Genomic DNA, 112,500 nt, shown 5'->3' with positions numbered 1-112,500 from the left:
ACATTGCTTAGGTGGGAAAAAGAAAGGATGAGGAAAAGAAGAAATTGCGTCGGTGGGAGGAAGAAGGATGAGGAAAGGGTGGAAATGTGTAGCTGGAATAAAAGGAGAAAAAGAATAGTTTAAGCAGAAAGGAAGAGAACAGAAGAAGTATGGTAGGTGGGGAGATGAAAGGAAGAAGGGGAAGAAAAATATAAGAAGAAAGGAGAAGGAAAAGAAGAAGGTAAGTGTATGGGAAGAAAACCTGGGATTGGAATTTTGACTTGTAGAGTGAGACGACGATGATGAACAACAACAACAACAGCGAAGAAGTAGAGGAGGAGGAGGAAGAGATGAAGAAGAGAGAAGGAGGAGGAAATGAAGAAGAGGAGGAGATGGTGAAGAAGAAGAGGAGGAGGAGGAAGAAGAAGAGAGGAGGAGGAGATGAAGAGGAAGAGAGGAGGATGGTGACTTAGGCTGTGATATTAGTTTTGGGGGAGACGCAATATTTCATAACCCAGAGACAAAGCAGAGATGGTGACGATGATGGTGATGATGATGATGATGGTGATGATGATGATGATGATGGTGGTGATGGTGATAATGGTTATGATGATGGTGATGAGGATGATGATGGTGGTGGTGGTGGTGGTGGTGGCGGTGATGGCCATGATGATGATGGTGGTGATTATGATGATGGCGATGATGATGATGGTGGTGATGGCGATGATGATGACGATGGTGGTGATGGCGATGATGATGATGGTGATTGCGTTGATAAGGATGGTGATTATGGTGGTGGTGGTGGTGGTGATGATGATGATGTTCACGACGATGATACATAATAGTAATACCAGCAGTGATAAAATATTAATGATCTATCTATCTACCTATCTATTGCCAGACGTCTTAATCCCGTAAGGGGTGGCCACAAACAAATCTCCTCCATGTCGCCCTGTCCCCCGCCATTCCATTGCCCAGCTCCCAGCTCCCCCTTCCCCTCATATACTTCTCTCCATCCCTCCATCTCATCCTTGGCCTCCCCCTCCCTCTCCCCTCCTCCACCTCACACAAACTCTCCTCGTCAGTCTCTCACTCTCCATCCTCTCTACATGGCCAAACCACCACAGTGTGTTTCTCCTGACGCTTCCTATCACATCCTAACGCATCCTATCACATCCACACCATAACGCTCCTTCACTTCCTCATTTGTATAATATTATTAAAGGAAAATAAAAACAGTAGCTAGGAAAATAGGACAAGGATAGCCAAGTATAAGAATCATTTGAAGGAAATAGTAAAGGAGGAAAAGGAGGTGGAGAGAGAGAGAGAGAGAATATTCGTGTTCCTTGCCCACCGTCTTGATAGCCAGGAAGGAGAGAGAGAGAGCACCCACATGATAACGTTACCAGAAGGAGGAAATGAAAAGGGAAGTGAAGTGGCGGAGGAGGAGGAGGAAGAAGAAGAGGAGGAGGGGAACGAGGAAGAGGAGAAGGAGGAGGAGAAATGGAATGTGGTAGAAATGTTGAAGTGAAATGGGTATAGGAAAACTCTCTCTCTCTCTCTCTCTCTCTCTCTCTCTCTCTCTCTCTCTCTCTCTCAGCTTACGGGTAAATAGACAGGTGGATGTAGGAAGATTAAGGTATTGATGGATAGGTGGATACGCATATATAATAATAGATCGCAAGATTTGTAGAGATAGATAGATAGATAGATAAATTGTGTTCTGTCCATATTATCACTATTTTAAAGACGTTTTCAGATCTTATAAATAAAAAAAAATTACAGCACGTTCCCGAAAAGACGAATTACACTGAATATCCTGAACGAATATTTAGGGGAAACACAGGCAAGCGATTTGTATAGATAGAAAAATACTTTACATTTGTATCTCCCGCCAAACTGAAATGTATTGACAGTGCACGAAGCGTTAGGGAATATTTGATGGGAATATCGTTGGGAAATATTGGTTGGGGAATATCGCAAGGAGATATTAGTTGGGGAATATCGCTAGGAAATATTTCTTGGGGAATATCGGTGGGAAATATTTGTTGGGGAATATCGCTACATTAATTCTTAGTTGTTAGCATACTTTTTTTTTTTTATAATATACTCGATGTTCTGTAATTTGTGATTCTCTCTCTCTCTCTCTCTCTCTCTCTCTCTCTCTCTCTCTCTCTCTCTCTCTCTCTCTCTCTCTCTCTCAGCGCTTAATGTGGAGGAGAGGTGACAGTTGCAGGCCGAGTTAGAGTGAAAAGAGTATAGTACGTTCGGAAGGGCTCTGTATTATGGAGGATTTATACAGAGAAATTGAGTATACTGCATTGTGGAATATGTCTTATTCTGAAGATCAAACTAAGTGGAATTTTTTTACCTGGGCAGTAAGCAGTTTCTTCCATTTTGATATTTCGTGGTACTGTAAATATCTGGATCTCACTATTATTATTATTATTATGATTATTATTATTTGTAGTAGTTTAATAGTGGTGGTGGTATTATTAGTAAGACTTCTCACATCCCTGTGGAAAGTTTTCTTGTTTTTGTCAATGTTATTATTCTAGGGAAGATCTGAATCGCAGGCATTGGCATACCGTTGGAGCCACAGCCGTCATTCTTTGCCATGTTATAGTACTGGTTGGCCGTTTCACCTGACCGAATATCATCCTTATCCGACCGCCTTAGCCAGGATACGATCCGGAACAAAAAAGTTACCTTAAAGCTCCAGAACCACATATGTTGGATGGCTGAACTCTGGCTGGCATACACCTGGGCCGTGGCCAGGATGCAGTGCTTAATATAGTCCAGGTCGGATCATTGTTCTCCGAGACCGCCTGTGGTCCAAAATTTAACACTACCCTGGAAGACAGAGAAGTCACCTGATTTTTACATGACAGAATAAAGCTAGAGCCACCAAAGATGGACTTGTAGATCTTGATGACCTAAGGTGATATGCTGAAGATCAGTGGCTTGACCTCAAGGTCCCTTTATAGCTCGGCTTCTAGTAGGCAGTGGCTCTGGGAAGTTATCAGAATTGTCTTTGGATAGTTTTGCAGTGTTCTTGTTATCATTATTATTAACAAAGTAATGTATAGTTAATGAAATAGGATTCACTGCTGTGTTAATACTCCCTATATGAGAGAGAGAGAGAGAGAGAGAGAGAGAGAGAGCGGCGTGGGAAGGGGAAAAAATAAATTGAAAGGGTTAATGTGGCGGCGAATTTCCAATAGCGGTAATACACTCATTGTGGCATTTTTCAATTCCCACGAAGTGTGTGTGTGTGTGTGTGTGTGTGTGTGTGGAGACGAGGGGTGGGGTAGGGTGAGTTGGTGTGTTTGTGGGGGAGGGTGACGTGAAGGGTCAGGTTGTGTGTGTGTGTGTGTGTGTGTGTGTGTGTGTGTGTGTGTGTGTGTGTGTGTGTGTGTGTGTGTGTGTGGAGACGAGGGGTGTGGTAGGGTGAGTTGGTGTGTTTGTGAGGGAGGGTGACGTGAAGGGTCAGGTTGTGTGTGTGTGTGTGTGTGTGTGTGTGTGTGTGTGTGTGTGTGTGCAACGGGCTCAGCTGTCACTATCCACCAAAAACGTGTAGTGTAAATGACAATGGTGACTCTGAATATGGAACAGATTTAAGGTTGCTCTCGCTCTCATTGTCTGTCGGTCTGTCTGTCTTTGTTCGTCTCTGTCTGTCTCTTACCCGTATCTGTTAGCCAGTCTTTGTTTTTGTCTGTCTGTTATCTGTCTATCGTTATCTATCTATCCATCTATCTGCCTACCTAATATGTCGTACTATCCTTATCTTTCGTTCTCTTATGCTTTGTAGTGTTTACCTCTCTCTCTCTCTCTCTCTCTCTCTCTCTCTCTCTCACACACACACACACACACACACACACACACACACACACACACATTCTCTCTCTTACCATGAGTCACTAGGACCCCATAAGGAAGGCCCCTAACACTACTTCCTTAGCGATTTATTTCTGAATCTGCTTCCTTACTATATTCTTGTGTGTTATTCATGCTGCCTGTGTTTACATTAAAAATATATAAGAAGTAAAAAAAGAGGATATTAATGCGTTGTTTGGAAAATAAATTGCCTAGGAAAATGTACTAGGGAGCTTCCTTACGCAGTGAGAATACGGCTTCTGGATTCGTATTTCCGTCGGTTAAGAATGCTCCCTATTACATTCTCCCCAGCGACTTATTTTACATACTACACCATTACTGCTTGCTTGTATGATTTTTTCTTCTTTGAGACACCACTATGGACGGTGAAAATAACACACACTGGATTATTAATGAGCTGTGTGCGAAAATAAACCGGTAAGGTAAAGGTATGAGGGAGCTTCCTTGGCTGACGGGCCCAACTCAGTCGTCAGGTGTCCGTTGGAATAGAGGAAGCTCCCAAATACCTTTTCCTATGCGATTTATTTTGCTTATTACACCTTGTTGTCTTATTCCATGTTACATAAGTCCCTCCAGTATCGCCATACACTGCATAAATAACCTACGAAAGGATATTAACCAGCCGTATCCAAAAATAAATCGCTAAGAAAGAGGTGTCGTGGAGCTTCCTTAACCAGTCATATCCACAAATAAATCGGTAAGGTAGAGGCATCAGGGACCCTCCTTAACCAGTCATAAGCCAAAAAAAGTCGCCAAGGAAGAGGTATCAGGGAGCTTCCTTACAGTCATATCCAAAAATAAATCGGTAAGGAAGAGGTGTTAGGGAGCAAGAATCCCCCCCCACCCCCCGTGTCATTTTCTCATCTCACTGAGCTCTTCACATACGCGTAAACATCCACGATCTTTTGGGCGGCGAACCATATCCAAAAATAAATCGGTAAAGACGAGGTGTTAGGGAGCTTTAACCACAGGAAAGTACCGCCCCAAGTGCCATACATTTTCCCCTCACAGAACTATTCTCATACAGAGCCATGATTTTTTGAACGCCTAAGCACCCAACTTTTGCCATCGTGTCGGCCAGCGCAGTAAAATAGGGCACTTCATTTCTGCGGCCGCGTCATTAACGGCAGGAGGCAGTGAGTGAGTTGGTGGCCACGCCGTTGATCACACCACACTGAGTTGTTGGGGTTCGGGAGGCGAGGAAGGAAAGTTGGAATCCGCCATGTTTGTGGGTTTGAATTTTCAGGGGAGAACTTCCACTGCATTTGAAGTTCGGTGAGATAATTTTAACTTTGAATTCCGCTGAAACAGATTTAACCATACGTGAATTCAGTAAAGCACACATATTCCCTCCCACACACACACACACACACACTTGAAACTGTCCTACCACAGAAGATGACGCTTGTTGTACACACAAGGGCGTGTTTCTCATTGTCTTTGGTGCCGTCGTGTGTGACTGTGCAGACCAATCCCTGGATCCGCAAACTTAGCCACATAGTCGGCTTGTCAAATCCATGTTTGGTGGGAGAAGTCTGTTTTGGTTGTGTCTCTGTTGTCTACGCTTTTCTCTGGCCAGATCCCGAGCTTCGTCAAGATGAATGGTTCCTTCACTGCGGAGGGATCGCTATTGTTTTCCGTCAGAGGCATCGGTTTCAAGAGCTTTAAGTATGATGCTGCGTTTGTACAGGGTTGTCCTTATATGATCTTAATAGCTCTTCTTCTGTCCCCCTGGGTTGCGTCTTGCTGGAGAGAGTTAGCCATATAGGACCTGGCGGGGAAGGCGGTGCTCAGGCATGCAGAACACGTGCCCGACACATTTCAGCTGTTTCATTTTCATTTTATTTTATTATTATTATTATTATTATTATTATTATTTATTTATTTATTTATTTATTTTTTTTTTATTTTATTTTATTTTTTTTTTGCCAGCGTGATTTTATGCTGGTTGACTTTGCCCGCTGGGGAATGTGTGAGTGAGGGACTTTATCCTCCCGTGTGAGTCCTAGGATGTGCTGTAAGTTCGGAGGTGAAACACACACACACACACACACACACACACACACACACACACACACTCTCTCTCTCTCTCTCTCTCTCTCTCTCTCTCTCTCTCTCTCTCTCTCGTATATAATTATCAACTCCATCCCTCCATGATCTCTCTTTCCCCCTCCACATCACATACTCTTCTAGTCAGTCTCTCATTCGCCACCCTCTCTGCAGGACCAAACCATCTCTTAGTATTTTGAAACTGTCTTAAAATCCAAAATCTCCCACACCTTCGCGTACTCAGTTTTATAAAAAATTTGATCGATCATTTTTCTCTCCAGACCACAATATTTCACTCACATTGCATAAATCTTCGTTCATTCAGGCGTACTTAAAATGCTTCACTCACAATGCATTCTTCGTTCATCCAGGCGTACTTAAAATACCCGTATATTTCTCTCACGTTGCATAATTCTTCGTTCATCCAACCGTACTGAGAATGTTCGTAAACTTATGTAATTTCTCTTGAACGTACTCATGCCAGATTCACCTTTATCCCTCCTCCTCCTCTTCCTCTTCCTCTTCTTTTTCCTGCTTCCTCCTCCTCCTCCTCCTCTTCTTTTTCCTGCTTCTTCTTCCTCCTCCTCCTCCTTATTCTGCTCCATCTCCATCTTATGTATCGTAATCTCCAAGCCCAGCCCCTTCCTCCTTCCTTCTCCTCCTCCTCTTCCTTCTCCTCCTCCTCTTCCTCTTCCTCTTCCTCCTCCTCCTCCTCCTCCTAATATTTTATCTCTGGTTGTCTCTTAAAACAGATAACAGATAGAGAGAGAGAGAGAGAGAGAGAGAGACTGGGGGATGTAAGGTAGGGGATATGGAGTATGAAAGAGTTAGTATGACATTAACGAAAAGACGAAGAAAGAGGGAAAGAGGAAGACCTGGCATAAATTGACAATCAGAAGTAAATGTACCAGAGGGAGAGAGAGAGAGAGAATCAGAAAATAGCTAGTATATATATAAAAAAAGGAAAGGTACGGTGTTAAAAAAAAAAAAGTGATCAGATATGTAAATAAATAGGGATGAAGAAACTACGGATGAAATTAGAAAATACTGAGAGCCGGATCCCCCTCCAAATTTAATCAGTTCTTTATTGTCCCATGGCCCACCCTTCCACAAAATTCCATTAAAATTGAGAATAATTGGAGATATCGTGCGGACAAACAAACAAACAGGTGGATACATAACCTCCTCCAGCTTCGTTGGCGGAGGTAATAAAAGATATGAAGTAATTGAAAGTTAAAAAGACGTACAGGAAAAAGGAGAAGTATTGGGGGGCGAGGTGCTTGAAAATATTGCGTCAAAGAGAGAGAGAGAGAGAGAGACGGAAGTTAGAAGTTTGGAAAAAAATCGGAAGGATGAGGTCTTTACATAAAAAAAAAAATAAATATGTAAATAAGTGGGAATGAAGAAACAAAGAATGAAACAAGAGAGAAGGTATGGAGTAATTGAAAGTTAATAAGACGTACAGGAAAAAGGAGAAGTAGGGAGGGGTGAGGCGCTTCAAAATATTGCATCAGAGAGAGAGAATGGGAATATGGGAGAGTTTGGGAGACGTAAATGATATTGGGAAGGGAAGTTGAGAGGGAGGGATTGGTTAAAAACTCATACAATTCTGAATCAAGTTTACCGGTGAGAGAGAGAGAGACTATGCAACACCATTCTGCAGCAAAGACCTGAAGAATCCTGAATGAGATGAATAAATAAATAATAGTATAGTTAGCCCTAAAAGTTTTCAGTAATGCTCTCGGTTGCTGTGACGCTGCTTTCTCTTAGGACTACCTCTCTCTCTCTCTCTCTCTCTCTCATTTATCCATATATCTACCTATCCACATCTATTTGTCTATCTACCATGGGGCTAATAATTTTGATGGTGTTCATTCATCCAGCATTCCATCCATTTTCAAGACATTACCCGGTTTATAGGGTCACATTATTTTTATCAGACGGATCGTATTTTTGGTATATCAGTTCTCCATGGTTGCTAGTCATTTTCCTCCTACCGGTCAGACTGATGGATAAAGTTTGTTTCCCTTATCGCAACAATAACAACAACTGCAATAATAATAATAGTAGTAGTAGTAATTATGATAGAAATAATGTAATAATAATAATAATAATAATAGCAGCTAATTACTTGCCACCACTACCACCAATAACAACAGCAACACTTCCCTTATTTCTTTTCATTCCACACTTCTTGGCCCATTCCACATTCCCTTTCTTGTTTCATTCTACACTTTCCTTCATTCTCGGTCCATTCCACACTTCCTTTCGTTTTCGGTCCATTCCACACACTCCTCCAGAATTCCAGTTCCTCTCGCTCCATTCCCTACATCTCACACACACTCTCCATCCATCGTGGCTCCATTACCACACTTAGATGCTCTCTCACTCACTCCTTTCATCCCAGCCAGACATTCACGTGGCACATCTCTCTCTCTCCATCTCGGGCAGGTAAGTGGTCCCCCGCGGCCATTCCTCACTAGATTAATTAGACTTCACCTTGTTTACTGCGTTCTTCCTCTCCGTATTTCTCGCCTTTCACCTTGGCATGGTTTCTTCTTTTTGCCTCACGATATTATGTATATAGTATATACTGTATACATGGTATTGATGTATACATAATAGATAATGTATATTATATAAGCCAATGCTTTCCTCCAGCCTGAAAAGGGAATAGTCTTCCCGGATCTCAGTGAAGATAGCCTACTGCTCTGCCGTATATAACACCCGACTGGTACGTAAGTCAAGACCAACTTACCTAGCCCAGGGCTCCTACGCTCCTCATAGGGCAGCATAGGATTGTATGATGAATGGATGGATATAGTATATACATACCAGTATATTTTTGTGTTTATACAGTATAAACTCGTGTGTACACACACACACACACACACACGTAAATAAATAAATATATATATATATATATATATATATATATATATATATATATATATATATATATATATATATATATATATATATATATATATAATTGTTTATGAAGGTTCCAAGATGCTTGCATGCGTCGGCCTTTGTCACCTAATGACAGCCCTCCAAGCTGCTCAATCTTTGGCAGCCTTAGTGTTCAGTCCCTTACCTCTGAGGTCACACTTTATGACCTCGTCCCAGGTCTTTTTCGGTCCGCCTCTCGCAACCCTACGGCCAGTTATCATCCTCTCCATGCCCAGACTATCTCAATCTACCCCTCGTCATCTCAGCTCGAATACATTCCAGTTCCAGCCTTCCTTGTAACTCTTACATCGTACTCCACCCCCCCCCCCCCCCCAGGCCTCGCATTCAAGGACGCTGCACATCCACCTAATTCTCTCTCTCTCTCTCTCTCTCTCTCTCTCTCTCTCTCTCACACACACACAGATAGATAGATAGATAGATAGACAGGTAGATATATATATATATATATATATATATATATATATATATATATATATATATATATTCTCAGTAAGATATTCGTGTTTACTGCTCTTGTCCTCTCCATATTAGTCTTCTTTCAGCTTGCATTGATAATTCTCCTCTTTCAGCGTGCCGTCATTAGTCAGCATCTTGTCAGGCCATTTTGTTTCCTTGTCAGGCGAGTTTTTTTATTTTTATTTATTTTTTCTATGTACCTGCATCGTTCGTCCTTTTCCTTATGATGAATTAGGCTTTGGGCGTTTTACTTCCCACTGCGCCCTTAATGTCGCATCTTTCAGCCAGACATGGTTGGCTTGTGTTTACGGTACGATGCATGTATATGTTAGCCTTCGCCATGGAGAGAGAGAGAGAGAGAGAGAGAGAATGTATGTTATAGCACTCTATGGTGACATAAAACGGTGATGGAAACGAGATATGGTTATTACACTATCATAATCGTTGCTTCACACGTACATACACATACACAGGCCTATACACGTACATCCATCCATACATCCATCATCCTATCCTACGTTGCCCCATGAGGAGCGTAGGAGCCCGGGACTAGGCAAGTTGATCCTCTCTCTCTCTCTCTCTCTCTCTTTCTAGTAGTGTCTGTCTGTCTGTCCATATTTATCTATCCATCCATCAGTCAGTCTATCTGTCTGTCTGTTTAGCAAATCTACCTGTGAAATACTATAAGAAATTGCTGTGTTTGGTCGTGTTTATTATTATTATTATTATTATTATTATTTTTACCTTCGCCAAGGGGGTTGTATTATTGTCCACGTTTGTTTGTTTGCTTGTCAGTTAGCAGGATTACTTAAGAAGTTACGAGCGGATTTTGATGAAATTTTGTGGAAGGGTTGGCCATGGGTCAAGGAAGAAATGATTATATTTGGGGGTGGATCTGGATCCTATATCCACGGATCCGGATCCGGATTCGTTTTAATGGTAATGGCATTGGCGGAGGTGTTCGCTATGTGAGTGCTTTCTAGTTGTTATAATAATAATAATAATAATAGTTATTATTATTATTAATATTATTATTATGGTATTCAGTATGTGTGGTTCTGAAGACCGTCTGGCAGGTGGATGAGCGGAGATGAAAATACTGAAGAGGGAGTCTTATAGCAAAGTTCAGGTGTAGAAAGTTTATGAATATTGAACCTTAGGAAGAAGCGGAGGGGAAAGATAGGAGGTTAGGAAGGTGGCGGGGGCAGGGAGGGGTAAGAGGAGGGGGGGGGCACAGGCCTAACCCCTACCTTTCCGTCTTTCCCCTGTATTCCCTTGCCTTCACTTACCTTCTCTTCCCGTCACCCCCTACCTTTCGTCCCCCCTACCTTTCCGTCTTTCCCCCCTACCTTTCCCTTTTCCTCCCTACCTTTAGCCCTTCCTCTCTATTCCCTTTCCTTCACTTTCCTTCTCTTCCCCTATCTAATATTTCCATGCAATCCCTTCTCTGCATTTTCCCTTCTTTCTCATCTCTTCTTATTCCCCTTTTTCACTTCCTCTGTCTTTCCCTCAGCCTCTTTATATGCCGCCCCTTCTCCTTCCCTTCCTTCCCTTTTCCGCCTCCCCTTCCCCTTTTTCTTTTGTTCTCCCTTTCCATTTCTCTCCAACTTTCCCTTTCTCTTACCCATTCACTCCTACCCATCCCTTCCCTTCTTTCCCTTCTTTCCTCCCTTCACCCTTGCTTTCTCTTTTCTTTTCTCCGCCTCTTCCCTTCCCCTCCCTCCCCCACAGTCCCTCCTCTTTCCCTCATTCCCTTCCTCTTCCCGTCATTCCCTCCCTCTCCCCGTCATTCCCTCCCCCCTCCCCCTCACACACACACACCCGCGTCCACATCCCGTCCACATACACTATGGATGCAAGTCACGGGATGGCATTTGACTGCTGTGTATATTACTGTTAGGCTGTAGGAGTCAGTACGGTACACACACACACACACACACACACACACACACACACACACACACAGCACAACGCGAGATAATAACAGTAACATAACACTATCGTCCTTACCAAAAACAATTCTCTTCAGACTGAGTGTTTGTGTGCACGCTGTTGCCTCTCCTCTTGCCCTTCTCTTCGCAGCAGTGTTGTTTGTCAGGCAGGCGTGTATGTGAGTGTGGGGTGCAGTGTGGAGGAGCGTGTTGTGAGGGAGATGGCTGAATTCTGAACGTGTGTATGTGTGTGTGTGTTTGTGTGTGTGACGCAGCAGACGCAGCGAACAGAAAGACGAATCAGTACAAAGGCACGCGCGTTCACACACACACACACACACACACACACACACACACACACACACACACACACACACACACACACACACACACACACACACACACACACACACACCAGCAATCTCTCTCTCTCCGGACCATTTTTTGCCCATCATATTATTGGTTTACGACCCAAGTGAAGTGGAGTCCAGGGACCTGATAGCCATAACCTTTGTAAGTGGAATTATAAGTGGAATAGCGTGGGAGATGGAAGTGGAAGATGAGGTGGAAATGTGGAGTAGAAGCAGAAGAATACCAATGGCGTTTTGCGTGGGTAGGGGTGGGTCACTTCCCCAATTTTACAGAAAGAAAAAAATTGAAGTCCTTTTCTGTGTCATACGTGGGTGGGAGAGGAGAACGGGAGCAAGGTAAAGGAAGCTCACAAGCTAAAATTTATCTTAGTGTGGGCGGTCAGCTATAATTTACCTTGAAGGTGTGGGCGGTCACTTCTCCAGCTATAAGTTTGTGTGTGTGTGTGTGTGTGTGTGTGTGTGTTATAAGGTGACCGTGTATGTATATATGATTGAGGGTGAGAGATTATGCACCAATGGCTGTGTGTGTGTGTGTGTGTGTGTGTGTGCGCGCATCCAGTGAACACTTGTTGGATTGCAGTACACCCCCCCCCCATCACAACCCAGTACCAAATGTTTACAAATTCCTCAGTGACAAACCCCCATCAAGACCAACACTACAAGACAAATAGCCTGCCAGGTATTTCCGCAGGTTAATGAATCAGTGTCCGCCTCTCCCACTGCATCATCTTTACCTGTGAAAGTGCCATAAATTACCACATGGGAGAATGTTATGAATGTGTACCTCTGCCTTTGGAGAGAGAGAGAGTATAATTCATTCAGTTATTAATATAGTTGTGACTTGAGACAGGCATGTAACAACCTTTCTTCACACACACACACACACACACACACACACACACACACACACACACACACACACACTCGTTCTTCTTCTGTTTGGGTCAGATTATGTGAACCGAACTAGGATGCATCTTTCCTTCTGCAGCTCACCATTATCCTTTTGGGGGATAGGGACGGGGGTTGAGGAAATTTATAACAGGATAGTGAAGCCGCCTGTTTATCAGTGCCACCACGTGAAGGCGTCCCAATCCAGCATCGATATCAAGAACTAAAGATCACTATTCCAGTGTGTTGCGAGGCACGGTATATTTATATGCATGCGTGCCGGGACAGCAATATTTTTGAGAGGTGCGTGTTTGAAATATTGAGTGCATGCGTGAGTGAGGAGGCGTGGGCGGATGGCGAATGCACACAGGGAATGCTGTATGAGTGAGAGGCAGGGTGAGTGAATAAAGGCGTGGTTATAGAAGTGAATGATTGAAGGATGGAAGTGTCTAGTGAATGAGTGAGTGAATGTAAGAGGTGATCATCAGAGTGAATGAATGGAGGAAAGAAATGTATTTAGTGAATGAGTTAATGTATGCGAGGCTTGTATGAGTGAATGAATGAAGGATTAATATGTTTGTAGTTGGTGAAAGAATGAAGGATTGAAATGTCTTTTAGTGAATGAGTGAATGTATGCGTTGTTTGTAAATGAGTGAATGAATGAAGGATTAATGTGTATAGTTAGTGAATTTATGCGTTGCTTGTATGAGTAAATGAATGAAGGGTTAATATGTCTTTAGTGAAAGAGTGAATGGATGAGGTGCTTATCAGTGAATAAATTGACAATATGAGTCATGAGTGTGGGGATTGAGTGAAAAAGTTGTGGTCAGAAGAGTGAATGAATGCATGGGTGAGAGGGTGAATGAATGGGTGAATGAGGTGCTGTAGATTGAATAATTGTACAAACAGTGTGAGGAGGGATGAATGAAAATGTGAGTGAGTGAATGAATGTGATGAGATGGGTGAAGTGAGTGAATGTGAATGAATGCATGGGATGGGTAAATAAATGGTTAATTGGATGAAGGGATGGATATAGTAGTAAATGAGGAAATAAATGAGAGAGCAGGTGAATGAAGAAATTTTGTGTTCAGATGAATGAATGTATAACCAATTGAATGATTGAAAGAGAAATACCTATATTCTATCTGCTTTCACCCGAGGGAACTGGACCACTAGAATAAAAAATCGTGACTATAAGATTCGATGCTTCTTAATGATGACTAAGGAACTGAATCTCCTTGGTTACTAGTCAAAACAACCCCTCAGTCTTACTATTTTGACCTTCTAGAGAGCTGAAAAATGCTAGGGATCTTTGTGAGGATAGGATGGATTTTTATAGTAGTTGTAGGTCATGGGTGCCGTGGAGAGGGACTCCTTCACGTGGTGGCACTGGTATAGCTGGGCGGCGGAGCTACCCAGTTATATATACGTCCCTCAACTCCCTCCATATCCCTGAAAATAGAATGTGGAATGCAGGAAAAAGTGATCTGTCTGTACCACCACTATTATTACTACTACTACTACTACTACTACCACTACTACTACCCACGTGATAAGTCGCCTAATACATCTGTGTGTGGGAGGACTGCTGGGACCTGGGGGTAGTTTAGGAGAGAAGGTTTCAGTGTAAGATTAAAAGGCAAAAGTGAATCTAGCAACACACACACACACACACACACACACACACACACACACACACACACACACAGTAGGTGGGTTGGTCAAAGGGAAATCTTTTTATTCCATTATTTGTTAAAACCCTTTGAACTGAACTCCACTTTTGAAATTTATTTGTTATTATTATTATTATTATTATTATTATTATTATTATTATTACTACTACTACTACTACTACTACTACTACTACTACTACTACTACTACTACTACTACTGCTGCTACTACTACTACTACTACTTCAATTATTACTACTACTACTACTACTACTATATTATTATTATTATTATTTATTTTGTCCGACTCTGGGCGTAGTCTTAACAGTTCGTCACTTGAATCCCAGCAGTCCTATGCGCCACACACCTTCGCATGTCACCACTTCAGCGCTAACACCCACCGTACATAATGAGTGTATGCTAAGGGTGTCTCGATTAGGACTGGTGTGGTGGTATTATCGGGGGTATTTCCATGACATGTCGGTGGGTTTGGTGGAAGATGGAATTTCACATCAGATTGTACGTTAACCCAGGCTGATCCCCCCTCCCCCGTTTCTCTCTCTCTCTCTCTCTCTCTCTCTCTCTCTCTCTCACACACACACACACACACACACACACACACACACACACACACACACACACACACACACACACACACACTCCAAATTCTCAAACATCTAAATGAAAGGGATGAGTAAACCCAAGTAGCCTAATACAGTCATCAGGAGAGGGACGCCTTCATGTGGCAGCACTGATACAACCGGGCGGATCAGCTGCCTGGCTATACAAACGTCCCTCAACTACAACCCTATCCCTAGAAAGGAGGATGGTGAATTGCAGGATCGAAACTCAAGCCTGTGGTCCACCGGGTTCACGTTTCGGATGAGCCTGGGACAACAAGAACGAAAGAAATAGCCAAGCAGGATTAAAGGTGGGGTCGGCACAGCACAGGCAGTATCTTGGAAGTTGATGTAGCAAGAAATATCAGCTTTCCAGTTAAAGATCAATAGAAAAGACCACGACAGTATTGATAGAAGAATTATTTGTGTGTGTGTGTGTGTGTGTGTGTGTGTGTGTGTGTGTTTTAATCATAAGAGCATACTCGTAGTGGTGTGGAAGATTGTGTGGTGACGAGAAAGTTGAATTATGTGTGTGTGTGTGTATGTATGTTTGAAGGTAAGGACATATTGCAGTGGAAGATTCTGTGGTGAGGAGGAAGATGGATTATTTTGTGTGTGTGTGTGTGTGTGTGTGTGTGTGTGTGTGTGTGAAGCAGAAAGATGGATGAAGTGTGTGTGTGTGGCCATCAGAAGCATCCATCAAGTGAAATAACCGGTCTCTTATCTTCTTCCTCACCACTTTTGTCGACCTGTCCTGATCACCTGCGCTCACATGCATCCATCAACACACTCTGGGACATGTTTACTCTCTTCACACTCACTCACTCTCTCATTCACCCACTCACTCACTTGCTTACTCGCTCACTTAGATGTCTGTTCACCTTCCATACTCAAACCTTGCACGCTTTCACATCCACACTAATTATTTACCACACTCATACACCACATCACACATCACAGTCACATGTCATAGTGTGTCCACGTATCACTCAGGAAGAATCATTTCCTCACCACTCATCATCACACCCACCACGTCCACACAACACCCATTTCACTGACTCACCATCCATACACACCACACCATCACACTCACTCACCATCCATACCCACAAAACCACGCTTCATCACACTCTTCCAGCATCCTCTACACCTCCCCACCACACACTGACACACTACTCACCACACGCAGATGCACTCATAATCCACCACACACACCATATTCACCACATCGTGCTCATATATTTGTCCAGTATTCGCAACATATCCCAAACACGTAACCACCACACACCACACCCCTCTCACACACTGTACCATTCTCTCTCTCTCTCTCTCTCTCTCTCTCTCCCTCCTTTCTCACACCTCACCCCACCACATCACTCCATCACAACCACTGTCAAGCCCCTGCCACACATTCACTCTCCCACCACACCCCCCCACCACAGCCACCACATCTCTCCTCCTCCCACATCCGTACCACACCACACCCGTACCACACCCCACCACCACAGCCACCTTGCACTATTGTATCCCCAACAAACATTACTGTCTGTCGTCCACTTAATCTCCCCCTTAACTTACTACCCCTCCCACCACACCCCACACCACACCAAACCCCACACCACACCACACCCCACCAGATCCACCACCATCACTACATCCCACCACACCATACTTTAGACACGTCCCACCCAACCCACCACACACACACCCACCACAGCACAACCCACCACACCACACCATACCATACCACACCACACCACACACCCACCACACCACACAACACCACACCACACCTCGCCAAATCTACCATCATCACTTCATCCTTCCACACCATACTTTACACACGCCCCATTCAATGACACCGCAACCCATCACACCCCCTACCACACACCCCACCACACACCACACTACACAACACAACAATTTTATCCCCGCAACCAACTTAACCCTGTGGCAGCCTCTCTCTCTCTCTCTCTCTCGCCGTACCACCCCCGTCAGTCATGCTGCAGTGATTTATAACCCTCTCACCCCAGGCCTCTTTTATCCTCTGTTCCCTCCAACCTCAGACGGTTTAGGGGGGGGGTTGAGATGGTCCCTCTTGAGCTTTAACCCCTTCGATTGGTGCTTTAGGGGAACGCCTTCACGTGGTGGCACTGGTAGGGTTGAGTGATGAAGCTGCCACGTTATATACATGTCTCTCTCTCTCTCTCTCTCTCTCTCTCCCCCGAAAAGATGGTGGCAGAATGAGAGAGAGAGAGAGTTACAGATACACAGATCTAGTTCCTCAAGAGATAGTCCGACCATAGCACTGAGAGAGAGACAGAGAGAGAGAGAGACAGAGAGAGCTTTATACCCTGGTGGTGATGGCGGCCCCATGGGTGTTTCCTCAAGGGGTTAAGGTGAAATAAATGGCCCCATAAATGCTTTACTTTTCACCCTGACTTTATTAGATTTATTGAACACATTTATCTGGGCTGAGGGAAAAGAAAATGCTCCATTGACTCTCTCTCTCTCTCTCTCTCTCTCAGTATTTCGAGTAGTGTTATGATGCGACTATCGTGTAAGGAACTAGCTCTCTCTCTCTCTCTCTCTTAGTATTTCGAGTAGTGTTATGATGCGACTATCGTGTAAGGAACTAGCTCTCTCTCTCTCTCTCTCTTAGTATTTCGAGTAGTGTTATGATGCGACTATCGTGTAAGGAACTAGCTCTCTCTCTCTCTCTCTCTCTCTCTCTCTCTCTCTCTCTCTCCAGGTATCGCCAGACAAATTTATACAACACAGAAAAGACATCCTGAGCCAGATTTATTTTTATTTATATTTATATATTTTTTTTTTATAAATCTCTGTGACCTTTCCCAGCATTTCTTATAAATTTCTTGACTTCATTTTATTTGCATTTATTTATTTATTTATTTATTTTTAATCTGTTTACATCAGCGGCTGCTTGAGTTTATTTGGCCTGTCACTGTTTATTTCTGGGTGCTTTGAAAGTGTGTGTGTGTGTGTGTGTGTGTGTGTGTGTGTGTGTTAAGGTCCTGGCTATCTAAAAATATCTATGTTGGTGCCTCAAGCTGTATGTTTTATCGTGTGTGTGTGTGTGTGTGAAGGTGAGTGTGTGTGTGTATCTGTGTGTATGTATGTATCTGTGTTTGTTAATGTGTGTGTTTGTGTATGTATGTATGTACTGTATGTGTGCGTACGTATGAATGTGTGTAAGTAAATATGTATGTGTGTGTGTGTGTGTGTGTGTGTGCGTGCGAAGATTGAGTGCGATGGGCGTGGTGTTTTCCCGGATAAAATATTGCTCCTGGAATTATCCCAGTTTATGGCAGGAATATTGATGGTGTGGGAGACAGTGGGGAAGACAAGGGTGTGGGGAGAGAGAGAGGGAGAGAGAGAGAGAAACGCGGTCCGACCATAACACTACTCGAAATGCATACCAGAGAGAGAGAGAGAGAGAGAGAATGACTGATGAACCAGAGCACTCAACTATTCCAAACAGACAGACAGACATTAATAGCCAGGTAAACATAGAATAGCTGAGATAATAGATAGACAGATCGATAGATATAGGATCGTATGTAAGTGCCCTTGGAGATACCTAAAATCCTCTCTTTAGCGGTTTATGCTACCCATTCGATATCGTTTTCTTTTTTTTTATGCAAGGAAGAAGGAACCAAAGGCCAGGATTCCGTAAGCTGTTCCAAGAAAAAAACAAAAACAATACAAAAGAGCGCCAAATTCAAGATCTACATTAATATTATTGATCCTGAGTTCGTTGACATTAAAGTGATATAAAAACATAATATATATTTAAATTTTTGGTATTTTGGGGGGATTTCTTTATGCCTCTTCCTTGGCGATTTATTTTGGTCCTTACGCCTTAGAGTCTTCTTGTATATTATTAATGGAAACTGTGTCGATATTTAAGCGGCGTAAGTATCACCCAGGAAAATGCTCAGGTGGAGTGTGCCTAATAAATCGCTTAGGAAAAGGTGTGACGTAACTTCCCAGGCCAGCGAGAACACAGGACATAGGGAATAAAATAAGTAGGGAATAAACAAATAAATAAGTAAATAAGAAGGGAATAAATAAGTACCGTAAATAAGTAGGGAATAAATAAGTAAATAAGAAGGGAATAAATAAGTACCGTAAATAAGTAGGGAATAAATAAGTAAATAAATAAGTAGGGAATGAATAAGTAAAATAAGTAGGGAATAAATAAGAAAATAAATAAGTAGGGAATAAATAAGAAAATAAATAAGTAGGGAATAAATAAGTAAATAAATAAATAAGTAGGGAATAAATAAGTAAATAAATAAATAAGTAGGGAATAAATAAATAAATAAATAAGTAGGGAATAAATAAATTAATAAGTAGGGAATAAATAAATTAATAAGTAGGAAAGAATGGATGGGTTTATATTTTCAGGAGCTTAAGGTGTAGTGTGCATAATAAATCGCTTAGGAAGAGGTGTTACGCAGCTTCTCAGGCTCCTATAACCCCTTTTCAGCTGAATAAAATCGTCTAGGAGGGGGGGATAGGCACAGGGTAGTATTCCAGGTGATAGTAGTAGTCTGTGTGATAGTAAATTCTCTCTCTCTCTCTCTCTCTCTCTCTCTCCCTTCCTGCCTTTCACCTTTCTTCCATTCTTCATCCCCCCAACACACACACACACACACACACACACACACACACACACACACACTTTCTCTCTCTCTCTCTCTCTCTCTCTCTCCATTCCCAAACTCCCTTCCTGCCTCTCATCCTTCTTCCATTCTTCACCCCCCCTAACACACACACACACACACACACACTCTCTCTCTCTCTCTCTCTCTCTCTCTCTCTCTCTCTCTCTCTCTCTCTCTCTCTCTCTCCAGTGCATGATTTAATTGTAGTGTTGTAAGTTTGCCAACCTAACGAGGGGAAAGGAAGAGGGAGAGAGAGAGAGGGGAGAGGAAGAAGGGAGAGGAAGGAGAGGGGAAGGGAGAGAGAGAGAGAGAGACCAGCAGTCCTCTTACATGTTACGCATCTTTACACGTCACCATTTCTGCACTAGTACCCACCGTGAGAGAGAGAGAGAAGCACTCCTCATACCCTCCACACATCTTGCCCTATCACCACATCAGCGCCAGTACCCACCGTCCATATCGAATACCTCCCGGGGCTGTCTCATTCAGGACCTGTGATGGTATTAGCAAGGGTGTTTTTGTCTCACTCATTCTCCTCCTCCTTTAGTCCTCCTTCTCTTCCTCCTCCTCCTCCTCCTCCTCCTCCTCGACGACCCATTTCCACATCTTAATGTCGCCACCCCTGCAAATTCTCACTCACTCCAAGAGACGCTTTACCACAATTATACGTCTCTCCCAAAATTAATAAAACTGAAAATACAGTAGTAAGAATAAGACAAAGGTAATATAAAAACCTGCGTCATCGGATGGAAAGGGTTGAGTATTGTACGGACGATATTGGAAAACACGTAAATTAGGAGAGGCTTTATTTTCACGTATTAAACCTTCGTGAATTTTAAGTATCGCAAAAAATATATAAATGATGAATATTTGTAAGTAAAGAGAGTCGGTGTTTTGGAGGATTTCTGTTTTTTCCCTTCTCTCTCTCTCTCTCTCTCTCACTCACTCACTCTCTCTCTCTCTCTCTCTCTCTCTCTCTCTCTCTCTCTCTCTCGCTCGCTCGCTCGCTCGCTCGCTCCTCGGCCTCGTCTTTCCATCCTCCTCCTACTCTCTCTCTCTCTCTCTCTCTCTCTCCTGTACTTGCTCGCCCCCTCTCTCCTTTTTTTTCCTCTCCACTCCCTCTTCCTTCCCTCCCTCTCCACTTCTTTCCTCCCTCCTTTACATCATCTTCCCCCTTCTACACTCTCTTCCCTCTCCCCTTCTCCAATCCCTCTTCCCTATCTCCTTTCTCTCCACTCTCTTCCCTCTCCCCTTCTCCAATCCCTCTTCCCTATCTCCTTTCTCTCCACTCCCTCTTCCTCTCCCCCCTTCCCTCTCCACTTAGTATCCCCTCGCTTCCTCCTTCTCTTCCATCTTCCTTCCACCCCCACACTCCCTCCCTCTCCACTCCATCTTTCTTCCTTCCCTTCCCTCTTTACGACCCCCTCCCTTCCCTCCTTCCTTTGGCACTCCCTTTCTCTCCCTCCTTCCCTTTCCTTTCCCTCTTTCCTTCCCTCTCCTCCCTATTCCCTTCTCTCCGTCTTTAATCGCCATTCTTTCCCTCACTTCTCCCTTTCTCTCCACACTCTCACTCCCTTGTTCTTCCCTCTCCTCCCCCTCTTCCTTCTCTCCCTCCCTCTCCTGTCCCTAGTCTCTTCCTCATTCTTTCCCTTCCGCCCTTTCTCTCCACATTGTCACCTTCCTCCAGCGCTCCCCCTCCTCCCCATCTTCCCCCCTTCCTTCCCTATCTTCATCTTCCCCTCCTCCTTCCCTATCTTCATCTTCCCCTCCTCCCTCCCTCCCCCGCCTTTCTCCCCCTCCCTCCCCCTCCACCATTCAGTATATCCCAAGGTTTTCTTTGATATTCTCCGCCTCACAATCTCCCTTCACGATGCTCCTCTTCTGTGGCTCACTCAACACACACACACACACACACACACACACACACACACACACACACACACACATTACGTTCTCTTGATTGTTTCTTTCTGTCTTTGCCCGAGCCTTTTCTTTCATGTCTTTGTTTTCTTGTTTATGTTGTCTTATTCTTGTGTGTGTGTGTGTGTGTGTAACCTTCTGTCTATCTATCTATTTATCTGTCTATCGTATTTTTTTTGTTCATTCCTTTTTTATCGCATTTTTGTTTCCCGATAAAAGGCTCTCTCTCTCTCTCTCTCTCTCTCTCTCTCTCTCTCTCTCTCTCTCTCTCTCTCTCTCTCTCTCTCAAGCCAGTTTCCTGCATCTTTCATTATTATTATGATATTACTATTGTTATTATTATTATTATTGTTATTACTATTATTGTTGTTATTAATATTATTTTATTTTTATTTGTGTAGGGGTTAGTGAAGGCTGTTGTTTTTATATAACTTTTAAATTTGAAAAGTCCCATAAAAAGCCTTCAGGGTCGTCCATACATAGCACCTGTACCACACCCCCTGGGCATTGTCTCGTGTGTTGCAGGGACGGCCAGCATCATTTATCCCTTTCCAGCTCCCACTGCCACGCCCACACCAGCAGCCTGAGCCGTTCCTGTAGCACATGTACCGCGAAATTTAAGAAAGCTGAATTTGAACGGCTAACTTTCGGCTATACTTGGTCCGGGGAAAAAAATCATCAGTTGGCAAGACTTGTTTGTCTAGAAACAGCAAAAATATATGAATAAAGAGAGAAATAAGTAAATGAATAAATAAACAACGTCCTTGTACTGAAGGGGTTAATATATCTCCTGTACACCTCAGTATTCAAGATGGAAGGATGAAAATTCTAGCCCAAGTTAGAATTGATATACTGTATATATATTTTATGCGAGGAAGAAGGAACCTAAGGCAATTTTTTTTCCCATCACAGCAAGCATGTGTTAGTGAAAGAGTTAGTCTTGAAAAATCCGTACGCTGATGTGGATTTATTGGGGGATTTTATTGTGACTTATTTCACACAGTTTTCTTCGGCAGAGGAAATTCTTAGTACACTACAAACTTTCACCGCTGTGGTGGACATAAGCATGGATACCCGGTACATACTTGCGGTACAGGCATGGATACATAGTGTACATGAATACATACAATACCTACATCCGTGTATACATGAATGCAGTACATACGTATACACACACATACATGCATGGTGACCTACAGAGCCTACATACATACCATGAATAGTTGATGGATGGATGGATAGATAAAAAGATCGATAGACAGAAATGATAGATAGATAAAGATTAAACATACTGATATAGATGAAGCTAACAGATAGATGCACAGATAGATGCACAGATAGATAAACCCACTTTTAACCCTTCCTCCCCCTCTCTCCCCCAGCCACCCGTCTGCTGTCAGGAAGGGGTACAGGCGCCATGGAGTTCACCCAGCCCCAGTACTGCGCCTCCCTCCTGGAAAACACCCCCCTGGCCGCCCCCGTCACCGCCGTCACCGCCACGCATAGGGACGGTGGGTGGGACGCTCTCTCTCTCTCTCTCTCTCTCTCTCTCTTTTTGTGTGTGTGTTTCTTCGTTTCTTCACGAATTTTCTCTCCCCCCCCCTGTGTGTGTGTGTGTGTGTGTGTGTGTGAATATCTACCTAACAGCTATCGTCCCTACCACACCAGTATCGTAACCTACAGTACTTCGACGTCCGCACCAGCTCAGAAACTAAATCGCAGAGTAAAATGTATGAAGAGATTATACTTCTAGATGTTTTGAGAGAGAGAGAGAGAGAGAGAGACGAGTTCCAGTCAGGCTTTAATATTATTGAATTATAGCGTGGGGAGGGTTGGGATTAGGTTTTGAGAGAGAGAGTTTCATTGCGTAAAGTTTAATGTTTCTGAATCACATTGTCAAGAAATTTGAGAGAGAGAGAGAGAGACGTAAATATTGCTGATCTATAGTAGCCGACAGGTTGTGTGTGTGTGTGTGTGTGTGTGTGTGTGTGTGTGGGTGGGTGTGTGAGAGAAAGAGAGAGAGAGAGAACGTAAATATTGCTGATCTATATTACCCGACAGCTTGTGTGTGTGTGTGAGAGAGAGAGAGGAGTTCCAGTCAGGTTTTAATATTATTGAATTATTGTACCGTGAGGAGGGTTGGGATTAGGTTTTGAGAGAGAGAGAGAGAGGAGCTCCAGTCATGCTTTAATATTATTAGGTACAGCGTGGAGAGGGTTGGGATTAGGTTTTGAGAGAGAGAGAGAGAGAGAGAGTTCTTACTGGAATGAGAAAGTTTACCCTGGCAGTAGTTAAGAAGGCACTGCGAGAAGTTTGAGAGAGACTTAAAAAAAAAGAGAAAAGAAAAGAATAGTTCACAGATTCTTCAGCAGTTTCCCCCCTGCATCATTTTTCTCTCCGTTTTCTTCGTCTATAATTCTTTGTTTTTCGTTTTATTTCCATGCTTTATTATAATATTTCTTTCGTCGTTTATTCTGCTTCCTTTCTTTACTGCCCTGCGTTTTCTTTATGTCCCTTTTATCCATCTTCGTCATTACTTCATTTATTTTCGCTCTCGTCTTTATCACTTCGTTTTCTTTTCACTCATGTCTTTCTCTTTATCATTTTCCTCTTTATCTTGGACATTTATCTCCTTTATTATTTTCCTTTTCTCCTTTATTCCTCTCTTTATTTCCACGTCTTTATCGCCCCTTTGTCCTTTCTTCCAGGCATCCATCTTTTATCATTTTTTTTTGCCTTGTCTGTCTCTATATCAGTCTTCATCAACCATTATTATTATTATTATTATTATTGTAGTTTATTATTATTATTATTATTATTATTATTGTTGTTGTAGTTTATTATTATTATTATAATTATTATTATTATTATTATTGTTGTCACCGTCGTCGTCGTCGTCGTCATGTGTCATTATCCGTCGTCATTATTATTATTATTACTATAATAATAATAATAATAATATTATTATTATTATTATTATTATTATTATTATCATTATTATTATTAGTAGTAGTAGTAGTAGTGTTAGTAGTAGTAGTAGTGTTAGTAGTAGTAGTGTTAGTAGTAGTAGTAATGTCAGTATTTGTCATGTCAGGAGCGTAGGGATCCGGAGCAATGCTACTTATTCCCGACCTTTAAGGAACTGACCAGCCTCGCACGTCCCTGAGTGGCATTATGCGAAAAGTAAACCTAATTGTTCCTCGCATGTAAACCCTTTTGAACCCCCATCCGGTTGGAGTCCTTAACCCACTAGACCACCAGGCGTCATTGGGCCATATGGTTACCACCCAGCGTAGTAAATGGTTATTAGGGTTACAGGAAACCATTTGACCTGTTGCATATTGTAGTCATGTGAAGACAACACTACATCGAGTGAGTGGATGGTGGAATGGAATTAAATGACGAAACATAACAACCTGTGACTTCGATATAACTAACCATTTCTGTTACGTGACGTATTTCTAGAGGCGATTTGTTTACCATGGTTACAGGTACCATTCGGCTTGTCCCATAATGTAATCACACGAGGACAGCACTACATCGAGTGAGTGGATGATGGTATGGAATAAAAAAAAAAAAATAACAGCTATCCCTTTCGCTTCGTGACGTATTTCTAGAGTTGATTTATGTTCATCAGAGGGAACTGGGCCACCGCCATTACTTGAATAATTCCTCGTAGTTCCATAAATTTCACTGTCCCTTACTTTTGAAGTAACAGCGAGTCTCCTTGGTTACTAGTCAAATCGGTCCTATATTTTTATTAATCGAAATTCACTGACCCTTAGTTTTGCGGTAACGGTGAGTCTCCTTGGTTACTAGTCAGATCGGCCCACCATTTTTTAAATATCGAAATTCACTTTCTTACACCGTTTCTTACACACCCTCCCAAACTCATCCACCACGCCTCTCTCTCTCTCTCTCTCTCTCTTACTTAACCCGCCCTGGGAATGGCACTTCTCTAAGACTTTTGTAAGACTTTTGTAACTTCTCTCCCTTGACGAATTTACCCCATTGAGGAGAGATCTGTCTTGCTGAGGGAATTAAGGGCAAGAGGCTTTTTACGGAGGGATGTGTGGAGAGAATGGAGAATGAAAGACTAAGAGGGTGTATATAGGTGAAGTGGAGGGAGGGAGACCGAGGATGTGGTGGAGAATGAAAGAGTAAGAGGGTGTATATAGGTGAAGTGGAGGGAGGGAGAGGGAGGGGGAGACCGAGGATGTGGTGGAGAAGGAAAGACTGACTAAGAGGGTGTATATAGGTGGAGGGAGGGAGAGGGAGGGGGACACCGAGTATGAGGTGGAGGGATGGAGTTGAGGGGTATATGGGGGAGGGGGAAGTGAGTTGAGGGGAGGGCAGTCAAGTGGTGGATGACAGAGCAACTGGAAGGCGTTTTGTCTGCGGCCACCCTTTGCGGGATTAGGGCGTCGGGCTATAGATAGATAGATAGATAAAATCGCCTCACAGTATCGAGAATATAGCTTTTTTTTATGCAAGGAAGAAGGAACCCAAGGCCAGAAGCCGGTAAAATTGTTCCCGGCAAGAAAAAACAAAAACAAGCCAGAGTGTAGTTCTTCCTGTGCATTCAGAAAAAACAACAAAACATGGACACTACACAGGCTACCCAATCCTGCGATACGTATGCCGATGTCGCTCAAACCTGTGTGCTTACTTTACCCAACTTCTTATATATTTATTTATTTGTTTATTTATTTCCTTTTTGAGGGGCTGACCTCCTTCAAACAGTCCCAGCTCCTGTTTTTGATTATATTTTATTTATTTATTTTTTTTTGACAAACAGTTCCAACTTGTTTTTTTTTTTTAGGGGGCTGACCCCCCCTCCAAACTTTTTTTTTTTTTGTTTTTTTTTTTTTTTTTAGGGGGCTGACTCCTCCAAACAATCCCCCCCCCTTTTTTTTTATTTTTTTTTTTTTTTAGGGAGCTGAATTTTTTTTTTTTTTTTTGAGGGGGCTGACTTCCAAAAATTTTTTTTTTTTTTTTTTTTTTTTTTTTTTTGAGGGGACTGACCTCCTCCTAAGTCACACTTTTTTTTTTTTTTTTTTTTTTTTTTTTTTTTTTTTTTAAAGGGGGCTGACCTCCTCCAAGAACTGTTCGTGGGGTCACGCTACCCAAATAAATAACGCAGTATGGATGACATGAACTGAGATAACAAAGCCGTATCTGTCATCCTTCCGTGGTTTGAAGTTTTAAAATTTGGTGATGGTTGCTGACCCCCCCAAAAAATCATGGTTGGAAAAGTGTATCCAGTGAAAGACCCTCGTAGTAAGCAGACGGACTCACCTGGGAAGTATCATTTAAATCCATCAGTGAAATGGCGGGGGACAGGGCGACTTGGAGGCGATTTGTTTGTGGCCACCCCAAACGGGATTGAGGCGTCTGGCAATAGATAGATAGATAGAGTCGCTCCCCCCCCAGAGAGAGAGAGAGAGGGAGGGAGGGAGAGAGAGAGAGAGAGAGAGGGGGGGGGAGAGTGAATGAGTGTGGGTATGAATGAATGAATGAATCTCGCGTAACGGTATGGGTCGAGGTGCCTATAATGATATATATATATAGAGAGAGAGACAGACAGACAGACAGAGAGAATGAATGAATCTCGCGTATCGGTATAGGGCGAGGTGTCGAAACTGATAACAGCCGACTTCGCAGGATTGAAGAGGGTGAAAGTCTGTGGCAACTTAAAATGAATAAACTAGATAGATGTGAGACCATACGGGGCATCGCCAGAGAGAAGCCCGTGTGTGTGAGAAAAGCCTTAGGGAGCTAAAGTTAATCTCTCTTGCTTTGATTTTCTTCCAAGTAACGCCAGATCATTTTAGTCATTTTAGAGTGTGTGTAGTAGTCTGAAGCCCGTATTTTCGTGGGTAAAGGAAGCTCCCAAACACCTCTTCCTAAGCGATTTATTTTTTATTGCACGTAGCTAACCTCTTCTGTGTTACTTAAATCTAATATCACCACACTCTTCTTAACGTACCGAATTATGTTCACTATCCGTGTCCATAAATTAGTCGCTCAGGAAGAGGTGTTAGGGAGCATCCTTAACCGACGAGAGTACGAGCCTGAGAGTGTCAATACAGGATCCAAATTTGCCCCCCACACCTGCACACCTGCTAAATTTCTCCCCCACACAAGCACACCTGCTAAATTTCTCCCCCACACCTGCACACCTGCAAAATTTCTCCCCCACACCTGCAAAATTTCTCCTCCACACCTGCTAAATTTCTCCCCTACACCTACGCATCTGCTAATTTTTTGTTCCAGTGCGTCATATATATATATATATATATATACTCCAATTTAAGTTTTGCTCGAAAGTCAGAATTTTGGGGTGTTTACTGAACTTTGCATGTGTAATGAAAAATTGTAATGGTAATAATAATAATAATAATGTTAGTAGTAGTAGTAGTTGTAATAATAATAATAATAATAATAATAATAATAGCCATACTCGGAGTGCTGTATGAATTTCACCAGCGTGGATGTTCGGTATACAAATTAGTGTCATTGTGAAGAAGGATGTGTATGCTATTGAATTTATTGCACATTTAATTTACGCGTATAGTGCGGCAGTGTGGCAGGCGTGTATGTTTTAGTGTGTGTGCTTTTACTGTGTGTACTTTGGTGAATATACATTGGTAAATAAATTTTTTGCGTGTGTGCTTCATAGCTATTCTGAGGTTGTGGTGTGTGTGTGTGTGTGTGTGTGTGTGTGTGTGTGTGTGTATACAGTAGGTATTTATGTGGGTACTAGGTGCACTTGTGTGGCTACTGCATGCATGTGTGTGTGTGTGTGTGTGTACAGTGGGTATTTATGTGGGTACTAGGTGGGTTTGTGTGGATATTAAGTGCCCTTGTGTGGATATTTTTTCTAAGAGGATTTTACCGATACATAGAGCGTTTGTGCGGGTACTGGCAATCATATGTACTGGTGGCTGGACTGGTGTGGGTGTGTTTGTGTGGGTACTGGACATTACTGGTGCGGTACTAGAGGTGTTAGTGTGTATGGCTACTAGGAGGCTGTGGTGGTGTGTGGTTTGTGGAGTGGTGATGGTGGTGGTGCTGTGGTGTGGTATGTTGTGGTGGTGGTGATGATGGTATTGTAGTGTGGTGTAATGTGTAGAGTGGTGGTGAGGTATGGTGTTATGGTGTGGAGCAGTGGTGGTGTGATATGGTGTTTTGGTGTTATATGATGTTCCTGTGAGTTGTGGTAGTGGTGGTATTAGGGTTATGGTGTGGTGTTACGGTGTGTTGTATGGTAGGAACGGTTTAAAGGCAGTTGTGGTAGGGTTATGGTGTGGTGTTAGGGTGTGTTGTGTAGTAGGAACGGTTTTAAGGCAGCTGTGGTAGGGCTATGGTGTGGTTAAAGCAGTTGTGGTAGGAGTGGCGGGCTCTGATACTGTTTTATGTGTATTATACTGCACTATAATATACCTATATTTAATATGCCTCTAAAATTTAACACTTTATGCAATTATTCAGTTTGATAGAATAAAATATAGTAGTGTTTAATCTTTTATATGTTGTGGTAAAATTAATTATGTATATTAGAAGCGTGTGAGTTTTTACCATATTCTCGTTGGGTTAGGAGGCTCCCTAGCACCTTTTCCTCATCGATTTATTTTTCCAAACTGCCCATTAATATCTTCTTTCCGTAACGATTTTTTTTTACTTATATCTTTTTAAATATCGACCTACTGGTAGATTATAAATAACACAAGAATAGTAACCGAGCAGTATCGGAAGTAAATCGGTAAGGAAAAGGTGTTAGTAAGCATCCTAACCGCGCAGGAGTACCCCCACCCCCCATGTCACCCACATTTATTCTCTACGGTTAAGGAAGCTCCCCTAACACCTCTCCGTATGCGATTAATTTTGCGTATTATACCCTGCCGTCTAATTCCCATATATAAATCCTTCAGTTATCGCCATACTTTGCTTAAATAACATGCAATAGGAGGTAAACCAGCCACGTCCAAAAATAAATCGCTAAGGAAGAGGTGTTAGACGAGACATGGAATTTCGTTTTAGAAAAATCATAGCGACTTTAGAAAGGCATGTTTGTTTGATTTTGTTGACTTATATATTAATTGATTTTTTTTTTTTTGGGGGGGGGAGGTGGCACCCGTAGATGAGGATTTTTTCATTTATATATTTAAGTTTACGTGAATGATACTTTTATACTGACTCCTGATTCCATAATGTGTGTGTAGGAGGTAGTGTACAGTTGCGGACAGTAATATCAATCCACTGTCGAACGATACATAGCAAGACGGTGAACGATAACTTTTGAAGCCTTGTGTTGTTATCATAGAAACCCAATAGTCTTTTCGGAATATTGTGGAAGTGTTTCGTAATTCATCGACCAAAAAGTGGAGCGATATTCCCGTCCGCAACTGTACATGGGGAATACTGTCTCCAGCCTCCATTTTTAGTTCCTTCCTCATATACTCCCTATTTCATCTTTCTTGCCGTTTTCTCCATATTCATTACTGTGGAAATTATCGTGTGCATCAATTATCGTCAGCCTTTTCAACCATCAGGACTGTTAAAATTATGTGCTCCATTTATCGTTAGAATTCTAAACCATTTGCCCCATTTTTCTATGGTATGATTATTTCTGAAATATTATAATAATAATAATAATAATAATAAACATGATAATACAAATAATTATAATAGTAACAATAGTAGCAATAGTAATAATAATAATAATAATAATGATAAAACAGCTGTAGAACCTATTATCATAGCTAAATTAATGCCCAAAACACACACACACACACACACACACACACACACACACACACACACACACACACACACACACACACACATAGTAGCTGTCAATAGTGTTTAATTAAATGGGTCACACAGTCATGCACTTTTCAGTCGTAAGTCGAGAAACAAGCTTGTGTGTGTGTGTGTGTGTGTGTGTGTGTGTGTGTGTGTGATCTGTCTGCTTGTGTGTGTTTCTGTATCTCGTCTCTCTATCTATCTGTCCATCTGTGTATCTATCCACCTATCTATCCAATTTTTAACTTATCCTATCCACAACTTCTGACCCTATCGCCAAAGTACACGCGTTAGTTTGTTGGGTGTTTTTCTTCCCAAACATTACAACTCTCTCTCTCTCTCTCTCTCTCTCTCTCTCTCTCTCTCTCTCTCCCAAGCCTGAGGTACACGACATTCATAACATTCTTCCATGTGGTAATTTATGGTATGCGAAAATCATTTTTTTGACTTGGTCGGTATTGTGGGCTCAGTAACAGTAGGAAAACAGAAGATAGTGGCATTTGCAAGCATTTTGTGATGGCAAGGTTATTTGTTAGTGCCGCAAAATAGTGTGTGTGTGTGTGTGTAGATATAGATATATAACCTATACACACACACACGTGTACATGAATTTCTCTATTTACAGGAATAGTTCTATCCATCCACAACATACAAACACTGCCTAAATATTTATATACCAGATTGATATATAGAATTCCTGCCACGTAAAAAAAATATAATCCTCCTTACATACCGCCATCATCAACTTCTTTGTCCATGTATTATATTTTTTTCTCACCATCTCTGCTGTAAGTCGTGTTTTTTTTTTTTTTTTTTTTTTTTTTTTTAAAGGGGAGAAAAGGACAAAGTTAATATTTTTTGTCTCCCATTTTTTTTCTCACCCCATCCCAGTAGGAGTGAAAGTTCTCTCTCTCTCTCTCTCTCTGGGGGCGCGGTAGCACAGTGGTAGCGCGCTGAGCTTGTGATCGGGAGGTCGCAAGTTCGAGCCTCGCCCGGGCTACTGTTGCCGGGAGGGGTAGCTCCCTCCTGTAACCCTAGCGGGGCTATATGGCCTTAGTTGCCTAGCTCGAGGAATTCATTTCTCCATTTCTGTGTGTGTGTGTGCGTGCGTGCGTGCGTTCCTGCGCGCTAGGGCGTGTTTGCGTCCACACGTGTGTGTTTTTATTAAGTTTTCTCTCCCCTTCCCAGCATCAACTTTTGTCTTTTCTCAGTAGGAACGAAAGTCTGTTCTTGCCAGTCATTCCTTCAGTTCCTGTGTGTGTCCGTATGTGTGTCTTTGTCTCTATCATTCCATCCGTCTATCTTTTTATGTATCTGTCTGTCCATCCGTCTGTCTTTCTATATCTCTCTCTCCATTAGTCTATCTTTGTATGTATCTATCCATCCCTGTATCTCTCCATCCGTCTATCTTTTTCTGCATCTATCTATCCATCCGTCTGTTTTTCTGTATCTATCTATCCATCCGTCTATCTTTTTCTGTATCTATCTATCCATCCGTCGATCTTTTTCTGTATGTATCTATCCATCCGTCTGCCTTTTTCTGTATCTATCTATCTATCCGTCAATCTTTTTTTGTCTATCTATCAATCCGTCTATGTTTTTCTCTATGCATCTATTCATTCGCCTTCGCCTAGCTTTTTGTCGATTTTTCTCCCTATCAATTCATCCATCCTTCTATCCTTTTCTGCATGTATCTATCCATCCTCCTATCTTTCTCTATTTTTATCTATCCATCCGTCTATCCCTGCCACTTATGTATGAACGCCTCCAAGTACAGAGTTTTATTTGTTACTGATATATATATATATAACTATGCTTTGTTTTTCTCCCAAAATACGTAATTGCTTTCCTTCTTTTTCTTGTCTTGTCTTTTTGTCTTTCCTCCTTTTCCTTTCTTGTCTTTTTATTTCCTTCTTTTCCTTTCCTGTCTTCTCATTTTTCGTTCATTTCCTTGCTTGTCTTTTTTCCTTCCTTCCTTTTCCTTTCTTGTCTTTACTTTTTCTTTTCCTATTCTTGTCTTTGCTTTTATCTTTGTTTTCCTGGTCGTTTTTCATTCCTTCTTTTCCTTGTCTTCTTTCCCTTTCTTTTCTTCGTTTTCCTCTCTTCTTTTTTCTCTTACTGTCTTTTTTTTTGCTTTTTTTTCCTTTGTTTTTTTATGCTTTGTTTTCTTTTCTTGTCTTTTCTTTCCTTTCTTTTCCTTTCCTTTTTCTTGTCTTTCTTTTCCCTTTCCTGTTTATTTTTTTCGAACTTTTTTTCCATTCACTTCTCTCTGTTTTTCTGTCCTCTTTTTGACCTGACTGCATCCTGTCTTTCCCCCCCCCCAGGGTGGCGAGTGCGGTACAGCATCACGGGGGGCAATAAGGATGGACTGTTTACCATCGATCAGAGCACCGGGGTTGTCAGTCTGGCGGCACCCTTAGACTACGAGCTGCAGCATAAGGTGAGATGGATAGATAGATACTTACATACATACATACATAGGAAGTGGATAGATGCTGACATGTGGAGAGAGAGGTGATGGTGATAGATAGATGGATAGATAGTAAGGTTGGATAGATAGATAGAGTAGAGATAGATAGGAAGTGGGTAGATAGATATGTGGGGAGAGAGAGAGAGGTGATGATGATAGATAGATGGATAGATAGTAAGGTTGGATAGATAGAGATAGATAGGAAGTGGAAAGATACTGACGTGGAGAGAGAGAGAGAGAGAGGTGATGATAGATAGATAGGTGGATAGATAGATACAGTAGAGATAGATAGGAAGTGGATAGATACTGATATGTGAAGAGAGAGAGGGAGAGATGATGATGGGTTGTTCGCTATCAATCATTATCACTTTCCTCGCATCCCTTGACTGCCGGCTTCACAACGAGATGGGTGAGGGATAGATGGATAGATAGATAGATGGTGGATTGATAAACAGATAATTGAGATCGGAAGCGACATAGCTGGAGGGATAGATAGATAGATAGATAGGTAAATAGATGGTCGATTGATAGACACATAGATAGTGGAGATCAAAAGCAACACAGATGAAGGGATAGATAGGTAGACAGATGGATAGATATTAGATAGATTCATAGCAGTATACGTATATGATAGAGATAGATAGAAGGATAGACAGATGCGTTGAGTGATAGGTACAGACACAGATAGATGATAGATAGAAAGTTACATAGAAGGATAGATAGATGCATTGATAGATAGCTATAAACAGAGAGAAGAGCGACATTGAGAGAGGAATGGATAGACGGGTAGATAGTTGGACTGATAAACTTAGGTGATAGATCGGAAAAGATAAAGATGAATAGATTGATAGATAATAGCTATAGGCAGATTGATGACAGAGATCGAAAGAGACAGATAGATAGATTGATATATACGAGACATAGATACAGATGGATGATAGATAGAAAGCGACGTAGATAAATAGATGGATAGACAGATAGATAGAGAAGGGGTAAAGATATGATAGGTGAAAGGGATTGACAGATGGATGGATAGATTTATTGACAGAGATCGACAGATAGATAAATAGATGGATAGATAGATATAGAGAATGTTAAGTAGATAATCAGATACATGGATAGATAGGTACATATATAGACTAAAAGATAAATGGAGGAAGGAAAGAGGGAGGGAGGGAGGAAAGAAGGAAGGAGGGAGGGAGAAAGATGTAGCGATCGTTAGCAGAGTGGAGTGGCGTGGAAATACATGAACGTACTTGATAAATGGGTAAACAGAGAGAGAGAGGATTGGATTATTGCTTAAGATTATTATCCTTACTTGATGTGTATTATTCTTTGCAGTACATGCCCTTTCAACGCCTTACATATTTTAGGGTAAACTGTATAGATACATTGTAAACTTTATGTATACCAGGTTAAGCTTTATAGGTATTAGGTAAACCATGCATAGACCTTGGCAAACAGTAAATATTCTTGAGCAGACTTTACATGTGGTGTGGTAAACTTTACACATTGCCGGGTAAACTTAACGAAGACTTGGTTAACTCTACAAAGACTGTGGTTAACTTTACAAATACTGTAACTATAAATATTGTACTGTGGTTAACTTAAAAAATACTGTGGTTAACAAGTACTGTGACTAACTACAAATACTGTGGCTAAATACAAATACAGTGGTTAACTTTACAAATACTGGCTTAACCTTACAAATAGTGTGGTTAACTTTACAAAGAGTGGCTTAACTTTACAATGATTCGGTTAACTTTTCGAATACTGTGGTAAACTTTTCATATACAGTACTGGGGTTTACTTTTACTTGGGTTTACATTTACTGGTGTTGGGGTGAACTTTACATAAACCGGTGTAAACTTTAAATACCAGAGAGTAGACTTTGCAGACAACGAGGTAACTTTAAAGATACAGGGGTTAAAATACATATAAAGATTTCATGTATACTGGGAAATCTTTTATGTATACTTAGGCGCACTTTATGCATACCTGGGGAAACTTTAAACTCTAATTTCCATGAGTAAACTTGTATAGGCAAAAAAAAATAGATTAGTGAAAGTATGTGTAAACAAACAAATGCGAGTGATTCTTCAGCTTGTAAACCTTTGGCATCCAACTACATCCCTCCCCCCCCCCCCCTCGCTCTCTCTCAGTGTGGTTTTAGAAGTGAGTGGGGAGACATTGACTCCTCCTCCTCCTCCTCCTCCTCCTCCTCCAATACCCACCTAATTAAAAACAGTATAACAAAAAATACTTCCATATAATTTAGTCTTTTAGGGTCCGGCAAATACAGCAAGAACAAATGTGAAAAGTAGCCGTATTGAAGGGGTTATTAGAGAGAGAGAGAGAGAGAGTTGTAGGATTGGCCCTGTTCCCTCAGATGAAAACAAACCAGTTTTACCCATGGCAACGATGGGGTTTAAATTGCTGACTGGGGAAGGGTAGAGAAGGATTTGGTTCAGAAAATGGATGGGTGGGAGTTTGTTGAAAGTTAGGAGCAGAAAATACTGACTTGAGGTGAGGGGGAAGTAGGGAAAGGCTTGCATTCTGCGTGGAGAGAGAGAGAGAGAGAGAGCATGGAAGAGAACGAAGGAAAATACGTGGATGCTTTAAGAAAGATAAAATTACTGAATGAATGCTTTGCAGACCATGAAAAAAAAGTGATGGATGTCCGAGAAAGAGAGACTGTAAAAAAAAATTACCGTATCGAAGGGGTTCTTAGATAAATAGAGAGAGAGAGAGAGAGGATGTATAAAATCACCTTATCGAGGAGGTTCATAGATAAATATAAACAGAGAGAGAGAGAGTCTTCTCAAGGTAGCAGGAACAGTAAAGAATCGCCATATCGACAGGGTATGGAGAGAGAGAGAGAGAGAGAGTGAAGGTAGCAGGAACAACATTAAGGAATCATCACAGCCAAGGGAGTTGTGAAAAAGTACTTGTTCGAAAACTTTGGTACGATTCAGAAGTTCTGTTTGGGGCGTTGAAAAGTTATAGGTGTGTGTGTGTGTGTGTGAGAGAGAGAGAGAGAGAGAGGGAGGGAGGGGAGACAAAACACCTACAAGGATGAGAGTAAGAGCCAAGGGGAGGACATGACAGGCTGTGTGAGAGAGAGAGAGAGGGAGAGAGAGGTGACAGGATAAGACGGAAGACATGGCTAAAGAGAGACAACAGCCTATCCATTATCTAGATTGAGGAGGTGTTCGTCTTTAGCCTCCCCCGCGAGAGAGGGAGAGAGAGAGAGAGGGAGGGAGGGGTAAGGGTGATATATTGGCCCAGAGGAGAAAAATATGGAGTGTGTGATCTTACGCATGGGTGGCACCAGACGCCCTCGCTGCTTACGAACTAATATGCGTAAGAAGCAAATATTTTCGTGTCTTTCACCCTTTCGTTCCTTCTCACCTCTTTCGTCACGTATTCTTTCGTCTGCAATACTTTTTTCGTTACATTTTTTCGTCTTTTTTAACTTTCTGTCACGTCCTTTCGTCTGGAATACCTTTTTCATTTTTCGTCATATTCTTCTGTTTTTGTTTCGTTTTTCGTCAGATTCTTTCGTCTGTGACACGTCTCACTTTTCGTTACTTGCTTTTTGTTATACTGTTCGTCACTTATTTCGTATGTTATACTTTTCACTTTTTGTCATATTCTTTCGTCTGTTACACATTTTTTTACCTCATTCTTTCGTCTGTTATGCTTCTCACTTCGTCGCTTATTCTTTCCTGTTCTGCTTCTCACTTTCTGTCTCTTATTCTTTCGTCTGGTACACTTTCTGTCACTTTTTTCGTCTTATACTTTTCCCTTTTCGTCGCTTATTCTTTTGTCATACTTTTATTTTTCACTTTCCTTCGCTTCTCATCCTTGATTCGACCTTTTTTTTCTAGTCTTCTTCCCTTCCTTCGCCCATTTGTGTGTGTGTGTGTGTGTGTGTGTATTCTCTGCGTTTGCCATGCGCTTTTAACTCCTTTATTTATTTATTTATGGTAACTTTTTTCATTTTTTGGCACTTCGTCATTCACTTAAACTCCATATTTTTCACTAAATCCTTTCTTCGGTCAGTTAACTTTTTTTTTTTTTTAGTTTTTTGGCCACGTCTTCCTTCATCATTCACCTGTTTTCATATTCTGTATTTTTCCTCATCATATCATTTACCTCATCATTCACCTAATTTTCTTATATATTATTTTCTTTTACCTTCTCATTCACCCTTCTTTCTTTTCTTTTATCCTCATTGCTATTTCGTACTTCGTCTCTACCTTTTTTTCTTATCCCTAATTTTACTTTTTGCCATTTCATGTATTGTTATTCACCATTTTTCCTGTATTTTTCCTCTTACCATTTCTTCCTTCGTCATTCACCGTTTTTTCCCTATTTCTCCTCATGCTATATTTCCGTTCGTCATTCGTTTCTTCCCATTCTTTATTTTTCCTCTTACCTTTTCTTCCTTCGTCATTCACCTTTTGTCTTATTCATTGTTTTTCCTTTTACCATTTCTTCCTTCTTCATTATTTTTTTCTTATTTCGTCTTCCCATTCTTTCGTCGCCTTTATCAATTTCCCTTTCGTATTTTCTTCAGTGTCTCTTGTTTCGTCTCGTCACCCATGTCTTTCGTCTTTGTTTACACCTTTCTCACTCCTTCCTTTCGTCACTGATATTCGCTAATTCGCCATTCTTTGCATTTTCTTTTCTTCCACACATATTACTCTTTTCTCTTACACCTTTTCTTACGTTTCCTGTCAGTCTATATATTTCTATCTGTCTGTCTATCTATCAGTCTCAATCTTGTTCTTTCTTTTCTTTCATCCTTCCTCCTCATCTCATGTTGCAATTCCTCTCCTCCTCCTCTCGTCTCACGCCTCTCTCTCTCTCTCTCTCTCTCTCTCAACTTTAAGATTTATGGAAGAGAATGTGAGAAAGTTGTGAATGCATTTGGGCAAGGGGAGGTGGGGGGGGGCGAGAGGTGTTGACGGTGGAAGTGAGAGAGAGAGAGAGAGGGGAAGATCATTTTTGTTCTACGCCTCTGACTACTGTTTTTCTGTTTGTTTTCCACGCCTCTAACTACTGTTTTTCTGTTTCTTTCTACGCCTCTTGTTTTTCTGTTTTCTACGCCTGACTACTGTTTTTTTTTTCTACGCCTCTATTTTTTTTTCTACACCTCTGACTGCTGTTTTTTTTTTCCAACGTCCCTGACTACTGTTTTTCTGTTTTTTTTCTACGCCTCTGACTGTTTTTTTTTTTTTTTTCCTACACTGACTACTGTTTTTTTTTAAATGACTTTTTTCTACGCCTCTACTGTTTTTTTTTTTTTTTTTTTTTCTATGCCTGTGACTTTTCTGCGCCCCTGACATTTTATACGCCTCTCTCTCTCTCTCTCTCTCTCTCTCTCTCTCTCTCTCTCTCTCTCTCTCTCTCTCTCTCTCTCTCTCTCTCTCCAGGCACCAACCACGCTCCTTTTATTTAAACTTGGCCTAAAATTGCCACCTCGACCTTGAATGCCGAGATGTAACAATATATTAACACTTGAATATGATGCTAGTCACGAAGAAGTGCTGTGGGTAGGATGTAGAACTGCAGTATTGTCTTTTTCTGCCACTGAGCTGCGTGAAATAATTTATAAAGTGACAAATTTGGCCAAGTAAGTGTGAAAAGACTATAGACAGATGGACTCTTTATGCTGTTTAATTCTCCTCTTAACTACGTACCTTCACATGTCACCGCGTCAGCACTAGTACACACTGTCCGTACTGAATGGATGATAGGGGATTTTCAGGACTTGTGTGGCATTATATTTCTCTCTCTCTCTCTCTCTCTCTCTCTCTCTCTCTCTCTCTCTCTCTCTCTCTCTCTCTCCATGCATATTCAAACTCCACACCTGCAGAGACAAAAAACGGGAAAGTTTGGAAGGGATGACTGTTCCAGTTTTGCATGGAAATAGAAAAGCTAATTACAGAGGTACCCACCCCCATCCATGCATGAGAGAGAGAGAGAGAGTTTGTACAGTCGCTAGCAAATGTTCTGTCACGCTTGTTTGTGTTTATCGTTCTTCTCTCTCTCTCTCTCTCTCTCTCTCTCTCTCTCTCCTACTGCTCATGCTGCAAGTATTTAAAAAAAAAATAGTTTGTCTTCCTGTCTCGTCCAACACTTCAAACTTACGCTAAAGGTGAGACAGAGAGAGGGAGAGATGCCATTTTGGTGAGAGACAGTGTTCTTCTTTCTATTACTCTTGGATGAAGGAAGAGGACATGAGAATATTTAATTTACTGACCGACTGAGCAGGAGCAAGAATGAAAAGGAAAGATGCCGTTGTGTTGAAAGAATATAATGATTTCCTGTGCTGTGGATATACTCATTTCTGACAGGAGGGGGTGATGATTTCTATAATTTCCCGGCATTATGAGTACTGTAGTTAAAAGAAAGATGCTTTGTGGTGAAGGAATTATTATTATTATTATTATCATCATCATCATCATCATCATCATCATCATCATCATCATCATCATCATCATTTATATTACCGATACCTATTATTATTATTGTTGTTATCGTCATCATATCATCATCATCTTAATATTGTTGTTGTTTGTTATCATCACCATCGCCATACTGTAGTAATAATAATAATGATATTAATATTATTATTATTATTATCATTATCATAATCGTCATGATTTATTTATCTATTATGTATCTACACTACAGCACGAGCTCGTGGTGTCAGCAGAGGGTGGCGGGGGCAGGGCACACGCAGTGGTGGTGGTGGGGGTGAGAGACGTGAATGACAACCCCCCGTACTTCACCAGCCCCAACCCCAGGATCACCGTGGTGGAGGAGGACGATAGGGACCTGCCAGCAACCATAGCCAAGGTGGGCCCGGGTATGGTTTGGTTAGATTAGATTGTAGGTTAGATTAGATTGGTCGTATTTTGTTAGATTAGGAAAGCTAGTTAGATAAGATGAGAGGACGATTGACACCTGCCATCTACCATAGCTGTGTCTTAGTGTGGGTTGATTGGGTGGGAAAGGAGGTCCGGATGATGATGATGATGATGGTAGATTAGGAAGGTTCGTTAGATTGAAGGATGATAGAGACTTGTCAAGAATCACAGCCAAGGTGCCCCCCCCCCTTTTTTTATGCAAAGAAAAAGGAACCAAAGGCCAGAAACCTGCAAAACTGTGCCCTCTAAGAAAAAAAAAAACAAGATAGGTTAGATTATTGAGTAGATTAGGTTAAATTATTAGATTAGAGATGGCCGTATTGGCTTAGATTATAGGTTGGATTAGTGATTGCTGTAATTAGTCCTAGTTGTATTAGAATAGATTAAATTATAGGATAAGTTAGATTAATTTAGGCATGGTTGTATTAGGTCTATTTTATTGGATTATAGGTTGTTAGATTAGACATGGGTATTAATAAGATTTGATTATAGGGTAGCTTAGGTTAGGCGTCACAGTTTTGATAGTAGAATGTAGGTTAGGTAAGATTACACACGGTTGTATTAGGGTAGATTAGATTAGGCATCATTATTAGTTTAGATAAGATTTGATCATAGGTTACTGGTGGAGTCGATTAGGTATGGTTATATTTAGGTAGTTACCTGAGATTAAGTGTGGTTTTATGAGGTTAGATTTCATTTGGTTGAGTAAGTTTTTTGTTTTGAATCTGTGTAGGTTGGCTTGGTTTTGACGACCTGATTAGACAAGGTTGGTTAGTTGCTTTCAGTTGGTTGAGTTTGATGAGGTTAGGTTGGTTTAAGGTAGGGAACAGTAAGTATTTAGTGGACATAAATTACATTCTGTTTAATAAGACTTAGCATCCATTCAGTACACCAAAATGTCAACAGAAATCTAACTAGAAAATTTAAGTATACTGAATTAGTGGTATAACAGCCATGTGTTAAGTGTTCCGTAATACTCATGTTTGGAATTATTTACCTATTCTATTTTAACAAGATATAAGCTAATTTCATGCTGTCCCATCCCCAAACCCAAATTTATCCAGCTTTTCCATATGTTGGTGGATATTTTTGGCATTCAGCATTGCCATGTGGAGAGGATGGAGGGTGAAAGACTGACGAAGAGAGTGTATGTGAGTGTGGTGGAGGGGGGGAGAGGGAGGGGGAGGCCGAGGATGAGATGGAGGGATGGGGTGGAGAGGTATATGAGAGAGGGGGGTGTGAGTTGGGAGCAGGGCAGTGAAATGGCAGGGGACAGGGCGACTTGGAGGCGATTTGTTTGTGGCCACCCCAAACGGGATTGAGGCGTCTGGCAATAGATAGATAGATAGCACTGCGTCCTCTGAATGCATCCAACCATACTGTACATCTGTTAGGAAAAATATATTTCCACACATCTCTCTCTGATTCACATGTGCAGTGTGTTGGGGCGAGCATGTGGAGATTATCAGGCATGAAAGGATTGATCTTGATGGAGAGTCTCTAGAGTGTTTGATGCCTTTGTGAGTAGCTTACAATAATTGGAGGGCATGGGGGGCAAAATTCCCCCAGTTCGGTGTTTTGCGTCTCTAGTACGATTTTCCATTGAAATTTATGGTATTATGCACGTTGTGAGGTGGTTTTAATCAATGGGAGGGTCTCAACCCCCCCACCCCCCACCCTCAATTTAGTGTCTGTGTTTCTCTAGTTAGGCTTCTGCCAAAATTTGTGGCATTTAAATTTTGTTTGATGAACTGTTGCATCCAGTGGGCAGCATTGACTATTGACAGTAAACATGCATTCATAAGTATTCAGATGGTTTTCTTGAGTATCACATAGTAGATATATTTTTTCTCCATTTTTTTCATTTTGCAATACAGTATTCAATTCCCATGATTTATCTAGTACAAAAATTATTATTTTTTTCTTAAGAACTTGCATTTGGAAGAGAACAACTTGAATTGCTGTATAGCAATCCACACATTTTGTCAAATTAGCATATTGATGGAATGGCAGGTGTGTCATTAACAGGTGTGATGACATTGACAGGTAAGGGTGGTGGACGAGGATGCCAGGGATCAAGGTCGCCTGTTGTATCGTGTGACTGGGGATGGTGTGGATGACCAGCCCCAGAAGGATGCATTCTTCACTATAAATGCCAGGACTGGGGACCTCATACAGCTCAGGGTAAAATGCAGTACTGTTTTCTTGTATTATTTTGTTGATTTTTGTAGCACAGTACAGACCCCCGAATAAAAAAATGCTTGAACCCAAAGGCTATGGAGCAAATGGAATATTTTTAAAAGTAGGATTATAATGGTAACTGTCAAGAAACCATGTAAGTAAGTAGTGTATGGTACCATGAACAGTATATGCAACAAAGTAACTAGTGCTAGTAAAATATTACCTGTTGTTTTATTTGTCTAAAAATAAACTTTGTCTTCAAATATGCATTGATTGTGAGTATAGATAATAGCACCTGCCTGTTGCTTGGAAAAATATTTTGGAGAATGAATGTTTTTTTGGCGTTTTCACTGTACTGTGCTGTTTATACTGTGTTCACTTTAACGAGGTGTAAAAATGCCTTCTCCACTTTGAGTGTCGAGCTGTAGCAAAAGATCAGCACTGGAATACAATGCTAGTCATGAAGAAGTTTTGTGGAAAGGATGTAGAGCAGTAGTAGTCATAGTCTGCCACAGATCTTTGGTAAATAAGCTGCAAGAAGATGAAAATTCCCGTCTGGTTAAAATTAATCAATGTACCTGTTTTGCAAGATGTCATATGAGGTCTCCCAGGTTAGAGGGACAACCCATTTTCTGTTTCCCATTTTCACACACCAGATACAAAGGTACATTCCCAGTTTTATGGAGTAATTGGCTAATGGAAAAGGGGCTTCTGTTTGCTCCACTATATGCCGGAGGGGAATACACAGCAACATGGACCATAGCGGTAGGGAACAAAGTGTATTTATTCTAAGGGGGAAATTTTTACTGCCAGGCACACAGCTCATTTTATAATAGGATTACTAATAACCTTTTTTGTTTTATGTCAGCATCATAATGACTGTGATTATCACCATTTTAAAACATTTCACTTAATTTGATTGTGATGTGTTGCAGCTAATATTATGGTATATGGGACATAAAAGAGGGTAATCAGTGATAAAAGTGTAATAATTCATAAACTGAAATATTGATCATGAATTATCATTTGCCAGTTTTGTGAATATTGTTTTGTACATTAGTAGTTACAAAGCTAAAATAGTATGAGTTGACAGTGATGGTTTGAATGGGGAACTTGCTCTGCCACAGACATTTGAATGCTAGTATCCCTAACTCATAATTTTTTTAACAAACAACCTTTTACCTCCCAGTAAGATAAGAGGACTATTTTCTAAATCATCCAGTGTGAAGAAGAAAAACTGGGTTCAGATGATGGCTGATCAGTAATTGTTGTAGATCAGATAAAGATTCGTAGAGTAATTCTTTCGTAGACTGACCTCACATACAATCTCTTCGACAGACAGATGAAGTAAATGAATGTTTTGGCATTGACGTGGATGTGATTGAAAATTCTATGAGAGTTAATGAGATGGTTTGGCCATGTGGAGAGGGTGGAGAATGAGAGTCTGACTGGAAGACTGTACTGTACTCGTATATGACTGAGGGGGAAGGGGAGACCAAGAATGAGATGAAGGGATGGAGTGAGAGAGATATGACAGAGAGGTGAGTGAGTTGAGGGAAGGGCAAGCAAATGGCAGAGGACAGAGCACTTTGGAGGTGATTGGTTTGTAACCACATCTTCCAGGATTGAAGTGTATGGCAAGATAGATAAATTCTGTAGATAGGTTGATAGATGAACAATTTGGTAATACTGGGATGTGACGCAGATATGAGTGTGTGTGTTGTTTATATATTTTGATACTGTGTAGCCTAACTATGTTGATCTCTTCACTGTTGTACCATTTATTTCATTTCACTCACACTGTCACCAGAGTGTCTTACTCAATTCCAGGACTGAAGGAGTTGACCATATCTAACCTGTCTAGTTAGAAAGGTATCTATTCATCCATCATCCGTTGCTTTAAAAGTGTCCCTTAAACTAAGTAAAATAATCTGGAGCTAGCAAGGATGCAGTTTTTTTGTTTTGCATTTCTTTATGGGTGAGGAGCTAAGACATTATTCCTGATTAAAGGATGTCATGGTACTGAAAGGACTACATAGTGATAGCCTTATGCTCATTTGACTTTGAACCCAGTCGACTGCAGCAGTCCGTTGTTGTTCTTTTGGAAGATAGGGAGGGAGGTTTGTATAACTGGACTGTGGATTACTCCTGTTGCTTCATTGCTATCAAGTGAAGGCATCCCTGTTCAAGCATTGATATTGTCCTTATTTAGAGGATGTCTTGGTACTGAAAGAAGTGTTCCTTTAAATGGAATATATCCTAATTCTTTTTCTTCATTCTTTATAGGCCTTAGACCGTGACCCACCTCTTGGAAGGGGAGTGTGGCGGTTGAAGGTAGAGGTGAGGGATGGACAGAAGTGGAGGAAGGGGGAAGGAGAGAGACACCACAGCCAGCACCCACTTGACTCCTGGTCCGAGCAACACTCATCACACCAACAGCATCGCCAAGCATCCTGGGGGCACCAGGATCCTGACATGACAGTAGAGAGAGATGCTTCAGCGAAGAAACTTAGGGCTTCTTCAAGAGTTTCATCTCTTAGCAGTTTTGTTCCTGTTGTCTCCTCACCCAGCCACTTAGCTTCAGAAGCCTCCAACAAGCATTTCCCTTCTAGTTACCTGTTAACTAGTGTTCATACAGATCCAGCAGACATTGTTAGTAGCCCCAGGAGAAGAGAACAAAGGGAGGGTCAGAGTGATAGAGTGAGGAGCTTGAGAAACCTTCTTGCTGTGTCATCTAGAGTTGCTGAAGAAATATATGTTTCTCCTGAAATTTCATCCTTGACCAATGAGGTTAAAGGAGATGATAGAGACAGAATGGAGGGAAGCAGTGATGAGCATAGTGATGCCAGTGTTTTAAATAGCGAAAAAAATATTGAAAAATTTGCTTTGAGCACCAAAACAGTTATTGGCAGGAGAAAGAAAAGGATGAGCTTTGTCAGTAATGTAGGTATAGACAGAAGTTTACTTGACACTTCAAATGCCTCCTCTGTTGTGGGAACTACCAGACAGTCAGTGCTTTCATTGCAGAGCTATGGACAAGAAACAGAGTGTAATACCATCACGAATTCACCAATTTCATTTAATCTGAATTCATCACCTTTGCTTTCCCACAAGAGTGATCGAGAAAAATCTGCTCATGAATATATGACTGCACCACCACCAGAGGGAGGTACAGAAATGAAGATGGATTTTTCCCCACATCTCGGCAGATATCAGATTTCATTACCAAACAGGATACATCACTCGAAGCTGAAGAGAGGAGTGTTTGATCTTGAGCAGTCCTTGACTGTGACTCCTTCCCAAGATGTGGTACCAAGCAGTTCTGAAGGTGACCAGCAGCGTAATCCAGGTTCTCACAACTCTCAGATGGGGAATGTTCTCACTCCAAGAAGCCAGGGGAACATGAAGGCATTACAACAAAGTGAAGCAGCTTCTCAGGATGCTGTATTGTTTTCACAAGACATAGGAATGTTTCATAATCAAGAAACTCAAGAGCAAATACAAGGGAGCAGAAATACGCAGTTCAATAAACTTGCAGTCATTACGAGTCACCGAAGTAACAGTTGGGAATCCAAGACAAATCCGATCATCGAAAATAATAATGTGAAGCAAACTGTAATTCCCTTGTTTAATCCCACAACTACTCGCCAAACTTCCCCGCCTTCACATCCGTATTCCTCTTATTCCCAGTCTCACACTTCAACTCCCTCCTTGACCAAATTTCTACCTCTTTCATCCCAGTTTCGGATCAAGTCTTTTTCTGGTGATATACAACCAGACAGCACTAAGGTCCCTCTTCGGATACAAAAAGAGGACCAAGCGAGGGACTCAGACAGAGCCAGTCTTCATGAATTGCCCAACAGTGAAAGGTCTCTGTCTAGATATCAACGGAGTCTTGGCCAGCTGTCGGTAGAATTGCAAAAAGATACTTACTCACCAAGCTGGATGAGGATAGGCAGTGATCTCATAGACAGAGCCCAGGTCCTCTCAAGCACTGACAGTGAAGGTGACCTGTTTGATGGTAATTCATTTAGTTCAGAATATGGAATAATAAGTAATGAATTTACCACAGACCTTCAGTCATCTGATGAAACTTCTTTGACCGGAACTGGGTCCCTTCATAAACCTCCCAGAGACATAGTAATGGATGATGACTCCTTTAGTCGTGAAAAAGGACTGTTCAGTAATGCTTTTGCCCAAAAGCACCACACCTCTTCTGAAAAGATGAGAACCAAAATGGGGTCTCATAAATCTCAGACACACTTCTTGCTAAATGATGAGCCCTCAAGTCTACAGACAGGGGCACTTGATGATTCCCCAGACAAAGATGCTTATGCCATAGAGCACCAGTCAGCTTCCAAAACTTCAAAAGCAAAACGCCGACCTGCTTACAACCCCCTCGAAAACTCCTCTCGCAGCCCCACTGACAGGATCCCTCAGAGCTTTGCCATCGAGGGAATCACTTGCGATGATGGGAGTGAGTTCAGTGATGACGATGGTGTGCTACGGGTTCACGTGGTGGAGACGATGGTGACGGTGGTGGTGAAGGACATAAATGACAACTCTCCACTGTTCCCCAACACCACCATGTTTGGCAAGGTTCAGGAGAATGGGCCTCCAGGTTAGTGAATGAATTTTACTTGTCTTCATAATTACTGTATTATTATTATTATTATTATTTTTTTTTATTATTATTATTATTACTACTACTACTACTGCTACTACTACTACTACTACTACTACTACAGTACTACTACTACTACCACCGCCGCCACTACTGCTACTACTACTACTACTGCTACTATTCCCTTACTAATAACCATCACGACCAACATTTTCCATGCATCCATCATCCAATCCTGCGTTGCCCCACGAGGAGCGTAGGAGCCCGGAGCTGGGCAAGTTGGTCCAGACATTTAAGATGAGAGTGCCTTAAAATTATCATTGTTACTATCACCACAGCATCGTATTTATTATTTCAGTGTAGTTGATAGCGCCTTAGAATAGATCGAGGAAACACAAGTCTGCCAGCGTTGTGCCTGTGAAGTAGGTGTTCATTGCATTTTATTAACTCCTTATTTAAGCTCCCTATATTTTTATCACTAACATCCTCTGTGATCATAAAGTTTGTTTTTCATGGTGCATTATCCCTTGCATTTGGTGTGCCCTTGATGTTGTCATATTGTCTGACTGGCTTATATGATTGCTTTGTTCTTTTTCCTCTGTGCTCTTCAGTGGGATCATACTGACACAGACGTATATTATTCTGACCAGTGCAAAATTTAATACCAGGTTATTTTCTCAGTGAAGTGTAATGTTTGCTGTTATTGAGCTTGTTCTGCTCACTCCCAAAAGTTTCCACACTCCTTGTAGTCAGGGACAGAAATACAGAATGACATAGTAAGTTCAGAGCACTGTACATCAGATGACTTTTTGCAGCCATTAGATGATTTTGTTCAGCTTAAGAGATCCACCTAGTCCTGAGAGGAGGAGTGGAGGTCATATCTGACCCATCTATTTTGAAAAATCTAGCCCAAGCTGACTTAAATAGTCTGGAGATACAAGAAGGCTGAGGGAGTTAAACTGGGCCAGAGTCGTTAATGCCCCAGGCTCATCAGAAATGTGAACCCAGTAGACTACAGGCTTAAGCTGTCCTTCTGCAGTCCACTATCATCCTCTCGGAGGATAGGGAGTTGAGGGACATTTGTATAACCAGCCATAGCCACTGCCTAGTTATATATGTAGCCTGTGCAGCCCCGACAACAGTCAGAAGAGTAGAATATACCGTAATTTAATTGGGATACATAGTACAATACAGTACAGGCAGCTGTTGTTTAAAGTCAGGAATTCATTGCACAGTATCACAACTTTGTTTCATACAGTTAATTCTGTTAATTGGAAGACTGTTGGTGAATCATTTTGTTGATATCACAGCGTTGGACCTTTATTTGACTTTTTCTTTTTTTCTATTGCACACACACACACACACACACACACACACACACACACACACACACACACACACACACACACACACGATACTAAACTCCCTCGTGTTTCAGAGCACATTGCACATCAGCGTGACTAGTTTTCTATCTATCTATCCATCCATGCTTTCCTCTGCCCATTCCGGTGTCCATTTACAAAGCATATGTTATTCATCTGCATATCCACCTATCCATCTACCTATATATCCATCTGTGTAACCATCTCTCCATTCACCTTTCCATCTCTCGATATATCCATCCTTGCAGCCACACTTATGCATCCATCCTTCCATCCACGTATTTATTGGTCTATTCGCAGCCATTTAGAGTATTAATATCAATATGCATATCCATCTTTCCCTGCACATAACCATCTGTGTATATATATATATCCATCCGTATATCCAGCCATATGCATCTGTCTATCCATCGACCTCTTCACTGATCCATTCACATTCTTTTACATAGTTGTTTACTCATCCACACATCCATCTATCCATACACCTGTTCATCAGTCCATTTATATATCTGTCCGTCTATATTCATCCACATATCCTTTTATCCATCCACATATCCTTCTGTCCATCCACATATCCTTCTATCGATTCATATATCCATCACTTCATCCACATCCTTCTATCCATGCACATATCCTTCTGACCATCCACATGTCCTTCTATTCATCTACATATCCTTTCATCCATCCACATATCTTTTTGTCCATCCATATATCCTTGTATTCATCCACATATCCATCTATCCATCCACATCTGTTTCTCTTTATCCACATATCCATCCTCCATCCACATATCCTATCCATCCACATATGCTTCTGTCTATCCACATATCCTTCAGTCCATCCACATATCCATCTATCCACCCACATATCCGTCTATCCATCCACATATCCTTCTATCCATCCACATATCCATCTGTCCATCCACATATCCTTCTATTCATCCACATATCCTTCTATCCATCCACATATCCTTCTATCCAACCACATATCTTTTTGTCCATCCATATATCCTTCTGTTTATCCTCATATCCTTCTATCCATCCACATATCCTTCTGTCCATCCACATATCCTATTCACCCACATATCCTTCTATCTATCCACATATCCATCCTCCATCCACAATATCCATCCAACTCTAAATCCCATCAAAATAAAACCAGGCATCCTCAACACATTTCCCATTGAAAGGAAAGACAATATCACCACCTTCCACCAACGATCATCATCACCATCACCACCACCATCATTACTCGTATTATTCATCACCACCAGTCATCATCACAAAGCACCAGTCATCATCACCATTTTCACCAGTCATCATCACCAGTAATGCCAACCATAATCACCATCATCATTCATCATCACCATTATCACCAGCCATCATCATCATCATAATCGTCACCATCATCACCAATCTTCACCATTATCACCACCATAATCACCATCATCATTCATCATCACCATTATCATCAGCCATCATCATCGTAGTCGTCACCATCATCACCAATCTTCACCATTATCACCACTATCATCATCATCATAATCGTCACTATAATCACCAGTCATTCACCGCCAGTAATCATCACCATCACCACCATTATCACCAGCTGTAATCATCACAAATATCACCATCAGTCATCATCCATTGTTTATCACCGTCACAACCCTAACTCCCACATAGTTGCGTAAAGTACCGGTAGGGTTCAGAAACAAAGAAAATTAAAATCACAAAAGTATGAGAACTATCACACAGTGTGCTCAGTGAATTGACTCGCAATTATCCACACAGAAAAAGAAAATGCGAAATTGCTTTGGAAACTCAGTACAGTCCGTTAAAAACATCAATTTAAAATGTTTACTACCGCCACCGGTACTCTCGCAGTTTATATTATGATAGAGGACGAAGTTTAAACAATAATACACTGCTTTTTATGTATCTTTTTATGCATCTGTCTCTGGGTCTAGAATACACGTGCCCTTCCCTGAGGACCAACAGTTCGTATTGATGTAAGGAAGAAGGAACCAAAGGCCACACACACTGATATAGTTACTCTGTTTATCGTTTCAGACTTTTGTGGTGTTCTCATCTTTTTTTGGATGCTACTTATAAATGTTAGTAAGATAGAGACTGGATGATAAGTGTTTAGGATGATGATGATGACATACGCTTCAGCACAGCCACTAAAATATTCACTTCAGACTTAGGTTAAGATGAGGAATGATGATGATGAAAGTGATGACAAAGATGATGGTGAGGAAGATGAGTGTGACGATGATGATGAGGAGGAGGAGAACATGATAGATGATGATGATGATGATGATGATGAGGAGGAGGAGGAGGAGATTATGGTAAGGAGGAGGACTGATGACGATGATGATAGTGATGTAGATGATAATGACGACATTGTGGAGAGGATGGAGAACGAGAGACTAACGAGGGGAATGTATGTGAGTGATGGGGAGAGGGAGGGGGAGGCCAAGGATGAGATGGAGGGATGGCATGGAGAGGTATATGAGAAAGGGGGGTGTGAGCTGGGAGCAGGGCAGTGAAATGGCGGGGGACAGGACGACATGGATGCGATTTGTTCGTTGCCACCCCTTAAAGGTTGAAGGCGTCTGGCAGTAGATAGATAAATGAAGAAGACAGCATTAATGACGGACAATGAGGACAAAGAAGAGTGACATCCACAACGAAATCCACACAGCCATCATTATACAGGTAGATAGATAGATGAATAGATAGATAGGGATAGATAATTTACTGACCACAAATTTCCATCCACTAACACCAGTCACGTCACACTCATCCACCTCTACAGCTCCACAGTTTTCTTTGCAGGACGACCACAGGACTGTTCGCGAGTACGTAAAATGTCCTTTAAAAAAAAAATATGTAAACAAAGAGTTGCGTCTCTCTCTCTCTCTCTCTCTCTCTCTCTCTCTCTCTTTTACGAAAGTTGTGCGTACGGAAAGTTCTTTATTCTGTCTGATCCCGGAATTCTGTTTGTTACTCCTTTCTGTTGGGTGTTTTTATGGATTATTTTTTGATTCGTGACGATTACGATGATGATAAAGTATACATAGCACTCGTAGGTGTGTGTGTGTGTGTTGTGTGTGTGTGTGTGTGTGTGTGTGTGTGTGTGTGTTCTTACCTACCTAATTGTATCTTTACAGGAATGAGTCAGGCTCGTACTGTCCCGTGTCTTAAACCATATTTATCGTACATATCCTTAAATTTGTGAATTGTTTTGGCACACACTGTTTCATTCGGTAGTGCATTCCACTGGTCAATTGCTCTGTTAGGGAAACTGAATTTCCTTACGTCTTTATCACCTCTCTTCTTTGTGTGTGTGTGTGTGTGTGTGTGTGAGAGAGAGAGAGAGAGAGAGAGAGAGAGAGAGAGAGAGAGAGAGTGAGAGAATCACACTTCTGGGAAATCACCTTATCAACATTATCACCTGTCATTACAAGCTGGCTCGAGAGAGAGAGAGAGAGAGAGAGAGAGGTAAAATTTAATAGCCCCGTCACACCGAAATGAGTCGTGTATATATGCCCGGTATTTTTTAATGAAGGCTTTGAGTTGGTGACAGTTTGGCGTTCACTTTTTTGTATTTTTGCGTTGTTTTATTATTATTATTATTATTATTACTGCTTTATTATCATCTTCAGTAAGTCAGTCAGTCAATCAATCAATCATCATCATCATCATCATCATCGGTCAATCATCATCATCATCATCACCATTAGTTCCCCCTCATCACCTGGACTGGGGAACAGAGCACAATTTCATAATCTCATTAGGGACGCAATTCAGAGGAAGAAAAGCTCTGATTACAATGCCCTTCCCTTCTGCACCCCACGAAGAATAAAGCCGCTTACAGCACAGTGCATTCTGGGACGCCTTTTATGTGTTGGGTTTTACTGCCAGTGGAGGAGTTTTACTTAATTCCTTTATTACGATGACAAATTTTACCTTTTACTCGGGCTCAGGAGAGGAATGGAGACTAGAGACTGACGAGGAGAGGGTTTGAGGTGTGGAAGAGAGAGGGGAGACTGAGTACTGACTAGGAGAGAGTGAATGAGATGGAGGAGAAGGGAAGGGGAGAATGAGGAGAGATTGAGATACTGACTAGGAGAGGGTAGGGTGGAGGAAAAGAGGGAGAAGGGGATACCAAGATACAGGTGGAGGAGTGGAGCGGAGAGGTATAAGAAACAGGAGTGTATGGACTGGAGACAGGGTACCTTGATGGCGGAGGATAGTAGTAAAGAGATTCTGTCTCTCTCTCTCTCTCTCTCTCTCTCTCTCTCTCTCTGCAGTTGGGTCACAGATTTGGCGTGTTTTAATTTAACGCTGTTGTGTCGATGCATTACTTGTTGGTTTCGAGGAAGGCAAGTACAGTTCAGAAACGGGTCATTCGAGCAAGTGCTGATTAGAAACCCTATGTGTCTGGTGCTGAGGGACCCGATAGGACCGCGAACGCTTGTATTTGCTTATAGTCGTAGCCGTGTCTTGGTGTTTAGCACAGCCGAAACCAGAAAATGTATTGTGACCGAACTTGGCAGGATGATTGCAATTGGGTCACAGAGGACCTGTTTCATGTATATTGAAATTTTCTGAAGGGGGTTTTGGCCCCAGGTAGTTGTCCCCATTGGCATTACATTACGCGGAACGCATTGGACAGAGGTTGTCAAGGCGTCGAAGCAGCTATAGTAGCGGCGCGTGACTCTGAGGTTGTTATTGTCGTGCCCTGGCATCCTGTCATTCAGAAGTGCGACTGATTTTGTGTATAATATGAGACGCATGTGATTCGTGTATAATATATTCGTGCATTTTTCCCTTATTTTCATCCTTTACCATAATTTCCCATATTTTCATCCTTTACCATAATTTCCCATATTTTCATCCTTTACCATAATTTCCCTTATTTTCATCCTCTACCATAATTTCCCTTATTTTCATCCTTTACCATAATTTCCCTTATTTTCATCCTTTACCATAATTTCCCTTATTTTCATCCTTTACCATAATTTCCCTTATTTTCATCCTTTACCATAATTTCCCTTATTTTCATCCTTTACCATAATTTCACTGTGATGCGAATTAGTGACATATGGTCTTCGTTACCTGGTACTACCTTTCCATTTCATTTCATTTCATATATTCGTTCATAATAATATGATTTGGGTATAATATGATAAGAAATTGGACGCACATTTGAATGGTACGTTGCCAGGGTACGACAATGACAACCTTAGAGTCGTGCGCCGCGTCTGTATTTGTCGGTTTCGAACTGCGGGAGGCGTGGTTAAAAAATGGCCGTCATGTGAAGTCAACTATCACACAAAATCTTGTTTTCCGCCACCAGATATCATTGGTGTCAGTATACAATTCTGCGTCCAAAGGCCCAAAATCCATTGTAAGCGATGGCAAACTTTTGGAGCCAGTCGTGTGTGACAAATAAATATAAATATAAGAATATAATATGAGACAGTTGGTATCAATGTTATGTTACGCATTCGGTTGTGTAAACGGATTTTACCATACGTTCAGCCATTCTGTAATTCTGTTGGTGTTGCGACATGATTGAAAGCGAACCCGTGTACCTGCAAACGATTGATTGGAGGGTGAAGGCCGAGACCCCCCCCCCCCCACAGGAGAAAGTGCACAGGGCCCGGTAGAAGCACACATCCCCCCCCTCTCTCTCTCATATTCCACACAGCACCACCATATTTCCGTTCTCTTTGTTATACGGTGTCTACTGGATGTCGGTTGCCCATATTCTTTAAGTTCTGGTGCAAAAGGAAATTCTTGGGTAGCGATGCCGAGTTTAAAAATTTCGCTGAACCAGAAAAATAGTGAACCATCCTTGTCTGTGTTAGGACGAGGTGTAACGAAGTGTGGACGCGAGTGGAGGAAGAAAAAATGTGGGCGGGAAGTGGAGGAAGAGAGAAGATTTGAGCGAGGAAGAGAAAAAATGTAAGAAGTTGTGTTGGAGGAAATTTCGGCCGGATGTCGCAGGAGAGAGAGAGAGAGACTTGCGAAGAAAAATCAAAGCGAATTTTAAAAACTAGGAAAGTAGTAAAATGTGCAGGAAATCCAAAGGGCACGAGAGAATACTGAAAGAAGTTAGTGTAATAGAGAGATTGGGGGAAAAAAATACATAATCAGGAAAAATAAATAAATAAATAAACTGCTGATTGTTAGACGAAAGACGTAGATATGAATGAAATAGAAATGGGAAAAGTGTATAGAGTCAAGGGTTTAAGATAGAGAAAATAAAGGTAAATGAGTGAAGCAGTAAATGCATTGATATAAAGGAGATAACCGTTTTAAAATTGCTCACGTTAATTTTCTTATGATTGTTATTATTTTGGGATGTGTTTGTATTATTCTGTTGATCTGTGTCTGTCCTTTCGCCCTCCAATTTCCTTCCTTCCTTCTACGTGTTCCTCCATATTCTCTTATTTCCTCTCTGTTATAGATTTCTGTGACTACACTACACTAATCAGATACTTTATTATTTGTTTCTATGCTTCATTTTGTCCCCTCCCCCCCTTACTCGTTTTCTCATGTACAATAAATCCCCTTTCTTTGGCTTTTCTCTACTTTCCTTTTTTGTTTTACGTTATCCTTCATTTTCACTCCTACCTTGCTTTTTGTTGCTTTTTGTTTCCTTATTTTCCCTTTGATTAGTTATAAATTTTTCCCGACGCTTTTGCCTCCGTGTTTATTCTTTCTTCCTCTTCCGTCATTTTCGTTTTTTTCCTATTCATAGTCGTCTTCTACCACTCACTGTGCATTATTATTATTATTATTATTGTTATTATTATTATTATTATTGCTCCTGCAGCCGTCACCACCACCGCCTGTTTCTCCTCGCCTCCCGCCTCCATTTATCTCCATACTCTTTTCCTCAGTTGCTTCCGCATCTCAAGTGTCGCACTACTCTGCTATCATTTTATTTTCTGTGCAGCGTCAGCCCCCCCTCTGTCTGTCTCTCTCTCTCTCTCTCTCTCTCTCTCTCTCTCTCTCTCTCTCTCTCTCTCTCTCGTGTAGGTAAATTTTGTATATATTGAGGTAAACATTGTACATGGGGGTAAACTACACATACATGGGTAAACTTTGTATTTTGGCCTATATTGTCAGACGTGTCACTCACAAATGAGAGAGAGAGAGAGAGAGAGAGAGAGAGGCTTACATAGTGGCCACATCACCTAAATATAACGTCATCTCCCTGTAATGTCTACTACCATTGAAGTTCGCTTATTTTCATCCTTTTTTGCGGTATTTTCATTTTTTGCTTTAGCTTTGTTTCCTCCTCCTCCTCCTCCTCCTCCTCCTCCATTTTCTTTTTCTTCCTTCTTCTGTTCTCCTCCTCCTCTCTTCCAGCTCTTTCAAGGAGACATGGACGAGAATGGGGCAGATTAAACTGTCATATCGTATTTTTGCAAGGCTGTAAATGAGGTGCTATGAAGGTTCTCTCTCTCTCTCTCTCTCTCTCTCTCTCTCTCTCTCTCCCTCTCGTCTGGTTCCTCAAAGTTTAATTAGGATTTTGTAGTGATATAATTATAAATGCAAATTAGTTCCGGTTGGTGAAATGACTTCTAATTTTAGGGTAAGAATTATGCTTTAACGAACCGTAAACCTTTGAGTATTTGGGGTTCTTTTGTAAAGTTATAGGCTATTTTGTTTGCGTGAATAAAATATGCAAGTGTGTCAATACCAGAGAGTTAAAAATATACTGGCTTGTTCGTACCTGGAGTTTAAATTGATGTCTTTATACCAGTGAGTTGTAATTTTGTTTTGGCTGAACTGAAATTGTTTGCCGTTTACCTTAATGAAACTACACACGTGCAGCCATAAAAGCAGTCGTTATTCAAGACAGTTTTCTTTTTCCTTTTCTTTTGTTTTATCAGTCTTTGTCTTTTACTACTGACATTTTTATCATCATCATCATCATTAGTCTAATTTTTCTCAACAAATTTGGTGTGTATGAAGTATGATCCAGAAATAGCTTTGACAGAACACGGCAGTATCATTTCAGTGGCCCTTGAAATGAACCACACACTCCTTTATCATTCATTCATCATTCATTGCCAGACGCCACGTATCCCAAACGGGGTGGCCAAGGGCTTAGAAGTTAATTGTTTTACAGGGAGGGGCACTAATCCTCCACCAACCCCACTTGACACGTAGGGATGCCAACAGCATCTGGTGTTCCCAGGCGGTCACCCATCCAAATACTAACCAGACCGAACGTTGCTTATCATTCACTTAAATATTGTGGCCGCATCTCACAGGCAGAAAAAAGTCACACATAATTAGGTGGGGAAGGTGAGGAGTGTGAATATCAGGGGTAGGGCTGCAAGAGGCATACCAAAAAAAAACTGGGACAAGGTCATAGAGTGTGATCTTGTGAATGAGGGGCTGAATAGGGAGACTGCCAAGGATCGAGCAGGGTTGAGAGCTGCCATTAGGTGATGAAGGCCGACACATGCAGACATGTTGGTATCTTGATAAACCATACCAAATCAACTGCTGTCCAACCCCCACATCCCATCGTAGTGATTCTTGCAGATTACTTTTATTTTTATTTTTTTTCCCTGATTCCTCCTCTAGTTTTAATACTTATTTACATCACCGGTTTGTTTCTTAACTAGGAATTGTGGTCATGAGCTCAGACCCTTTTGATGCAGCAGTCATTGGATTTTAATTTGATACAAGTCCATTTACTGCCCTTTATATGGTCCCACTTCACATCTTATTAACACACCCCACTAATACCAGAACTCAGTGTCTAAGTATGATATATGTACAGGTATTTGCTTACCTCACTAGAAATGGTATGTGTTAATGCCCATATGCCAGGTCATGTCTGAGGGTTGCATAGGATCAGCCCTCCATTGGTGTTTTGTATGTGGATTATTGAGCCCTGCTAATTTTCTTCCAACTCTTGTGTGCAAAGTAAAGTGCTTATAGCAGGCATAAATTCCTACCCTCCCACCCCAGACTTGCCCGCACTTGCCATGTCAGCGTGGGACTTGAATGAGAAGATGGCACCAGCTGACCTGCTTCATAGTGTAAACCCTATCTCCTGTCATTTTTTAGTTTATTCCTGCCACTACCAGTTTTATTCAATTTAGGAAAGGCTCATTGGGTAAAGAATTAGAAGCAGCAGCATATTCTCCACTTTCTTCTCCCCCAGACCTGCCTGTGGTTGTTGTGTCAGCCTGGGACATAGACGACGAGGCAGATGGCACCAATGCACGACTGACCTACTCCATTGAGAAGAATGTGATTGATGAGAACAGTGGGGAGGCCATCTTCAGTATGGAACCTGGGACTGGCCTGGTGCGGACGGCCCTCTGCTGCTTGGACCGAGAAACCACACCAGAGTACACCATTCAGGTTGTGGCCTCGGATGGTGGAGGACTTAAAGGTAGGGTGTAAATTTTCTCAGACTCAGAATTGCACTGTAACTTTGCTAATACTTAGTTGTCATAATTTGCTGAAGACTCAATGAAACATGATGAACAATGACATTAATTGGATGCCTGGCCTGGGAAAATGATAGTTAGATCCTCCGTCTCACGCTTTTTCCTTTTATACAATTTTCTTCCCCATTTAATTATATTTCATTTCTCTCTTATAGCCCTTCTCTCTGTCCCCTCCCTGTTTATTTTTCTCCCCCTCCTTAACTCCACCTAGTACAGGGATGAAATTTGTGCGAGTAGATGACCAAAAATAACAGATCACTCCTCTACACTTCTCACGAATGTTTTTCCTACTCTTTTTCCCCTCTCACCCTCATCCCTCACGCTTCTTAGTTTCACTGTCATCCCAGGGACATGTTGATGCAAATGGCTAACCTAAATGACAAAACCAGTCTAACCTCTCAGTTTAACATTTTCTTCTTATATTTCTCACACCCCTTCTCTCTTTCTCACAGCTGTCTCACGTTCTTCATTCTTTTCTCATCCCTCATTATCCCTCTTTATTCCTCTCCTGACTTACACCAGGAACAGGAACAGTGGTGGTACGAGTGGCAGATCAAAATGACAACTCGCCGCGTCTGGCTCGAAGTCACTGGGACCTGGAAGTAGATGAGACTCCAACAGGATTACCCCCATCCAATGCCACATTACTGGAGCTGATTGCCTTGGATAAGGATTCCAGGAACACTTTCTTGTATAGGGTGAGTATGGAGGGGAAAGGAAGTTGGAAAAATAAATGATAAGGTGAGAGAGAGAGTTAATGGATACATAAATAGTAAGGCATGGTTGTCAGGAAGTTAATGGATTAGTAAATGAACTCATAGATAGATGGATGAATAGACTGACAGACAGGCAGATACACACAGTTGCCAGAAACAGACCTTTATTAGTCAGAAATAAGCTTTAACCATCTCTTTTTCAATCCAGGTGGTAAAGGAGAGTGGCTGGGGATGGAACCTCTTTGGGGTGCGGGGAGAGGGTTCAGTTGGCCACCTTTATGCTCGTCAAACCCTGGATTATGAGGATGAGAACCACCGACGGGGGTTCAAGTTCATGGTTCAGATAACAGATAAGGTGGGTCAAAGGGTATGTAGGGTTGTAGGTATAGGATAGAGGGGGTCAGGAGGTCAGTAACAGATACAAAGGGAATCATTTTGATGGGACAGATTCAGGAGTTTAGTATACAGGTACAAAAGGATTGCATTCATCTGTGACTAGCATCTACAGCTTTTTAAAGCTGCCAGTTGATCACCTCTGACCTATGTTGCTTCCTTACCAGCCAAAGGATTACTGGGAATACCTTGAGTAATAAGAGCAAAATTAAAGACATACACACAGTATATATATTTTGGTTTTACGCCAGGTATCTCCGAAGGGCTAAGGCGTTGCCCCTGAGTAGAGGACTTTTTGGACTGGAGCATGTAGCATTTTATGACCGGATGCCCTTCCATGTCTGCCAATGACCCTTGAGTTGATTCGATCCTCCGACCCTTCGGTCAGAGCGGAGCGCTCTAACCCAATATATATATATATATATATATATATTTACATGTATGTATGTATGTATAAATATGTATGCACACTGATGCCTTTTATTAGAAAATCAACAGCATGCACACAAACAGAAGGCATGTACAGTACTAAAATTGTTTATTGTAAATTAAAATCAAACTAAAGTAAACTTTTATTTTAAATTATAATAAACAGTTTTAGTATATGCTTCCTGTTTGTGTGCATGCTGTTGATTTTCTAATAAAAGGCATCAGTGTGCATACATATTTATACATATATTTCCCCACGAGAATATTTTCATACCTTAAAAGACTATATATATATATATATATCTATCTATCTATCTATCTATCAATCTGTCTACACACACACACACACACACACACACACACACACACACACACACACACACACACAAAATATACATCCACCAGTAATTAAAGTGCAGTGTGGTCGACTGGTCACATTGACTGAGTGATTAGCATCACTGATTGTGAAGCTGCCATCCTGTTAGCCTGACACCAGGGTTAAAATCCTGATGGGAACAGCTGGCATCATTCAGCTTGGGTGTCCATCTGCCCTGTTTGAGGTGGAGGGTAAAATGTGCACTAAGGATAACACCTAGGGGAGGCAACTGTGGCAGCCTGAATGATGCATTGGTTTTGTGCCCCAGGATAATGTATGAATAACTTCTTAAGCCTAAGTAGCAGATGAGCACCTCAGTTGAGTGCATCATGGAACCAGTCCCCACCTCTGGCATCTATACTATTAATATATTCCTTGGTGGGTCCATCTGCACATGTCTGTGAAGTTACCGAGTCATTCATAATTTTGAAGCAGACTGCTGGAGGCTTTGGGTGTGGGTGGGTGGGACTAGTGGTAATATAGGCCCATGGGGGGAAACAGGGCCATTCAGGGATTGTTTCTCATGGGGAATATCGATATGCATGGTGGAAAGGAGGTCCACACGGAAAAATAGGTCTGTTTGCAAAGTATGTCCTTAGGGAAATTGGTCCATGCTGGAAAAATTAGGCCCATGAGGGAGAAATAGGTCCATGGAGGGAAAAATAGGACTGGTTGAAAAAATAGGTCCATGGAGGAAAAAAGTAGGTCCATGGAGGAAAGTATGTCCTTTGGGGGGAGGAAAGTGGGTCCACTGGGAGGAAGAAAAAGTAGGGTCAAGGGAGGAGAGAGAGAGTAGGTTCATTGGGAAGGTAAATAGGTCCATGGGGGAAAAGGTATATGGAGAGGGGGAGGGAAAATGTCAATGAGGGGAGGGGTTGTCCATGGGGGGAGGGAAAAAGTCCTTGGGAGGGAAGAAAGGTCAATGGAAGGAAAATATTAGTATGAAACAGGTCCCTGAGGGGAAATATCAGTATGGATCTATTTCCTCATGTTCATATTGAAAGATATTCTTCCATTACCACTGTTTCATGATAAATGTGTGGAACATTACCAAACTCTTTCCTCTTCCTCTCTTTCGTCTTCATTGTTTTTAAGGTAAGCAATTCCTTTTACTCATGCTTGTGACTCATTCATTATGTACAAGGTTACTTATCTTAACTGCTCTATCCTTATCATATTGAAGGTTCGTAATATTTCATAACAATATTTCATCATTCATTCTGCATCGTTATTGAAGGACATTCATTTCCCACCATCCATTTCTTTAAACGTCTTTCATCAACTTTTCATTGTAATGAATCTTACTTATTAATATTTCCTTATCCTTTATATTAGAGATAGCTCATTCCACACCACCCATCTCCCATATTTCCTCACCTTTGTGTGGATGGTTACTCATTTCACACCACCCATCAATATACTGTACTACTAAAATTCTCATTCTGATTATCGGTTTGTTTGTACCCTCTCATTAGCCGAAACAATGATTACAGTGCAACAATTTTTTAATCAATGTGCCTAAAATGCGTCAACTAAATGAATGCATAACAAAACCGGGTGCAATCAGCTACGAGTTACCAAAAATATCGCTGATTAATACATGTCCCTATTATATACTACGCAGTAAATGCGGTGGGGCATTTCTGTAAAGTTTCATGTCCCTGCAGAGAGAGAGAGAGAGTCTGAATGTCTGTCTGTCCTCTGTGGAAATAAAGGGGGATACACGTAGAACTCTTTTAACAGCACTTACAGGTGTAACTTCTAATGACAGATTTAAACTTTTTAAACTTGTACATTGCATAAGTGTAAGTGGCTCCTCTGATGACCAAGATTATAATTATAGTAATCAGAAATACTCAAGTCAACATGATGGAAAGTTGTTAGCCAATTACAGTTGAATTTTTTTACTTTTATGACCATGTTATTAGCTACAGCAGGTTGAATGGATAGACGGATTGGTGGGATGGGTGGGCAGGGTTGATGGGTGGGTGGGTAGTGGGAAAATTGGTCCATGGTAGGAATACTGTAGGTCCATGGAGAATGTAACCCTGGGGAAATGGGCCCAAGGATAAAATGGGAACCCGTGGGTCTGCTCCCACAATGAGTGGCCATCCAGGGTTCCAGGTAATGCACGATCTTAGGGTTTTACCCAGGCAGCGCTGGGTACCCCTTCTAGTCTCCCATATTTCCTTATCTTTATTGTGAAGGTTGCTTATTACACTACACTCTCACTATATTGCAGCCCCCCTCCTGACGTCCACTCATTGGAGGTGTCTGTAAATAAATGTGATTGTGTTCATGTAGCTGGGCTTAGATTAGGACATCATTGAGCCCATGTCAGCTACCAGCTTAGATTTGGGCTGAAAGGAGTCACAAATGTCATGCGCCCTGCTTGTAGAATTGGCTCACACAACATACCACATATAGTAGAGCACTGCACAGCACATGCCACACTAAGATGCAGACACAACTTCAACAGTGTAAGAAACCTTTGGAATGATCCCTTAGAGCAGTTGCATACCTGTGGTCAATGGGTCTGCCCGATCAGACAGACTGGGGTTGAGCAGCAACAACTCTTCCACACCACCCATCTCTCATAATTGTTTCCTCATCTTATATGGAAAGCTACTCATTTCACACTAACAGTCTCCACAATTACAGGGTGAGGATGGGTGGGATGATTCGAGCCACATGGATGCAGCGTGGGTGAGTGTGAGGGTGCGGGACCTGAATGACAACCCACCCATGTTCTCCCGCCCTCACGCCCACATCACTGTAAAGGAGGATGCTCGCCCTGGCACCCTCCTTGCTGCCCTCCCTGCCCTTGACCCAGACATGGTGAGGACCTGCTTAGGTTAAGTCAAGGTTGTTTGAGTTTAAAATATATATATAGATAGATAGATATGAATCCTTTACATGTTGGAACATTAGAAATATTGAAACCAGATGCCAGCTTGCTGGAATTTAGTCATGTTATGACGTTATTGTTTATCACAGTATTGCACAGCCTCTTATCCTTCATTTTCTTGGCTTCCTTAAGTTTGTTTAATGCCAATATTTTTATATTTTTAAGTTTACAATGTGATATCTTTTACTAAAACTTGTGAATAAGAATGTTGTAGCATTTGTGTTTATCTGCTGACAGCACTCTCCACTGTGATTATTAACCCCTGTCAATCATGTTTCCATAGACAAGGAAGTAAAGTTACATCTGGTGTTATGAGTAGCCATTTTTGGTTTGTGTAAGCATTCAGTCATGGATGAAAAATAATTTCAGGCATATTTCTTGCCATGTAGAGAGGATGGAGAACGAGAGACTAACGAGGAGAGTGTATGTGAGTGAGGTGGAGGGGGGGAGAGGGAGGGGGAGGCCGAGGATAAGATGGAGGGATGGAGTGGAGAGGTATATGAGAGAGGGAGGTGTGAACTGGGAGCAGGGCAGTGAAATAGCATTGGGCAGAGGGACATGGAGGAGATTTGTTTGTGGCCACCCCTTATGGGATTGAGATGTCTGGCAATAGATAGATAGATAGATATTTGCAGCTGTGACTGTGCCCATGTAAATAGCAGTGGTAATAGTTGAGCAGTTTCACAGGGTTTAGAAATTTTCACATTGTAAGTATGCACTTACCTTAGGTGCTGGACTGGGAGCAAAGTGGGTCATATAGTGGTTTGGGGAAAAGCCTTTGTTTAGCTCTGGGAGTAGCTCTTTTGGTTATGTAAACATAGTTATAGACAATGGTTGTGTTTATAGCATTAATTTACCTTGAAAAGATGAGGATGGTTTTACTCTGAAAAGACAGGAAATATAGTAATTATGTTGTTAATGGCACTTAGTTAAGCATCATCATTAGAAAATATCAGCCTTATTGTGACCAGTTGTGGTATGGAGGGCATCACTTTATTTTTTTATTGCAATTGTTACTCTTGTTTTATATCTATAGACAGTGGGATCTCCCAGTATGTGAGAATATGGTTGACAAAATACGCTGCATATTAGAAATTTCACATAATAGAAACCATTGAATCAGCGGAAATAAATGTATGTAGTCAACACCTCACCGTATCTTTGTCATTTACAGTACTACTTCCCCATTATTGACTCTCATTTTCAGAAAGACCTTTGCCCAAAGAAAAATAATAGAACTATGAATGTATTCCGCTAGGTAGCGCTTCATTTATATGATTGCGGCATTAGCAACCTAACTGCATCCGTCTGCTTGCAGGCCTCCATAAGTCTTGATGGTTTGTAAAATCTGCTCCATGTTTTTGAGAACTTTCCTCACTGTCAATTCACCTAAGCCAAGTTCATGTCCAGTGTTTCAGTTCCAGCCATACTTATTCAGCTCTATAACCTTAATTTTCAGCTTCAGAGTGATCCTCTTATTCTTGTAATGAAGTAGTGGGGCCATGATGTAACAGGTGAACAAGAGTAGGTCTTGTATAATGCTAAACACATCGCAATATGTGAGCGTGGCGCAGGCAGACACAGACTGAGAGTCTTAAGACTTGACTTGAGAGATGCCGTAAATGAGGGAAAGGGTGAGAAACGAATCGGCCATCTGGTGGTGGCTTCGGATACAGTACTACCAATTTTGAGTGGGGACACTGTTTTTCCCTTGCTTTCAGATGAAAATTATATTTTGCATGTAAAAAAATTTTTTTTTTTTCCTGAGTTGAGTTTGCATGCTAGGTGTTTCACAGATTGAGATCCCACATGTTGGGAGACCCCACTTTTTATTTAATGATAATAATATTAATTTATTTTAACTTCATAACAACCAGGGAGGACGAGGCAGTGTGGACTATCGAGTGGAAGGTGGATGGGATGCCCTGACAGTGGACTTAACAGGTGGAGTACGATTGCAGAAGGCCCTGGATCGTGAAGCAGAAGGTGGAACAAAAGCCGAAGCCCTGGTAGTGGCTGTGGATCGCGGAAACCCACCACTATCCTCCACTGCAACTCTCACCATTACTGTAGCAGATGTTAACGACTGCCCGCCTTTCCTTCTGCCACCAATTAATTTACACGTGACTGAGAATAATCCGGCCACTCGCCTGGGGGTCCTCAAGGTCACGGATCCTGATGTGTGGGCCCAGGGTCATGGCCCGCCCTTCAATCTCACACTTCATCCATCCAACCAACCTCATATCTTTGAGCTCATCTCCCTTAAATTTGATCCATGTGAGTTGGGTTATGAAGATAATATTTTTTGGAGCTGGAGACTTTACTTGGTATTTAACTTGCACTGGATGATATAATAACTAGTTCTTGAATTCAGTGACATCTTTTTAGTTTATTGTTGTGTATTCTGAATTATTTTACTCAATTTGAGGTAGGGTTTTCTCATAAAAATAGGTTAGTCAAGATTAACACTATCAGTTCAAAAAAATATCCCCTAATTTGTATAAAAACTTGAAAATAGCAGGAATTAACTAAGGAATACAGGAACGAAGTGGGTGAAACTAGTACTTTGTTATGGCTTGCTAGATGGGAATGGGTTTGTTCGATGAGTGGAATAGTGATACTCTTCAGTCTGCACAAAAGCTGAAGACCCTTTATGACCAGTGCTTAATTTCATACCCATTAAAATTATATACAGTATTACCATATCTGCTACCAACAGTCCTTTGATTGTATATTGGAGAAGGGGGAGGTGAAGTGTTTTAAGGTTCAGAGCCTCTGAGACTGCCGTCTAATTAATACATAGCCTCTTCTAAACTGAAAATGTAAAGTTGAGGCATTACCTTGAATAAAATACAGGTACATTCTTGTGCTGAAGGAGTTATTAAGTCAATTCTGAATCAGCTTTAGTTGGTTCTCGTAAGCAGAATTCCTTGTAAGTCACTGGGTGTTTGTCAGATGATGTAATTCAGCTTAGGGAAGATGAGCTAAATTTAATCATCCCCTTTAGCCCAAGGATATACTTTGTGTGTGCGTAGCTGTAGGGGATGAGATAGTTTGCAGTTCTTTGTCAAACAGTTTTTCCTCAGCTAAATTGAATTGTCTGGTGGGACAGTAGCTTGAGTGTGATACCCAAATGGCATTCAGCTGCATCCTTAAAGTATATTTGTGGTAAACTTTAGTATCAGGTATAGGTATTGATCAAGCAGTACTCTGAGTATTATTGGAATGTATCGATTGGTGACACCCTAAAGCCAGGTCTGTTATCATCAGTATTAATCAGGTCAGGGCCAGACTGTTTTTAAAACTGATAGGAAGTCTGTTGAAGTAAGAGTTCAGCATGTTCACTTATCCGTTCTTCCCACAGCAGACCTGAATTGTGGCTGTAGATGTAGTGAAGATGTTTCATTAGGCTAACATCAAACAGTTTTTGCAACCAAGAGAGAGCCTACCAATAAAGGGTAGCTAAAGCATGTCTCTGACCCCTCTCTCTGCCAGGATAAAAGCTGTGACTATATTTATTTGTTGTAATCAAGCTAGTGCTAGGCAGTTTTACAAGTTGAGAGAAATCATGTCAGTCAGTGGGTTTCCTTCCTCTTACCTGTTCAGCGTTCATAGCTTTTGCCCTCCTCATTCCTTCCTTTATCATTCCTGCCGCTAACTTTTTGCACTGACAGATCTAGACAGTGGACGTGGAGGAGCTGAAGTGTGGACGACAGGACCCATAGATCGTGAGGAACACCGTAAGTTAGAGGTGTTGGTGAGGGTGGCAGACGTGGAAGGAATGGAGGCGACCCACACTGTCACTGTTACTGTTGATGACCTCAATGACAACCCCATGAAGCCGGCCTCCAAGATGGTTTACTTGTGGAAAACACAGGTAATAGGAAGGACTTGGATGGATGACAAAGCTATAATCTTGTTGGCTGCTACTGCTACATTTTCATCACAGTTTTAGTGACTGCATGTTTGCATCTCAGTATTGATATTTATGGTGACCGTTTAAACATTAATTCCTGGATGACCAGAGGTTTCCCTGTGGTAAGTAAAGTTGTGTGACATCAGCTAGATTGAAATACTGTACTTGGGTTATGCCATTTAAGGGTTAAATAAATTCAGAGAATATACAGTACAAGCAGTAATAAGGTGTCATTATTATCTCATTTATAAAGAGGGTGGGTTGATTGTAACATGTAAAATGAAAAATAAATTGCCAAGGGAAAAGTGTCAGTGAGCCAAATTATTATACTTACAAGCAGATGGTCATGGTTCATATTACCACATTGACACTTTCATATACCGTATCTGGCAGTTTGGTTCTTTGGTGTAGTTCTGCTTTGCACATTTTCCATACTGTTGTTTCTGTTTCTATACCTAACCAATTTATAATGGAAGGAGTAGTGTTTGCATGAACAAGAACATTCTTTGCTACGAACTTCATATTTTTGTTTCTGAGTTTTCATTTCACCATTAAAAAGCAAACTCAGTTTAGTTTCTTACTGAAATTTCTTTGTAGCATTAAGATAATCCAGAATATATTTATTTACCATTTACTCCTTTGTTATTTAAAGCTAGCTAAAATCAGTTGCTTATAAAGTTTTCTTTGCAGTAGTTAAGGCTATCCTGGATATGCTGCCTTTAGTTATGCACAAGTTGTTACCTCCCTGGGACAGAAATATCTGGACACTTTATTACCAAGGCTGTCCCACACCATATGCAGCATGTTAGAAATGGGTTGATGTATTTTCTTGATTTTTTTTTTTTTTTTTTTTTTTTCCCTTCATTGTCTTAGAAACTTCACTTTTCTGATGCAGGCAAAAGTTGAAAATAGTTTATTATTATTAAAGTTCAGCTGGTTTCATAGGAATGATGTGAAAAAGGCCGAGTGATGTTACTTGCAACATCTTCTCTTTCATAAACTGTCTTACAGTTATAGTGTTCTTTTTTTTTTATTATTATTATTATTATTATTGTTTACTGTTACAGGGTAATATAATTTAGCATTAGACAGTTTATAATAGAGGTATCTGTATCCTCTGCAGCAATATCACTGAAAGTCAATGTTATATGCCCTAATTAATATTGTAAGTTTACATAGGAAACCATTATTGAGCCTAAGCTAACCTATTCCAACCTGACAAACTGAAACTATCCAAGCCCAGGCTAATTTAAGCCAAAACTAACTGAACCTAACCTAAAGCATCCTAAATTAACTTACGCTCCCCAGTCTAACCCATCCTAGCCTGACTGAACCTAACCTACCTCAGCAAAACCTAACCAAACCCAACCTAGCCTGACTTACCTTTATCCGTCTCTAATAAGGGTGGTGGTTCTGAAGCGCCACTGGGTCGTGTGTTCGTGGATGACCCTGATGACTGGGACCTGAGGGACAAGACCTTCTCCTGGGCTGGTCTGCCTCACCCTCTCTTCACCCTGAATCCTGACCAGGGCACTATATATGCTGCCAGTCAGCTTAGGGAAGGCAGGTGAGGCATTTGTGAGGCAGGGCAGACTGAGGCAGAGACAAGGCAGGTGGGATTGAGACACATGGAAGGTAGGGGAGGCTGAGGCAGATGAGACAGATTCAGCAGAGGTTAATTCCCTCACCCCCAGGGGTCTCTCCTAAGGTGAGTAAAATTGTCTGGTCCTAACCAGGATAAAATACAAATTTATATCCACAGGCTGAAAGGATTAATGGAGGAGGGATCCCCCAAGCCAAGCAAAATTGTTTGGCATTAACCAGAATAAATCAAGTTGTGTCCTCAGACTAATGGAGATTAAGCAAGATAGAAAGAAGAGAGGGAGGATGAAAATGGGATAGGAGTGACATCAAAGAGGAATAAGTGAAGCAGAGATAATTACAGGTAGCTTAGGCAGAGAAAATTACAGGAGGTTTCAACAGAGAAATCCACTACAGTACATGGCAGCACATCCACCCACACCAGGGAACATCAAAGCAACACCCAGCACACGATACCATGCGCAAGTACTGTCATCTCTCCCCCCTCGCCCACCTCAGACCGGCTTCCAGAAGCATATCCACACTTGGATCACTCGCCGCTCCATTCAGTCACTTAAAGACAACACACAGCTGCATGCACGGCCTCCTGACATCCACCTTTCTGAATCCTATCATCCTCGTGAGGACGGGGTCCACCTGGCCAGGTTGAGATGTCGGCACCATCCAGCCCTCTTAAGCTACCAGAAGAGGCTGGATGGCTCTGTCGCTGATGCCTGTCCAGGATGCAACACAGCACCCCGTACTATTGAGCATATTGTGGAAGACTGCATTGCACACAATCACGTACACCAACAACACAACATATACTCTTTGAGAGCTCTGTGGGAAAGCCCAGTCTCGGCCATGGCCTTCCTAAGGGACTCGGGGCTGTTCGGCCAAACTGCCTAGGGAACAACTACTACTACTACTACAGAGATGGGAAAAGGGAATCACAGGAGGAGCTTGTGGAATGATGCGGTGAGGGGAGACAGTGGTTAAGTATGGAGAGACAAAGAGGGAGATAATGAAGAAAAAGTAGAGGAGAGGCTAAGGCAGAGATGGAGCTTAGGTAGAGGTGTGGTAAGGGAGGCTGTGATGAAGTTAGGAGAGGTGGAGGGAGAGAGAAAGCATGAAAAGTGAAAAGAACAGAGGCTAAGGTAGAGATAAAGCAGGAGAGAGAAAATTGGAAAAGAAAAAAGGATAGATGAGGCAGGATTTTTCATTTTAGGTCACCAGAATTCATTATTAAGTGGTACATGATTGTAACTGAATGAATCCTTATTTTGTGTAATCATAGTGATAAGCAAGACATCATAACAGTAATCATAATCCCCTTCGATCCCTTCTTTCTTATTTCACTTCTTTCCCCTCCTCTCCTCTACTCTCCTCTATCCCATATCCCAACCGTAATCTTAATCCTTTCTCATCCCTTCTCCTAGTTCTCCTCTTTTCCCTCTTCCCTCTCGTGTGTCCTCATCTATATTCTTTCCTCCTCCAGATATGAGTTAGGGTTCCTGGTGAGTGACCGAAAGTGGCAACAGAAGGATGTGATGGGAAATGTGACAGTAACAGTGAAGCTGTTGTCTCAAGATGCTCTCACCCATGCTGCCCCCGTCACCCTCACCCCCACCACCCCCATCCACCTCACCAAGGGATGGACGCCTGTGGTCAGTCACTGAGTTCAGAAGTGTGACAGAGTCTATAATTTTTTTTTTCCTCATCTCATTCTGTAGGTGGAAATAAAGATTGGTATGATGGTGATGATAAGATGGATATTTACTCTGATTTTTTTTTCCAAGAAGCTCATGCCTTGTTTTAATTTCTGCCTTCACCTTTGCATGTTGAGGTTTAGCTTTTTTGTTGCTTTAAAAAATTCAAATGTATACTCTTTTCTTTTTATGTATATATATATTTTTTTTAATCTTAGCTCTCAGATCATGAAAATATCCAAAAATCCCTAGTGATGTAATGTCATGTGGTGTTACCCAGGAATGAAATACTTTAAAGTCATTCCCGGAAATTTAATCACTGTGCACTCACCAAATCATTCTGTACAGGAGGGAGGTGTGATACACTGAACTGAAGGGGTTAGATGTATGCTTCTTTCCAATATCAGGGTCTTTACAAAACTGAATAAATCTGGAGGTAGCAAGAATAAACTAGAACTCCATTATAATGAAAGGGTAAAGATGAACAACATTTATTCATTACCTATTCTGAGCAGGAGGGTGGTGGAGGCCTGGGTTCACTCGTTCAGGGGATCTTGGGGGTGGTCAGACAGAAAGGCTACTTAGTCGAGGTGGTCAGCATTTATGGGGAAGATCTTGCCTCGTCCACCCAAGCCCATTCCCAACCCACGCCCATACCCTTGCCTACCTCCATATCTGCTGCCACACTGCCACCATCCATGCCATCCACATGTGTGTGGGTTAGTGTGAAGGATGAGAGAGGGAGCTTCATGAATCCAGTCAAGCTGCAGGGTCTTCTGGCTCTCCACACTCCTCAGGTTAGCTGTAATATTGTATTGTGTTACTGTGTTACTGTAATGAGGCTTTTCCATCCATCCATCATCCAGTCATAATTTTTTGTACAGTATGTTTAAATCTGTTAATCTTTTCACATGGATGGTGTGCATGTAGTTAGTTTTTCTTCAGGTCATTTTATTAAGCAGAGAGAAGCCCTGATTACAGTAGAAGGTTTTATTTGTTTGTTTATTTTTCCTGATCATACTGTTCATCAGTGATACAGTGGGAAGTTTGAAATCTGACTGTTTTACTTTTCCCTCCCTCCCTCCTTCCCCCTTTCCCTTATTTCTATGTTCATGAAGGGGATACTGTAGAATGCTTTGACATTGTCAAGGTAAATTTTTATTAGTTTAGCTCCTGATAATATTGTTCATAAAAATGAAACCCCACAGTCACAACACTTGTATCAGATTAGTTTTTATTAGTCATATAAGTGGGCTGATTAGTGTGCCGTATCCCTAAGTAAACTGGCAAGAAAGATAATCCAGAACCTTCCTAGTCTATTAAAGTATGGCCTCAGGTCAACACTGCACTACTGGTCAGGTACCATGTCAGGCTTCTCCTATGCATAGTTTCTTCATATTATTTTTATGTTGTATAGGAGGCTAGTATTACTGTATTTTTCATCTGTATTTCCTTATATTCCCATGCCAGCTTTTGAGAACTACATGCTATTCCTCATGCTATTCCTTCCCACATTTTCTGAAAGGATGGCTGGAGAGTATCTTGTGTTGTTGTTATTGTTGTTGTTGTTGTTGGTGGTGGTGGTGGTGTGCTGTAGTCATATCTAAAATGGTAATTGCCAACCATTGTATTGTACTGACTTTTTCCTGTTCTTAAGTTCTAAGGTTGGGTTATTGCCTGGTTATTCAAATTTCCCTCTACTCCTTCTTTATCACCCAATAGGAGGATGGTGGACTGCAGGAGAAGGGCAGCTTCATCCTGCAGTCCACTGAGTTCACATCCAGTTGAACATGAGGCCACAACAACAGCAAACAACAATATTCATACAGCAGCCTGCCTCACTGAGTGCTTGCATACTTCTGATGAAAGTCTTAATTTTTTGCAGCTGGAGACAGCAACAGGACTGAAGATAGGCATAGGGGATCCTGGCATCACCACCACTCCACTCCCCCATGAATTTTCCACTAGTTACCACCACAATTCTCCCACTGCCACCTCCCTTGCCTCCACAGCTCTTCCTTTACAGGCAGGTGGATAGCATGGGATGAAAAGTGTGAGGCTGTATATATGGGTACGTGTGCATTTGTACTATATGAGGGAATAGTGTGTAATGGACACATGGTAAGTGTCTTATGTATGGAGAAGAAAGGGAGGTGTGTATGAAGGCATGCTTGTGTATGGCAGGTCATACCTGGAGTAGATCAGTCCTGAATAGGGTATATGATAATAGGTGTGTTTTGTATGGATGGTGTGTGCATGGGGAGATGGCAAGACGTTATCAGTTTACTGGGAGATTATGTGTATCAGGAGATAGTGTTGTTAATCAAACCCCAGTCTGTCTGGCAGAGTAGACCTATCAGCCAGGCAAGCAGCTGTCCCTGCAAAGTCATCCCATGCAGGGAACTGATGTTACCTTGTAGCTGAAAGGGCCTCATTGCGGGGAATAGTGTGGAGGTTTGGTTCCTGGATGGACACCACATTTGTGTCTCTCCACCCAGTTAACAAGAGCATCATAGCATGCTCCACTTCACCCCATAATTGGTTATATAGTTACCACCCTTCATTGTAAATGGTTTCCTGGGTTACAAGAAGCTGTTTAGCTTGTCACTCAAAGTAGTCACTTGAAGTGGAAGGAAGAGTAATAAAAAGTGACAGGAAGGAAAGGGAAAAGTAAGAAGAAACAAGGTCAGACAGATAGATTGGGAAAGGGGAAGAAAGAAAAAGGCAGCACCATATCAAGGGAGTGGATGATGATTGCGTCCTTCTACCATTGAGAGATAGTGTGAAGAATACATATGGATAGAGAGACAATTGTTGTGTGAATATTGGATTGTTTTGTTTCTGTGAAGAAGTTGGAGGAAACTTCAGAGTTATTGTGTTAGTTGTCATTGCTTTAAAGCCCCTGTCTTCCTAGCTGTTCAGACCCATCAACCACAGATAGTTAAATGCTTCTGTGGGGCTGTCCTACTGGTACAGCACAGTAAGTACATACAGTGTTCAGGGATCTGGCAGTCCCTTGTGGTGGACAGTGCCCCACCAAGGTCAGTTCGGGGTCCTTCCCAGAGTGAGGTGCAGGAAAATATGGGATTTGGTTTCAGAATGGATGCCACAGCTGCTTCACCTAGAGTGCACAGCTCCACCACCTGTAGGCTTCTTGTTAGCCTTTTGTCTGAAAATTCCTCGTACTGGATTGATATAGTGATTGTTTGTGTTGAGGAAAGTGGCAGGTGTAATTGTTCTTTAGAAATATTGAGAATTTATTTACATGTAATTATGCTTATGGTGTGTATTGTTGTGCATAGTTATTTTCAAAGGAATAAGGATCATGTTTTTTTTCCCCCCCTCAGACTTAATGGTTACTTTATTTCAGAACGAATGTTGCCTGAGAATATGTTTGAAAAAGAATGATTGATTGTTTGATTTATATTGTGGTTGATTGATTTATATTGTTGATTGCTAGAGATAGCAAATACTGTATACATTAGGCTGAATGAGGAGTTAAATTGTATTTCGTAGTGAAGTTATCTTACTTCCATGATTTTTTAAAATTATGATATCAGTGTTCATAGTGGGAAAAGCTTCTCAGACAGGAGATTATCCTGTTTTCTGCAAATACAGTAGTTGCCTGAATCTCATCACATGACAGACAGGTGACAGTTGACCAAAGTCACTGACAAGGGGAAGAATGTGGGGTTATACAGCCACAATTATGTCCTTGGTTATGAGGAATAAGCACATATTAAACTATGGACGCATTGCACTACTGAGTCTCAGTTATCAAATACAGTTTTATTACTCACATGATGCATATTCTAACACAAATTTTTACATATACTTGCACTGTAGTTATTTGATATGTTGTACCTACATAAGCATCTTTCCCATAAATAAATAACTATACACCTACACACAACTGCCACTTCATACCACCAGTGTATCATACACTTGAAGCTGCCAACTTACACCCACACATTCTCTCTCTCTCTCTCTCTCTCTCTCTCTCTCTCTTGATGCCAGCAATCGGTAGTGGTCATTTATATGCTCTGGGTATGGCTTTTCCCTTCACTCACTTGTAACCTAAAATGGGCACGATAATATATGTTCTTACTTTAGTATTAAGGCTCCATGAATGTAAAGGGTGTTTCCCTTCAATTCTCTAAAATCCTAGTAAAACCTAATTATTAAAAGCAGATGAGTACACGATGACATTCGTGTTCGATAACACTTCCTCTCCTATTAAATTCATACTGTCAAATTAGCTAAAGAAAACATTGGTAAATAGAATTTCCCTCCTTTCAGCCTTGTAGCGAGTTCCCCTCGTCCCTTTGTTTTTATGGTACCATGTCGCTGAGACAGGCAGGACTCTCCTCTCGCACTTGTTATTCCCATGGATCTGTAGGTTATTTTACCCACCTAAAGAGGACACCAGTGGTGGAGCAAGAAATGCTGGGGTAAAGGATTGCCATGATCTCGATAGAGGGACCCTAGGAGATGTTATGGTGGAGACACCATGCCTTATAGTTACCTCGCCACACCTACCTCTGAGCACTATCTCATGCACCTTAATCACCTGTGTCTTGAGTATTCCTAGTATTTTTCAGTATCAGTGGTCCTAAGTAGGCAGGAGAATGTGTGTACTTGTTTGTAATGTTGTGACCTAGACTTAATAACATGCAATTAAGGTGATTAGCTGTTATATTACCCTTCTCTGTATGCATTCAACATCAGGAGAAAAGGAGACGGGTTGTGCTTTTACTTGGTATACTGGTGGCAGTTGGCATGAAAGGAAAACGACACTCATACACCACCTTGTTCCCCCCACTCCCTGTTACATTCTCTCTCTCTCTCTCTCTCTCTCTCTTTTGTCATGTGCGCACACACACACACACAGCGAATGTAACAAATATGTGCAGTACATCACACCAAGACACAAACCTAACCCACCACATCTCATACCATTATGCATCAGTAGTAAACCTCCTCCCGTGTTGAGGTGGTGGACACTAACACCACCTCTCTAGTGACCCCGCGCCTCACCCACGCCCATGGCCGAGCCCACGCCTGCCACACCGTCCCTGCCCGCCACCACCCTGACACCTGCACACCCGCCACCTGTTTCAACGGAGGGAGATGTGTCAGGTCCTCCATTGGCAGCAGGTGTGTGTGTTTTTGTTCTGAACTTTTCAGTTTGGTGACCTTTAACTTTTTTATTATTCTGTTTTTGATTACTTTACTGTGGGCATTTTGTTTCATGCATTTCATTGATTAAGATTCCAGCATGCTTGCATGCATCTTCTTTGGTGACCTAATGGCAACTCTGCATGCCGCTTGATCGCTAGCAGCTTCTGTGTTCTGTCCCTTATCCCAGAGGTCACACTGTATGACCTCATCCGAAGTCTTTTTTCAGTCTGCCTCTCACAACTATATCCACAAGTGTTCATGCACCCATTTGTCATTCTCCATCTTCTCCACATTTCCAAACCATCTCAGTCAACCTTTCTCATCACAGCACTAATACATCTGAGTCATATCCTTCCTCTCAACTCCTCATTCGTAGTCCTAACCTCCCATGTCAGTCATTCAAGGATGCAGTACACAGCTGTCTAATCCTTCTCATCTCTATGTTTGAACCTACAAAAATCCTCCTCCTTCACTGCCCAAGTCTCACTGCTGCACAGCATTGCACTTCTAACACGTGCTGCATGCAAGGACCCCGTAGCTTGGAGGGAGAGGCAACAGCTTCCTTAACTTCTTCCAACTTCCCCTCACCCTCACTACTGAGCTAGCTCCAGCCCCACCTCCAGCACATATCTCATCCCCCAAATAATGAAACTCCTCGACACACTAAAGAAACGCTGTAACAAGATTAATCTGTTCCCATCTCACTGCTTCTGTTTGCTCTTCTTTACTTACTTCATACACAAAAACCAGCATAATTTTGAAGCGTACCTCTGATGCCATGACATCTCTTTTATGCACTCACTTATCACAAACTCTCCAAAAAATGAAGCTACTGTACTTCCCACACCCTAGTGGCAAACTGCACGCCTGCTGTGACATTACCAGCACCTGCCCTAGATATCATCACTTTGTTTTAATTCTCAACCCCTTATACAGTACCTCATTCTGCCTCGCCACTTCCTAAATCTTGCACTACCCTCTTATTCTCCGCTGTCAACTCCAAGTCTTCAGCATACAACCCCCCCCCATGGGAATCCATTTATGAAGTCATGTGAGAGTGTAAAGCAGCATAAAGTGGTATGGGGCATTAAGCTGGACAATTTTAATCTTCCCATTTCTATTCGTGTTTGAAATAATTTTCCCCCAGATTATATTCTTGTAAAATTATTTTATGTTTGTTCTCTCTGTGTTTGTTATCTCATATAATTTACTTCCTCCAAATGGTTATATTGATGAAAAATGTTAAGCTTCATACTTTTTTTGGGGGGGGGGGGATTGCAGTCAGTGGACGTAAGGTCGTTTCATAAAACAGATTTAATGGCAGACCAGTTTGTAAGTAGTCATTTTTTTTAATATGTATTTTCATGAGATGTTGGTCTGTAGGTTATGTTACAAAGTGCCTTAGAAACCAAATAGAGAAGTCAGATACATTTTACCTTCTCCATGACATATGAAAGTGTGGTGGTTGGAAGAGGAAAGTAAGATAATCCAGCAGCAAGATAGATGGACAATGTAGGGAAACCCAGTATATGAGGTATAGTGGTGTTGTGGGAGAGCACTTGGCACTGACTTCGAACAGAAACATTTATCTACTTATTTATTCAAAGGATATGATATCATTTATATACTTAATAAATAGATAGATAGGTAGATTGATGGATGAACTCATAATTCATAGTACTAGTGACCTGAGAGGAAGAGAAAAGTAGAACAAGATGGAATAAGATACTCAGATATGATTGACAGGGGCAGACTAGCAACTAATAGGCCAGAATGGGAGGGGGGTGGAGTTGAGAGGCCATTGTTGTGCACTGGACTAACACAGGCTAATGATAATGGTGATGATGATGATATACAAGTCATCCATAAACATATCCCTGCAGGTGTGTGTGTCCAGGAGGTTCCCGAGGTCCTCAGTGCAAGGTATTGTCACGAACCTTCAGTGGAGAAGGCTGGGCGTGGGTGGCTCCAATCCCACCTTGCCTTCCCATTACCCTGTCACTCAAAGTACTTACTAGCCACCCACATGCCCTTCTCCTCTACTCCGGCCCACTCTCCCTCACACCCACACAACACCCACCCACACCCATGCTGGCCTTACAGCTAGTTGAGGGCCAGCCTGAACTCTTAGTGGAGGGCAAGGGAGGGCCATTGAAGCTGGAAGTCAACACCACACTTGACGATGGTCACTGGCACTCACTTCATGTCAGAATCAGTGCTCAGGTGAGTATGGGTGGTGTGAGATGGTATTAGAAGTGTCCCAACTTAAAAAAAAGTCAAAGGAACAAAAGGAAGCTGAAAGTTATTGAAATTTGTGTCTGTGATGGCAAAGCTAGGTCCTTGAGTAAAGTTTATAATGAGAGATAACAAAGGGAAGTATTTGGAATAGGGTGCAAAAATACCACTGCATAAATATGATGGAAATATATTTGGAAGTACTCTGGGAAAAGCTTATTTGTAAGAGGTGTTGGTGAAATAAGTTACCATATTTTTGTACTAGAACTTGCCGAATACTTGGCATTACTAAAATGATACTGATTTGAAATGATTTAATTGTTTATCCACAGGAAGACATACTGATTTCTAGTCCTTCCTTTCTTTCTGTTTCATTTTTCTTGCATTTTCCCTTGCAGTTTCATTTTTTCTCAGTTTTTCATGCTCTCCCTCATTTCTTCACTCACCCTCACACTGTCCCTCACCTAGTCCTTCCCACTTTCTCACACACCCTCCCATTCCATCATTCTTCGTCTCACATACTTCCCCATGCTTTTCCTTCTCATTCTCCCATGCCTCCTTTCATACCTTTCATATCTTCTTCCCTCTGCTTTCTTTCCCTCTTTCTCATCCTCAACCTCCTCTCATTCCTTCTCAGTCTCCCATGCCTCATTTCATACCTTCCAAATCTTCCATCTGCTTTCTCTTTCTCCTTCCTGTCCTCTCTCTTATATGCCTAAAATTCTGATCACTTTTGCAGCTTCTTTCTTCCTCCATGTCTACCTTGTCACTTTGGATATTTAAAAATAAGTTATAAGTTATGTTCTAGATACATGCTTTATCTCCGCTTGGAGTTTGAAGAGCATGATATTTCCACAAAGTTACAGAATTTTTAGTATTTCCTATATAAAGTTGTGGGTTTGAGATGATACAAGGGTGTTACCCATGCTACCTGAGGTTAGTATGCTGTATCTTACACATATAAAATTCATCTTTTGTTAACTTATGTTTATTTTTCTGTGCTAATATACACTTCATCTCTTACAGACCCTTATGTTTTTTTCTCACAAATATGTTACAAACTATAGTATCTGATTAATGAAGGGTACTTTCTTAGTTGAGAGAAAGGTGGTGCCAAACTGTCATTACATTGGAAAGTAATGTGGGCAACAAAATGAATGTATTACTGAATCTGCTTCTGAATGAGATAACTTACAATGTGAACTCATAAGAATGTGATGCTTCTTCATTAAAAGTTGTAGATTTGTATGTTAGAGGTTATCAGGTTTAATTTAGCTTACTTGAGGCTAAAATTTTTAAATTAATGCAAAGGTGGAGTTACTGCTTTTCCAACATAATGTTATCACAGAACCTCTTCAGATAACATTTTCTTCTATCCATTATCAGTGTGATGAGATTTTCAGTCATCATATTAATGGGGAAATCCAGAGGGCCCCCTCTTCCATTGTTTGTATATGAAGTGAGGGAAAAAGGAAGCATCAAATACAGTCTCCCCTTCTGAGTTATGTGAGGTACAAGGCTGTTTTTATCATTGCTGATCAGTGGTGATCATGTCACGCAGTTGGGTAGGGTGGGGGTTGGATTCGAGATCCCATTACCTGCTTTTTTTTTTTTTTTTTTTTTTTTTTTTTTTTTTTTTAAGGAATATTGGAGTTTGTATTGTTTCACCTTCTCCCACACAATAACTTCTCTCCAGACTGTGATTTAAGTTGTTGAATGATGAGTGAAGGGTTGTGTGGCCAGCATTTCATTGGGGATTCTGTCAGTTATCCCTTTTTTGCCTCTCGTTTTTGGATCATATCTCACCCTATCCTGAGTTTGGAAAAAAGAATGATGATCATGAAAATTATGATGCTTTCCTTCTTTCCTGACTTACTGCTTCTCCACACTGCTAGTTTTACCTTTATTCTGGCGTAGGGTGTGATGCTGGTGGTGGATCTGTGTGGCCACGGGTGGGATAACAAACCACAGGGTGCTAGTCACTGCCTGGCCAGGAAGGAGTGGCATGGTGGAGGGAGTGGTAATGGGTGGCTGGGGGCCGAACCACTACAAGTAGGTGGGGTCGCTCATTCACCACTGCAGGCAGAAGACCATGGATGGCAGGAGGCACCTACCAGCCACAACCTTCAAGGATGTCTCTCTCATCTCATTATTAACTCTCAGGTAAGGCATAGAGCACTCCTTTGAAAGTTGTTTTTCACCAGAAGGTGGTTTATTAACCCCTTAACCGCGGGGCGTCACTTTCGTGACGCTTGGGAGCAAGGGATCATACCGCGGGGCGTCGCTTTTGTGATTCTGTGTTATTTTGAATTCACCCAGGCTTTCAAGTGGGGGCTTGTATCATCTATCAGTACTGACAATGTCCAACACTAGTCAGCACTCCTAATCTCATCTGTACTCCCATCCATTGTTGACAATTTAGCCATTTCTCCCCGTTCTTGACTCCCCTCCCTACCCCCCCTCCATTACCCTATCCTCTCGCCTGCCCGGCCATGCTACGCTAAGTAAATCTTCCCTGGAATTTTTCACTGATTTCATCCATTGAAATAAGCCCTATGTCGTATTCTTATACCAAATAATATATACAAGAAAGAAATCAGGTAAGTGAGAGTGCCATACACCTGGAATTGGCTAATTATCACCTGACAACACCTCACGTGCACTCGTTCACTAATTTTCGCTGTTTTTTTCCCCTTGAAATATGCCGTATAATCTATTTTCGTAATAAATATACATGTAAGGAGAGAAGGGAGAAGCCTAAGTGATATTTACATTCACCTGGAACTACCTAATTTATAATGTATTGTCTAGATTTCCTGCCAATCATATCAGTGCTACACAAAGCTGTTTCAAGATTTAACATTGGTAGCTCTGATTATATATCTCCTAAGTAGGCCTCTAATCTATTTTCGTAATAAATATACCTGTAAGGAGGGAAGGGAGAACCCTAAATGATATTTACATTCACCTGGAACTACCAAATTTATAATGTATTGTCTAGATTTCCTGCCAATCATATCAATGCTAGACTTAGCTGTTTCAAGAAGTAATATTGGTAACTCTGAATAACCCCTAAAGCAGGCCTCTAGGCTAGCTGGCCTGGCAACTGCGTTATCAGTGTAGTCTCATCTTCCGAAGTGAGAGGATGTATGTTTCATCTTGCTGACTTCAGGGACTTTTTCACCCCCATGCAAATGGCTCTGTGACCTTTACCCCCTACTAAACCTCGTGTGGAAAGAGGTAAAGGGCTGACAATTGATAAAAGAGTGACTACGATCTTTCTATTGAGTAAAACAGTGCAAGTGGAATTGTAAATAATGTGTAAATAATGTGTAAACAGCAAGTGAAAGTAATGAATGTAAATATACGTGAACAATGGAAAATAGTTTTATAAGTTATTTCAAGTGACAGTGCATAACACTGTAAATAAAATAGAAATGTAAATAACGTAAATAAAATAGAGAACGTAAATAGAAATGTAAATGAGTAGTATTATAAGAATACGAGTATATACCCTAGGAGTAATGAAAGTGAAAGTTTCACTCTAGCATGTCTGAATGCTATGAGTTATGAGAGTGAAGATGAAAGTGACATTCACTCTCAATGCCAGTATACAGGACGAGAAAGTGAATGCTACGTATTTTACTGAAAGAAATTGAATCCCTACAGTGACAATAAACTAATACTACTGAAGGAAACTTATGGATAAAGACTGTAGATATATATAAGTGTTATATAGTAATAGAAATATAAAGTGTGAGGGGTTTTATGAATAATAAATGACAGACTACCATGAGCAAACTAGTGCCAGTGCGACGATCAGACGCGCTCGTAATTTCCATTGCTTTCACAGTGTTTTTTTTTTTTAGTATGGATCCCAAACTACTTGAAAATTGTAGAATAGTGTTTATAGTGTTTGTATCTGGCTGTGGTAATCATATTACGGGTTGTTGGGAAGTGTAAAGTGGAGACTTCGTTACCCTACTTCAGAGGTCTCCACAAGTCCTACGGTAACCGACGAAGGCTCAACAATCATTCCAGGAGAAAGCTGAAGGTATGTGCCATAAGCATATGTAATTTTATTATTCTAGGACTAATAACTGATTTTTGGCAAATATTTTTTGAGAGTCTGTCGGAGCCCAAATAACCCCGCGGCACACGCAAGTAATTGGTAAACAAGCCCGCGGTGTAGGGGTTAACAATGTATTTCAAAGATAGAAGGATTATTAACTACTATTTTTTTTTTTTTTTTTTTTTTTTTAGGGTCTTGCAGCTGACATTCAAATTGTAGTGCCAAATTAAGCAGTGTTTCAAGATATTCCTGATGCATGTTGTGTAAATTCAGTCTGTGAAGGTACAGTACTGTAATTTAGTCCACAGAGGATCATTGTAAAAGTAACAGAGTAGCCTTACTAAAGCCAGAAATTAAAATTTAGCAAGAATGCCAGGTTTCCAGTTTAGACAAACCATAGTTCAGTTCATTCACTTTGATGGTCTTAATTCTTGCTTCTGCCGGAGCATTTTATTTTTGAAAACCCTTTTGTAGTGAAGAGATTTAAAGTTAAATCTGCTTTCTGTGACATTGCTTTGTTGGCCTCAAATAGGACTTGCCTGTTCTCATACAACCAGTTAAATTGCCACCGTTTCAACTGCAGGTAGTGGACCTTGGTGAGCCGGCTTTCTCCCACAACAGCAGTAGTGGGTGTGTGCCGCAGGAGGAGGCATGTAGGAGGCATGTGGGTGTGTGTGGGATGAGGGGACACTGTGTGGGTGGCCTGATAAATCCCAAGTGTGAATGTGACCCAGGGTGGACAGGGCCTGGGTGCAGCACAGCCACCATTCCAATGCACTTGGGCGTATCGTCGTACATGAAGCTGGCCCTGTCTTTTACCCCAGTGCCACAGATGGTGATGGTGCAGGTGCGTGTGAGGACTCTAGGGCAGCGGGATGGACTGCTGTTACACTTGGCAGGTCACCACAATGCTGCCACCTTCTCTATCCATGTGAGTACTGTAAATAACCTTACTTATACAGACATTTTTCATGTGAAAATCCCTTAACTTGCTACATACCACTTGCTGCCGTCTTATAAAACCACAGCAATCCAGAATAGCTTCGTAGCAAGCATCGCCTGCACTTTTGCTAGTGTGTAGTGTGCACCTGTCAGTCACCATTGTCTCCATACTCACCATTATAGTCACTATTTACTGACACACCAAAACAAGATATTTACGTATATGTACATTATTTCCTGAAGTGTTAAGAGAAGTGGCAGCTAAAAGAATTGCAACGCCCTGTACCCTCCAGTGCAGGCAGGGACCCAGCTACCCAGCTCCAGCCCATCCTGAAAATGGTGGGATAACTGAAATTATGAGCCCCATCCCAGATTGCCTGTCATCAGATTGTGAGGACAACATTTTCATGGTTGCCTCTTATTGTTGCTGCCTGCCCTTTATGAACAGCTGATTCTGTGTTACCTGCCGAGCTGTAATAAATAGTTACATGATTAGAAGACCATTTTGCATATCACAGTGTTGTCACCTTATTGAGTGATTGCATGATGGTTGTTCTTTCCTTTCACAGTGTATAGAGTACTTTTAATTTGAATTTTCAATTTTCTTCATTATATAAAAGATGCACCATCCACTCACTCGATGTAGTGCTGCTCTCGGATGTCTGCCCTTTCCTCTCCATCCTTCTTTCCTTCCATTCTCTTCTGTCTTTCTTTCCTTCATTCTTTCCTTGTCCTTCTGCCTCCGGGTGACTTTACACTCCCTGTTCTGTCTTTCTTTCCTTCATTTTTTCCACTTCCTTCAGCCTGTGGGTGACTCTACACTGAGTGACAAGCCAAATGATTTCCTGTGCACCAGGAAACCCTTTACTATGATGGGTGGTATCCATATAACCAAATTTTGGCGCCTGGTGGTTTAGTAGGTAATTATTGCACTCCAATCGGATTGAACCGGTGAAGGTTTATATCCAAGGGTTGGTTGGGATTGCTCATGTAATGCCACTTAGGGATGAGTGAGGCTGGTCACTCTCATCTTAAATGTTGGGACCAACTGCCTAGCCCTTGGCTCCTATGCTCCCCATGGGGCAATGTAGGATCGAATGATGGATGGATGGATATAAGAGATGCATTCCAGCTTTACATACAGTTGATACTGTTGCAAGGGGTAGACTGACATATAAGCTTTTTAGGTACTAGTGGAACTTTAATAGGCAATTTTTAAAATGGTTTATATCCAAGGGATGGTTGGGGTATATTGCTCACGTAATGCCACTCAGGGATGAGTGAGGCTGGTCACTCTCATCTCAAATGTCAGGACCAACTTGCCTAGCCCAGGGCTCCTACACTTCTCATGGGCCAACATAGGATTGGATGATGAATGAAAAATGAATGAATTTATTGAGGAGTTAACAGGAAGAAAGAAAAAAGTCAGTGACAAGGAGAATTTTCTACAGTTGTACTGGAGGGGTTAAATATTAGCACTGCCTCACAAGTCTTTCAGGCTCAGGCTGCATCTTGCAGCTATGATCAGATGTGGCTTGTGCTTCAGTGTGGAGGGCAGTGTAGACAACACAGCCTAATTAAAGTAAAACAGAGCACCAGAGTAATTATATTAAAAGGGAAAAACAGCAGCAATGCAACTGTGGTCATTTATTGCAGCTGCAGTCAGGTATGGCTTGTGCTTCTATACGGAGGGCAGGGCAGACAACACAGACAGCCTGCGTGGAGGGGGTGCCACTGGGAGACGGCAGGTGGCACAGCATAGAGGCAGCTCGACAGGGTCACAGCCTCTGGGTGAGTGTAGACGATGGTGATGCATGGCGCCGGAACGAGTCACTCATCCTTTTGTTGGATCCACCTTTGCCCCTGCACCTGGATAAGCATGATGGAGTGACAGTGGGTGGACTGCCAGAGTTTGTGGGCGTCAGTTTGGTTGCTGTACATCATGACCTACAAGACAGTGAGTTGTCTCGATGTATTTCCAAGTCATGATTTTCATCCTCATGTCATGGTCATAGTCATGTCATCATCATCATCATCATCCTTATTTGTCATTATTAGTATTGGTATTTTTATAATTAACAATTATTGCTTATAATTACCATCATTAACATTATCAGCATCCTTTATCAATATCATGATCAACGTCAACTATGTATGATGGGAAAATATAGAGAAAAACACACTTACTGGTTTTGCCATATTGAATTAATAGAAAACTGGTTTTGCCATATTGAATTAATAGAAAACTGGTTTTGCCATATTGAATTAATAGAAAGTGCGACTGACCAGGAGAGTATGAGAATGGAGTGTGTGAAAAGAGCAGGGGAGGATGACTGAGAAAAAGGTGGTGAGAGTGGTAGGTTGTTATTGAGTATGGACAGAAAAGCCTGTAGGTCTTTTTTATTTACCTACAGGGTGCAGTGACAGAAAAGGTAGATAGAATAACAAAATGAAGTTATTTTCTAAAAAGCACAAAATTTGATTCAGTGCATTAAACCAAGATATTAGTGTTGCCAAGACAAATAGGAAGCATTGACAAGCATACCTCAGTAAGAACTGTCCTTCTAATGTAATTTATTACTGTATACATTCAGAGTTAATTGTCTATCTATCTATTGCCAGACGCCTCAATCCCGTTTGGGGTGGCCACAAACAAATCGCCTCCAAGTTGCCCTGTCCCCCGCCATTTCACTGCCCTGCTCCCAACTCACACACCCCTCTCTCATATACCTCTCCACCCCATCCCTCCATCTCATCCTCGGCCTCCACCTCACTCACATACACTCTCTTCGTCAGTCTTTCACCCTCCATCCTCTCCACATGGTGAAGGTTAATCATGGTACACCTCAGTCCATAAGACAGTCAGCTGTCCATTTATTAGTTACTGTATATGATCACCACCCAGTATCATACATTAAGCATAGCTTTCCTTTTAATAACAGCTTGCCTAGATGACCTGCGTGTGTCTGGCAATCCCTTACCCCTGTCGCCAGCCATGAATGGGACACACTGGGGGCAGGTGACCACCACGGAGCAGGTGAACATAGGCTGCCCTCCCCTTGCATTGAACCCCTGCCATAACTTCACCTGTCCTTCACCTCTCCTTTGTCACCCAGAGTGGGACCAACCTTCTTGTAGGTGGGTAAACAACAGTTACACTCTCATTGCTGATTTTGTACAGCCAAGGGAAATTCAAGCACTGAGTTAAAAAGGAAACTATAACAATTTTTTCTTTCCCATTAAATTCAGCTTGTGGAAATCATACCAGTTTAAGGTTTTCTGTTAACTTTTCATTGCTGTAATTGATACTCAGTAATTCTCAGTGTCTTGTATTATCAACCACAGGCAAGCCCAACCCCACCTACACATGAAAGTTATGTAACAGCTAATACTATCAGCCCCATAGCAAGCTGTTGTGCATTAAGTTGCTGTTGCTGAAAGAAATATTTTGTGGCAATAACATATAATGACTACATCTAATTCACTGTTACCAGCTGTGGAATGGGCTGAACTCTTACAGCATGGAAAAAGCAAAGAATAGATGAATATTTATGGTAAGTCTCCTGGATCATTCTGCTGTTTTTTACATGTTGTGTTGTTAGTATTAATGATCATTTCTTCTTATTTTTACCAGCTGTGGAATGGGCCGAATGCTACAAGATGGAAGGTGTGGTGACATAGATGAATGTGCTTGGAGGCCTTGTCTACATGGGGGCACCTGCCACAACCAGCACCCTGGTTACCTGTGCATCTGTGGGCCTGGATACCTGGGGGACAACTGCCAGTGGAGCAAACTCATCCCCATCACACATCCCTTGGTTGCCCCAACTGTTATTGGGGCACTTTCTGTCTCCATCCTTGTTTTTGGTGAGCCATTCTGTCTGTTTGACATGTCAGTCTTTTCATTTACCCTTTGATCTTGGTGGGTCATTTCATCTGGCTATGTCTTTGTGTGCTTTTTCTTCATTCTCTTGTTGGATAGGTACCATACTGTGTGTCTGTAATTTGAATTCATGAATATTTCATACATCACTATCCTGCATGGTCTTACAACATTGGTTCTATTTAATATATTTGGAATTGTGGTCATGACTGATTTTTGTATGGACTCGTAATTGTAAGCATAGATTTGCTTTATGCTTACTTTCTTTGTGTTCAAAAAATGAAGTTTTTCTAATTTTTATACTAATTTTTCACATTTTCTTATATTTATCACATTCACTGTATTGTTCAAAACTGAATGTGACATGCTTCTCTCTCTCCAACACCAGACACATTCATTCATCTGAAACTCTACACAACAGAAGAGTTAAGAAGTATGTGCTGAAACCTTAACACTGTAATGATACAGTGTACCTGCATTTGATTTATTCTCACTAAAAGGAGGTAAAGGTAATTCATGTGAAACTCAACACAACAGAAGAGTTCAGAAATTTGTGCTGTAAGCACAGCACTGTAATGATACAATGCACGTGTTTTATTCTTATTAAAAGGAGGCAGTTTTACCTATCTGAGACAAACTGTATGCAGCAGAAGCAGAGATCTATGAAAAATCTGGTTGAGGATAGGAGAGCAAGGGAATGTGGTTAGACGGTTCACTCATATTGAGAAAGGACTCGAGTAGGGTGTGAAAAGTATGTATGTGATTGGAGATGTGAAATGTGGACGGCCAGTGAAAGGGCATAGAAATCAGAACTGAGCTGTAAAAGATGATATATGAGAATTAATAAGCAAAAGAATTAAAGTGGATTCTAGTAGGTTTGAATTATTTGTGATTGTGGGGCTGATTTCACAGAACACTGACAATCCTTCATAGTTGCTTGCTTCTGCTCTGTGGATTCTGCTTCACTCCATCTTTAGGAGGGATAAAGGATGAGGATGATGATTATAAACTATCAATATCTACAAACTATCTATATCTGTATCTACAAACTATCTATATAAACAATGGATAGAAATAGATGGTTATTGTGTATGGATAGGAATATTACAAAGGATAGGAATAATGACAAAGGGTATACCTGTATCTCTGTTCAGAACATGTTAGTCATAATAATGGCACTATTCCAGGGACATGGAAAATTCTGCATTAAAAAAAGTGTGTGTAGATTGTTGTAGCCTGTGAGGTGGAGTCAGGGTTTCAAAAGTTTAAACGATTAGATGGTTGGCTACCATCAGCATTGAGGTACCATCTTGAAAGTGAAAAATTATTGCAAACTTGGTAACTATCCACACAGTCATCACCCGTAGGCAGGAAACTCGCCTACAAACAAAGAGAGTGGTGTCCAGTCTGAGACTCTTACGTTATTACAGATCTTATTAGACAGCATTAAGTACAGTAATCCCTCCACTATCCAATGTAATAGAGCCAAAGGCATGTCCGGAAAGTGGTCCCGTCTGGAAAGTGGGCACCTGCCTTCTGGACTGGTACTTAAGGACGCTAACCCAGCCTAACTTTGAAAGCCACCTAAATAACTCCCTACTTGACATGCATAGCACCTATTTAAACCTATGTAAGACCCTATTCACACCAGTAATGGACATAAAGCACGAAATAAATGAAAAGGAACCAAAGAATGAGGAATTAGAGGTGACTGTACCTCAGCCAGGGTACTTACAGCACGTCTGTGGCTGCCTTCTTAAGGCATTGGCAGTGGTGAAAATGCTCTTGAATCATGTACAGTAATCCAGTGTTGTGCTGCACATACAGTAATTCTTTGCACTGTGAGTTATAATTGTTTAACATTGCTAATTGCACCACGCCTGTTTCAACTGCCAGTTTGCACTCCACAGTGAATCCTTTGCACTCTAAATTCTAATTTCTTAATTCTGCACAACACTGTAAATTCCCTTGTGGTCAGCTGCTAGGTATTGCAGTTTATTCACTGTTTCTTCACAAAAAAACGAGCACGTGTGGCATCCACTGTGATAAGCACCTACTTGCGATCGAAGTTAAGCAATAACTGCTGGACTGTTGGTGACGGGGAAACAAAGTTGCCAGATTGCAAGAGCAACATTACGAAACTCCTCAATTTTCATTACCAGATTTAACTTTTCATTACCAAATTCGTAAAGCTAGCATTTATTCTTCACTAATTATATATACAAGCGGAAATACATGTAATCACTCTTCTTATAATTAACAGTATGTTGATTATATTCACGCTATGTAGGCTAGCAGATTAATCAGAGAGAGCAGACAATCCACCACCTCCATCCTGTGTATCCTCATACATGTGAAAAATCCATTTGGTAATGCATTATTCTGATTCATTACCAAATGAATTTTTCATTACCAAATTGGCCCACATTTGGTAATGAAAAATACCAAATGGCAACCCTGACAGGGGAGGAGAGAGAGGGGAGGAAGGAAGGGGTGAAGGGGCCATGGTGTAAACAGCTGTTCGGCGCCGCGCGGCAATTTCAGATTACGGGACGGAAAAAAATCGTTTTTTTGGGGGGGTGATTTGTTCTTTTTTTGGCCATTTTTGGGTTCTGAAGGTCCAGGTCCACAATGTCTGGTAAGTGGGGTGTCTGGAAAGTGGGCATCCGGATAGTATAGGGATTACTGTATTGTAGAGTTGTTTTCCCAACAGTTTTCAGCAAGTCCTGAAAGAAATTTGCTGTTTTTTACACTTGGTTTTGTTTCCAGTCCATAGAAACATCAACTGCACCATGACCAACCTCATAAACTATAATGATTCCATAAGAAGCAGCATAGCAACATTTTCATGAATGTGTATGCAAAGATGGATGAGTGATTGTTGCTCTATTCAGTGAATAGTCTGTAGGTAAGTCTATGCTTGTGCTTTCGCCTTCCTGTGTATGATTCTTCCCATTTCATTTTTAGTAGGAATTGAGTTTAGAATGGTGATGTCAATCACACTTAGTTCGTATGTGCTTCGTCATAGCTGTCAGGTTCTGAGTTTTCTCATTTTCATTTGTTAAGTAATTTCTATGTTATTTTCATCAGATGTTCTTTAGTTTTCCTTTCTGTTGCAGTCATTCTTGGTGTACTATTGTCCCTTCGTCTCCACCGTATACGAACAACCAGAACAGGACTGCATCGGGCAGACAGTGGAGAGAAAATCAGCATCAGGAGCTTTAAGGGTGCTGAGGTGGCCAGAGTCAGTGGTGATGGTAGGGAAGGGAAGGCAGAGATCCAGAGTCACAATACATTCTTGGAGTTCCTCGGGTATCAGTCGAGTGGAATCAGTCACAGCAGAGGAGAAAAGAGGGGTGAGTTTGTTTGTATCCCTTTTTCTACATTGTCTTCTTTCCATTCCCCCCTTCCCACTTCCTGTTCCTTCTTGTCCTTTCTTCCACCATCCTTTTCCTCCCTCTTCACTTTTCCCTTCTGACTACTGTAATGGGGTGTATAAAAGCCTGCGTTGTTGAGAGGCAAAAGCGGGGATACTGTCTTTGACTCAGTGGTAACATGCGCGTGTATCAAGCGCGGGGGCTTGAGATCGAATCTCGGCCAGAACAGTGATTAATTTGTTAAGTTTCATTTCAGTTATTACACTACTTTTACCTCTATCTCCATCCTCCACTTCTCCTCACTTCCCTTTCCTTTTCTTTCTCCCTCTTTCCCTATCTCTTTCCATCCTCCCTCTCCCCTTCTTCCTTCTGCCTCTTCCTCTCCTCCTTCAAGGAGTACAAAATGAGGCAGTGGTAATAACAGGGCTGCTGCTGCTTACTATAATGATGATGGTAGATGATGATGATGGTGATTATGATGCAGAAGATGCATGGGAACAAAAACATGTTATTTGGAAGTGCCCAGATAGTAAAAGGGGCTGCTGTTAGGCCAGTGGTATTCATATTATTTAATCCATTGAAGACCACCATATGTTTGGCGGTGTTTTAACTGTTTACATGATACTGATGTATTTTTTATGACCAGGGAGTAAGATGGAGAGTGCTCTTATTAGCGATAATGATGAGGATAGTCCAACTGCTGCTGATTATGCTTATAATGATAATGTGATGATGGACTTTTCAGAATCAGTGAGTACGGTGCAGGTCTGTGGTGATGGGTGTGGTGAGCGCAAGGGTGGTGGTCGTACCTCTGATCGTGGTGGAGGGGGTGTGAGTGTGGTGGTGCTAGATGTTCGACCTCGACCACACCCTGCCATGTTCAATCTCACCCAAATCCTCTCTGATGACGACCTCAGAGACTATGCCTACGAAGGTGATGACTCCTCTTCTGGGTCCCTCAGCTCGACTATTTCAGGTAAGGACTGGTTGGTGAGTCTTGAGAGTTTTGTTCTTAAGAGTTTAAGGGGCTCACTTTAGCAACTCTTTTATGGTGGGTATATTACATATCATTTGGTACACATAGTTATTATAAGGATGTAGTCTAAATATCACAAGATTTTCCATACAGTTGGTGCTGTAAATTGGGGAAAACTGAAAATTTTGCTCACTAAGTGGCTATGGAGCCTTAATTGGCAATTTTTCTCAGATTTACTGTGGATTTGATTGCATAAAAGAACATCAAGACAGTGAAGGTATACTGTATGTTCTTTATGCAGGCTGTGCTAACAAGACAAAAGTAGCATACCAATATAAGAGAAATTGAATGGGATGTGGCACCTAACTGCTTTCTTGTGTGTTGTTCTTGCAAATTATAACTGTATAAAAGACATGATTAACAAGATATGTGAACTTACCAAGGTGGATCATGAGAAATAGATATTTCATTTAAATAAAGAACAGTAGAGGGAAGTCATGTGAAAGAAAATTGTTTCATGTAGAAAAATGGAAGAAATGAATTTTTGAGTTGTTTTTATATGGTAGGTTGGGGGTGCTCACCATCCACTCACTCGATGTAGTGCTGCACTTGGGTGACTGCCCTTTCCTCTCTTTCTTCCTCTTCTGTCTTTATTTCTTTTATTCTTTCCTCTTCAGCCTATGGGTGACCTTACACTTCTTCTACTGTCTTTCTTTCCTTCATGCTTTCCTCTTCTTTCTGTCTACAGGTGACTACACTGAATGACAAGCCAAATGATATCTTGTCCACCAGGAAACCATTTACTACACTGGGTGGTAACCATATAACCAAAGTATGGTGTCTGGTGATTTAGTGGGTAATTAAGGGGCTCCAATCGGATTGAGCCAGTGCAGGTTTATATCCAAGTGGTGGTTGGGGTTTATTGCTCGCATTATGTCGCTCAGGGCTGAGTGAGGTTGGTCACTTTCATCTTAAATGTCAGGACCAGGTTGCCTAGCCCCGGGCTCCTATGCCTCTCATGGGGCAACTCTGGATTAGGTGATAAATGAATGAAAAAGTGAATATTTATACCAAAATCTATGTTATCGTATTAGTATATTAGGCTGTTTTTACTACAAAACCTTTAAATCATTCACTATTGTAGATAAATGAATTATATGATTATGCTTCACAGCTCACACCTGACAAATTGACACACCAGTCCACCTCTGTTCTGCAGCCGTAACCTCCTCAGTCACAGTCAGACCGAGGCAGGTCCATGTTGCCCATCATAAAAACAAACCACTCAAAGTTCTCAGAGGTCAGGCCGATTTGTGGGCAAGTTTGCATCAGCAGAAGTACTTCTGCAAATGCAAAACCGCAAATTTCCTTAAAAATTGTCGCAAATGCAAATCCGCAAACAAAATCACACTTTTGCAGTTGTAGAATTTGTGATTTGCAGAAGTGACTGCTGAGGTTCCCAGCTCTGGTAGCAAGTTTTAGGGCAACGTGAGTCAGTTACATATTTTTAAGCAAGCCCCCAAAATAGACAGTATACAGCACAGTGGTCTCTCTGGTATTGCAGGTAACTGATATTGTCAAGGTACCGTGATATTAAAAATCATACAATGAAAGTAGGTGAAAACCATTATAAAAGCCCAGTTGTTTCTGGTCACTTGGCCTGCATCACCTTTTTTTACCCCTATACTCCTTTACCTCAACTAAAAGTACTACAAAGTGTCTTACACATGTTGCGAACACACTCACAGTCAACTAATTGTACTGTGGTGATTAAGTAATTGAAGATGTAAAAGAAATACACTAAACAGTTAATGGAGCATCTTTTAACCTTACATGTGGGTGGCTGATCAGTGCAAGTTGTGCCAAGTTGGCTGAATTTCTGATGCAGGAGTCAGTCACTACCTTGCTTTCCCCAGCTGCCTTACTATCAGCTGAACTCCTGCTGTTCTTTCTTCTGTCTCCCTCACACCCTCCACTCCCCTGCCATATTCTGCCAGTTCATTCTGTGTGTGTGTGGCTTGGCTGAGCATGTGGAAGGATTTCCTGTAATAGTCTGCATTCAAGGTGTGGATATGCAGCAGCACCATGGCTTTGAATGCTGAATTCTTTCACCAGCTAAACATCTCACGATATCAGACAAACATGTTGAACACATCTAACAAGCTGCACCTTTCATCCAACCATTCTGTATGTTGCATCCAGGAGATACTGATATGTGACATACTTTCATTCACATATGCCCACTGATGCTTTGCATAGTAGATGACTAGGGGCACCATCTTGCATGTGCCTGAAGCATTACATGAAGTAGAATGATGACAGTTCTGAGTTGGCTTGCATACCCTGAATGTCTGCTTCCTAAAAACCTGCACCTCTGAGCTTCCTAAAGTAAGTCTTTCATCTGTGCTGAAAATTTGGTTCACTGTTTAGCTGTCTCCCAGTATATTACACAGTAACTTGGAGTTTTCAGCTGCAAGTGCCACATTCGCATTAGCATATTCACCTTATTCACATTACACACCATGAATTTTCAATTTTTGCCACTTTCTCATGGCATCCATCCATCAGTTTGAGGTATAAAAAGATAGAGGTTTGTTTATCCTTAACTTCTTTGTAACTTAGCCACAGTAAACCTTGGTCTTCTCATGTAGCATTGCTGAGTCCACAGGCATGGATAAGACTTGGTGGTCCAAATACCTGATGAGCATGCTTTTAATGTGTGCCAGTATGAAGTTACACTGCTTTTTGCAGTGTCCATCTCCAATGGCTCTGGCTTTCCATGTGTGCCAGTATGAAGTTACACTGTCTCTTGCAATGTCCTTCTCCAGTGGCTGTAGCTCTCCAGGTGTGCCAGTAATAAGTTACTGCTTCTTCTAGTGCCCATCTCCAGTGGCTCAAGCGTTCCATGTTTGCCAGTACGAAGTTACTGCATCTTCCAGTACCCATCTCCACTGTCCCTAGCATGAAATTACCCTGCTTCTTCCTATGTCCATCTCCAAGGGCTCTTGCTGTCCTCATATAGACCATGATCTCCTCTGCCTTTTGACAGCATAATTGATCAGCTCACGTACTTTCCACTTCTGCACTAGCATGTTCTGTTATATGCCATTCTCAGTGATTGAGCCAGTCTCTCTCTTCTTAGCATGTGTAAACTGTTGTCTGTGCACTGCTCTGGCAACACTGTTGGTAGTGGTTTGAGTAAGTCAAGGGTTGCCAGGGGGGGTTCCTGGGAAGTGTAGGCAACTCAGGCATAGACATGCACCATCATTCCCAACAAGATAATAAAAAAAGGGGGGGGGGGAGGATCACTAAGAGGTATTGCTGGAGTAACACATGGTGCTTCTCTTGCTGAATTGCTGGGTGGTTGGAACCAGCGAGGCTTGGTGCGAGGTGCAATGATATCATGTTAAACATGAGTCTAATATGATGCCGCAAAGGATTGCACTATCCCTGAACCAACTGTCACTTGCAAATGGATCACATTTGTCCTACCATGGTACTTGTGACCATACTGCAAAACTGTATGTTGCAAGAGAGACCACTGTATTATTTTATGGGTATGGGATAGAAGATGGTATGCTGAGCCTGAAATATGGGTATACAGATATCCATGTCAGTATTTACTCTTGTTTAACCATAACAAGCACCAAAACAAATATATAGGAAAATTCAGTTTTAAGTCCAACTTAATGTATGTCATCATCTTCCTCTTGATGTATGTCATGGTTCTTAGACTAAAAGGTCTAAAAATGTGTAATTATTTTGCAGTTTTATTCCCTAGGTTGTGGCATATGTGTGAGACATAATGTCCATGATATTGGAGATTTAGGAGAAATTGGCCATAATTTTCCTTTTTCAAGGAAATGCTTACCATACATTGTAAAAAAATCCCTACACAAGTAAATCAGTCTTTATGCATGCAAATGAAATTTCTGAAAGACTCTACGTACTCTTGTTTATGCCTAGTGATGAGTTGAAGACACTGTTTTTGGCTGTAGCAGCCTGTTTTGGTTCACCAGCATCCAGGTGGGCAGGAGATATCTACCAATGTCCACCTTGTAATTCAATGGTTGTATCACACCATGTTTGGCTTTTCAGTAGGCATAAAAACATATGGTTTTTGTGTCATAAGGAAACACACAATTTGGAAAATTAGACAAGAATCTGAGAGGTAGGCCACAGGCTACCAGAAATACTTTCTTAAAGGCGAGCTGCAGCTTAAGGGATAAATTGTGATGTGAATGTTCTTCTTTCCAACTCTCTTATCCCTTCCTCCCTCCCTCATATCATCCTTCATGTGCCGTCCTCTCTCTCTACTCCTTCCCTCAACCTCCTCACTCCCTTTGGTCCCCCATTCAGTCATTTTGCCCCATCCCTCGCTCCCTTTACTCCTTCTCTTACCCCCTGCTCTCTCTCTTCCTGTTCAATTCTTCTTGCAACCTTTCTTGCAACTTTTGTTTTTCTATATTATTTCTTCAAGTTCTCCTTCTCCCTTTTACCTTTGGTGCCAGATGGTGGTGACCATCATGCTCTCATGGGATGTAATGCTGCTGCTTCATTTGTAATAGGGTGTATAAAAGCCTGCGTTGCTCAGAGGCAAAGCGGGGATCCTCTCTTTGGGTCAGTGGTAACGTGCATGCACATGAAGCGCAGGGGGCTCAAGAACGAATCTCAGCCGGGACAGTGATTAATTTGTTTAGTTTCAGTTTGGTTATTACATTGGTTGGCAGTGGTGTGGGATGTGAGGTGAGGGCCTTGAGGGCAATGATGTTGACAGCCATACGTCCCGGTGGTGAGCTGTCTGGTGTGGTCCGCAGCGCCCCAATGGTGGCCTCCAATGCTACACTACCATGTATGTGTTTGAAACTGACCAAATTAATCACAAGGGAGAGAAAAGAGTGATGTAATGGAGTGTATAAAAGCCCGTGTTGCTTAGAGGCAAAGCGGGGATCCTCTCTTTGCCTCAGTGGTAATGTGTGCGTGCATGAAGTGCGTGGGGCTCAAGATCGAGTACTGGCCAGGACAGTGATTAATTTGTTGAGTGTCATTTCAGTTATTACACCTTCACCTTCATAATTCTGTTTTCGTGTCTGCCCTCCTCTTTTCCTTTTTCTCCCAGCCTTCCTGTCACTTTTTATAACTGCTGTACTTTTCATTCCACTTCAGGTGGCTGTATGTTGAATGACAAGCCAAATGATATCCTGTAGCCCAGGATACCATTTGCAACACTGGGCGGTAACCGTATAACCAAATAAGGGGGTGATGTGAATTCTACAAAGGTGGCCCTGTTAATTGGGTGGAGAGATGCAAATGTGGCATCCATACTAGAACCAGAACTCCTTGCCCTTACCTGCACCTTGCAACCACAAGAGAACATCAGTTCACTGTACAGGATGGCTCTGTTGTGGGGATTGTTTGCTTGTGGTTGATGGGTCTGCTTAGTCAGACAGACCAGGCATACTCAACCATCACCACCTCCACCAGCTTACCTCTTAATGTTTCCCCCTTTCTCATATTTATCACTCTTACCCTTATCTCGAGTGAATTCTTAACTCTCTTAAATATCCTATATTTTTCCTTACCCTCTATCCCTCCCTACTTTCTCCTCCCTGATTTCTTCGTCTCCCTCCAAGGTCTCCATGCTGAGGTAGATACAGAGGAAGGGCCCAGACCACTCGTACCAGCCTTCTTGGAGGTGGTTGACTTGCTCAGGAACCTGCCGGATGCTCGCACTTCCTCCTTTAGCTCAGCAGCCACTACTACTACCACCAGAACACCAATCAAGACTCATCACAGTTATTCAACAACTCCAAAAAAGCAGCCACAGCAGCCACCATAACCCAAGTCAATGAGTGTTCCTTTTTAGCATCAGCTTCAAGATAAGAGCCATGACTGCCAGCTGTCATTCCTGTCACCTTTATTCAACAAGTCCATGAAAGAAAATATAAGAACCACTGTAACGCCAGTCAAGAAATTCTCTGTCTTACTTTTTGGTATAGACATGGAGTTTAACTACAGGACTGGACTGTCTCCTCAGAGAAAATGATAACCAGAATGAACTCTTCTTTATACTGACCAAGTATATTTCAGGAAGGGACGTCTGTAGTAGGAGCAGTGCATGTTAAAGTCAGTGTGTTGTATTGGCTGTTTTTGTAGGTGACGGTTCATAAATGTTACAAGTTTGAACTGACAGGGTGCTGAGATATGCTTGTATATGAATGGACATACTGCTAGTGTCCACCTTAAATGTCCATCACAACTATCTTTAGACCTAGACTTAAGGCACCACAGAATGGGAAGCAAATTCAGGTTCAGCTACCATGACTCCATCTGCCATATGAATAGGTAAAAAAATAATCTTCCTCACTGAAGTGTACCTTCAGTGCAGCCTTGCAGAAACCTTAGTCACAATATTCAGAATGCAGTGTTTGAAAGGAACTCACTGCTGACTGCCAATACAGGTCAGTCAGCCATGCAGCTCAGCAAGATTGGTCAAATACTGGTGCCAAAAAGTTTCACTCAAAAGGATAGATGTTAATGTGTTTTATAAGACCGTACAACATTGAATGAATTTCAGTGATCCATGAGCAGCATCAGTGATCGTTTTCCCTATTACATGAAGGCCCTTAATGAGCGAGCTATTTCTCTTCTGTGTGTGTATTGTTAAGTGGAGGTTAATGGCAAGAACAGTTAAACTTTTACTAAATTGGAAATGACACACAGCTGTTTTGTACATTTATAGATGTTCGTATTAAAAGAATGTAGTTGAAGAATGGTATTTGATTCACCTTTCTTTTTCATGAAGGTGTTACACAGGTAATTTGTGTTCATACTGCTAAAATACCTAATTCTACTTCATTCTTTTACCCTGCATGCTTTAAGTTTATTAAGAGGTAAATATAGCTTCGTAATGGAATTGATCACTTCATACTGTCAGCGACATCTTGTGATCAGCTTCCTCTCTAAGGACAAACAATGAGGTAATCAGGGATAAAGAAGTTATAGAAGTTAGTCATAGTTAATTAGGACCTGAAAAGTGACCGAAAAAGTAAACATAAGCAAAAACTTACTAAGGCACTTCAGTCCCCATTCTTCATTCCAGCTGTCACTGTCACATTCCCAATTACAAACTGAAATTTATTAATAAACTAGAAAGTGCTCAGAGAACGCATACCTCCGCCAATGCCATTGCCATTAAAAATTATTCGGATCCGGAACGGTGGTTACAGGACCTGGATCTGGCCCCAAATTTAATCAATTCTCTCTTGGTCCGTGGCCTACCTTTCCACAAAATTTCATTGAAACTCTTTGAGGACTTTTGAAGACTGTGCAGCATACTCTGGATCCAGATCCATCCCAAGAGTGGAAGGGGGGGCACTCACCATCCACCCACTCGATGTAGTGCAGCTTTGGGTGTCTGCCCTCTCCTCTCTTCCATCCTTCCCCTTCTGTCTTTCCTTACATTCTTTCCTCTTTCTTCTGCCTACAGGTGAATTTGCACTCCCTCTTCTGTCTTTCTTTCCTTCATTTCTTTCCTCTTCCTTTTGCCTTCTGTACTGAGTGAGAAGCCTAATGGTTTCCTGTACACCAGGAAACCATTTATTACGCTGGATAGTCACCATATTACCAAATTATGGCACCTGGTGGTTTAGTGGGTAATTAGGGTGCTCCATTCGGACTGAACTGGTGACGGTTTATATCCAAGGGATGGTTGGGGTTTCGTGCTCACGTAATGCCACCCAGATGAGTGAGGCTGGTCACTCTCATCTTAAATGTCAGGACCAACTTGCCTTGCCCTTAGCTCCTACGCTTCTCATGGGGTGACATGGGATTGGATGATGGATGGATATATTTTCATTATGATGTGGTATTGATATTTAATTTTGTGGCAGTGATAGAGATATTATTTCATTATATTGTATATAATTTCACCATGGTGAGTTATTGATTGTCATATATGATTTCAGTATGGTGTGATATATTGATAAATGTGGTGCATAGTTTCATTGTGATTGGTATTGCTATATAATTTCATTGTGACGTGGTACTGATATTTTAATACAGTACATAATTTCATTGATATATATATTGATACTGTGATTCTTAATTTTATAATGAATAGATATTGATACTGATAATTTCATTATATATTGTATGATACAGTGTATCGATATTGATATACGAGGTGCTATCCAAAAGTTCCTGAAATTTGACTAAAGAAGAAAAAAAAACTTAGTCAAGTCCTAATCACCACGGTCCCCTTCAAAGTAGTCTCCTTTGGCGCGCAGACGTCTGTCCCAGCACTTCTCCCACAATTGGAACACATCCTGAAGTCCTTGAGTATCAGCTTGTTCAGGACGTTCTGCGATTCGTCCTGGATATCCTCAATGGTGTCAGATCCTAGACCTTTCAGCTGTATTTTTATCTTCAGAAACAGGGAACAATCACAGGGGTCCAGATCTGGTGAAAATGAGGGTTGGGGGACAACCAGCATGTTTATTTAATATAAAAAACTGCCGAACAACAATGGCTGTTACCCGGAACTGTTTCAAAACATCATAGTAGAACATTGTATTAATGGTCTGTCTTGAGGAATGAACTCCTTATGAACAGTGCCTTCCATGTTGAAGAAAGTGATCAGCATTGATTTCATATTGCTCTTGACCTGATGTGCCTTCTTTGGTTGAGGTGAAGCTGAACTCTTCCATTGTAGTGATTGTTGTTTGGTTTCCAGGTCATACCCATAAACCCAGCTTTCATCACCAGTAATGACACTTGAGAGGAAGTTAGGGCCAATCCTGGCCATTTCCTTGAGCTCTGTACATGCCTCCAGATGCTGCTGCTTTTGCTTATCAGTCAGGAACCTCGGGACAAACTCAGCTGCGTTTTGTCTCATGTCAAGGTCGCCAGACTAAATGCAGTAGCAAGTTCCATACAATAGGCTAACAGTGTCACAAACACCATGGATTGCCATCCTGCGCTCTTCGAGGATGGTTGCATGAATTTTGGCCACAGTGTCAGGAACTGAACTGGAGGAAGAGCAACCAGAACGTGCATAGTCATCTGTTGATGTCCGTCCGTGTTTAAAATGCTTAAACCAGTCATAGGTTTGTGTACCTCCCAAAGCATTGTCACGATTTTTATTTTTTATTTTTTAAATATATACAGGTATGTGAAACAAAATGCAAAAGAATGAAAATCTTGGCCAGGTCAAGGTGAAAGAACTATAGCATTATGTTAGATTGTTAACTTCTTGTTAAAATTCTGAAGTAAAGATGAAGAGATGGCAAAATTAGGCCAAGTTAAAGTAGAAAGGAATTATACAATTTCCTTTATACAATATGTACCAGCATTAAGCTTATTAAAATTTTGTGGTAGGCATGGGGTGAGGATGAAGAATGAGATTAAATAGGAGTGTGTATTTGTGTGAGGTGGTGGAGACTGAGGGTGAGATGGAGGGATGGGGAGAGGGACATTATAGATGAGGAAGAGTGGGAGAGACAGAGGATGGGATGGAGGGATGAGGAGAGGGAGGCTGAAAATGATTTGGAAGGATGTGGAGAGGAGGAGACTGAGGATGAGAATCAGGGATGGGTTGTCAAGGCATATGAGGTGTGTGTGTGTACTGGAGAGAGGGCAGACAGGTGGTGGAGCATAGGGTGACTTAGAAGATTATAGTTTGTGACCACCCCTTCCAAGATTAAGCAGGCTGACAATAGATATAGGTAGGTAGACATAGTTGGAAAAAATATTGTACTTGTTTTTCCTCAAAATTATCGGAAAAACACCATCACTTCAATGCAGAGGTGTAAGGATGAAAAGCATATATATATATATATATATATATTTCTTCGTAACTTAGCCATTTCTCCATCTTGAATTGTTAGTTACAACAGCAGATTAGCACTAGAATAATTATGGTGATACGAGGAAGTGCTGTGGAAAGAATGTAGAGCAATAGCACAGTTTTCTTGCCATATTAATACACAAAATAAGCTGCAAAAAGACGGAAATCCGGGCCAAGTTAAGGTGAAAGGAGCATAGTTTCGAAGAAGTGTTATGGAAAGATGTTGACCATATTGTAAAATTTTTGCCCTGAAAAATTACCCACAAAATGAAAAATCTGTGCCAGGTTAAGATGAAAATAGTAATTATACTGACCATAAATGTTTGTTGATCACTTTCAACTGAATGAAATGGTATGTGGAGTAAAATACTGAAAGAATAGAAATGAATAAGAATAATAGCATGGCCATAGTTGCAAATTAGAATTTTAAGTGCAAATGTTCTTAAACATGAAATGGCTGAAGAAAAACTGCCTTACATTTACTGTATATTTACATGTATAAGGTAGATTTGCCAGTATCCCCACACATTATTATTATTATTAGTAGTAGTAGTAGTACTTATTTCAATATCTTTTATATCGGATTGCAAGAACATAACTTGTTTTTTACTGTCTAGACTCAACTCTGATTTTGTTCCTTCAAACTAATGCCATTTAACTTCGTAAAATGTGCTTAAAGCTGTTTGGATGTAACAAGAATAATTCGTGCATTTTTGAAAACCGTGATGAGTTGAGGGGGGCACTATCATAAGTATATGTTAATAGAGCAGAAAGATAGGTGCTGTATAACTGTTCCCCCAGATTTTCCTGAAGGTGGAAAAACAGGAAGTAGAAGAGTGGTGAAACGTGTAAGACAATACCATAAAGATAAATGTTATGTGAAGGTGAGGTTTAGTTACTTTGTCACAATAGAAATAATTTTAGATAAGTAATTAATAATGATATAGTAATACTTATAAAAAATAAATTTGAACTGCGCGCCAAGCGCCTTTGATCCCCTGGCGGCCATTGTGGCCAACAGGATCAACAACATGGCGTCTTCGGTGGGTTGGTGGTGGGGTGACCCTGTCTAGTGTTTCTTCCAATTTCTTTTGTTTGCGGTAAGTGAGGATTACTTTAACCGTATAACTAATCGCTCTAGTATTTCAACATGATTTTGGCCAATTGTTTAAGGTGCCATGAGAGTTTAGCTTGGAGGTCCATGAGAGTGAAGGTGTGAATTTAGGCATTTACCACCCATGGTGTCATTTTACAGGTGTTTATAGGATCTTTTGCAGCTGGTATATTTTGAAAGAGGCCATTTTGCCTTATTTTCTGAATCATGTGAGCGCCTATTGATTTAATAGTCTTTATGCAGCCATTAAACGATACATCTAGGTGAGGAAATTTTGTGTAGAGCAATAACTAGGCAGGATGTGTTGGGTAGATCAGTGTACAACAGCTGGCAGAGTTTGAGATCACATTGTACCATTTAATATTAACTTATAGGTCTGGAAAAGAACAATATAGGGAAAAATAGAAGTATAAAAATGTCTCCAGACTTTTTTTTTTTTTTTTTTAATGCATATTTGTAAATTATTGTTGGTGGTACCGTAAGAGTGTAATTATCCAAGTGGCTTCTTTAAATTGAAGGAGTGAAAATCTTTAGGCAGTTGTTACGACCTGGCTTCATATTTTGGTAGTTTTCAGAGAGACATGGGACCATCAAATTTTGTCCCCCTTCCCCCCTTTCGTTAAGCCAAGTCCTCGTGAATTAAATATATTTTAGCAGGTTTCGATACATATTCCTTTACAAGTAGTGAATAGCTAGCTATTTAAAAGTCCCAGAGGAGCCTCATTGGTGTTGATTTATCCAAACCTCGCCCAGGTTATCATAACGAACCATATACCCGGTATATTTATTCTTCCCATGCCTAAGTTACCTTAACCTAAATATTCTTAACAACCTAACCTTAAATTAAGCCATGTCATCCTAAACTAACCTATTTTGATTTAACTTTGCCAAACCAGTTTAATCCACACCTGACCTAAATATTTGTAACTGCTTAAATTCATTCCAACCTAACCTTTTCAAACCCAATTAATCTGTATATAAATTACCTTGAATTTAACTGTGCTTAACCAATTTTATCCATACCTAACCTTATGTAACCTACTTAATCTGAAAGTAACCTCTAGTTAAACTTTGCCTAACCAGTTTTATCCATATCTAACCTGAATATTTGTAACAGCCTAATTCATACTAACCTAACGTCATCTGAACCAGTTCTTCCTAAACTGACATATTTTAATTTACCCCTGGCAAACAAAATTTGTCCGCATGTGACCCAGTGCATAGTTACGTCTGCGTATTGTACAATAGTATTCTCTGGCATGTTATTAAAATTTTGTTGTTGTTGCTCGACCCCATACCCCAGTTCATCTGGATGAACAAACTCATCAATCGCAAGCTAATGGATGCCTTCTTGTGACAGAGAGCATCTCAACAGGGTGCGGGGAAAAATGTAATGTAAAATGTATTGGTACCACAAGTATATAAGTGAGTAAAGAACAAGGTGTAATGTGCAAAATAAATAACTCTGGAAGAGGTGTTGGAACCCTAAACCAATGTGAAAACAGTCCTGAGCTTTCAGCTTACCCCAATGAGCTTTAAACTTTTACCATTTTCATAGTCTTTTCATCTATCTATCTATCTATCTATTGCCAGACGCCTCAATCCCATTTGGGGTGGCCACAAACAAATCGCCTCCAAGTCTTTTCATTACATGACATTTTCAAATTTAACATTTCCTGTATCCATAATTTTGTACTGATCAAGAGATCTAACCAGTGTCAAAGTTTCATTGTAGTCAGAGGACAGGAATATATTGACTTCTGTTCCATGGTTTCTTGTCAAAGTTGTGTTACCTTGTTTGTCCATTCATTTTCCCCTTCAGTATCAGTAATTGGTGCTTGAATATCATTGCTTGATGTTTGGTACTCTGCGTACATTACAATATTTCCTCAGAGCATTGTATATCAGTTACATGCATTTAATGCTGTAAAAAAGTGAATATTTTGATGCGTTTGACCCTCCCCCCAATACTGTAGATTTGCCAGCAGGTGATGACTAAGGACCAAACAAAGGACATGGTATGGATTGTGACATGGAATGTAAGGGGTGCGAATGGTGAAGTGAAAGAGAGATTGTCCAGATGCTTGGGAGGTGCAAAAGTGGATGTAGGCTATGTGGAATAACCGAGACTGAATGGTGAGGTGAGAGTGTGAGAGAATGGGAGTATGGATGGGGTATATGCATGGAAGTGGGTGAGAATGACAGGGCAAAAGGAGGAGTGTGTATGTTGGGTGCAAGAGATGGAAGGAGAATATATGAGAATATGGTTCAGTTGGCTCAGTGATTGTGTGGGTTAGATTGAAAGTCGGACTTCATATGTGGGCAATTGTGTGGGTGTATTAGCCAATGCAAGATCATGCAAGTAGAGTGAAAGGAGTTCTAGACAAATGTAGAAGTGTGCATGGAAATGTTTGAAAGGAAGGAGAGAGTGTTTTTGATTGGAGATATGAATGGAAAAGTAGGGAACATGATGGTGGATGGAGTAGTTGGTGAATGGGGTGTGCCTATGAAAGTGTATGAGAATGACAGTGCTGTAGTGGACATTCGTGCCAGGAGAGGGTTGGTGATAACTCATACCCTCTTTAGGCACAAAGTGATCCACAGGTATATGTGGTGAGAAGGGTGTGTGTTGTGAATGAACGGAAGGCAAAGATTGATTGTGTGTGTGGGTGATAGATATGAGAAGGTGTGTAATGGCTGCAAGAGCATATAGAGGTTGGGGGAGTGGACTTTCTGACCACCACTTGGTGGTGGTGAAAGTCAAAGTTCAAGTGAAATGGAGAAATAGAAGAAGGGATGGACAGGAGGAAGTAGTTCATACAATGAAGGTAGAAAGTATGGAAAAAAGGCAGAATATAAGAGAGAAGTGGAGGAGCGATTGGGTAAATATGATTTGGAGCAGATGGGGGACGTGCAAGGTGTGTCCAAGACATTCACATAAGAAATCTGTGCAGCATGTGAGGTGGTGTGTGGGGTGAAGAGAAGACTTGGGGTACAAGGAACAGCATGGTGGAATGAAGAGGTGAGACAGGCTGTGGCACAAAAGAAGAAAGCATAAAGTGAGTGGATGAAAAACAGGGGCATAGAGGAAGTTGATAGGCAGAAGAGAGAGTTATATGTAGAGAGGTGAAAAGTTTAATAAGAGAGAGTAAGAAGAGAGTGGATGAGGAATTTGGAAGGAATTTGAGTGTAAAGTGGAGGGAGTATAAAAAAATGTTCTGGAAAGAGGTAAAGAGAGTTGGACAGGGTGATAAAGAAACTAGTTTGGGAGTGCAGAAAAAGAATGGTAGATTGCTATTGGAGAAGGGAGAAAAAGTGAGCATATGGAGAGAACACTTTAAGCAATTGTTAACACAGCATGAAAGTAATGCAATTATAAGTGGCTGGGAGAAGGAAGGATGTGAGAAGAGGCAGAAATCAGTAGGATGGAAGTTGTGGAAGCAATGAAGAAAGTCTGAATGGGGAAGGCCCCAGGAATTCCCACCGTCACTAACTCAAGAGTTGCCATTGATCACCAGCTAGTTCAATATGGAAGTTGGGCTACTCATGCAGAGCCCACAGAAATTGCATACCTTTAAAAATCTCTCCCGCGATATTTAATGATATACCATACATAAGTTCTTCATGATATTATTATTTTGTAGTTATACTAATTTCCTAGATATGTTTTAATGCGATATATGCAGGAAAACGTTACTATAGCCGCTGTGAAAGCACACCAGGTGTGATAGCATTCATCACATGTTTACAAGTCTCTAGGTGCACATTTTGTTTGAAATCCATATAAAATAGCTTTCTAAAAGAACAATGCTTCATTTCCAAAATGCTGAAGAATATCTACAAAGTTGTTCATATGAAAATTGTATGATGTTTAACCCTTTAACCGCGGGCATTGTTTTGCCCCGACTGGCCTCTCCCACGGGGGTTCCAGCCAAAATGTAAACAAACTTCAAACCTTTATAACTCTGCACAGAATAAATCTAGAGCGAAAAATAAGGTACCATTAGAAAGTACTAACCTTCGGCTTTGCAATGATGTAGGTTTCATGATTTCGTTGACTATCACTGGATGGGCAGTGCCGTTAGAAGTGAGCGATCTAAAATCACCATTTTTCGCTCACACACCATTACCAAATGCCAACCTCATTCTGATAATAATACTATAAACATATATGAACACTGCACATACGATAAACACCCACTCTGTGTTCACTGAGGCAGGTAAAAGGCACTGTAATTGCCCGCACTTCACTGCCACATCAGCGGTGTTGTCACTCACACAGCTGGACAGATACTGATGCGTGTTGGTCAGGGGTGGGGTGGGGGGCCCGGGGGGTGGGAGGTGGGGGCCCGTGGGGTGGGAGGAGGGAGGTGGGGGTCGGCTGGAGTGAAAGAACTTAATAGCTACTCTCCCTTGAAACAATTGGCACACGGAAAAAACGCGGGGTATTCAAAATATTCACAAACATTCGAGAATGACACCCGCGGTTTGGTCCAGTTTTTGCAATGTCATTCTGGGATGACACCCACGGTTAAAGGGTTAAAGCCGAAATCATGCAGAGACGAGACTGCCGGCTGAGTCCGACGATACCGAGGGCTCCAAAATACCGTACAAAAACTCAAAACAACACACCAGTGTTGTACCCTGAACAGGGTATTCCTCTAGACTTCAGGAAATACTTCAGTCTAGGCACTGTCCATTTTTCTCTGCAACGGTTTTTCATGATCTTTTTACAGTAGGTCCAGCGGGGCAGTAGACACACGTGAGTTTGTTATTGTTTATAATCCTAACGTACGATCTTCAGCTTTGTCATGCTAATACTTCTTAATGAAGAATCGTTATATGTTTCTCATAACACTGTTTATTGTGTTTTGATTGACAAATACATAAAATGGATGTAAAATAAAGCTTATCGATATTTAAGGAGGGAAAGAATAATAACCTTCCCCAAACCGAGATGGTAGACTCAGCCCACCATTTCTTTATTTTCCTTGACTATAATGCAGCCTCTCTTCCTTGTAGCAGTGACTAAAATAATGTTCTTATAATTTTTCCCTTCCTTTTAGTGACATAGAGGGCACATAAAATGAACGGAGTTTAGTAGACCGACTTTGATGTCAAAAATTAAATAATATGGTGAAGAGTGGCAGTTTTTCCTTGGTTAGTGACATCGGGAATTGATGGAGTGTGTGGTGAAATGCTGAAACATGAGGAAGAAGTAGTAGTAGAATGGATGTGGAAGATGTGCAGATTGGCCTGGGAGGAAGGTGGAGTCCGGAGGATTGGAAATCAGGTATAATTATTCCCCTGTACAAAGGAAAAGGGGAAAAAGAAGTGTGTGGTAATCATAGGGGCATGTGTCATCTTAGTGTAATAGGAAAGGAAAAGGGGAAAAAGAAGTGTGTGGTAATCATAGGGGCATTTGTCATCTTGGTGTAATAGGAAAAGTATGTCGTAGGATATTGAGAAAGTTAGGGAAATAACAGAGGAATTAGTTGGAGAAGAACAGGGAGGTTTTAGGAAGTGAAGAAGTTATGTAGATCAGATATTCATTCTTAGGTCTTTAGTGGAAAATTTTCTAGAGAAGGGAAAGAAGTTGTATGCAGCCTTCATGTGTTTAGAGAAAGCATATGACAGGGTGGATAGACAAGGACTGTGAAAAGTATTAAGAATATATGGAGTAAATGGTAAGTTGAATGCTGTGAAGAGTATGTATGAGGGTGCTAAGGCTGCAGTGTGTGTGGGCTGAACTGAGTTAACTTTTCTATTTGAAGGTTGGATTGAAACAGGGATGTGTCATGTCTCCATGGTTATTCAGTCTATATATGGATGGGGTTATAAAAGAGATACAAGGTTGGGCAGTGGATGTTGGAGTGGCCGTAATGAGAGAAGGCAGTGTTTGGAAACTCCATGTACTGTTGTTTGCAGATGATACTGTATTGTTAAATAAAGACAAAGGGGAGCTGCAAGGCTTGGTGAATGAGTCTGAGAGTGTGTCTAAGAAACTGAATCTAAATGTGAATGTAGGGAAGAGTAAAGTTATGGTCTTCAAGAGAAATGAAGTCACTGGATGTACAGTGAGGAAACGGAAAATTTGATTGCATTTAAGTACTTAGGTAGTGTGGTGAGTAAGGATGGAAGTTTGGAGGGTGAAGTGCTTGAAAGGGTACAACAAGGAAGAAAGGTTGCTGGTTCTTTGAAAGCGGTGATCAGAAGCAAAGAACTGAGCATAGAGGTATAAAAAAGTTGCTGCATGAGATTATTGTATTTCCAACTCTAATGTATGGAAATGAAGCTTTGACCTTGTTGGAGGGACATAAGTCAAGACAGAGCAATGGAAATGAGTTATTTGAGAGGAGCATGTGGAGTCACAAGGAGAGACAGACTGACAAATGAGGAAGTGAAGAAGCATTGTGGTGTGGATGTGTATGTGTATGTGTTTAAAAGCATTAGGAGAAATACATTGAGGTGGTTTGGCCATATGGAGGGGATGAAGAGCAAGAGACTGACGAGGAGAGTGTATGTGAGTGAAGTGGAGGGGTAGAGAAGGAGAGGGAGGCCAAGGATGAGATGGAGTGGAGAGGTATGTGAGAGTGGTGGGTGTGCACTGGGAGAAAGGCAGTGAAGTGGGGGAGGACAGGGCGACATGGAGGCGATTTGTTTGTGGTCACCCCTTGCAGGATTAAGGTGTCTGGCAAGAGACAGATAGATAGTATTTTTTCTGTGTAGTTTTTGATTATATGGTTTAGATCACCAAGAACTTTGCAAGCATTTCATATACCGGTGCTTGAGAAATGTCTTAGATAATTTGGTGATCCGTATTATCTTATCTTCAGTGCATTTACTTTCATTTCATATATTTTTTAACATGTTGAGTCTGGAGATGTATTTTGCATTTTATTTTTTTCCTGAAACTCATATTCATCATTGGATGAATATGAGATTCATTGGAGAGGTTAGATACACAATACTGGTAGCATTAATAAAACTTTTCAGTATTCGGATTTTGTCAGTTGAATAAAATTGTCTGATAACAACAATGAAATGAAAGGACGTTACCCAGAATCAAGGTTTGAAAAATGTTGGAATTAGGCGATGAGTATTTTATCATCAAGGAATTTGCCTCTTACTCCTCCTCCTCCTCCTCTTGACTCTGGCTGTGCCTCTCTGTTTACGCTGATATCTGCCACTTTTTTTTACTTCTTAGTTGAAATATGCAGATATACAGGTAGTCACAACTGGTGCATTTCATTGCCCTGCACACCACTTTCCAAGTGGTGGAGAGAGACTTTCACTCGACGCTAGAATAACCCATTGCCCAGCCCTGCAAACATTCCATAAACTCCCTCCAAATCCTGCAAAAGAATGTCGGACTGCAGAAAAAGGACAGCTTCAACCTTCAGTGCACCAGACTGAGATCGAGATGAATGTAGGACTGCAGCAACAAAACCTTCAGACTTTACACACACTGGTTCTTTATTCAAGTCTCCCAGCAACTCTTCCCAAGTAACTCCTGATGGAAATGACCTTGCTCCCGCCATGAGTCTTGCTGCTTCCTGGTTGATGTCCTGCACTCTGGATTTTCTCTCAGATATTGCCCTATGAGTAGGATGAGATGACTTGGAGAGTGATGTGAATGAGGGGGACGGGGAGACTGGGGAAGGGGTAGAGGACAGTGACATACGATTTGTTTGTCGCAATTCCTTCTGGGATTAAGGCATGTGGTTGTAGATAGATGAGTTTTGCATCCCTCTTGATCCCTTGCACTCTGGGTCGCCTTTCAGATTCCACCCTCAGAGCAGGATCACCATATGTGCCACCTGCCCATATAGTCAGAGTTAGCATTCACACATGCTGGTAATACAGACCTTTTCCTCATTCTGTTTGTGTAATAGACTAGACATTCTCCATCATGTTTGTATATAGTGGAAGCGAGGTTGGCTTTTAGGAGTTATGTTAATGAGAGAACTCAGTAGTGTAGCTTGGGTAGCAAGGGAGACAAGTACGGTAACACAGAGTTGGGTTGCAAGAAAGAGTAGGGTAGGAGTTTGTCCTGTGCTGTAGAGTGTAGCCAGGAAGACTTAGATAGCACAGAAGCTTGTCCTGTATTGTAAACTGAGGAAGAGAGTGTGGACCCAGGGTAAGAGAAGGGATTGCTGATGTGGCCCCAGCCTCTTCTGAAAGCTTATCCAGTGTCTGGCATGAAAGGATTGATCTTGCTGGAGAAGCTAAGTGTATGGAGGAGTAATTTGGCAGACATATGTGCTGTGGCATGGGTAAGGAGTGGTTGGAAGTCCAGGCAGCTGTTGCCTCTGATAACATTGAGAGGCCTCTCCTTTCGTGCTAAGGAATCTTTGTGGCATGTTGGTGTAATGCTGTACAGTACAGAAACCTGGGTAGAAAATTCGCAGTATATTTGTAGCTTCCGGTGTACAGAAATTACAGTGGCAATTCAGGTTCAGATAACCAGACCTTAAGTTATTAAATAATCCCAGGTTAGTTTCAAACCCTGTTTGAGTATAGTAGGTTCACAAACAAGACTTTTACCGTGTTAAAAACTTAGCTTAAGACATCAATTCCCGATAGTTTCAAAGGTCTGTCATAAGTCCGAAAATTACTTTATATAGGTGGTCAGTTATTCTCACTCCCCCACTTCATGGTAAAGACTTCAAAAAAGATTTAATAGTTGTGGAAAGATTCAGTACCTCAAGCTTACATCCACTCAAAAGCTTAGTCTTTCACAGGGCACAGTACAGCAGACATGGGGTATTACTGGGTTTCTATTACTATTAATTTCAGTTGCCCTATTATGTTGCTATTATAATTACTTTAGTGGTCATCTATTACTATTACTTGGTCATCTATTAGTATTACTATTAATATTAATATATTATTTATGATAAAGGTATTAATTAAATTGAAAATAGTTTTTTTTTTCATTATCGTTGGGAGGCTGTTCCACTGAATGCACAATGTGTCTATATCACCTGATGGCCTGTTGACCACTTTCCATTCTGCACGGTCTCCTGTGGTGTACCTGCAGCTTGGAGAGCAGCCAACAGGTAACCAAGGTGAGAAGGCTGTTTTTATTGATTATGGTAAACGGTATTAAAGAAGTGTCTGTAAAGGGAAAGTAATATACAGTTATCTATTACTTTGCCTTCTGTTACTATTACAATTACTATTACAGCCAGGAACTTGTGATCTATTACTATTACTTTGAAAACCCTGTAATAGTTTATTACTATTACTATTACATAATACTATTACCCCATGTCTGCAGTACAGTGTGTCACAGGGTCGAAACACATCTGAATTAGCTTTATTAACCAACATTCGTTAAAGTCATCCCACCACAAAAGTAAATTTTCCATGTTCAGACTGTCCTTACACAGTCCCAAAGTTAACTCATAAAGTCCTATGGCTGGCAATCGTAGGGAAGTTACAAAAAATGGAGAGCTGTAATCTCATTTGTAATTTTTTATTAGTCAGAATAAAAAATAAAAAAAAATGGCATGATTGGGTATTTAAAGTCTGAGGTATTATCATGATTGAAATTGTTGACATTTAATTCTGGTTTTAGCACTGTATGGTGACAGAATTTTACTGGAGATATCAAGGTATGTAGGGGTATGGATGTTCTCGGGCAGTTGTGAAGGAATGAGAAATATTCATGATACTGGCAGGGGATTCTTGACAAATATTCACTTTCACTTGACCCAGATTTATGTGGGCAGTGCAGAAATTTTATCTTTGTTAGTTTCATTCTTCTTGTAGTCCTTTCTCTGTACTTGGCTCAGATTTACACAAACTGGCTGTTATATCCAGTGATTTTATTTTAGCTTATTTTTACTATCAGTGATTTTTGTTTGGTTTGGTGACCTTTGTTAGTAAATTGGCTGTTGTTGTTTTTGGTTGGTGATATGGCCAGTACATGTGATCTTGATAGGGCTGATATGATTGAGCTGTAATAGGTTGTCACTATATGGTGCTAATAATGAAGTAATTCTTTGGAAAGGATATTGAACCATAGTACAGTCTTCTTCCGCTAATGGGCTATGACAAGTATGCTGGGAAAAAAAAAAAATGGATTTAAAGAGTGAACTACACGCTATAATTTTATTACCTCATACTTGGCCTAAGTTTTGTCCTTTTGCAGCTTATATAGTTCATTGGTGGAAAAATACAATGCAGTGGCTCTGCATCGTTTTCATAGAACTTCACGACTATCGCCATGTTTTGATGTTAAGCCCTTGTTAAAATCAAAATTCAAGGTGGATGGATGCCAGCTCTAGGTCAGGTTAGAGTTAAAGGAGTTTAGTATTTGTTAATCTTGCTAGAATTCATAATTCAAACTGGGTAGAGTTTAGGGCCAGTTTAAATTAAAAGGAGTATATGATATTTTAACCCAGCCATCGAGTTGTGCTTGATCCGAGGATAAGGAATCTTGCTTAAGTCAGTGCTGGTCCCAAGCCCGGATAAATTGGGGAGGGTTGGTGTCAGGAATGGGCATCCGGCGGTAAAAATTTAGAAAGCCCAGACTTGGTATGGTATATCATTTAGCTTACTGAATATGAGGTTTTTGCCTTGGCCAAATCGATTAAATGTACCATCCTCCCCCCCTCCATGTGAAGATTGGGTGGCTGGGTTGCTTAGAACAGTCTACACATACACACCTCACCAGTTTGTCAATTCGATACCGATCCACATTGCTTGCAGTCGTTGTGGCTTGGATGGTCACTTTACCATAGTCCGCTTCCATGGAGTCCCAGAAGGTATCCCCGGTCTTAATGTTTTCCAAGCGAACCCACATCAGCAAGTAAGGTGACTTTTGGTATGTTATAAAAGTAGGATGTCACCAAGCAATACCTTAACAAAAGCATCTGTGTAAAGCTGCAGCCTGTGCTATGGCTTCCTTATTTCACTCAGTAGAAACTTTCAATGTAGATTAGTTGGGTGGAGGGGCTGCGTGTGTGCGAGCGGAAATTTGTTTGTGGCTGGCGTTCTGTTCCAGACACACCTGATCCTGTTGTCGGTGTGAGCTCACTATTCCACTCACACCAGTTCCTGTCCTTTGTGTGTTTTCTTCTCACACACACACCAATTCCTGTTCTAGTTTTCTCCTTCCCACACCAGTTCCTGTTTGTGATGTGTTTTCTCCTCTCACACAGCAGTTCCTGTTCTTAGTGTGTTTTCTCACACACACCAGTTATTGTTCTTGGTGTGTTTTCTCCTCATGCACACCAGTTCCTGTTCTTAGCGTGTTTTCTCCCCATGCACACCATTTCCTGTTCTTGGTGTGTATTCTTCCCTCTCACTCCAGTAAATTATAATGGTTTGGTGCTATTTCTTCATTATTCCTTCCTTCCTCTGTACTGCATAGTATAGTGTAATACAGTACTGTATTTTATATGTACATGTTTTTAGAGAAACTCTTGTAGGTAAATCTGAAGCTACCTGTGGACATCTTTACCTGTCAGTTGGAGCAAACATT

General features: G+C 41.3%; 1 protein-coding gene across 1 annotated transcript; it reads left to right on the top strand.

Moving 5' to 3' along the window:
- The first annotated feature begins 22,863 nt into the window (after positions 1–22,863).
- LOC145409107 (putative neural-cadherin 2) lies at positions 22,864–91,270 on the top strand. The gene is made up of 27 exons (XM_080279649.1): positions 22,864–22,957; positions 32,579–32,694; positions 39,430–39,594; positions 41,712–41,849; positions 44,133–44,532; positions 45,151–45,290; positions 45,588–46,467; positions 57,060–57,293; positions 57,874–58,049; positions 58,276–58,422; positions 61,927–62,103; positions 64,051–64,450; positions 65,848–66,050; positions 67,493–67,656; positions 69,169–69,337; positions 69,895–70,176; positions 71,265–71,405; positions 74,373–74,536; positions 76,444–76,783; positions 78,713–78,958; positions 81,451–81,798; positions 83,466–83,766; positions 84,752–84,947; positions 85,444–85,676; positions 88,812–89,048; positions 89,716–90,059; positions 91,220–91,270. The coding sequence occupies exons 1-27, from the start codon at positions 22,864–22,866 to the stop codon at positions 91,268–91,270; spliced, it is 6,486 nt and encodes a 2,161-aa protein (XP_080135775.1).
- Positions 91,271–112,500: the final 21,230 nt, after the last annotated feature.

Source organism: Coenobita brevimanus, chromosome 79 (genome assembly GCF_032717465.1).
Source record: "Coenobita brevimanus isolate Jiangsu-jjx chromosome 79, ASM3271746v2, whole genome shotgun sequence".
NCBI classification, from domain to species: domain Eukaryota; kingdom Metazoa; phylum Arthropoda; class Malacostraca; order Decapoda; family Coenobitidae; genus Coenobita; species Coenobita brevimanus.
The sequence above is the reverse complement of the archived record's forward strand: the minus strand, read 5'-3'. Positions and strand labels throughout refer to the sequence as shown.

What these genes read in the sequence shown, in the direction of transcription:
- LOC145409107 (XM_080279649.1), top strand. Translation starts at nt 22,864, where the DNA reads ATGGAGTTCACCCAGCCCCAGTACTGCGCCTCCCTCCTGGAAAACACC. An exon ending in CTGCCCTTGACCCAGACATG is followed by an intron (nt 62,104 to 64,050) that starts GTGAGGACCTGC and finishes CATAACAACCAG; the next exon opens with GGAGGACGAGGCAGTGTGGA. An exon ending in ATCTCATTATTAACTCTCAG is followed by an intron (nt 78,959 to 81,450) that starts GTAAGGCATAGA and finishes TTTCAACTGCAG; the next exon opens with GTAGTGGACCTTGGTGAGCC.